Source organism: Molossus molossus, unplaced genomic scaffold (assembly GCF_014108415.1).
Source record: "Molossus molossus isolate mMolMol1 unplaced genomic scaffold, mMolMol1.p scaffold_m16_p_6, whole genome shotgun sequence".
Taxonomy (NCBI): Eukaryota; Metazoa; Chordata; class Mammalia; order Chiroptera; family Molossidae; genus Molossus; species Molossus molossus.
In genome coordinates this window covers 100,036,529-100,180,707 of record NW_023425399.1, presented here as the reverse complement: position 1 = coordinate 100,180,707, position 144,179 = coordinate 100,036,529, and the positions used below count along the sequence as shown (strand labels likewise).

Here is a 144,179-nt window from a genome sequence, read left to right as displayed (position 1 = left end):
GAGGAGCAGACAAAAGCCTGAGACTCACTTTGAGGAAGATGCAGCTAAAACCAGTCCCTGGCAGGCTCAGCCTCGCAAAACCTCCCTACACGCGAATCTCCAGAATGTCCATAGTTCCCAGTGAATAAGATAAAGGGTGAAGAGCAACAAAACTTGATTTTAGGATAACCATTTGCGAGTTGCCTGGGAATGGGGAGCTCAGGAGGGTAGTTAATACAAATTTCTGAATTGGAGGTCAAACACTGTAGCTCTGCAGCACGCACCCCCCACCCCCCCACCCCCCCCAGCACTAGCCGCTACAACTTTTGGGTTTCTCATAAAGAGAAAGCCAGGGTGAGTCCTTCCCATTGGGGAGTCACCAACAGATGCTCCAAAAGCAGCAGCAAAGAGGACCCCTTGGTTTCAGGGCCTCCTCCTAATATTTGTCTAGACTGAGTTCCCCGCCACTGCCTCACGGCCCAGAGCCCAGCCTGAGACAAAGGCCTCCTGCAGAGAGTTCATGGGAAAGTGATCCCAGGGAGCAGCCATGAGGGACAGAAAGAATGGAACAGGGAGGATGTTTTCGAGTTGCCAGGGTTACAGGTGACTGACTGGTGTTGGATCTCACTAAGACCATCTGAAAAGACCTGTAAAATAGCTCTCGGAAGAGTCTGCCTGAGCATGGAAGGGGGACGCATTTGTCTATTGGCTCTGATCTATCTAGGGACTCATCCGCAAGCTAAGGCCAGATATCAGAAGCCTTGATAGGAAGTGAGAGGTAGAGGCTTAGGCCAAAGAGAGGCTCCCTCTGGTCGCACCCGCGCAAGGCTGATTAAAGCCTGCCCAGACCTAGTCACAACGGGGCTGAGGCGAGCCGGCCCCAGAGGATTCACAGTGTCCCACACAACGACCATCCGCGAGCGTTGCTGTGCAGATGGAAGGGGAAAGAGGCAATGCTGACTCACTTAGCTCGAAGTCTGGCACACAGCAATGGCACAAATAACTTTATCGGACCCTTTCCTCCTCAAGTCTGATGATATGGCCTGGCGGGACCACAGGTGTCGTCTTTCCCTCCGTTGGACAGTTCACATCTTGGAGCATCTCCAGATTTGGTGACATCCAAGACCCTGGGCTTCTCAGCTGCTCTGAAATGACACCCACTACCCCCAGGCACCTCCTTGCAGAGAGTTCACTCTCACTGTTCATTCCCCATGGAAAGCCCTATTTAAAAATAACCAAAAGAGCCCGGCCAGTGTGGCTCAGGGGACTGAGCACTGCCCCATGGACTGAGAGGTTCCGGTCTGATTCCTGGTCAGGACACAAGCCCAGGTTACAGGCTCGATCCCCAGTAGGGGGCAAGCAGGAGGCAGCCGATAGACGTTTCTCACATCGATGTTTCTATCTCTCCCTTCCTCTCTCTCTAAAAAATCAATAAAATATATTTTTAAAAAATAATAAAAGTAACCAAAAGAGCACAAAAATCATGTGTAATCGAAGAGTGGCTCAGAAGCCTTTGGACTTTTTTACCTCTTTCTTTTCTCTCTTAAAAAGAAGGCTATTCAAACAATGAGGTCATAATTCTACAAAGATCTCTCGGGTTTAAATGCAGAGTAAAATAAATAGCCCCAGAAGGTATCAGGAAAATAAGTGAGAATGCTGACCAGCCCAAAAGGACCAAGAAAAGCTTCCAAGATGCAGCTTGAAAGCCACAGGAGGCATAGTGACTGTTCCCAACACTGTCACTCTGATGTGAGACGTTTGATTTGGATTCAAAGTCAATAAAACGTCAAGCACAAAGAGAGAGCCCCCGTCTTAACCAGATAATGTACCCTTAGACTTGGGGTGCTCAGAGTTTCCCTGCCCCCCTCGCTTTCCCCTGTGGCACAGCAAAACAGCAGTTCATAGGAGCACATGGGGCATGCAGTGTTCTAGTTGATCGGATTTTCTAGTTAAAGAACGGCTAGTTCCTAATAGTCCTTTCTATCCAAGACATCTGAGTCCACTTTCCTACATTACAAAGTGGGTTCTAGAGGACAGAGGGGACCCTTTGCTTTAGAACCCAGGCTTGTCTAGATTTGGGGCTGGCTTCATTCTGAACACGTAAGAGAGGTATAGTCAAGAGGAGATGGCACTGTTTGACAGACAGACAGACTTCTATTCGAATCGCCAGTCTGTCACTTAGGTAAGTGACATGACCCAAATCACTTAACCTCTCTGAGCCTCTCTTTTTTATTATTTGTGAAAGGGGGGTAATAATATCTACATCGTATGTGTTCCAAAGAGGTTCCATGTGTCTGATACAGTTAGGACACTCAGTACAGGGTGGCATCGTTCCTTAGGGCTGTAGAAGAAGACAGGGAAGGCTATGAAAGAAGATGGTGCTAAATTGGTATTGATGCCAGGAGACCCTCTAGAAATTTCTTTTTTAAAAAAATTCTTCAGTATTTTCCTGTTTTTCTCTTACATGCCTCTTTCTCAAAAAACAAATACACAGGGAACAGAGAGAACTACATTCTGCTTCTCCAGTTTCAAAAATTCATGAATTTAAATGTCTTAAGTGTCTCTCTATTTACCCTCTGTCTAACACACATTATACATGACAACACACAAGCTCTTATAGTTGTAGAACTAGAAAGGAGCTTCCAGCCTACTGTGGCTTATGAGACACCACACGTCCCTACCTGCTCAAATATACCCCCCAAACTTGCCACATGACTTAAATTTTTTCCATTAAGTTATCCCTTCGGGCCCTGCCCAGGTGACTCAGTTGGTTGGAGCATCGTCCCGTACACCAAAAGGTTGTGGTCAGGGTGTGTGCAGGAGGCAGCTGAACAATGTTTCTCTTTCACATCGATATTTTTTTTTTCTCTCTCTCCCCTCTCCCTTCCTCGTTCTCTAAAAATCAATAAAAATATTTTCTTTTTTAAAGAGAGATTTGCTCAAGAATTAGCTCATCAGATTAACTAGTTAATACTCAGAAGAAGTGCTGGTTGCCTGGTGTCTCTTTAACCTGGTACTCTGGCATTCTCGTCCATGCCCAGGGCATGAATCACCAACCTTTAACTCCAGCCCAAGTCATTCCTCCAAACACCGCGCCCAGATATCCAATGGCCTTTAACACTTCCATTCAGATGTCTGAAAAGCACTTCATAATAATCAGGTCCACACTAATTCCACGCGCCTCTTGCTTCAAAGGTTCCTTATCTCAATGATTGTCATTACCCATAGGACCATGTAAGCCAGAGATCTAAGACATCCTTTATTACTACCTCTACTTCACTTCAAAGCACTCCTGTGGATTTACCAAGGATTTTTTAAATCCACCTACCTCTCTGGATCTCTGCTGCCATTCCTTAGCCCAAACGTCATGTCCTGGGTAGACATTCACTGTCTAAATGATAGCCCCTCAAATCTGCTCTACACACTGGACTCCAATGTTGTTCTTACAAAAAGTACATGAATTCATGCCTCTCCTTTATTCAGGTCATTTAATGGCTTCCCACTGTTGTTAGAATCAAGTCCAAACATCCTTACCATGGCTCAGCAAGCCCTACAGGATGGCTGGGGACTACACCTGCTTCTCGGCCACGGATCCTTCTTCCCCTCCTCCCGCTCAACCACTCTTCCCGTTTCCAATTGCCCCCCACACGCCATGCCCCCTCCCTCACAGACCTTTGAGGAAGCTGTTCCCCAAGTGTGCAAAGCTTTCCTCAATCCCACTTCTCTTCATGTGGTTCATTCCTGGTCAAGTCCCGAATTTTAGCTCAAACAGCACTTTCTTAGAAAGTCTTCCTTGGTCCCTGAAGCTGATCAGTGATTTGGTGAGGGGATTGGGGATATATTGGAATCAACTGGAGATTTTTTCTAATTGATCTTTATTGTTGAAAGTATTACAGATGCCCCCCCCCTTTATACCCCGATGACCCCCTCCATCATGCTCCCGCCCCCTCCCAACTCTGTCCTAACACCTTTCTCTCTCTCTCTCCCACCATCACCAGCAGATTCTCCTTTGATATTTACATATGCCCCAGTTGAGAGACCATTAATTATTATTAGCCATTATTATGAGGAGACGTGTCTTATGTGCCTCAGAAGAATGGGAGTGGAAAAAAATTGAGAACTGCTCCCCTAGTTGGCCTTTAAGGTGATTCCAACTTCAGATCTGTAATCCTCTGATGTGCAAGGTGTATGCTTAGGACCCGGTCAGCATCCCCGTAGGTTCTCTCCAGAAGCGCAGGGTACTTATACCTGCGAGAGCTGTATTCACCAGATAAAATACAGAAGGCCAGTCAAATTTACATTTCAGATAAATGACAAATAACGTTTTCGTATAAGTATGTCCTAAATCTTGCATGGCACATACTTATACTAAAAAATTATTTCTTGTTTATCTGAAATTCAAATTTAACAGGTACCCTATATTTTTATTTGCTACATCTGGCAACCCTATCTGGGGCAAATCTTTGCTAAAGGGCAGATAAGTGGTGGTTAAATTCTCCTTGCTTCCCAAGGACTGTCCTGAGACATAATAGTTCACAGAGTATGAAGCGTCCTGTAATGTCCTGCCAGCAGCAGCCATGGCCAGCAAGCAGTGGCCAGCATCCCTACATCAGCTCTCCCTCCTTTCCTGACCCACTGACCTCCTTCACCCCTGCTTCCCTGGGACCACACTCCCTAGGGAGCTTTGGCCTCCATATAAGCTTTGGTCTTAGGTTCTGCTGCCTGGGAAACCCTGTCCATCAAGAGGGGATGGGGAAATACACGGGTTTATTCATATTATGAAATTCCATACAACAATTAATATTTAAACCAAATGTATATGTATCCACATGGATAGATTTCACAGTTAACCTTAAGTGAAAATAGCACACTGCAAAAGGATACATACCATACTTTACTATCAATTTCTGCTTTAATGCACAGAACAATACCTATATTATTTATGGAAACATACATGTAATAAAATAGTAAGGTTATGGATGAGAATAAAACAAGTCAACTTAAAGATGCTACTTATCTCTGGTGAAGGAAAGAAGGAGAAGGGATATGGATGGGGGTTAATGTAGAGAGAGCTTAGATGGACCATTTTATTTCTTAAAGAAAAAACTATCTGAAGCTAATATTGCAAAATGTTATTATCTGTTCAGTGTAAATGGTGGGTAGATGGGATATAATTCTCTGTGCTTTTCTATATGGTTAGCACTTTATAATTTTGTAGAACTTAATTACATTTCAAAACAGCTGCTTCTAGCTTAACAAAGGACAAAGTAAGTAGAAATGGATTTCAGCTGCCCTGTAGAAGACGAAAGACGCTGTGACACACCAAACTGAGTGACCCAGACCGAGGATGTGGCATCTCCCTCTTTCAGACTTTAAACTAATATCCACGAAATGCCTCCTATATGTCAGTCATTGTGACAGGCACTTTAGAAGAGATGATCGTATAAAAAATCATCCAGTACCAAAAGGAGTTTATAACCTGGATGGTCTTGCTTGCAAAAGAACTGTATTCTAAACATTTATTTACAAGTATGTGGCTAAGTTCTTCAGTGAGCCCTCAGAAGGCCTATTTGTTCTATAATAAATTCCAGGGTTGCGAGGCATCTTCATGTAATTGAAATTCTGCACATTTGTAATGAAAAATAGCAGAAAACAACATATTTCAAAATTTATAATGAAACAGCACCGAAAAACAACAGAATTGAATAAGAAGTGGCTTTTTTCATTATCTTCAATGCTGAAGTTTGAGGAAAAGAAGAATGAATTAGAGGCAGGTTGGCCAGTTGGGGAGCCTGTAAAATCTCCGAGGGAGGGGCTGTGGGCATTTCAAGGGCTTTTGAGGTGGATGGCACTTATTTTCTTATTTATAATTTCTACATTCACATTCAAGCAAAGAGCTTTTACTGTGCCCCACCCCCATCCACGTGGGATACATTCCAAGACCCCCAGTGGATGCCTGAAACCGCATTTAGTACCAAACCCTTTATATACTATGTTTTTCCTATACACACATACCTATGATAAAGTTTAACTTATAAATTAGGCACAGTAAGAGATTAAAAACAACAGCCAATAACAAAATAGAATAATCATAATAATATACTGTAATAAAAGTTAAGTGAGTGTGATCTCTCTCTCAAAATAGCTTCTTGTACTGACAGTAAGTGCTCACTTGACATCTTCAACGGGTCCTAGGAACCGGTGAGACCGATTTCACCAGGGGCCAAGTGATACAAATAAGAGTTAAGTTCCTATGGCATATTTCTGATCACAAAACCATCACCAAACTACTAAGTAAAAACCCTACACATTTCTACGGTTAAACATTGAAATAAAGGTAAGTTATATAAACATTTAAGAAAGATTAATAAAAACAAGTCAGATAATTATTTTCTAACCTGCTTATTCCAGCTCAGGGTCGAAGTGGCCGGAGCCTCTCCTGGACACGCAAGACCAAGGTGGAACCCACCCTGGATGGCATGTCCTTCCATCACAGGGTCACTCACTCAGATGGGACCATGTGGACACACCATTCACCTCACACCTTTGGGACATGGGAGGAAATTGGAATACCCAGAAAAAATCCATAGAGACATGGGGAGACTGTGAAAACTCTACCTAGACTGTGGCCCCATTTGGAAAGGAAATTTTCTTTTCTCGATAACAACAACGTTGCCCTGACTGGTTTTGCGCAGTGATTAGAGCATCAGCCCACAGACCCAAGGGTCTCTGGTTCGATTCCCAGTTAAGGGCATGTACCTGGGTTGCAGGTTCGTCCCCAGCCCTAGTCGGGGTCATGTGGGAGGCAACCAATCGATGTGTCCCTCTCACATGGATGTTTCTCTCTCTCTCTCTCTCTCTCTCTCTCTCTCTCTCCCCCCTCCCTTCCGCTCTATCTAAAAATCAATGGAAAAATATCCTTGGGTGAGGATTAACAAAAAAGAACAACAACATAAACAACTGTTGGAGGACCTGCTATACTGTTCCCACCCTTCTCCTTCTAAGGATGATGTGAGATGATAAAATGCCTGTGTGATGAGATCAAGGCATTGTGAACAGCCTTAGGCTGCTATAAGAGCTCCTTGAACAGAGGCACTGCGTTGATACCACCACTACATAGAGCTGAAAACCCAGAAGGCTGAGTGACCGAGGGGCACAGAGTGGAGAGCGGGAGATGCTAGAGAGAGGGAGGACTCAAGTCCCAGGCCCCCCGAGATTTCAGCACACGACTCAGAGTGGTGCACCATTCAAAACTTACTAATTGTTTATTGCTGATATTTTGCATGTAAAATTTTCAGATGATGGTTGGCCACAGGGAACTAAAATCATGAAAAGTAAAACCACAGATAAGGGGGAACTACCATGCTTCCCACGATATTATCACTGATTCGTGCGTATATTCAATTATCTACCATAATTAGATATTATGATCCAGTGAATTCAGAACCATAAAAGACAATGTGTGTATGCCTTAGTTAAAGAAACTGCCTTAGGGGGTCCTCACCAAGTTCTAAGTAGGTCAGGAGAGGGGGGAAAAAAGCGGAAGTGCATCATAGTTTTGGCACAATCCTCTAAAGTGAAGGAAAAAAAATAAGAAAGAGATGTACATGAGACATGCTTGCCACCAGGCATGTCACCGGCAAGAGACAGTGAGGTTATAGTCAGAACAAAAACTAAGTACAGCCCTGGCTGGTTTGGCTCAGCGGTTAGAGAGTCGGCCTGTGGTCCAAAAAGACCCGGGTTCGGTTCCCACTAAGGGCACGTACCTCTGTTGCAGTTTGTCCCCAGCCCTGGTTGGTCATGCGGGAGGCAGCCACTCGATATGTCCCTTTCATGTCGATGTTTCTCTCTCTCTCTCTCCCTCCCACTCTATCTGAACAAAAAATGTCCTCAGGTGAGAATAAAAAACAAAAAATTTAAAACTAAGAACAAAACACACACACCTTCCTTGAGACACTGAACATAGAACTACCACGTGATCTAGTGGTTCCACTTTGGTATCTACTCAAAAGAATCAAAAGCAGGGTCTTTAATCAATATCTTTACATTCACGTTCACAACAGCTAAAGAGTGGACGCAACCAAGGGTCCATCAGTTGATAAATGAATAAACAAAACGTGGTATATATACAATGGAATATTACCCAGACTTTAAAAAAGGAAGGACATTCTCACACTTACTACAACATGGATGACACTTGAGGACATCATGCCACATGAAACGTGCCAGTCACAAAAGGGCAAATACTGCATGATTCCACTTGCATGTGGTACCCACTGAAGTCCAGTTCATGGAGACTGAAAACAGAATGGTGCTACCAGGGGCTGGGGAGAAGGGGAAGGGGAGGTGCTGTTTAATGGACAGAGTTTCAGTTCTGCAAGATGAAGCGAGTTCTGGACATGGATGGAAGTGACAGTTGCCCGGCACCGTGAAAGTCCGTAACACTACTTAACTGTGTGCTTAAAAATGATTAAGGTGATAAATTTCGTTATGTGTGTTTTACCATAATTTAAAATGAACAACAAAATAAATAATAAGTAAATACGCCACCGTGAGGAAGGGATATTGGTAGAGCAGACGGAGTGATGAGGGGACTTGGGAACTATAACAACGCCAGGTGAAATCGCTTACAGGACAATCACCACTTCTATTAACAGCTGGTGGCGCTTTCTCTTCGTCACACGTATCAGCACTGCAGTCAGAACGGGCATGGCGATGTTTGGATGTCTCTCTCCAGAGGCTCCCAAGACCCATGACGGCAGGAGCCACATCTGATGGGCCCAGCACGCTCTCTCCCAGGCCAGCCTACTGGCTGAGACCTCCTGGGCACTTCCTGTTTGTGGAATGAATGAGTGAATTTGTGACCACAGGAATAACCAGTTTCTTAAAAGCCCAATTACAATGAAAGAAAATAACTTCGGAAAATACAACGTAATTGAAAAATAGGAGTGATAAGACATGTGAGTGAGTGACGTCACAGTGCCCTGGGAAGTTTGCATGAAGAAGGAGGGGCCTGACTTGAGCCCTAACCCTGTCCCTGCTCCACTTTCTGGTGTGACACACCCAGCTGGGCTATTTCACACCAGTATCACCCCCTTGCCAATAATTAAATACAGATAGTACTTCCAAGATCCTCTAATTTTATTTGCAAAGTTACTCTGTCCTGTTGATCTGTGTTTAAACAGGAGGACCCCGATGTGATTAATAAAGTTCTGATTCTGCAAACGTCTGGGAAACAACTTCTTCCTCTTTAAAATTGGCATGGCCTCAAGATTAAACTTCTTGGCATCCCAAGTCTGATGAATTCTTAATAAAATAGAGCTTTTTCCAAATAAAATTGTATATATATGTGAACATACATGTATATATGTGAATATATATATCACGTGTGTGTGTGTGTGTGTGTGTGTGTGTGTATGGAGAGAGAGGGAGACCTTGAATTTATTCAACAGCTTCAAAAAGTACCTCATTTATCTACTGAGAGAGAGAAATAAAAACTCTCTTAGGATAACAAATTGATAAATACAAGTAGTATTATTATCCTTCTCTATGGAATGAACACAAGAAGCAAAGAACGGTCAGACAACTTGCCCAAGGTCACTCTGGAAGTCAGTGATGGGGATGAATATGGAACCCAGGATCCCAGGCTCCTGGCCTAATGCACTTCTCTCGGGGCCATAAATTACCAGACTGTGTAGGTCTCTAGATTCTGCAGATGTTGCCACCTCCTGAACGTCCTTGCACCGCCACCCAATGCTTTCACATTTTTTACAGTGTGAGATGAAAGTCTCCCTCCTCCTGACAGTTTTATTACCCCAAGAAACCATTAACTCTCTCTAACTCAGAAAGTTATACCCAATTGTTGGTGCAGTAACCAAACAGGAGTCAAAGACATTTCTATGATTGATGGGCCCTTCAGTGAAAAACAGCTGAAAATATTACTGCTTTGATATTCCCTCCCCACTCCAACCCCCCCTTTTTTTTGCAGGCCTAAAGGTTAATCAGTTGACAATGTTGCACAGAAAGTCTTTTTTTTTTTTTTAAGTCGAACAACAAAGAGACTGTGTAAGTTGGAGAATGCCTCCCCAGGCGAGGAAGAGGTGTTAACTCCCTGAAGAGAAGTTTGAACAAATGGGGAAACTGTAAGAATGGTTAAGATCAGGGGATGGTGCAGGGATCAACTCTGAGCAGCACCAAGTAGAGCTACCCTTGCTTATGAATATGACTGTCAGTCTGAAGGGGAAGAAGAAAACATATAGGAAAAGATGTAGAAAAATACAGGAAGAGAAAAGGGTGGAAGAAGGGAAATATAAAAAGAGTCAAGTATATATTAACAATAACTAATAGGTATAGTATCTAGAGCTTATAAAAGGCTTTCCCACATATCTGTCCATGTAGTGTTCAAAATTCCTGCACAGTGGGTGACATTATCCCAGTTTGATCAATGAGGCTCCTATGCCAAAGATCAAAATGTTAGGAGATACAAAGCAGACTCAGATATAGTTCCTTTGCCATCTCCACCAAAGGCCCAGAGAGGCTGGTGCTGGGTCAGGTCAGGGGCGTTATTAAGCCCAGACTCTCGCTGAGGTGCCAGGGACAGTGTGAGGACTCTCAGATGTGTAACATAGTAGAAAGACTGTCAAGTGCCTTTGCGCCGAACTCTGCATGAAGTTCTACCTCCTCCAAGAGAAAAGGATGAGAGGAGAACGGCAGGGGGACATGATTCTTCGAAAACGAGTAGAATTGGGAGTGTTCTGCTTTTAGACAGAACAACACAGGTGAAGATACCGGGGCACAGAATGATGTCCCACGTAAGAGAACGTGAACAATGATCAGTGTGGGCGAAGCATACGGTGAAAGATGTAAAACGGACCGTGATACTGACTGAGGTCCTGGGGGGCCTTAAAATCCATACCAAGGAGCATAAAAGCTTATTCTATTGTCAGTAGGGAGACGTCAAAGGTTTAAAGACAAGTGGAGAGGTTGCAAATAACAGAATCAGATCTGTTTTGGACAAATAACCCTGATAGCAGTATGGAGGAAGGGAAAAGCGTCTATGAAATAAGACATGGGATGAAACTCGGGCAACGTAAAATAAGAGTAAATAGACAGGGTCTAGAGGTAGTTTAGAAGTAGAATCAATAGGAAGGAGCCCAGGAAAGAACTTTTAAGACAGTTCTTGGAATGCTGGCCTCCATAATTGAGTAAATTGTAATGAAATCTATCAAGGCTAAAAAGATCATTTGTTTAGGGCATATTGAACTTGAAGTATCTGTGGATGGGCAGGTACATATGTCAACCAACCTGATGAAAACATGGTTCCAGAGCCCAAGAGAAATGTAGTCCTAATAAGACTGAATTATCAGTACATAGATGATGGTAGAAGTCATGGCAGTAGAAGCAAACATCAGCACCCAACTTTCAAAAGGACCCTGGGTCATGTAATAAGGAAATTGAAAATGTCCACTGAATAACTGGGTGTCATGGAACTATGTTCCAGCTGGCCACGAGACTCACCCATATTTATTTACGGGTACCCCTGCTCATTCTCCACCCTCTCTTCTGCACTTTTCCAGGTGGCAAACCAATGGACATGCACCCCAGGCTCCAGAGCTTCCCCCTTTGTTTCCCAGATTTCTACTAACACTTCTCTCCAGCCGCAGGATCTCCAAGAAATGATAACTCAGTGACCTCCTCCACTGTCACATGGCCCTAGGTGTCTGCATGTGTGCACTCTTCTGGGGCAGCGTTGGCCTGCCAGGGGCACCCTGAAACTAAGAGAGACAATCTCCATAGCCAAAAGGGAGAAACAACCCCAATGTCCATCAACAAATTAATAGACAGACAAAATGTGGTATATACATAGAATGGAAGGTTAGTCAGTCTTTAAAAGGAAGGAAAGTTTGATGCGTGCTACAAAAAAGATAAACTTAAGGACGTTATTGCAAGTGAAATACGCCGGTCACAAAAGACAAATACTGTATGATTCCACTTACATGACGTACCTGAAATAGTCAGATTCATATACAGAGAAAGTCGAATGGTGGTTGCCAGGAGCCAGGGGAAGGAGAATGAGGGTTACTGTTTAATGAAGAGAAAGTTTCTATTTGAAAAGATGAAAAAAGTTCTGGAGATGGATGGTGGTAATGGTTGCACAATATAGTAAATGTATTTAATACCACTGAATTGTATACTGAGAACTGGTAAAATGTTAAATTTTATATTATGTGTATTTTATCATATTTTTTAAAAGTAGCAACCAAAAAAAAAGATACCCAACATAAGAATAGTTGATTGTTTTATATATTCATAAAATGGAATACAACACAGCAATGAAAAAGAACTGCTGCTGTAAACAAAGATATAAATGAATCTCACATACATATTGTTGAGCATAAATGGCCAGATGCAGAAGTGTACGTTCTTTACAATTTTATTTACATGAAGTTCAAGAACAGGCCAAAGTAATCTCTCGTGATAGAAGTCAGAGTGGGGTTACCCTGGAGGTGGTGTATTGAATGAAAGAAGTCATGACAGAGCCCATCGAGTGCTGTAAATGTGTTATATCAAAATCTGAGTGGTGCTTGCACAGGTGTAGATAGGTTAAATTCAGGCTGAACACCTGAGATTTGTGTACATTCCTCTATGTTAATTATGTCTCAAAAGTAAAAAGATACCCTCAAAAAACAATTGTTTAAATGTTTCCAAGAATGTTTCCAAGTTTATTCAGCCACTAGCTGAAATCAGCTGAAGCATGAGAATGAAAGATATGATTGGAGAGGAAAAGAAAGAAATAATTTGGAGGGAGGGGACATAATAGGTTTTAGGGGGGAAAATGCCATTATAGGGTTGGGGGGTGGGTAAGGAGCAAACGCAGAGTAGGCGATGGGGATATTACCATTTTATTTCAAAGTTTAGTTCAATACAATCCAATTAATAATTACTGAGCATGTAGTGCCACACGCAATGCAGAATTCTAGAGCAGTTTCTCAAAAGTGGGCCAACTGCATCAGAAGCATGTACATAGATTATTTAAAGTACAGGTTTTTGCCCTGGCCTGCCAGTATGGCTCAGTGATAGAGTGTCCGCTGGGGCACCAAAGGGTCTTGGGTTTGATTCCCAGTCAAGGGCACATGCCTGGGTTGCAGGTTTGATCCTTGGCCCCGGTCGGGGTGTGTACAGGAAGCAACCAATCAATGTCTGTCTGTCTGTCTCTCTCTCTCCTTCCCTCACTTCCTTCTACTCTCTCTAAAACTCAATGGAAAAAATATCATTAAGTTAGGATTAACAAATAAATAAATAATACAGTACAAGTTATTGGGCCCCACCTGAGGTCAACTCAACTGATTCAGAAACCCAGGGGGCCTGGCCCAGGATCTCCTGTCCACAGCTACCCCAGGGGACTCTACAAAGATGAGTCATATATACTTTGTTCTGCACTAACCTCTCTGCCCTCAAGGGGCTTGGGGATAGAAACGAGATGTATAAACGGGTACTTTTCATGTAACGCAACAACTAGAATACTCGAGAGGTGCAGAGACTGCGAGGAAGCTGGGAGGACTATCTGGGGGTGGAAGAAGGAAGAGGAGGTTGAATCGGTGTGGTGTCACCTGGGCCACACCGAAAGGCTGTGGAGCCATCAGCAAAGCAAACTAGGGTAACCAGGAGGGCGGGTAGGAATGTCATTGGTTTGCAAAGTGTGGGTCCCAGAAAGTAAAATCAGCATCACCTGGGACCTTGTTAGAAATCAAAATTCTTAAGCCCCACTCCAGACCGACTGAATCAGAATTTCCGGGGGCGGACCCAGCAGCCGGTGCTTCCAAGCCCTCCGGGGGATTCTGATGCCCACACAAGGCAGACAACAGGACTGGCAGCGAGGCGCAGCGTGGGGCAGTCAGGAGTGCGGCTGCAGACCCAGGCTGCCTAGGTCCGAGTCCAGGCTCTGCCGCTTACTGGCTGGGTGAGCTAAAGTGAAAGGCCTAATCTCCTTGGGCCTCAGTGTCTTCATTTCTATAATAATAGTACTTAACTCATAATGATTACATATAAAGTGCCTGGCACATAATCAACACTGCATAAATGTGTTTTTATTAGTAACAGTGTGGGGAGGGGACCAGAAGCGGCGGGCTGCTGCACAGGTAGCTGCTGTCTGAGCATCAGGTCCGAAGCAGGTGTTACAAGAGTGCAGGAGAGGTCAGCAGGGGACTAACCTTGGCATTCCCATTTCAAGGGGGGGAAAGGCAGCTGGGAACTCCTGTTTGCAACCAGAGGGACTGCATGTACTTCTTCCTATTCCTAAGTACAACTAAAAACCCTGGACATTATCAATAAGATTCTGAAAAATAGAGAGAAAAGGGCAGACCAGAGAGGGACCTCAGGACCTGAGAAATGACAGTAAGTTCACTGTGTTTTTTTATCCAGCGGGGGTGGGGCGCATCGCATATCCCAGACTTGGAGATGTACCTGGCAACCCAGAAATCCCAACAGACACAGACCAAAATGCCACAGCACAAGCATGCTCTCTCTAGCCAAAGGACCAGGAAAGGGCAGCCTAGAAAACGTTCACATGACAACAGCTCTACTCCAGCCAAACTCCACAGAAAACACGGATCCCCACGCCCATGCCAGCAAGACAGGCTGAGGAGCCCAGATTGCGCCCCCACCAGGCTGGGACAAGATGCCCAATCCCCACACTGGGGAGGTGCCAGAGGGGGTGGGTGGAGGTGTCATTGTCCATCTAGAAATAGCAAATATCCCTCCATGGTGTCAATAGAGACTACGTGGGGGCCAGAACTCCCACCCCACCCGGCAGCGAGAAGGAGCCCCGCACCTCTTCTGTAGGATGGCAATATCTCATTTGTGACCTACTCTGATTTCACAGGCGTTACCACTGGGGGGGACTTGGTTAAGGGTATAGGGGCTCTCACTGTATAATTTCTTAAAACTGTGTATGCACCTACAATCATCTCAAACATTTTTTATGCAACTTTAAAAAATTAAAAAGAAGCCCTGGCCAGTTTGGCTCAGCGGTTCGAGCATGGGCCCATGGACCGGAGAGTCCCAGGTTCGGTTCCCGCTGAGGGCACGTACCTCAGTTGCAGTTTGTCCCCGGCCCGGTTGGGGTTGTGTGGGTGGCAACTAGTCTATGTGTCTATCTCACATCGATGTTTCTCTCTCTCTCTTCCTCCCTCTCTCCCTCCTGCTCTATCTCAAGATAAATGCAAAAATGTCCTCGGGTGAGGATAAAAAAAAACATAAAAGAAAAAGAAAAAATTAAAAAGAAAACTGAACAAAATCATATGGCAACAGGGAGCTATGGGTTTTAAGCAGAGGGAGATTAGATGTGTACCCTCATCAACCTTTCCCGAGCGAAGTTTCACCAAGGGCTCGGGTCCTAACAGCCTCCAAACAGCACTGGAGTTCTTCTCCGAGGAGCTGTGGCACACACGCTGCAGGCTGCCTGCCCTGGAGGGAGAACCTTCCACCTGGCTTCATCAGAAGTCAGTGGAGCCCTCAGGGGAGTTTCGAGTTGCTGGGGTGATGAGCCTAACGCCTGCGGGAGGCCTGAGTGAGCAGATCAGGAGGGTGATGGATCACACTGCTAATGGAGCGCAAGATGTTGATTTGAGAGGCTCTTGTTTCTGGCAAATACGCTTGTGAACCTCCTCTGTCAACTCCAGTAGGATCTAGACATCTGAAAGGGTAAACACAAATCAGTATGATCGGTGACCAGAGGAGGCTGTGGGACACTTTTCCAACAAGAGAGATTTTTGAAAATGAAAACCCATCAGATGCTAACTGTGCAGTCGGCTTGTGTCCACTTGTGCAGCTCTGCGTCCATCATTTCGGGCCCTGCACCCAGTGGATGGAGTTGCCCTGGCCAGCAACAGGGCCTGGAGGGAGGCAGAGGAAGAGAGCAGTCGGATGAGCAATCAACACTTGTGGAAACCCTACAATGAAAACAAACACTTCTTGAGGAAGAGTACTGAAGGGAAGGGAAGTCAGAGTGCTTGAGCTCAAAGAAGAGGGAGCACATGACGGGCTGGAGAAGTCAAGGCAGGCTTCTAGGAGGAGGTAGGACTTGTGCTGAGTCTTCAGAGCAGACACTACCCAGACAGAGCCAAACACACAGGGCCACAGAGAGGGAGGAAGCGACCTGGGTGGACAGGAATGCACAGTCGGTGAGGTGTTTTGAACACAGTGCATGGGTAGATGGGGGCTCATCGGCTCAGTTAGCAAAAAACATGAAATTAACAAGCATAGAGTTGCAACATGAATCTCTGAGGTATTCTGTTTTGTGCAGAGTAAATAAATAAATAAAATTACTAAGTCGTTAAAAAGAATAGCCTGTTCATGGCCACAGACTTTATACTGGAGGCGTGGATGGCTTGGCACAAATTCATCTCAATCCCAGTGTGAAGGACCTGACAGTGGAGATACACAAATACACTCTGGTTTGTTACCCATGGTTCCCAAGAGGAGGAGGTACCATGTGCAGGGGCCATCGGAGGAAGCACCAGTTCAGTCCGGAGGCATCGGGGGCAGAAGGAAAACGTGGGCAGGAGCCTTTATTATGGCTTCCACACGAGGTCCAGGTGAGGCAGGGAAAGCAGCCTCAGGGTTGAATAGTTCCAGCAGATGGTCAGCAGCACCCGGGCCCCAGACATGTGCAGAGGCCTTCTCACACCTTCCAGCCAGCCCATCCAACAACCGGATGCGCTACACGAGAGGCCCCAAAGGAGACCAGCAGAACTCGAGTCAACCCTCAAACCAGGAGAAATAATCGAGCACTGTTGTTTTAAGGCACTGAGTTTTGGGGTGCCGTGTTACACGACTTATACATAGAGGAGCACGGACAATAAACTCTTTCTCATCTCCTCTGCTACACAGGCGCTTCGATCCAGTGAAAGCAGTAAATGTCAGTTACTTAATATAGGTTAAGGGAACATAATGTATGCCTTGTACTATATAATATCCCAGCGAGCACGAAGAATTTAGTCTGGAGTCAAATGGCATCGACTTTGGCCTTGGCTGTGCATGCCAACTAGACAGACAGCAGCGAAGAGTAGATAGACTTAACCATCTCAACCTGCAAAGCAGACGAACACGTGACCAGTTCGGCTGCTGCATTCAAAATCCAGCTCAAAGAGAGAAGAAATAGCTGTTTCCCTTGCTATAGTCTCAACAGCCAGTCATCTGCATTCTTCCACAAGGCCCCCAGGGTCTGCTGTCGTTGGTCCCACATGACTCTGGGTGACAGATGGTGACCCCACAGTGGAAACACACAGTGACACCCACAGTGGAAAGCTGCATGGTTTCGGGTCCACCTTGCTACTTTCACCTTCTGGAATTGTTCTCGATACCTCAAGCCCCTTGATTCAGATCTTTCTGCCTGCTCTGACCTACATTCCTTGTGTGAGTTTTCCTGACTGCTACATGTTTGCAGCCTGTTTTAATCCCCTCTACCTGATCTTTCAGGTTTGACAGGACTGTCCAGTTCAGGCCTGTTTAGGGGATGATCCTTTGTCATCTACCCATGCCCCTACTCCGATCAATTATCCAGTAAGCATCCTCTGAGCACTTACTAAGTACACCAAAAATAAACGAAGTATTAGACTGGACCCCTGGCCTGCCACCAGGTGCTTCCAAATTGAAGAAGTCCTGTTTTCCATTTCTCCCAAAGGAGTATTGTGTTCCACTTAATAGATACTCTGATAAATAGGAAGTTATATCCCATATATAGACATCTGATTTGCAGTGAATCAGAAAACCATAATATACAAGTGACACTAAAATTATTCTGCACAGAAGTCAATCATTTGTGTGTGTGTGTGAATTCATGAAACCCTTCAGGAGCTTACAGAGCCTCTGGAATATCATTATGAATATCAGTTATCATTCTGCTTGTAAAGTAGAGAAATGCCAATTAGCAGAGATTTCCTATTGACAGAAAGCCAGCTAAGCCGGCTCTCACTTGGGGGAAAAGAAAGACATTAGCAAAATAGAGAAAATGAACAGGCAGGTAATTGATACACAGGGGCTAAATGAGCAGGCAGCGATGGAAAGTAAGCATACCCTTTTTACAAATGCAAACTTTGAATATTCCAGTCCCGATCTTGGGAGGAGGCAGAGGTGAGGAGTGGTTGGTGTTCCCAGGGAATGCTATGTGCTCACCGGACCTGTCTTTCAGACTCAGAACTGGGATGGGCTGAGGAAGGATTCCCCTTCTTCTTTTGGAACAAAGGCTGCTGGTTGTTTGGAAAAGATGAAATCTTTCTCACATCCTAAAAGGGGAGCTGGGAAAAGTAATTACCCAAAAGAGATTTATGCTTCAATGTTAGAAATGCAGAAGCCACTCCAAAGAGTGGTTTATACATCACAATGAGTTGTTAATGGCACCCAGCTGAGTTCTGGAAATATGTTTCAGAGGACTGTCCAAAAACCAGAGTGAGGAATTAGTCTTCCCACAGAATTATTTAAGACCTCTAATTTGTTGGGAAAGGAATTACTGGCTCAAGACTTTGCAAGGCTGCAGTAATTAAACTAACAAATTAGAAGTGCATTTATCTGGATAAAAGATATTCATCACCCAGAGGGGTGTGACTGCCATATCGCAGTTGCTCAGCGTTCGCAATTCTTCCCATAGGGCACCAATTTGCTCTGCACTGTGGGAACAGTGTGCTTGGAAAGGAAGGGTTTCACCTGCAACGCCCCTCACTCAGGTCCTGTGAATGACAAGCCCTGATTGACAGCCGCATGGAAGGCTTCGGGTTGCAGAGGAGAAGGGAAGGGGGAAGGGAAGGGGGAAGGGAGGTCCTATCCATTTTAATGCCTGCAGCAGCAGGAAATTAAATCTCTGCTATGCAAAGTTCTGTGGCCAGCATAAGTTATGAGAAGAAATATCTAAGTGTGGTTATAAACAAGAAAGGTCAAAGACTTATTTTTCTTCTTCACCTTTATGCAATTTATTGGGAAACTGGCATATCATTACTCAAAAAGATAGAAATGAGACCATTACCGTTTCTTTTCCTTTGCTGGCTGAGTCAAACTTTGCATTTCAGAGCAGTTCCTCAGGGCAGGGGTAAAGGCATTTATGCTGCCAAATTTACTCAGGGGTGGGAATAAAAATGATTAAGTCTGGGCACCCTGTCTACATTCCTAGTTAATGATTTTCATGTTATTTAATGATGTCCACAGTGTCACTGGGAAACCTGACAGGCTCGCTTGCTAGTCCATCATTCCCATCACTGAGAAAGTATTAAATAAGAGCTTCTATTTAATGTGTCCTTCGGGCTGACCCGGAGTATTGAAAAGCTTCTTTTTAGGTGCAAGACTTCTATTGTTGGTTCCCTGATTCCCATGACAGGGTATTCTGGGACCTGATCTCACTGGAAGTAAAAATGAGACACAGAACCCACTGCCCAGTGCTGTTGTGGTCAGCATTTGCCTACTCCGTTTTGGTTTGTTTACCTGATTGATCTTAACTCTGAATTTCAACTAAGATGCCCAGTCCCTCCACCGTAGCTCTCCTGCCCTGTGATTGCAGCCGTTCCACCACTGCTACACACAAGTGCCCGTATGCACATAGACACCTTCATTTGGCTAGTTGGTGTAATGTTGAAGTCCTAATCCCCAATGCCTAAGAATGTGATTGTATTTAGGAACAGGGTCTTTAAAGAGGTAAAATGAGGTCATTAGGGTGGGCCCTAATCCAGTATGACTGGTGCCCTTATAAGAAGAGATTAGAACACAGACGTGTACTTGTGAAGATACCATCAGAAGACAGCCTCCTACAAGCCAAGGAGAGTGGCCTTAGAAGAAACTAACTGCCAATACCTTGATCTTGACATTGCAGCCTCCAAAGCTGTGAGAAAATAAATGCCTGTTGTTTCAGCCACCCACTCTCTGATACTTTGTTATGACAGCCAGAGAAAACTAATAAAGTTGTTTTTTTCTTCAGTGTGCCTGGATGAGTTTACCATCACTGGACTGAACAAGAAGGAAGTCATTCCTGACTCTGAAGGGCATGCAGATTAAATCAAAGTGGTCAGACCAGCACCGGGATGACATTCGGAGGTGACTAAGGAACCTGCGCCTTCAGCTTCTCCGTGTGTCAGCACCTGCAGGGCTGCTGGAAGGGTTACTAGCAGAGTTAACAAGCCTGAGAGAAATGACTTGATTCGGGTCCCTTAAATGAGAACCTCAACCTATACACAAGAGCTAAAGGACTGAGAAAAGAATGCCAAGTAATTTTTGTTAATTGGTTGTTTTAAATATAGGGTCTTCCAAGAAATGTATACACAACTTTAAATAAATATAAAGCCAGTTTTTTGTTGTTGTTTTTTATCTGAACCAGAGGGCATTTTTCTATTTTTGTTCAGGCAGAGTGGGAGGGAGAGAGAGAGAGAAATATCGACACGAAAGGGACACATCAAGTGGCTGCCTCCCGCACAACCCCAACCAGGTACGTGCTCTTAGTGGGAACCGAACCCGGGTCTCTCTGTCCGCGGGTTGACGCTCTCACCGCTGAGCCAAACCGGCCAGGGCAAGCCAGTGTTTATTAAAACACATTTTATTTTCAAAATGTAATAGAATCTACAAACACCCTATATACCCTTTGGGGGATACTGTGTATTATTCATCAATATATATAATGACATAGCTGTTTTAAAAAATGTAATAAGTTCCGGTCCAGATGGCGGGTAGGTAAACACGGTATCGCATCCTCCCACAACCACATCAAAGTTACAACTAAACTGCAGAACAGCCATCATTCAAAACCGCCTGAAATCAAGCTGATGGAAGTCCTACAACTACGGAATTAAAGCAGCAGCCACGTGGAGACTGGTAGGAGGGCGGAGGGGACGGGCTGGTCCCACACCCACGTGTGGGGATAAAAATCAGGAGGACACCTCGGCTGGGAAGGTCCTCCCTGAGGACTGAGGGGTCCCCGTCCCACACCAGGTGCCCCGCTCAGGGTTCCAGTGCCAGGAAGAGAATCCCCATAACCTCTGGCTGGAAAACCAGCGGGAACTGAGGCTCAGGGAGGCTGAGGCGGCCGGAGCCCCAGGCAGCTCCTTAAAGGGCCCACACACGGACTTATCGGACTCTCTCCCTCTAAGCTTGGAGGGGAGGCAGCTCCAGGGGCACCAGAGACATACAGAGAAGAACTGAGCTGTTTGGCACTGGAGCGAGGGCTCGAGAGGGTGCTTCCTCGGGGACAAACGTGCTGTCAGAGGCCTTTGTTCCTTTGGTGAGCCCTTCCCTGGGTGGCAGACAGTCTCCATATCTGTCTCACACTGGTAGCCCCTGGCTCACACTGGTAGCCCCACCCTGGCTCACACTGGTAGCCCCACCCTGGTGATTCCCTGAGGCCCCGCCCCACCCAACTTTCAGGCCCACCCAAGCTGTTGCCACTTGCTTAACCATAGGATTGGCCTGTCTTGGATCCTGCTTCAGGTTTTCCTAAATTCTTTCAAACAAGCAGCATCTGGTCTCAGCTAGCCCTATACCTCTCGTTAAGTAATACACAGAAACAAACACAGGGAGGCAGCCAAAATGAGGAGACAAAGAAATACTGTAGGTCCCAAATGAAAGAACAGAACAAAACCCCAAGAAAAGAACTAAGTGAAATGGAGATAAGCAACCTAACAGATGCTGAGGTCAAAATACTGCTTATAAGGATGCTCAATGAACTTAGTGAGAACTTAAATGAACTTAGTGAGGGCCTCAAGAGCATAAAAAAGGACCAGTCAGAAATGATGGATGCACAGTCAGAAATGAAGGAGGCATTAACTGAAATAAAGAATATTTTACACAGATTCAATAGTAGAGTACATAAATCCAAGAAGCAAACCATAGATTTGGAATATAAGGAAGCAAAAAACACCCAATCAGAACACCAAAAAGAAAAAAGAATCCAAAAAAATGAGGATAGTGTAAGGAGCCTCTGGGACAACTTGAAGTGTGCCAACATTCGCATCTTGGGGGTGCCAGAAGGAGAAAAGAGAGAACAAGAAATTGAAAACCTGTTTGAAACAAAAATGGCAGAAAACTTCCCTAACTTGAAGAAAACAGACATACAAGTCCAGGAAGCACAGAGAGTCCCAAACAAGATGAACCCCAAGAGGCCCATACCAAGACACATCATCATCAAAATGCAAAAGGTTCAAGACAATGAGAGAATCTTAAAAGCAGCAAGAGAAAAGCAATTAGTTACCTACAAGGGAGTTCCCATAAGGCTGTCAGCTGATTTCTCAAAAGAAACTTTGCAGGCCAAAAGGGAGTGGCAAGAAATATTCAGAGTGATGAAAAGCAAGAACCTACAATGAAGATTACTCTATCCTGCAAAGCTGTCATTTAGAATTGATGGCCATATAAAGAGTTTCCCAGACAAGAAAAAGTTAAAGGAGTTCATCACCACCAAACCATTATTATATGAAATGATGAAGGGTCTTTTTGAAGAAAAAGATATAATATATGAACAAACAAAATGGCAATGAATACATATCTATCAACAATGGAATCTACAAACAAAATAAACGGGCAGAACAGAAACATTCTCATAGATACAGAGAACATTTTGTTGGTTGCCAGATGGGAGGGGGTTGGAGGAATGGGTGAAATAGGTGAAGGGATTAAGAAGTACAAATTCACTGCTAGACTGACAAACCTCAAAGGGAAAGGGGTTGGAAGGGGTGGGAAGAAATAAACCAAAGAACTTATATGCATAAACAATGGACACAGACAATAGTGTGGGAAAAGGCGGGAGGGGGCGGGAGTGGGGAGGAGGACGTCAATGGGGGAAAAATGTGGAACATCTGTAATACATTCAACAATAAAGATTTAAAAAATGTAATAAAATATTGGGCTAAATTAATAAATGTATAGTGTATGAAACTAAGGGCGATACCAGACATTAAACAGGTCCATAGCCACCTATCACTTGAGCCAAATTAAGAAGAGACAGGGTTGAATCATACATGCATGCTTATTCCAAACATGCTGGCAGTATAGGGAAAGCAGCAGGTCATCCTGAAAATTCTGCTCTGCCTTTTCCTGCCAGCTGGGTGATTACACAGGGAAGAGGGAAGAGAGCTACATGCAGCTGTGAGCTTCCAGTGTAACAGGCAGAGGGGGATGGAGGGTTCGAAGTCTGGCTTCCAGGAGCTCGAAGTCTGATAACTAGGTGGAAAATCTTCTATGACGTCACAAACAGCTCAGCCCGTTCCTGGGCCTGAAAAATGGCCAGCATTCCTGAGGCAAACTCCCAGAGAGGGATTAGGGTTCAGGCACAACAACCAAGTCAAAGCATGTCCTGTCCTTGGTCTGTTCTCAAAATGTATTTCTTTTCTAAGTAGAATCCGTATGATGTAACAACATGAAATTTGTATATAAGAAGAGATCTTATCCTACTTTAAAACAGAAACGGAAACATCTAAAGTAAATAAATGTGTACTCTCAAAAGGAGGGACTGGGACACTCACCTTAGAATTTTATCTCACACCAACCAGCACAGCAAATGACCTTCACAAGGTCTAAGTGGAACGGAGCTTAAACAGCAGAGACAGAAGATTCCCTGTGTTCAAAAAACAGTGAAGAGCAAGCCAAGTCCCCCAAAGATAAGAAAGTAAACAAAGAACATCTGTAACCAAAGTTACATTCCAGGCTGACAAGGACTCACTGGCTAAGCACTTCGAACAGCTGATACTTTGAGAGGGAGAGTAGGGAGGGTCCCTAAGGTAAAGAACTCTCAGCAGCTGCTAGGAAGTTCCTGCAAACCCTGCCATGGGTTCAGCCCTCCAAGAGAAGCTGGGGCCCCCAGTTAAGTGGGATATGCCCCCATCTTCAAACCAATTAAACCAAGCAACAAAGAGACACAGAACAATGATCAATGGAAACACTCTTCATGTACAATATTTACAGGTATGCACAACACACAGGCAAGAGTTTCACAGCTTAGCATGCTCCTTATCTGTATAGCCGCAGTAACCTCAGAATGCTCTGCATTAAGAAACCACGATAGCAGAGCAATGTCTTGACTTGGGGCTGATCAGGCTCAGGGTTTAGAGAGTAGGCAAGGACCATGGGAGGTCTCTTGCAAACTGGAGTTGATCAGGCTCACCCAGATGAGAGGCAGCAAATGCTCCCCATGCTGTACAGAGAAACACTTGATTCAACTTAAGTGAAACAACAGGGATCGCCGGAACCGAAAGTGGAACTCAACAGGAAAATTCCTGGCACTGCTGCAAGTAAGAAAGAGTCCCGATTTCAGCCCCGGGAACCCCAAGTCCAGGCAGCCAGCGGGATTTCTGGTACTTACCTGGGGGGAAAAATCCTGCTTGCAGTCCCAGAAGAGTCAGCGATTTTGATACCAGCCATTAAATGGGTCTGAGGCCACCTGTCACTACTTGAGCCAAATTAAGCAGAGACAGGGTTGAGTCATACATGCGTGTTTATTCCAAACATGCCGGCAGTATAGGGAGAGCAGCAGGTCATTCTGAAAATTGTGTTCTGCCTTTTTCTGCCAGCTGGCTGACTATATAGGGAAGGTAACTGTGTGTAACTACGAACTGCAAGTATAACAGGGAAAGGGGAGAACAGGGTCTGAAGTCTGGCCTCCAGGAGCTCAAAGCTTGATAACAAAGTGGCTAATCTTCTATGATATTACAAACAGCTCAGCAAATGGTCAGAGAATGGTCAGCAAACTCACAGAGTGGGTCAGAGTCCAGGCGCAGCAACCAAGTCAAAGCATGTCCTGTCCTTGGTCTGTTCTCAAAATGCATTTCTTTCCTGAGTAATGGACCCATCCGGGCTCTGAGGCGTCTTATCTTTTTACAGCCCTGATTTTCTCCTTGCAGCACATCCTCCAGTGCCCCAGGGTCTATAAGAAAACCTCTTTAGTTAGTAAGGTGAATAAATATTAAACAACTGTGGCTCTGCTCTTATTACATGCCCTTCCCCTATCAGGTAGGCAAATTTTGCTCAGCTCAGTCCAGGGACCTCATTTCGGCAAGATCATGAAAAACTAGAGAGCGATAAGCATGGCAAAGGGTTCGGAACACATGTCATGTGACAGGCAGTTTTTAGAAATGAGTTTTGAGCCTAGAAGTAGGATGATTCAAAGGGCACAGACAGCTTCTTTAATGCTGGAAGGGCTGTTCTGTGGTTGTGGCACTAAACTCTGTGTATAATACCTAAGGGGAAGGGAGGATACCGAAAGGAAGACATACTGAGAGGATTTCAAGCAGTTTCAGCAGTAATATAATATCCTGTAATCCTGGGGTTGAGTTCATTTTTAAGTGTAAGTGGATTTCCCCAAAATTCAATGGTAATTTTGAAGCTAAAAAATCAAACATTCAACCATGAACTATTATCAAGCACATACCATATGCAGCGTTCTGGGCTGACATATGTAGAGACTGTCTGTGGTTTTATCTTCCTGCTATCCCTCTTTGGGGGGGAGAATTGCTCATCCCATATTTCCACTGGTCATGGTGAGGTTGTTCGATAACAATGCCCTAGCTCAAAACTGTGGATAGTGACAAAGAAGAGCATGTGACTCAGGTTGAGCCAATCATAGCATCTCACATTTACAGCAAAAGTAAATGGCCAAGAAGAATGAATAATTTAATTCTAGGTCTAATTGGGGCTCTTCCCTACACTAGTTTATGGATGTGGAATGGCACATGCACACACATGTTCATGCACACACACACACACACACACACACACACTACCTTTTCCTGAAAGGTTTGCTAAGCTGGGAACATGTAAACCTGTAGCTTTGAGTAGCCAGAAACACCCAAAGAGATAAGGGCAGAAATAGAGTCTACAGTATAGTTTGACTTCCTAGATCCCACTAATGAATTCCTTACTACCACCTGTTTTGTTTTGTTTTGTTTTATGCTCTGGATTTTTCTTACCTTTAACCAGAAGAACCCTGACTAACACAAGTTGGTAATTGCTGAATGAATAAGTTACTTTGGAGAAAACTAAATGGTATAAAACATGGTCCCTGCATCAAGAATTTTATAAAATTGACTCAATAAATCCTTTTAGATTGAATAGACGGACGGACAGATAGATGGGGGGTTGGGGTAGTCGACAGCAGGTGAAATAAGAGCTCAGAAAAAAACAGAAATTGCGATAAGCTGTAGCTGTTAGGATGGTTCCAGGAAAGAGGGGGGGTTTGAAGATCCTTAAGGACACTTGGGAGCTGAAGAGGCAGATGGAGGGAGAGAGGGGGGTACTCGCTCCCCCCAGGAGTGGAGAACATGGATAAGCAAAGGATGTGGTGCATTTGCAGCTCAGAGAATAGACCAGGTTACTCTGGATTTGAGGTTTCATACAGAAGATAAATAGAAGACAGTGTTACAAAGGGACATTGAACCAGGTGCTGGAATTCCTCAAACACTAGATTAAGGTGTCTGAACAGGGAGTGGCATGGGAAGCCGAGCACAGCGTGTGCAGTGTGAATTTGGAAGCATGGTTGGAAAGAGCAACTGTGCTCAGTCCAAGGAAATTGTTCTGAGCCTCTGGTGGTGAACAGAAACACCCGGGCTGATGGAGGCTAAGCCCAGAACAAGAAAGAACGTGAACCTGAGCTCAGTTCTCACAAGGCCTCTTTTTTTTTTTTTTTTTTTTTTTTTTTAATCCTCACCCGAGGACATTTTTCCATTTTTTGTACAGATAGAGTGGGAGGGAGAGAGAGGAAGGGAGAGAGAGAGAGAAACATCGATGTGAAGGGACACATCGAGTGGCTGCCACCCGCACGACCAACCAGGGCCGGGGACAAACTGCAACCGAAGTACGTGCCCTTAGCGGGAACCGAACCCGGGTCTCTCCGGACCGCAGGCCGACACTCTAACCGCTGAGCCAAACCGGCCAGGGCTCACAAGGCCTCTTAAAGACATGTGGCCTTTGCTCTGGCCAGTTTGGCTCAGCAGTTAGAGTGATGGCCTGTGGACCAAAAGGGTCAGGGTTCAATTCCCAATCAAGGGCACTGACCTGGGTTGCAGGTTCAATCCCTGGTCGGGGTCATGCAACCAATCGATGTGTCTCTCTCACATCATGTTTCTCTCTCTCTCTCTCCCTTCCTCCTTTCCATTCTATCTAAAAATCAATGGAAGAATAGCCTCTGCTGAGGATTAACAACAACAAAAAGACACATTGCTTTTAGTGACACAAAAACCCAAAGGACACACACGGTGAATTTACTTTTAGCTCCTTCTGCCCAAGAGCAGATTAGATTTTGCTCATTTAGCTGCTGTGAACCCCCTGCCACCAGCAGGGCACAGCTCCCCATAGACTCACACGGATGCCCAAATGTGTTAACATTTTTCATCAGAAAGGTCTCTAAAGTGTACTGACCCACTATTTCGGTTTCCATGTGCCCATTCTGAGCAAATACCCAGTGACATTCCCTGGGACTGTGGAAAGAAAACTTAAATATCACTCTGGAATCACCATCTGAGAATGACAGTTAATAACCACTTTCAGCCAGAATTCAGAGAAGATGCTATTTGCGTACCACTCTAGGACTTGGGAGCTGATTCAGAAAGTGCTTCTGCATTTGACCATTTAATAAGAAAACATCTGTTGAAGATCTATAGTGAGCTACACTAAAATACTATGAAACATTTACGCAGTAAAATAGCGCTTCCAAAACCCATTCAGATATTCCCCTGATTTCACCGGTTCAGTAATATTCAAGAATGCATTCGGGTAGACAGGGCAGATATGATCACTCAGTGTGTAGGTGAGGAAAGCCTGAGGCTTTGAGAAGACTTAGGTAGTGTTGAGCCCAGATTTGGAATCCGAGTGTTTCAGCTCTGAGTCCAGAGGAATTGATGTCACAACGTGAGTCATAGGCAGTTGGGACCAGGGCTCACTCCCGGCGCCTACTGCAGGGCTGGGACGTATCCTCTAGACACAGAGAACAGAAATGGTAACCATGGACTACACAAAGTCAAGTCCTAGCTCTACAGCAAACCCCTGTGTGACCCGGGGCAAATCCTCTCTCCAGATGCCAGTTGCTCAGGTGCAAGAGGAGGTGACAGAACTGAGGACAGAGCCCAGGAAGCTCCGCACTGCTCGTCTACTGGAGAAGCAGGGCGAGCAGAACCGGGCCGCCCACTTGGGAACCACATGGTGTTCATCCCCAAATCACCAAGAAGCCCCACAAGCAAAGACTGATTCTAAAGAGTCACGCTGCTGAAGAAAGGGTTAGAGGGAAGTGTGGAGTTAGGTACCACACAGTGTCTGTCTCTGAGCTAAGTCCCCAAGCCAAGTTCAGTCTTCTCCGCCTCATGCTTGAGTGTAAGAAGATGATGAAGCCCTGGCCGGTTTGGCTCAGCGGTTAGAGTGTCGGCCTGCGGTCCTGAGAGACCCGGGTTCGGTTCCCGCTAAGGGCACGTACCTCGGTTGCAGTTTGTCCCCAGCCCTGGTCGGTTGTGTGGGTGGCAGCCACTCGATGTGTCCCTTTCATGCCAATGTTTCTCTCTCTCTCTCTCTGTTCCTCCCCCCCCCCCCCACTCTACCTGAACAAAAAATGGAAAAATGTCCTCAGGTGAGGATTAAAAAAAAAAAGAAGATGATGAAAAACAGTAAGAAAAATAGCGAAGAGAAAGAGGAGGTAGATTGAGTAAAACTGGAACTATTTTGCTCAAATCTCTGTAAGACAGTGAGTACCAGTGTAGATATCAGACAAGCCACTCACCTGCGTTTTTTCACTGTAAAATGGGATGGCAGCCAATCCCTTTTTCTAATTACAGAACCTCTCTTTCCTGTGGGAAACCCATTCTGGTGTGGACAGGGCAGCACAGCCACCCTGAGCCACAGGGAAAGCAAACACAGATCTGGCCGGTCAGAGCTTCCCATTCCCCTGGCCACAGTGGTGGGTTCCAGAACGGACGGGTGACCACAGGAAAGCCAGTCAGATCCCCTCCGTGAGGCTTGATACATGGATTCTGGGAGAGAGAGGGTCCTTCTTTCCCTGAGACTGGGAGCTGACATTATAAAATGGGCTTGGAACAACTCTGAGAACATAGCTGTGTGGGGAAGAAGCCAAGGGAAGGAGAGCTCAGTCTTGATGAAACCCGAGGTCACGCTGCACAGGAATCTGCCTCCACTCTTCGGACATTCCCTTTAAGTGAGTCAATCAAGTCCCTCTTGGCTCAAAGCAGCTACAGTTGGTTTCTGTCACTTGCAACCAAGGATCCTAACTAATCCAGACTGTTGCTGGGTTAAGTTGGAGCTCAGAACTGAGCTGGCAGCCTGACCATCAAGGCAGACCTGTTCCCAGCTGGAACGGAGAACGCACAGTGGAGGACCAAGGGGCACTCAGCATCCGTGTGCATTTCGACTGACTCCACAGCACATACCCCAGCAACCAAGAGCAGGAGAGGAGGACAGAGGCCCGGTGTCACTTGAGAGGATGGTCTGCTAGGAGCCAAATTAAAAGTATACTGAGTTTTTTCATTGTGTTTTTCCTGTAAAATACATCTTACTTTACCCTTTTTTATTTTCTTTCCACATTAGAAGAAGCCATTTCATTTGATCTGGCTGGGATTTAGTGTTAATTCCAAAGGAAAGAATTAAAATATCTTTTCTCCCTCTACCCCCTGTTCCCCATATGAACACTGGCATAGCATTTTCTTTTTTTTTTAATTATCCTCACTTAAGGACATTTTTTTATTTTTTGTTCAGATAGAGTGGAAGGGGGAGAGAAAGAGAGAAACATCAACGTGAAAGGGACACATCGAGTGGCTGCCACCCGCACGACCCAACCAGGGCTGGGGACAAACTGCAACTGAGGTACATGCCCTTAGTGGGAACCGAACCTGGGTCTCTCTGTACCGCAGGCCAACACTCTAACTGTTGAGCCAAACCAGCCAGGGCTGGCATAGCATTTTCAAAAACAGAGCCTTTCTTATCCTTGAGGAGGAGGAAACAATTTTGTTTTGCTGATGACTTGGAGAGCTGTCTATTGGGACATTATGTTCCTCTATACTTCATGCAGAATCATGTGATAGAGGGGTGGGGGGAGAAAGAGAGGAAGGAAAGATGGAAGGAAAGATGGAAGGAAGGAAGGAAGGAAGGAAGGAAGGAAGGAAGGAAGGAAGGAAGGAAGGAAGGAAGGAGGGAGGAAGGAGAATTTTACATGTTGGAAGAATAAGGAAGATTTGGGCTGGAACAAACTAGAATAAGGAGGCACCAAATCAAGGAAACTCTGGTTCAAAGTCCAGGGCCTTCGTCCTTGTGTGTAGGTGTCTTCTCTGGAAAGACACGGTTAGCAGTCAGGGAGAGAAACTGCTGTGAGCGATACTATTCAAGAGCCCTGAAGCCAAGCTAAGCCCAAGACCTGATTCTGGCCACTTCAGGTCAGGAACACTCATGGGGTTGCTGTGCACGAGTGGATGGGAGCGTCACTTAGCCTGCACCTTGGAGCTCACCAACTTCCCAGGCCCCTGTGAGGTGCAGCCAAGCTCCGCCTGTGCCTCGAGTCTTCAGAGGCTACAAAAGCTGACTGCCATACTTCCCACAATGCCTCAGCCCCAGGAAACGGCTCAGACACCTCTGGAAGCAGAGGATGTACGGAAAGGAGTTCCCATACCTGTGTGGTCAGGGTCAGGCCATGCGGGGTCTCCAGAGCAGGGAGAGGAGAGAGGATTAATAATCACTACATGATTATTAGTAAAGCGTGGAAAACACTCACAGGACACCCAGAGGACAATCAGGAAGCTACAAGCAGACTGGACATTTGCTTCAATGTCTCATTACCTAAAACAGTAGACTCCAAAATTGCGTAATTAAAAACCCATTCAGTAAAAATTTTGAGCACGCATTCCCTACTTATATCTTTACTTATGTGTGAATTATGTACATATACCGTTGTTTAATAATATGTATATTGTAAAACACACACCAAAAAAATATTTTATAAGATATAATAAAGAAGTAAATAATATTTCTACTAAATATCTTACTAAGTATATTATGGGCCAATATACATTTAGGGTAAGGTTTGACATTGGCAACAGTGACATAAATTCATATTTTAAATAATTTTCTTGATTTCAGTTTTTTGCGTCAACTTCTTATTAGATGATTACACTGTCACTATTTTTACCCCATGTTGTGCGTGCAAAGGACTTGCACCAACAGTAGAAGCGTTGGCCCCACCGTCTGCCGTGATTTGTTGGCTGTTTGCAATATTAGTGCCACCTTAAACCCAGTTTCATTTCAGAACTGTTCAACCCACTCATCCATTTTGTGCAGGTTCAATGAGCTATGACTAAAAAATAGGATCTATAAATCCGTTTCATCAGGCAGTGTGTAAAAAAACACACTAGAAACAAGCAAAGAAGTGGGGTCCCTGTCAGCACCTCCAGTGGTAGAGCGCCCACTTCGGGATACTTCAAGTCCTGCAGGGTATATAGATGCACGCCACATGGACCAAGTGAGATGGGGGTCCAGGGTCACCCCCTAGAGAGACACCAATAAAAGTCCTTTGTGCTTTTGAGGCTTTAAATAAATAAACTAGAAATCCTGCTAATTTTTTCAATAGCCTAGTGGACCGTTTGCCGCGGCCCCCTTCACCTTGCATACCCCATTACTGCAGTGACTAGTGCAGGCTATGGCAGTGGCTATGCCCCTGCCAGCACCTCTCCCCTTCTCACCCACCTGCACCTGGAGGAACACCCCATCAGGATACCTTCCATTACCTGTCCCATAAAGTCCTCTGAGCCTGCTGCACCCGCTTCCTCCCTTTCTTTCTCCCCCGTAAACTCTACGGCCCTCAGCATCAGTCTTCTCTAACAGACCAGATCCTTTTAGGTCTTTGGAACTGCTGTTTTCTCTGCCAGAAACATCTCCCTTTAACTTTGCCTCCTGACAAATCTTCAACGCATCCTTCCAACTCCAAGTCCCATGTTACCCACTCTGTAACCCATGGAATGGCCTCCATCAACTCAAGGTGCAGGGCCAGTCACATCTTTACTATTCCCAGTTAATTATTTCAGTACTCATCTTTTTCTTGAGACTTCCCTTACATTTTTCCTAATAAGCAAAGGAGCTTAGTTCACCCCAGAATGGTCAACCCACTGCCAGAGCTTAGTAGAGAGAACTGGTGTCTGATCCCCACTAATGCGGTGACCTCTCCTTGCTGCCTTGTGTTCTCTTGGAAACCTTGGGCATTTGTTCATGCTGTGTACATCTCACAGTCTCGGGTCCTCTGTACGCAGCCCACAGACACTTGTCCACTCTGCCGTGCTGCTCCAGCTGGTCCAGGTCCTTTCACAGACCTTGCACCCTTGCACCTAGACTCCAGGGCACCTTCTTTACGTCCACAGCCTTACCGTCATCCATTGACTCCAAAGCTCAAATCATTAAACGATAGTGGGTCTTGAAACGCTTTCAACTTCAGTAACACCCTGGACCAAACTAAGCCCCCATCAAAACCACCTGGCCCTTTGGGTTGAAACCCAGTCACAAGTGTCAACAACTCCTTTCTTCAAAGTAATTTTATTTTAGGAGGTTGCTATGCATTCCTGCCTTCACCACGGATTTCCTATATCCCGCCAATCCCCAGCTCAATATGTAACATGTTCCCTGACACCCTCAACATGCAGCCACGAAGAGTCTGATACTCCATCTTCCACATAGCCACAGCATTGTCCTCATAGCTCATGTTGAAGTCGTAATCCAAATATCTCAGAATGTGGCCCTATTGGGAGACAGAGTCTTTACAGAGATAATTAAGTAAACATGAGGTCATTAGGGTGAGCCCCAATCCAATATGACTGGTGTCCTTATAAGAAGAGATTTAGACATGGACACACACACAGAGAAGACAATGTGAAGACACAGGGAGAAGATGGCCATCTGCAAGCTAAGGCAACAGGCCTCGGGAGAAACCAACCTTGCCAACACCTTCATCGTGGTGGATTTTTAGCCTCCAGACCCATGAGAAAAACGTTTCTGTTGTTTAAGCCGCCCATTTCGTGGTACCTTGTTATTGCAGCCCTAGCACACTAATATACAGTAGATCAATTTCCTGTTAGGGAGTGAACTCCTTGGTCACCAGGTCTTATTCGTCTTTGTTATTTCTAGTGCCTTGCACAGTCCCTGCCCTATTCTAGGTGCTCCTAGAATGTTTCTTGAGGAAAAGAGGAAAGGATTGGGTAGGGGGAGGGAAAGAAGGATGATGGGGGCCTTAGCCCTGGAAAAACTGCCAAGTTATAATCTGTCTTCTGAGGGTTTTTTAAACTATACTTTTATTGATTTTTAGAGAGAGAGGGAAAGAGAGGTAGAAACATCAATGTGAGAGAAATACATCAATCTGCTGCCTTCTGCACACCCCCTGCTGGGGGTCGAGCCTGAAACCTGGGCACGTGCCATGGCTGGAAATCACACGGGGACCTCTCAGTCCATGGGACAATGCTCAGTCCACTGAGCCACACCAGCTGGGCTGTCTTCTGAGTTTTAAATCTGTGCTTCGCTCGTGCCGAAAGGATTCACTTGGCAATTTATGCTATGATTTTTCCTTTTCTCTGGCTTGCAACCATGCTTACATAAATCACAGGTGAGTCAGAACATGCAGAGGGCTTACTATGGGCAGAAAACTATGGTAAGAAGTACAAGGGGACATTGTCAGCAAGTTCTAGCAGTGTTGTCCAATAGAAATGCAATGCATGCCACAGACACAATTTTAAATTTTCTAGTAGACATGTTAAATAATTTTTAAGGGAAATAAATGAAATCGATTTTAATATATATTTATTTAACCTAATATACCTAAAATATTATCAGTTCCACATGTAATCAATATTTGAAAATATTAATGATCTTTTACATTCTTTCTTTTGTACAAAGTATTTAAAATCCAGTAGGTATGTTACCCTCACAGCAAATTCTGTACTGTGATTCTGACTAGATATTTCAAGTGCTGACTGTTCACGTGTGGCTGGTGGCTACTGTATCAAACAGTGCTAGAGAGTCCGTGGTTAAAGACAGAGACTACAGGATCAGATGAATACAGATTTGCATCCTGATTCATCACTAACTAACTTAACCTTTGTGTGCCTCAGTTTCTGCATCTCTAAAATGGGAGCTAATACCTCTTGGGGCTAATGAGAGGATCCAATGAAGCAATCCAAGTAAATCCCTCAGCACAGTATCTGTCTGACACAGCAGCATCCTGGTCACCATGTGTCAAGCTCTATGCTCTGTAATTTATATGGTTAATATTCAACAAACTGCTGAGATTATTAATCTCAGTGATGCGTGCTAAGGCGATGAGAGCTGAAGCAATTTCTCCATCAAGTGTCAGATGAAAAATCTTCCTCTACCTTGGCTTTTCAACCAATAAAATGGAAATGGAAATAATGAATGAATCTACCACTAAAAATAAAAATAATCTCCCTATTAAGTAGATTTAAGTAGATACCTCAAAATATTTGTGTTAGCTTGAAAGTCTTCAATTTACTTCACCAGACCACAGTAATGAAGACAAAAGTTATGGCCATCTCTTCTTTGCATGTACTTTCTCATTAGTTCACTTCAATACACCCCTAGGCAGAGAAATTGCTCTAATCACTCAAATCCCTGAGCTGATCTGAGTCGTATGGTGCTCGTGTGTGTGTGTGTGTGTGTGCGCGCGTGTGCGTAGGCTTCCCAAAAATCCATTTAGCCACTATTTCTAAATTATGAGTGCAAAAAAGAGATACACCTTTTTTGTGAAGTCTCATAACTCACCCTCACATAACACAGGTGATAAATGCAAGCAAGCATGTATAATAGATATATTACTGTATCTACTATATATTTTCACAGTGGCATGCAACCAGCTCTCCTTCACCTTTTGATAATAAATTATATAACCTCAGCCATAAATAACATTAAATAACAGGACACATAAACCATTGTAATGATGTTTTGTGCTTTTTAACTACTTTCGATTTTAGATCTCAAAGCCCTTTACAAACACAAATTAATTAGCTCTAGCACTATGAGATGTTTTTTCCATTTTTATTGAGGTATACTTCACAAATAAAAAAAATGGTACGCATTAAAGGCATACAATGTTGTCCAGCTGGTGTGGCTCAGTGGTTGAGTATCGACCCATGCACCAGGAGGTGGCTGTTCCCAGTCAGGGCACATGCCCAGGTTGTGGGCCCGATCCCCAGTTGAGGGCATGCAGGAGACAGCCAATCAATGTTCTCTCTTATCAACGTTTCTCCCTCTCTCTCCCTCTCATTTCCTCTCTCTGTAAAATCAATAAAGGAAAAAAAAAATTTTTAAATAAAGGTGTACAATGTTTTGCTTTGATATATGGATACATTGTGAAATGATTACCACAATCAAGCTAATTAATATAGTCATCATCTCACATAGTTATGATCTTTTTTTTTTTACAGTGAGAATACATAAGATCTACCCTCTTAGCAAATTTCAAGTATACAATATGGCATTTTAACTATAGTCACCATGCTGTGCATTACATCTTCAGAACTTATTCGTCCCATGTAACTAAAACTTTGTATCCTTTAATAAACATCTCCAAATTTTCCCCACCTCCCAGCTCCTGGCAACCACCACTCTATTCTCTGCTTTTATAAGTTTAACTATTTTAGATTCCAAATATAATTGAGCTCATGCAGTATATATCTTTCTGTGTTTGGCTTATTTAACTTGGCATAATGCTATCCAGGTTCATCTGTCTAGTCACAAATGGTTGTATTACTTTCTTTTTATTTGCTGAATAGTACTTGTGTGTGTGTGTGTGTGTGTGTGTGTGTGCACCACATTTTTTTTTTTATCCTCACCCGAGGACATTTTTCCATTTTTTGTTCAGATAGAGAATGAGGGAGGGAGAGGAAGAGAGAGAGAGAGAAACATCGACGTGAAAGGGACACATCGAGTGGCTGCCACCCCCACGACCAACCAGGGCCGGGGACAAACTGCAACCGAGGTACATGCCCTTAGCGGGAACTGAACCCGGGTCTCTCTGGACCGCAGGCCAACGCTCTAACCACTGAGCCAAACTGGCCAGGGCCATTTTTAAATCTATTCATCTGTTGATGGGCACTTAGATTGTTTCCATATATTGGCGACCGTGCCTTAAAGCTAATATGAGTCTCTTGTTGATATGGTTGTATTTTGATTTTTTTTATCCTGTCAGTTACTTTTTCCACTGAAGAATTTAATCCACTTACATTTAAAGTAATTACTAATTACTTTTAAGGTAAGGGATTACGCATCCCAATTTGTTAATTGTTTTCTGTTTTGTAGTTCCTTTCATCCTTTCTTCCTCTCTCTGTTCCTTTGTGGTTTGACATTTCGTAGTGATAGACTCTGATTTCTTTCTCTTTATATTTTGCGTAAGCTCTACCATGAGGCTTATATAAAACATCTTATAACAGCCCATTTTAAGCTGATAACTTCATTTGCATACAAAAATTCTACACTTTTCCTACTCCTTCCCTCATTTTCTGCTACTGATGTCACAGTTTACATCTTTTTATATTGTGTATCCACTAATAATTATTATAGCTATAGCTGTTTGCAATATTTATCTTTTAACTTCTATCCTAGAATTAAAAGCGATTTATACACCACCACTACAGTATTGGATTGTTCTGAATTTGACTACATACTTACCTTCACCAGTGAGTTTTATACTTTCATATGTGTCCATGTTACTAATTAGTGTCTTTCATTTCCATTTAAAGAACTCCCTTTAGCATTTCTTGTAAGGCAGGTCTAGTGGTGATAAATTCCCTCAAGTCTTTTTCATTTAAAAGGATCTAAAGCAAATATGACAAAATATTAAATTAAACCTATTAAATTAACCAGGCATGTGTGTCTCCGGGCATTTTTCATATTATTCTTAAATGTCTTGACACGTGTGACACTTTGTTTTTAGACATGAGTATGAGTCAGGCAACATTCGAGGACACTTCATGCCTCGAGGGGAGGTGAGCAGAGAGGAAAGGTGTGACAAATGACTGCATGGAGCAGGATTCGGGTGTCACGACAGCATATCTCTGCTAAAATGGTTATGTATTTACAAGAACACACCAAGTCGTCATAGTAGACTGCTTGGTTTTGTAGTTAGAACACTCACTGCCTAAAACCGCATATGCTATGACCTTGGGCACGCCATCTAACCTCTTCATCTCTCAGGTTTCTCCATGAGAAACAATAAAACAGAGATAACAAGTGTTTCTCCCATTGTTGAGAGGATTAAATGGCACAATCCGGGTAGAGTAGTGGCTCTGCCCTCCCACCCAGGGGACACTTGGCAATGTCTGGAGATACATTTGGTCGACACAAACTGGGGCCTGGGGTGCTGCTGGCATCTAGTGAGCTGAGACCAGGGATGCTGTTGAACATCCTATAATACACAGGACAGCCTCTCACAACAAAAAATTATCCAGTCCCAAATGTCAGCAGTGTCAAGGTGGAGAAACTCGAATACAGAACACTAACACAGTGCCTGGTGCATGAACAACGCTCTACACTGCCACACTGTCGTCAGCATTGCTCTTGTAATGTAACACCAGAAAAGACCTGAACACATGGGAAACTGGGTGTATCTTCTTTCATCTCAATTGGTTAACAGGCCCCACCACGGGCTGACCAGTCACAGGACGACTAGCTTTGCCTTTAGAATAGAAGTGTCATTTTTCCTTCTTGGCTTACAGCTCTGAGCTACTCTTCCCTTCCCTTCTGCTAGAATTTCCTACTTCCACTTTACAACTGCATTGATTAACCCTAGAAAGTATTTTGGACACCCATACGATAGGAAGGACGTTTGCTTTCAAAGATCAAGCTGCATTATTATCAAGCCTCCACCACATCACTGGAGAAAACAGCCTTCAGAAGGAACCGCTCTGGGCAAATGGCAGGAAATTATCCACCGTGAACCTGGGGCAGCGTTTCAAAAGAAAACATTTTAAAAGAAATGAAAAGCAAAGACAAAATACACAGTGGTCAGATAAGATTGCACACACTAGCAGGACCCAACCTTTGAGCTGCTGAGCTGGTATATTTGAAGTCAGTCAACTACCACATTGAAACGGTGTGTGAGGATGGGCACCTAATTAATGTGCCCCATTTGCTGCAAAGAAATGCCCTTCTCTACAAAACAACAGCAAATCTTACAAGCAAAGTTCACCTCAAAAAAGAAGAAAGATTATTTTGAATAATAATTCAAACAAAGACCAATATAATCTTAAGAGAATATTTCTCTCTCTCATTCTCTACCTTCTTTTCTCACAAACCAACAACAAAGAGCCATGCACAGGGCTTGTACCTATAAATTTTGACTAACTTTCCATTAAGATAGAGAGAAGTATTAACATATCCTGGGTTCTATTTTACATTTTTTCTTTATTGATGTTTCGAGAGAGAGGAAGGGGAGGGAGAGATAGAAACATCGATGAGAGAGAACATCGATTGGCCGCTCCTGCATGGCCCCCACTGGGGACTTGGCCCACAACCTGGGCATGTGTCCTGACCGGGAATCGAACTGGCGACCTCTCGGTGCATGGGTCGACGCTCCACCACTGAGCCACACCGGCTGGGCCCAAATCCTGGGTTTTAAAAACAAGCCATCAGATCACCTGAGTGTCCACAATACTTTTAATTCTGTAGCAAATGGCTTTTCCACAGTGAACAGCCCCCATCTTAAGCTTGTTTTTGTTTCCAGAGGTGGATGTTAGCAGAGGGTCCCTGGAAAGAAGTCAACTCCCCCCCACCAATCAGTAGGAGACAAATAATTTCCTGTAAGTATTTATGTATATACATTTTTTTTTTAACCCAGGAGAGAGGTCTGACCCAGGAGGTGTTCATAAATTCAATTCCTGAATGTTAAAATGTAAAGAGGGTTATGGGAAGTATCTGAATCAAGATGAGGCCGTTCCTGAGGTGGGAAATTCATCTCTGGAACCGCAAGGTCCTCGTGTGTTCCTTCCCATCACTGAAGAGAATTGGTGACTACAGGGTGTTCCGCTGGGATTCATGGTCAAGATGGTCACCAAACAGGGGAAGTAAGTAGATGTGGGGTTCCCTCTGTTTCTGATGCAAGAGTAGGATGGATTTCACTCCACACAGAGAGTAGAAAGCCCATCTGATACCTGTGTCCCTCCTGCAAATATTCTCAGACCTCCTCTCCTCTGTCCAATCCGATCCCTCCTTCCTGACTTCTGTAACCACCTCTGCTGACAACTGAGCTCTGCCTCCCCCCAACCTCCAGTACATGCTTCTAATAGGTTGCATTAGAACTTGATTATATTCAACTTAGAGCTGCTTATATACTGCCCACTATTGTTCTCAGGTTATTTCTTGTCAGTAAAACTTGTCTTCCCACACTTCCAGGTCAAGATTATCTCTAAACACTTTTTTTTTTTTAATCCTCACCCGAGGACATTTTTTCATTTTTTGTTCAGATAGAGTGGAAAGGAGAGAGAGGGGGGGAGAGAGAGAGAGAGAGAGAGAGAGAGAGAGAGAGAGAGAGAGATCAACATGAAAGGGACACATAGAGTGGCTGCCACCTGCACGACCCAACCAGGGCCGGGGACAAACCGCAACCGAGGTACGTACCCTTAGCGGGAACCGAACCTGGGTCTCTCGGGACCGCAGGCCGATGCTCTAACCTCTGGCCAAGGCTAAACATTTTTTTTTTTTAATTCCCTAGAGCACAGTGCTAAAATACTTAATAAACATTTGATAAATTGGATGGAATTAAATAAATCAGGGGTCACATAGCCTGGCTTTGTCCTTCATCTTTCACTTACACTTGGCTTATACGTGGTCATAAGTGTGCATAGATGTGCTTTGGGAGACAAAGGAGAAGATACAGACAGTTTTCCAATTGGTGCCACAAACCCAGAAACTGTCAGATTTCCATACCAAGAACTAGGTCTGCCATTAGGTACCCACTTCTGAATATGAGATGACTGGTTCTCAAAAGGAGTCAATGGACATAGAAATAACCTAAGTACCATCGACAGAAGGCTGGATAAAGAGGTCTCTGCCTTCAGTTCTGTGCTTGTGAGTTACCTTCATTCACAGGAAATAAATACTACTTATTCCGTAGATGCCTGTGTGCATTGAGTGGTGAAGACACAGCATGAGCTAGGCTAGGCCTGTGTCCTTCAAAAGCATTACAGTGGATGGAAATCACACCGACGGAAATCTCACCGATGGAAATTACACCGGATGGAAATCACACTGGATGGAAATCACACCGGATGGAAATCACACCGGATGGAAATCACACCGGATGGAAATCACACTGGCTAGAATCATTCCCTCCACCTTCTCAAACCCACACACTGCATGTACCAGTGAGCACACAGGTGCAGTCACAGCCCCGTTTTCTAATTAACCTCTTAGCCCACCATGTTAATAGGGGAATTTATTTAGACTCAAAGTAGACAATGATAGGCCTGTTTAATTCAACATTTTATTAAGGTTACCCTTGCTGGAAAGAGCTATTATTTTAATCACTATTTCCCAATCCAAGCACAGACTTCAATTGCTATAGACAGTTAAGCCCACAGGAGAAGAGAAAGAAAACCTACAAATCTATAAAATCAATCCTGAGGTCGGTTAGCAAAAGGGGGATAGGATTTGACTAAATTGGGCAATAGATTCATGAAGGTCAGTTGAGCTGATGCAGGCAATCTGGGTGGCACTGAGACCTAAGTGGATTTTATTAGTACTTGCTCCGTGGCTCTGTTCCTTAGCCTTGGAAGTCCAAGCAATACTGAGTTATTTCCACATGGTTTCTGAGCACTGGGGGTAATGCATCTAATGCATCAGGGCCTTCCTAAGCATCTCAGTCTCCCACAGCTGGAAGGGCCCCAAGAGATCATGGGGAGATGGGGAGGCCGAGGCAGTGAGCAACTTGCTCAAAGGCCAGACATGCCAGTGACAGCGTTGGGGCCAGAATTCAGGCCAAAGCTTTCTACTTCTCTGTCCTGCCTTCTGCCCACACATCACACACTTCACCTGCGTGTTTTAATAAGCATCCAATATTATACAATCCTATGCAAACCAGTTAGGAACAAACATCTGGTGCAGTCATTCATTCACCATCCTCCATGACTTGATCCGCACCCCTCAACCCAGCTCCATGCTCCAGCAGGGACTCCCAGACTCTCCAGTGACTCAGCACAGCTCTTTGATTCCAGGCCCCCTTAAGAACCAGGCCTCAGAGATACAAGACCTTTCTTCTAAAAAAAGGATAGTAACAACAGGATTTATTTTCCTACTTGGATCAGGGGAAAGAAGTTTGCATGACTATAATGTCCTGTTTGGTGGTTCCATACTAACCGGTGAGACAGGGACCCCTCACCAGAACCCTCATGCCCTATCGTTACAGAGCTGAAGAAATGGGGCAGGGGCCATGTGCTCCCCTATAACTCATGAGGCACCTCTGTGGGCAGCAGGGCAGGTACCTGATGGGAAGCCAGGAATGTCAGATGAACGTGTCCCCACCCTCCACAAATCAGCACCAAGTCATTGCTTTTCTAGCCTTCATTTCAAAAGAGAATTCTTTTTTTCATCTTTATTGTTGAAAGTATTACAGATGTCTCCCCGTTTTTTCCCATTGACCCCCTCCTCCCTGCAGCTAGCCTCCTCCTGCCTTCCCCAAATTATTGTCTGTGTCCATTGGTTACACATACGCAAAAGAGAATTCTTAAGATAGTGAATAGTTTGAGAAATCCACTATCGTGGGAAGAGAAAAGAGGAGTGTGTGTGTGTGAGAGAGAGAGAGAGCGAGAGCGAGAGAGAGAGAAAGGGAGACAGAGAAACAGAGGGCTCGAGGTGGCAGTTACGATGTTAAAAAGCACGCATTAGAACTAACTCAGTGCCCTGAGCCAAATGCTGGCAATCAAAGGGAACGCCATGAAGGGGTGCTGAGCTTGCGGAGGTCATCAGAAATCTAGAATCTAAGGTCTGTACAATAGCTCACTCACCACACATTTCATGCCGCATTTTCAATGACCCCTTAGGCAATTAACCGTGTGGTTTAAATGAAATGTGTGGCATTCAAGAGAGATTAATCCTAATACAGTCTGCTAGCAAAGCTTCAGTTCAGAGGTTTAATGAGGTGACAAAGGGGAAGAACCCGCCCAGCCCCCGTTGAACCAGGCTGCACGGAGCCTGGCACGCAGTGTCGAAAGCACACAGTGGTCTCGTGGCCAGGAGCGCAGATGCTTTCAGAAGCCTGGGCCTTCATCTTCTGGGAGAAACGTGTTCCTGTCCCTCTCCCTCACTCCTCCAGCTTTCCCATGACCTCCAGGAGTGACAGGAAAGCGTAACTCTCCAGAATTTTAATATTTGGTTTTCTGGTCGGTTTTAATAGAGCTACTCGCAAGATTATTATTTCCTCTCTCAAATTGTTCAACCCTTTTCTTACTCTTTTTTTTTTTTTCTAAATTAGTAAACAGATATCCTCGATAAGACTTTTTTTTTTTTTTTTTAATATTCTGCCCGGCCACTGTGGCTCAGTGCTTGAGCATCGACCCATGTACCAAGAGGTCACCAGTTAGATTCCCAGATAGGCACATGCCCAGTGGGGGCCATGCAGGAGGCAACCAATCGATGTTCTCTCTTATCGATGTTTCTCTCTCTCTCCCTATCCCTTCCTCTCTCTCTAAAAGCCATAAAGAGAAAATATTTTTAATTTTTAAAAAATATTTTAAAGCAGGCCATTTGTAATTTATCTATAAGCAGAATGGACTTCTTGAAATATTAAGAATACATATGTCAGAGATGGATTCTCTTCCAACTCAGCTCATCAAACAAGCTGGATAGTCTTGCAAAAGCCACTTAGCTATATTGCAATTCCATGTTTATTTATGTAAGAAATACTTACTGCACATCTGTCATGGCAAAGGCTGTGCTGGGTATCAGTAGGGAGGCACAAAGATGTATAGAACGGGGCTCTGGTCCTCACTGAGGTCAAAGTCACTGTGAGAAACTCAGTTCTGCTTAGTGCCCAGAGTCAAGTGCAAGTCAAGTGCTACAGGAACTCAGAGAAATCCCTTCAGCAGGAGGAGATCCTGAAAGACTTGGCGGAGATGCCACACTCAGGTCAGACTTTGAAGGATAAGTAAGATTCAACAGGCACAAAAAGGTTGGAAGGTCAAGAGCAAAACTGGAGCAGGATCGTATAATAAAAATGTGTTCAGAAAGTACAGATCCGGTTCAGCCAAGTAAGCAAAAAGGTAGAGCAAAATCAAAAAGCAGGAGCCTTTTGGGGCCAGGCTGTGGGGTTGAGACCCCATCCTCTGTTAGGCCTTGGGTTTGGACAGAATAAAGCAAAGGACAGCAGGAGACCGATCTGTAGGCAGATGGACGAGGTCAGATGTAAGCTAATAAGACAGGAGCTAGTATGAGGACAAAGGAAACAGCAACAAATGGACTAAAGCAAGACATCTGACAAAGAAATGTCTTCCCAGCTCCAGAGTTCAGCTTGGGGATAAATAGGATGTCGAAGATGCCTGAGGTTTCCAGGAAGGCATTCAGGATAATGATGGTAATGACATTGAGAATTTAAGCTAGTTTGAGAAGAACGTTTTTCCATTTTCGAATGTTTGAGACTTAGGTGTTGGCCAGACTTCTGGGGGAGGCCAACAAGAATTTAAATGAAGGACTGCCGTTTGAGGCAAATCAGAGCCCCCAACTCCTCACCTGTGAACTGAAGGTTTCGACAAGATCATAAATTCTCAATCCTGGATGTGCATTAGAGCCTCCTGGAACTTTCTGGAAGCAAGAAATCCAGGTCATACCCCAGACCAATGAAGACAGAATGGCGGGGCAGTGGGGTCTCAGTGGGCAGCCCGCGGTGGGATGATACACACAAGAAAACTTCCAGCCCTTTGATGAGTCTGCTTTTTCCCCTTTTCCTGAACAAGACTGTTGGGCAAAGGAAGCTCAATGACTTCTCCTCAAACTGACAATAGATTTACCTCAAGAATCCTCAACAGAGAAACATCTTTCTAAGTATTCACCGGCAGCATGTTTGTTCCCCGGAAAGAGCTTCAGAAGAAAAAGAGTTAAGAGAGAAAGAAACCTAAAGAAGTCAGTGGTGTGGGGGCGTGGGGGTTGACCAGAAGTCTGGATTCTTAGAATTGCTGCAGATCAGTCAAGACCTGTGCTGCTTGGACACCGTCATTTCTCCACTGTGACCTTGCTCATGACCCCACACACATTCTGTATCCCTTATGGCTTTCTATTGGTCTTCTCATATGATCCTATGACCACCCCATGAGCTGGACAGAACTAGCATTATTAACACTGTTTTTACAGATAGGAGAAACAGAGGCCTAGAGATATGAAGTGACTCCTGCCCAAGTCCCTCATCTAGCAAAGCCAGGACTGGAAAGAACACAGGCCACTGGCCAGGGTTTTCCTAGCACATTCTGCTGCCCCTGTGGAAAGAGGAGCCCAGGAAATCCAATGGAGATGTGGGTGAGGTCAGAGGCAATGGCTTCTGAATTAAACAAAATTCTCTGGGTTAATCTACAAACCCTGTCCTCCACCAAACTTAGAACCAGAACTCAACGCGTGGGTCAAGACTGGCTGGTTTAAATGTTTCCCCGGCCCCTCCTCTGTTCTTCCCTCTATCCAGAGACACAAGTGCCTATGAGCAGAGACCTTGCAAAGTGCAATCAGAGCAGGAAGACAGAGAAGCAAGTAATGTGTGTTCTCCGGAAGCTGGATAATCACAGCTATTAAACAGGATTTAGCTATGCAAAAACGGCTGATGAAAGCCTGTCTGTAGGTAGTGCTGATGGCGCCAGTCATGTGATTCTCCTGACACCAGGCAGGCCTCAAGTACCTGCTGAACAAGAACTGGAGATTCTACTCTGGAAACTTCAAACTATCTTGCAAAGAAAACACAACTTAACTTTGACCAAAAAGATGGGGAAAAAACAACCACCTTACATTGCATTCCATGTATGTCAATTAACATGCCAGGTATAAGGTGATACGTATTCCACAACCAGAGAGAATCATATGGTTAAAACCACCCAGGAACCAATGGGTTTCAAGGAAATCCACTCAGCAAAACGGAGAGTGTTTGGATGCACAGAAATTCCCACACTGGAAGCAGACTTTGTTCCTGCCCTGGGGAGCCAGGCATTGTTTCCCTGCTCTCTCTCTTCTTTTTTCTTTGGAGGGTTCCCCTGCAAGGAGGCATTATGATCTCCACTGGGCAAAATCCTCTGGCTCTCAGAGCTTAAACAGTAGATATGGGGAAGGAAAGACGGAGAACACGTGGCCCCTGGCTACAAGAAGTTACTTTTATTTTTTTACTTTTTTCTTCTTCTTCTTTATTGATTTTAGAGAGACAGGAGGGGAGAGGGGGAGAGAGAAACATTGGTAAGAGAGAACACCCATTGGCCACCTCCTGCATGCCCCGCACTGGGGATTTGGCCCACAACCTGGGCATGTGCCCTGGCCGGGAATCAAACCGACGACCTCTTGGTGCATGGGTTGACGCTCAACCACTGAGCCACAGCGGCTGGGCGAGGAGTTTACACTTTAAAGAGGGGCAGTTGTGTAGTCTGTTCAGTGGGAACTGTACAGCTAGATGTCCTGGGGTTGTGTTACTCTGAGCAAGTAACTAATATGTCTATGCCTCAACTTCCTAATCTGTAACAAAGTGGTAATATTAGTGTCTATCTCATACAATTGCTATAAGACCTGAACAAGTCAATAAATAAAAAGCACTTAGAAGAGAGCTTTGGATACAGTAAATACAGTGATACCTCGGTTCTCGAACGCCTCGGTTTTCGACCAAATCAGGATTCGAGAAACTTTTGTCTCGGAATCCGAACAAATATTTGGAACTCGAACTTCCGAGTTGAGCCGAATGGCGTTCATTCAGCCCAGCGAGCCTTGCTTGCGTCATCAGTGTGAGTGCAGAGAGAGAGTCACGCTTTGTGGAGTCACGCTTTCCTATTGGTTTCATTGCTTCGGTTCTCGAACAATTCGGTTCTCAACCGTCCTCCTGGAACGAATTATGTTCGAGAACCGAGGTATCACTGTACTCAAAAATGCTACCAGTTATTATTATTAATCTTCAATATGTAAACATTTAAGTGCTCAATTAAACACCACAGCTGAAGGAGAGAGAAATGAGTGGCAGCTAACTAGCCTGTAAAGGCTTCATGAGAAAGTTAGGACTTGAGCTAAACTCAGTCTTTTTGTTTATTTTTTTATTTTTTTTATTCCTCACCTGAGGACATTTTTCCATTTTTTGTTCAGGTAAAGTGGGAGTGGGGAGAGAGAGAGAGAGAGAAACTTCGATGTGAGAGAGAACATCGAGTGGTTGCCACCCACACAACCCAACCAGGGCCGGGGACAAACTGCAACCGAGTTATGTACCCTTAGCGGGAACCGAACCCCAGTCTCTCTGTACCACAGGCCGACGCTCTAATCGCTGAGCCAAACCGGCCAGGGCGAGCTAAACTCAGACTTAAAGAACAGAGGAGATGCGGGTATGTGGAGAGAGGGCGGGCAGCTCACCCTGAAGTCACTGAGGTACAACATATGGACAGAGGCGAGGCAGGGCTGACCAGATGCAGGTGCCCTCTGGGTATGCCTGGGTGTGAGGATGCCCTGTGTGTGTGCCTAGGTCTCTAAGAAGAGGGAAGACATCACAAATGAATGAATGGGATGAGGCCCACATCAGGAAGTTAAGCTTCCTGGGAGCCAGCATAAGTCCTAGAACAGATGAGAGGCTTGATGAAAGGGATGTCTGAGAGAGAAGCGCCATGCAGGGTCATCAGAATGAGAGGAAGCAGAGCCTTCCTGCCTCCTGCAGGGTTGCATGTGTCACGTGGACAAGGCCACTCCAAGATGCCAAAACCCAAACTCAGTGCCTGCCTTCCTTACACAGACAAGTCACTGCCCCTCTCTGAGCCTTCTTATTTATAAAACATGGAGATCGCCCTGACTGGTTTTGCTCAGTGGTTAGAGCATCAGCCTGTGGACCAGAGAGGCCCGGGTTCGGTTCCCACTAAGGGCACGTACCTCGGTTGCAGTTTGTCCCCAGCCCCGGTTGGGGTTGTGTGGGTAGCAACCACTCGATGTATCTCTCTCACATCGATGTTTCTCTCTCTCTCTTCTTCCCTCTCTCCCTCCTGCTCTATCTGAAGATAAATGCAAAATTGTCCTCGGGTGAGGATAAAAAATAATAATAATAAAAAATGGGGAAAAAAAAAAGAAAAAGTAGAGATGAGGACAGAGCAGGGCGGACAGTGAGATCCGTAAGTTATGAGAAGCGGTATGTTACTGTCTCCTTCTTCCCCTCACCATCTTTCACCCAATCTCAGAATCCGCCTTGGCAAGAGTAAATAGCACGGCTCAAGCTAGCAAAATAGTCTGAAAGCCTTAGTTGGAAAACTCTAGAGATAAAATGACCTTTCTCTCCTCAAAGTCTGCCACCATCTCTGTAAATTCCAGGCATTTGTCAGAAGTTCTGGCTCCTCCATTCAGCAACCTGAGGGGTGTGAGCACGTCCCTGTCTCTGGGCCTCAGTGTTGTCGTCATGAAGTGGAATCATGATACCTGGGCTGCCCCTCAGCAAAGGGCTGAAGGATCACAGGGAACTGGAGAATTGTGAAAACAAGGGAAGTGTCACACAGGGGGGCTGTGTCAGGAAAGGACAATGAAGTTTCAGGGGGGTGTCCTGGGTTCAGGCTTCTCTATCACATACAAGCTGAGTGACCTTGAATGAGACACTATGATGCCTCAGTTTCTCACCTGTCAAAGGAGAAAATACCTAAATCATAAAGATAGTTGGCACTTCAAGAGAAGGGACCACATTTAAGGTAGTTTCTAATCCAATGTGGACTCAAAGTCAAACTTGAGTAGTATTCATTCTTTAGAAATTCAAGTTGGAGAAAAGATACCGGAATTAGGATTCAGAGAGAATCTTGGAATGTGATTGTAACTTACTAATTTTTCAAAAATTCAAATGGGAAAATATATCTGATTTAGGATTCGCAGAGACTCTCAGAATGTGGATAAAACGGAATCTGATTCCCTGGGCTCAGGGTGTGGCGGTGACTTTTCTGTCCAGCTCGTGAGCTTCTCTGACAGCTCAGGGAGAGAAGTCTTGGGGAAGGTCGGGCGTGGGAGTGGCACGCAGCCTGGCAGCTGGAAGGACAGGTGGCCTCGAGGCAGCCGGCCCACAGGTGGAGAAGTGCTGACATGTCATGCTCAAGAGGGTAGCACTGTCATCACAGGGCCTGGGTTGTATGTATACCACATGGTTTTACAGAGAGGCTTTAATGAACGAATCCCTGCAAAAGCAGTTAGCACAGCGCCGGGACAGAGAAAGTACTCAATCCACATGAGCCATTGACGCTGGCTTGGTTTGATAAGCAGACTGAGTGCTGTGCCGGGAGCTGGATGAAAAGATGAATAAATCTAGTCCTGGCCCTTGAGAAGCATGCACATAAAGTGCTGAGGAATCCATATGTGCCCAACCCACTCACAACCGTCTTGGGTTGTGGCCAACAGTCACAGGAGAATTGTCAAGCCATCATCCCTGGAATACTTATCTCCTATAGATGTAGTTGTATAAATGTAGGTTTCGTTTCTGGAAAGCCCTTTAGACCATAGCAATACCATATACTCTACTATGCAACCACTGGTATAAGCTTTTTTAGATTTCTCCTAAGTATTGTTTTTTTTTAAATCCTCACTCGAGGACACTTTCACATTTATCTTCAGGTAGAGCAGGAGGAAGAGAGAGAGAGAAACACTGACATGAGAGAAACCCACCCACTGGTCACCACCCACACAACCCCAACCAGGGCCCCAACCAAACTGCAACTGAGGTCCATGCCCTTAGCAGGAACCAAACCCAGATCTCTCTGGTCCGCAGGCCGACGCTCTAACCGCTGGGCCAAACCAGCCAGGGCAATTTCTCCTAAGTACTGAATGCAAATATTCAATCCAAATACTTAATATTAAAGTCATCTTCAAAATGTTATTTTAGCAGAATTTTTCAGCATGGTCCAGACTGGTTGACATTATCTAGAATAAAACTACAATAAAGTTTAGACAACAGATAACATCTCTTCCTGGTAAATCTCCCTGAAGCAAGGGTATGTATGTTCTGCATTGTGCCCAGGATTTTCAAACTGCATTCGAAGCTGTGAAACAAAAATGTTACCTTGCCAACTGACGCTCACTAATACCACCGAGAGTACACTCTGCTAGGGAAGGGGCATTTTCCTGGAAGACCTCTTCGGTGATCTCCTTTCACAGATGTTAACGACATTTCCAACGTCTGGATGATTCTAGCTCTATTAAATACTTTTTATTATTAACACACTTGTCTCAGTTAAGCAACTTGCTAGTCCACACCGCTAGGCATTTTAACACCTGTGTGTCTCCATTTCCTCACTTGTGAAATGGGGATAATTAATAGAAACTACATCAAAGGGTAATTTTAGGATTAATGGAGTTATTGCATATACAGTGTTTAGAACAGTACAGTAGTCCCGCCTTATCTGCAGGGGATACGTTCCAAGACTCCCAATGAATGCCCGAACCCATGGATAGTACCAAGCCCTATCTATGTTTTGTCTTACACACACAAACCTCTCATAAAGTTTAATTTATAAATCAGGCACAGTAAGTGATTAACAACAATAACTAATGATAAACTAGAACAATTACAGCAATATACTACAGCAAAAGTTATGTGAATGCCTTTGGGGCCATTATTAAGTAAAATAAAGGTTACCTGAACACAGGCACTGCCATGCTGCTCCCCGAGATGGTTACTAAGTGACTGATGGACAGGTTGTGTACACAGCATGAAACACTGGACAAAGGGATGCTTCACCGCTCAGGTAGGAGGGAGAAGAGCAAAACATTTCATCATGCGATCAGAATGTGGTACAATTTAAAACTTACAAATTGTTGCCGTGGCCAGTTTGGCTCAGCGGTTAGAGTGTCGGCCTGAGGACCAAAGAGTCATGGGTTCCATTCCAGTCAAGGGATTTACCTGGGTTGCAGCTCAGTCCCCGGCCCTGGTCAGGGTCATGCGGAAGGCAGCCAATTGATGTGTCTCTCTCACATTGATGTTTCTATCTCTCCCTCTCCCTTTCTCTCTCTCCCTCCCTCCCACTCTATCTGAAGATAAATGGGAAAATATCGAGGATTTTTTTTTTAAACTTACAAATTGTTTATTTCTCGAATCTTTTATTTACTATTTCAGACCATGGTTGAATGAAGGTAAATGGGACTGCAGAAAGTCAAACAGCAGATAAAGGGACACTATTGTACCGAGAAGATAAATGCTTAGAAAGTATTAGCTAGTGTCGTTATTACTAGCTAATTACATTGTTATTGTAAGTGCTTCAGTTTCTTTCTATATCTCTACATGCTTTTTCCTTCAGATATTTCAGTCCATGTGTTTTGTTTCTAAAGCAAACTCTCCTTCCTTTGCTTCAGTGAAAAATGTCTTTGATGTTTTTCCAATCTACTCAGAAGCATTTTAAAGAGAAATTATATCTTTGTGCCCAAGTGTTTGCTTAGTAAAAAGGCATATGAAACGTTCTCCCCCGTGAAGCAGCTCGTTGCATTTTTATCGTGGATGGCTGCATTGAAAATCAGAGGAGGCCTTATTGTGATAAGAAATGTCAGAAAACCGGAGGCAACAGGAGGGCGGGGCAGCTAAGGGACTGGGAATCATTCATTCCAGACCCCCACTGCTCAAGTACAGCCAGTGGGCCGGCAGCACCAGCACCTCCTGGGAGCTGGTTAGAAATGCAGAATCTCAGGCCCCCTGAGACCTGCTGAGTCACAATCCACACGTCAAGCTGATCCCCAGAGTATCTGTGCACACAGTTGGAGAAGCACCAATTTGGGCAATTTTTAAAAACACCCATGTCTGCCCTGGTCAGTTTGGCTCAGCAGGTAGAGCATCAGCCCGTGGACCAGAGAGACCCGGGTTTGGTTCCCCCTAAGGGCACGTGCCTCGGTTGCAGTTTGTCCCCAGCCCCAGTTGAGGTCGTGCTGGTGGGAGCCACTCAATGTGTCTCTCTCACATCAATGTTTCTCTCTCTCTCTTCCTCCCTGTCTCTCTCCCGCTCTATCTGAAGACAAATGCAAAAAATATAAATAAACAAACAAACAAACTAAACCCCGTGTCTAGGCATGCTCTTCTTTGAACACACCTGCACTCCTTTCCTCGGACACATGCTTTTGCCTCCTTTACACTAAGCTCTTAGGGTTCCGACAAGACTTGCAACCAGGAGAGCAGTGGGCAGCAGCCGCGCGTCCCAGGCTGACCCCTGATCCTGTCTCCAGGGGCCCTTCTTCTGCTTCACTGTCCTAAGCTTGAATAAACTTTCACTCTCAAAAAATGAATAACTAAAAATTAAAGTACCCATATCTAGACATCAGTCCCCACATCAATAAAATCAGACTCTAGCCCTGGCCAGTATGGCTTAGTTCATTGAACATTGTCCCATGCACCAAAAAGTCACGAGTTCAATTTCTGGTCAGGGCACTTGCCTGGGTTGTGGGCTTGATCCTCAGTGAGGGGTGTGCAGGAAGCAGCCGATTGATGTTTCTCTCTCATCAATGTTTCTCTCTCTCTCTCTCTCTCTCTCAAATTAATAAAAAACATATATTAAAAAAAGAAAATCAGATTCCTTGGGGGTGAGGCCTGGGTTTGGGTATTTTTTAAAAAGCTTCCCAGGTAACTCTAATGTGCAGCTAGGGTTAAAGAGAACAGGTGCGCCCTGGCCAGTTTTACTCAGTAGTTAGAGGTCGGCCTGTGGACCAGAGAGACCCGGGTTCAGTTCCCACTAAGGGCACCTACCTCGGTTGCAGTTTGTCCCTGGTCCCAGTTGGGGTCGTGCGGGTGGCAACCAGTCGATGTGTCTCTCTCACGTCGATGTTTCTCTCTCTCTCTTCCTCCCTCTCTTCCTCCTGCTGTATCTGAAGATAAATGAAAAATGTCTTCGGGTGAGGATAGAAAAAAAATAATAGTAAATAAAGAGGACAGGTGCACTGGGTATGGCAGTATGAGCAGGCACTGACCTGGTGAAGAAGGAAAGACCATTCTAGACAGAAGGATGAGAATTAGTGCATCTGTAGAGGGGTGAGAGAAAGCTGTTGAGGGGGGTGTGGCAGCTGAAATGCAACGCCAGAGTCAGGGGAGACAAGGGCAGTCAGAACACAGGAGCCATGTGCTTTGGTCAGGACTTTAGAACAAATGTATCCTACACAGGGAGGCTTTGAGGAGTTGTAAAGAGCATGCAGTTTACGTATCGGAAAGATCACTCTGTCTGCTCCAGAAAATGGATTTGACAGAGACAAGACATAAGACAGGAGGACCAGTTACAAAGATAATGAATTATTCTTAATAAAGACAATGAGTCTGGAGCAGGCTAATCATATTGACGTTAGAGACCAGAGGACAGGTTCCAGAATTAGCAGAGGGAAAAAGACACGGGACTTGATGAAGGAAGGAAGGGACTTTACTACCAACAGGAACACTTTAGAGCAGGGACACTCAGTAATAGAGAGAGAGTCTAGCATCCTAAGTGGTGGTCATGTAGACATATAAGAGGGGAATCAGGGTTTTCCGAGTCAGTGTACCATGACTTGAATCTTGCCAGGGGATCTGGGAGGAGAGGGAGCCTCTGGGACTCACCTAATGGGACACAGGTATCTCCCTATATTCTACCTTTGCATATGCAGGCTTTGTTCCCAGTGGATTATCAGCTGCCAGGGCTGGTCCTTTCATGATTGTATCCCAGAGCTCTGCCTGGTACCTAGCGCTCAGCAAGCCCTCATCCAATGTCTACAGGCTAATGAGAGGAAGAGAAGGGACAGCCCAGAAAGAAGTCTAGGAGGCCAGGTTCTCAAAACCAAACAGCAACACCAACTCATCTACTTCTCGAGCTGCAGTCTGAGAAGGCTCTTTCCTGGAGCAGTGATTCCCAGAGTGAACTAGACCACCAGCACTTCTCAAATGTCCACGTGCATCCGAATCATCTGCTGGGGGAGCTGGTAAAATGAAGACTCTGACTCAGTGGGGCTGAGATGGGGCTGAGATTCTGTATTTCTGCTAATGTTGCTTTGGACACACTTCAAGCCTCCAAGAACTGCTTAAGAAGCAGACCTGGGGCTGGATCAGGCCAAAGCAATTGGGATAACCTTGAAACATCCCCCACAATGATTGTCTCCGTTCTTCTGGCTGGTTTTCCCTAGGAGATTAAGGATCAGAGCGATGAGCAGATGGGAAGCTGAAGAGATGGTGTTCCACTTCTGAGCTGTGACAGGCGTGGAGGTGGAGAATCAGGCCCCAGGGAATAAAGGGACTCACTGGGCTGCAGGAGCAGCAGGAGGAATTCACCTGCAGAAGATGAGTGTGATGCTTCTGCCTGAGGCAGGATTCTGGGTTCAGGGGGTGTGGGGCAGGCCTGTTTCTACCTTGGTTCCCTGCCTTCAACAGCAGCTATTCCTGTTTTCTGGCTCTCTGAGATTCCCCTCCATCTGCTGAAAACAGAACAGCCTTCATCCCTGCCATTTCTGGAACCTCTAATCTTGCAACTTACAGCTTCAGTCTGGCTTGTTGCAGCTGGACATAGGGGTCTGATAGAGGTTCCCTCGCTGCCCTCAGATAGGAAACGGAATTTTTGGCCAGCGTCAAGCATTAAGAGACTGCCTTCTGCATCACGCTCCCCAGGGCAGTTCTCCAGGTGAATTTCTACTTGCGGCACATCCAGGTGAGCTTCTGACCAATCTCCTCTCTATCAAGGCTTATACTACACCAGTAATTTTACTTCTTGCAATCGTGGGAAAGTACATTCAGCTGCTAACTCGAGCTTTCAAGCTCCTCCCAAGCCTCATGTCCCACTCCACACCCAAGCTCAAGCTCATTGCTGCTGCTCTGGGTTTTGTTTGTTTGTTTGTTTGTTTGTTTGTTTATTCTTGCTTGAAATTCTCTCTCTCTGCCCATTCACTTTTCAAAGTGCAGCTCGCAGGCCTGTCCTGTCCACGAAGCTTCCCTAACCATCCTTTTTTCATCATCGTTCCCTCCTGCTTCCTACCTGAGCCAATGACACAGAACTTCACAAGGGCCTGTACTTGGAGAATTTCCTCTGTCTGTTAGGTTTTTCTACTCCCAACAAGACTATGGATCCCTTGAAATCAGAGATCCAGTCTTACTTCGTTGCATTCTGTACAGAGCCTAGCAGAGTGATGGCACACTGAGTGGCCGGTAAGTTTTCTCTCATTTATTCCCTTATTCCTTGTGGGAATATTTTTAGGGAGTGGATTAAGGAGAGGTCGTCTGATTGTGTTGATAGTGTGAATTTTTCAAAAATTCTAACCTCTGTGTTAACAGTAATGCTATCATTCCTCACAACATTATGAAATAGGCACTATTACAATCTTGCTTTAAATGAGAAAACTAAATACTATAAAATGTTATGAATTTGCTCAAGATATCACAGCGAGCAAGTGACCTGGAATTCAAAGCCAGGCAGTCTGACTTCAAAGCCTGATCTTCTATCCATGATGTTTTTGATTTTCTGAACTATATGATGAAAAAGAATTAAACATTAATCCTCTATTTTTTTTAGGAAAACTATTGGCTCCACACTATGAAGATGAAATTAATATGTCTCCTCCTACCACATTTCTCTCCCCTCTATGACTAAATTTTGGTTGTTACTGTCTTTTCTTCTATTTTTTTATGTTATATTTTATATATACTTACATCCTGTTGCTTGAGCAGATTTTAAAAATGTCCTTAATCACCTGCTATGAAAAATGAGAAAATACAGACATAGGTACACATTGCCCACCTTCTCAGCCTCTCTACCAGCTGATGTTGGCAATTATTCTTGTGCATTTTCTTCTTCTGTAACATTTACATTGTATTCTACAGCCAGCCGCCACTGCCGTTAGCTGTATCGCTGCATTTAGATCAGTTCGGCCTCCAGGCCGGTTCTCTTGCTGCAGCTTCTTCATTCACCTTTTAGACAACTTATCCTTTCGTGTTTTACAAGGCCTTACGGGAGCCCGTTCAGGGCAGCTGCGTGCATCTGTGCATCTGTGCACTGCAGTCCAGGGAGCACCAGTCATAATTCTACCCTGTGTACTGAGTGGCCACACGTGGCAGCCATGACCACATTATTTAAGTTCTGTCGTATTTGAAAATAGTTTTGTTACTTCTTTACTTTTGTACAGTTGGAATGAATATACAACGTTTTCGTGTCATTGAGGACTTTATGAGCATTGCTCTAGTGGTGGCTCCAGGATTTTCCAACACTGACTAATCCTATGGAGAAGTGTGGCATTGCAAAGCTGAATTGGATGCTTTATAGCAGATTAGGGTTTTGCTAGTCTGATAGGTGAGAAATAATATTTTATTGTAGCGTTGATGGATATTGTCCTTATTATTCCCTTTATATTTAATTATATGTATATAGAGATAATTATATATGTTATATGTGATTACAGATTTATATGTAGTATTTTATATATTTGTTTATTAGTAAAAGCAAAGTTGACCATCTTTCCATGTGGTAAGACCCTTTTATTTTCTGTGAGCTGGCTATTCATGTCCTTTGTCCATTTATCTACTGGTTTGTAGGCCTTCGTCTTGATGATTTCCAGAAGGTTTTTATATATTAGAGTGGCTGGCCCCTTGCAGCTTAAGGTGGGCCTCCTCCGGGAAACTTAAGACTTTAGTTAGTCCATCTTTGTTACTAAGTTCCAGCAAAGGAGCAGACACAAAAGAAATTTGACCTGAGAGATATCAAATAAGATAAACTAGAGCAAATGAAGGGAGGGGTTAGCCATATGCGTTTGTTATGTACCCTGGACGGGATGCTCTGAGCCTGCCAGCTGCACAGCCCCCTTAAGAGAGAGCAACACAGTAACGATTCGCCTGGGCTCCAAGTAGAACAGCCCTCTGGGAGCGGCTTTACCCGACAGGGCTGGCTTGCACTGGCTGGTGGCTCGCTGAACCACTAGACTGTCAGAGCAAGTCTGACCATCACAGACACAAAAAGGGAGCCTGACATACAGCAGTAGAGGAGCAAGCAAGAGCAGAAGCAAGAACAGAAGCAGAGAGGGAATAGCAGAGGTGTGAATGAGGTAGTGATCAAGAGGAGGGAATAGCCTAACGGCCAGCACACAGACCACGTGGGCACCCCTGAGCCCCGTGGTCAGGAAGGCCACTGAGTACCCCAAACCATGTACCCAGTCTGTGGAGTCATGCTGGATGGTAAATATCTGTCAAAACCCATCAAATGGTAAATTTAAGATTTACGTATGTCATTGCCTATACATTTTACCTCAAAAGGGGGGAAAAAAGAACTGTAAGCAAATATTGACCTCTAATTATGTAGCTGAAGTATTTGGGGTGGTGGGTTCTGACGCCTGCCATTTAATTTGAAATGCATCCCCAAAAAGGTGGTGTGATACACGGGAAAGAGATGCTGATAAGTGGATAGATATGTGGTAAGGTAAATACACTAAAATGTTATTGGTGGAGTCTGAGTAGTAAGTAGATCTATGGACGTTTACTATAAAATTCTTTAAGCTTTTTGTATTTTTAAATGTTTCATCATAAAATTTTATGGGCAAAAGCTTTGGGGAACAGCTAACCCACAGAAAGGAAAGGAAATAGTCCATTAAGTCTGAATGAATCAACAGAGGAGGAAAAGAAGACAGCAGAGAAATTAAGGGAGAGAAAGCCAAAGAAAATGAGAATGCTGGGTTCCGGATGGATGGGCCTCAATCCTGAGAGACAGAAAACTGCGTGTAATTTTAGTACAAGAAATAAAGCTAATACCTAGAGAGAATTTTATTGCACATAAAGGGAATGGGTTTAAGGGTCTTCCCACAAGTCAATAACAGGGCAAGGGAATCATGTAGAAAGAGAATTGTGTTTAATATACAAAATGAGAATGTTTGGAAAAAAGAGAATCTCAGTTGCTTCATGTATATTTATAATTCTGCATATGAATGGGAGTCTGGGAATAAAAAAAAAGTGTAACTGCCTCCCAAAAGTAATCTTTCTTTCCTACAAGAATATTTCAATAGTGTCTTCAAAAAAGGTCGACACATTAGAAGTCATCAAAAATCCATCTACAATAAATAGGGTTTCTGGGCAGAGTTTGGGAAGGCTGAACAATTCATGACAACTGGGCAATGCATCTAGCCAGAAATTGAACACATTACTTCTCTCTGTTTTACTAATGGTACATATTCAGTAAGTGTTTGCACAGAAAGAAGAACTGTAATGGTACAAACATAACTTTCTAATAATAAATTTTGAGACTTTCTAAGCCTTTGTGTCCTGATCTATCAAACAGAAAAAACACTCAGTGTCTGACACATTATAAGCCCTCAAAAAGTGTTTTGCTGATTTGTGAGAACACATGAATAAAGATCATTTCCTTATATGCATGTGCCTAGAACATGTGGCATATCAGAAAGAGAAGTGAATTGGTAGAATTGTCTGGAGTGTTGGAGAGAAAGATTATGAAATATGTAAAAGTCATTTTCAACACCCCAGATTAATTTTGCAATATAAATGAATTTGGCAGAATTTGGATTGTAGATTTTATATGACCAGGAAAGAAAATTGTAAACGCTCAAGGGAATGAGAGAGGGTGGAGAGCTCCAAACATCATTAGGGTTTCAAAGAGTTACTGTACACGTTAAAATGGACCCAACTGGTGGGAAGAATTGAATCACATGTTTACTTGCTAGTTAAAAGTGATATACGCTCATTGTTAAAAAATTTTTAAAATACCAAAATGTATAAGGCAGAAAGTCAGAGTCCCCACCTCAATTTGGTAAATCGGGGTTTAAATCAGAAGTCCCCACGACCCTCTCCTTAATTTGCTAGATTGACTGAACTCAGAAAACATTTTACTTACTAAATCACCAGTTTATTATGAAAGGATGTAACTCCGAACAGCCAGATGGAGGAAGGAAATACATGAGAAAGTGTGGGAAGGGCACAGAGCTTCCACGTTCTCTCCAATCCATGCCCTCTCCAAGCCACATCACCCTCCAATCCACGCCCTCTCCAATCCACACCCTCTCCAATTCACACCCTCTCCAAGCCACATCACCCTCCAATCCACACAAGCCACATCACCCTCCAATCCACGCCCTCTCCAATCCACACCCTCTCCAAGCCACATCACCCTCCAATCCACACAAGCCACATCACCCTCCAATCCACACAAGCCACATCACCCTCCAATCCACGCCCTCTCCAATCCACACCCTCTCCAAGCCACATCACCCTCCAATCCACACAAGCCACATCACCCTCCAATCCACGCCCTCTCCAATCCACACCCTCTCCAAGCCACATCACCCTCCAATCCACACAAGCCACATCACCCTCCAATCCACACAAGCCACATCACCCTCCAATCCACGCCCTCTCCAATCCACGCCCTCTCCAACCCACACCACCCTTCAATCCACACCGTCTCCAGTCCATTCCACCTCCTCTAAACCTCCACCTGTGTGCCAACAGAATTTGGAAACTCTCCAAATTCCATCCTTTTGGGTTGTTATGGAGGCTTCATTAAGCATTTAGGATTGATTAAATCATTGGCCATTAGCGACTGATTCAACATTCAGCCTCTCTCCCTTCCCTGCAGGTGGGGTGTCAGGGGGGCGTGGTGCAGGTCAGGGAAAAGGACTGAAGATTCCAACCCTCCAATCAATCACATGATGACCTAGGGTCATCCCAAAAATCAGGACAAGTAATGGCTGGGCTAATAATAAAATAATAAAACTAACACAAGACTAGATTAAAAGGAGAAAAACCATCATCCTTAGATGAACTGCAGGCATTCCAACATCCACATCATTAACATAACAAAAGACACCTTTACTGCTCTGTCGCTAAGGAAACTCCCAGGGTTTTAGGAGCACTGTGCCAGGAATAGGACAAAGACCAAATACATATTTCTTATTAAAAACCACAGTACTGCCCTGGCCGGTTTGGCTCAGCAGTTGGAGCGTCGGCCTGCGGTCTGGAGAGACCCGGGTTCGGTTCCCGCTAAGGGCATGTACCTCGGTTGCAGTTTGTCCCCGGCCCTGGTTGGTCGTGAGGGTGGCAGCCACTCGATGTGTCCCTTCACATCGATGTTTCTCTCTCTCTCTCTTCCTCTCTCTCCCTCCTGCTCTGTCTGAACAAAAAATGGAAAAATGTCCTCGGGTGAGGATAAAAAAAAAAAAACCACAGTACTGCCCTGGCCAGTTTGGCTCAGTGGTTAGAGCATCGGCCCTTGGATCAGAGAGACCCAGGTTCGGTTCCTGCTAAGGGCACGTACCTCAGGTGCAGTTTGTCCCCGGCCCGGTTGGGGTTGTGTGGGTGGCAACCACTCGATGTGTCTCTGATGTCGATATGTCTCTCTCACATCAATGTTTCTCTCTCTCTCTTCCTCACCCCACCCCACCCCCGCCACTCTATCTGAAGATAAATGCAAAAATGTCCTCGGGTGAGGATTAAAAAAATCACAGTACCACACAGTGAACTAACACTCTGGAATGGGGCCCAGAGATATGTTCTTTAACAAGCCGTCCAGGAACTCGATGCAGCTCAAGTTTGAGAACCACAGCATTAGTACCCACGAAGCGAAGAGATAATGATAAAGGATGTATTGATCATGGTCACTAAGGTGTAATGTTTTACAGGTTGAGTGTGGCTTGGGGAGGGGAAAGGGTAAGAAGAGGCAAAGAGGTTTCCCTGTGACTGACCGTTTAGCTCTCATGTCCGGCGGGTAGACAGGTAGAGCCTCCCCCTCAGGTGCTTTCTTGGGCTCACTGGAGACCACTCTGCTAGACAGCTCTGGCCACACTCCAGAAACATGGGCTCGGCCTCCTGCTTCTCCGGGGACCGCTTCCCATCATCCATGGCGCTCTGCAGTCCACTCCACACAGACTCTCTCGGGCCCCTCACCATCTCTGGGCAGGGCAGGACATGAAATGGCTTCAGCCCATTTCTATCACCTACCCTGCTGGCCCCCTGGGCCTCTGCAGCTTGCTCAGGCATGAGTCAGGTACTCCCATGTCAGCTCTCCCCAGCCGCAGGGACACACATCAAGCTCCCTGAATGGTCCCGGTGAAGTCGCCTGCCCCACCCCGGACTCCAGAGCAGGTAGGAATTTACGACACAGCCACAATTCTCTCAAGAAAATCTCCTCGCGCACTTTGTCCTCTCCTCCACGCTTGTGGCTACCTTAGATCAGGGGAGGGTGCAAGAGACCCTGAACCAGTTTGGGGGCATTTTTTCTGTAAATTATTCATGTGGTGATTTGGTTTGGGAATATAACACGTATCATGACTTGGTGTCTGTATAAAAACTTCCACTTTAACATCCCATTACATAAGGAGGTGCCCACGTGATCCTAAACAACCTGGTGAGCTGTGTATCATGAGTGTCATCATTGTCCAAGGTCATGCATCTAAATAGTGGCAAAGCAGAGACGTGGACTCAGGTCTTCCAGCTCCAAACGGTGCTCTTTCGACTACCCCAGGGGATGAACAGAACTTGCTGAAAGAGGAACTGGGGCCATCGAGACACGAAATACGGGGTCGCTTGTTAATGCTGAGGTTCAGCATGAGCTGACAGCCTCAAGAGCCCAGAACCAGAAAGAGTTCTCCACAAACACAGTCAAGAACCAGAAAATGTAAATGAAATAGTGCCTCAGGCTTCTTTTGGTTGCAGATAGTAAAGACCAACTTAAGGCACTTGAAATAAGTGGGTATGTTTACTATCTTGATTGTGATGGCTGCATATGTCCAAACTTGTAAATTACCACTGGTTAAGTATGCACAGCTTACTTTGTGTCAATTGTGCAGCAACACAACTGGTTTTGTTTTGTTTTTTTAATTCGAACAGGGCCTGGCTAGTGTGGCTCAGTGGACTGAGTGTCCCCCACTGAGAGGCGCCAGTTCGAGTCCTGGTCGGGGCACATGCCCAGGTTGCAAGCTCGATGCCTAGTAGGGGGCCTGCAGAAGGCAGCCAATCAATGTTTATCTCTCTCCCCAAAAAATCTATAAAAACGTATTTTTAAAAAATAAATAAATAAAAATTCTAACAGCAAAAACAAACAATAAAATGGGTTAGAATGGGGCATCAAACATACAACATAAGGGATAAAGACACTCTGGGGTCATGGAAATGTGAAAGGTCCTGGGGGAAATTAAAAGTACAAAGTGTAGCCCTGGCCGGTTTGGCTCAGCGGTTAGAGCGTCTGCCTGCGGTCTGGAGAGACCCGGGTTCGGTTCCCGCTAAGGGCATGTGCCTCGGTTGCAGTTTGTCCCCGGCCCTGGTTGATCGTGCGGGTGGCAGCCACTCGATGTGTCCGTTTCACATTGATGTTTCTCTTCCTCTCTCTCCCTCCCACTCTATCTGAACAAGAAATGAAAAAATGTCCTCGGGTGAAAATTTTTTTAAAAAAGTACAAAATGCATGTTATAAATCAGGGCCATGAGGCAAGTAGGAGAGAGGAAACAGTTGGTGGTGAGAGTTCCTAACATATTCAGAGTCAATGTCTGTGGAAGTTTCATTGGCTTTGTTAGGCATGTCAAGGGGAGAATTCCCCCCTCCACCCTTTTTTAGTTTTTATGGTTAGACCAGTAATAAAATAATAGCCCTGGCCGGTTTGGCTCAGCGGTTAGAGCGTCAGCCTGCGGTCCAGAGAGACCCAGGTTCGGTTCCCGCTAAGGGCACGTGCCTCGGTTGCAGTTTGTCCCCAGCCTTGGTTGGTCATGCGGGTGGCAGCCACTCGATGTGTCCCTTTCACGTCGATGTTTCCCTCTCTCTCTGTTTCTCTTTCTCCCTCCCACTCTACCTGAACAAAAAAATGGAAACATGTCCACGGGTGAGGATAAAAATAATAATAATAATAATAAAATTGACACAAGACTAAATTAATGGGGGGAAAACAGTGTAATACATGCGCATGGGAGAATCACAATATGATGCTCAGATCATAAAATGAGGCTCAAAGAAATGATCAAACTGGGCACCTTTATATATATATATACACACACACACACATACATATATATATATACACACACATACATATATATATATTTAAGGTAAAGAAACAAAAAAATTATGAGATTTTAAAGTTAGTGCTCACTAGAAAGGAATCTAAGCAAGGTGGGGGCATTTGTTAGTAGGAATCTGAAGCCTGGGCTTGGGCAGTAAATGAATAGTTTACAGAAACTCTCTGGCTCTAGATGTCTTACCTCCAGTGATAAGGTCACCCCCGCAGCCTTCCAGAGCAGGGAGGGCCCTTTCACCGGGAGATTTAGCCCCTGTACTCAAGGAGACGGGGGAGGGTCAAGGTGCCCTCTGGCACCAGCTGCCTGTTAATTCAAAGTGATCAATATCCCCCTGTGGGATATGTTGGGGTGTCATGGTTTGGGTCCAACAGGTAGTAGGAAAAGAGTTGTGAATAGTTAAATATATAACATGAAACAGATTTCACAGTAAAATTCTTTGAAAGAGCAAATGAGATCAGGTATATATTAGCATTTCAAAAGATAGAATTCGCTGGACAAATATAAATGATTATAAAGAACACAAAATGTTAATAGTTATTCCTGGTTAATTCCGTTTCCCCGGCAGACAGCTCTCGTGTGTGATGGAGCATCATGCAAACCTCTCTCATCGACGGGTTGAGAACTTTTCAGAACAGTCTTCCCACAGACCTGGACATGTGACTCGACCCGCCACAAGCCTCTTTAAGCCTGACCTCTCGGCTGCCTTGCTCCCTGCATCTGTCACCAGCAAGATTCCCAGCCGATGGGAGCAGGAGCCAGGGGACGTCTCATGCCACAGCTGTGTCGAGTTGATTTAACTTGCCCAGCCATCTGTAACTCCAAGTGTGGAGTCAACAGATGGAGACTGGGGATGGCTTCGGTCCTTCGGGGAGAAGCAGGGCCTGTGTCCCCCCTCTGAGAGCAGTCCTTCAGAGTGTTTGCAGTCTGTTCAAGCACGTTTTCCAGAAATTCCCTAACTCTTCAGGCGTCACAAGCACACATCCCATGCCTGGCTGCTTCCACACAGGTGACGCTCACTGGAGAGCCACGGTTCTGTCTGGCGTCCAGTGGCCATACACGACATCTTGCTCGGTAGAGGAAGGGGAGAAGGCAGCCAGTGTCCCTAAGTGCCTGGGACATTGTCTGACACAGACTGGGGACTCAAGAAGTATTTGTGGAAGGAAGGGAGGGAGGGAGGGAGGGAGGGAGGGAGGGACTCCTTTTAGGAAGCTGGGAACCCTGCAGAAATGCTCCTATGCAAATATGTGCCAGTACTCTGGGTAATGGCCAGGTTTTCAAGCCATCCTTCACAATGGGGATTGAGTGCCCTGTGGGAATATGGATAATGGGAAGGTTCCGTGACTCTGAGGTACATTGAAGTGAAAGGACCAAAGGCACACACTAGAATGGCAGACAAGAAGGATGATGAAGTCTGGGTCCCTGATAACACTGTGGACACTTTGCATCAGTCTTAGACTGCCTTCCTCCAGACTTCCTATACAAGAAAAATACAGCTTCTGTTTGGTTCATCAGTCAGGTTTCTGTTATACACTGTCAGATGTGAGTATGACTGATGAGTCAGGAACATAACAAGGAGAAGTGCACATGGGCCTGCTCTCCTGGAAACCAACGACCGGGAGGAGAGTCACGGCGGTGCACTGCCCTGGGTGCTCTTGCATGAGTTAGTTACTGCTATAAAGTATCATCTCTCAGACTCATAAGTAAGGGGACTAAAGAAAGAAACCAGAGCCCCAGCCAGTGTGGCTCTGTTGGTTGGGCGTTGTCCAGTGCACTGTGCACTGAAAGGTTGCTAGTTTGATTCCCAGCCGGGCACATGCCCGATTTCGGGGTCAATCCCTGATAGGGGGTGTGCAGGAGGCAGCCAATGGATGCTTTGCTCTCACACCAATATTTCTCCCTGTCCCTTCATATCTCTCTCTCTAAAAGTGGATAAAAATATATGTACTTTTTAAAGAAACCAGATGAGGTACTACCAGACCCACCTCAGTAAGGTCAGCCTAGTCATCTCCCCGTCTGAAGACAGAATTGGCCATCTATTGACGGGGGACAGAGCTACACGATGAAGGTATAGGAAGAAGACAGCTGTTCAAGGAGACAGGGAGAAGGGTGGGACAACTATCAGAGGCTCTATGCAGACTGCCAGCAGATGGGCACCTGGGATTCAGGCTCTGGCCAGCAGGGCACAGTGGTGAGAGATGATGGTAGGAGATGGTGTGCCATGGGCTACAACCAGGACCTCCACATTCTAGCAACAGCTTCCAAGCTACAGAGGGAACAAACTCAGGTACAGAAGTTGGACTTTTGAACTTTGTTGTCAATGGTTCTAATTGAATGTTTGGAGAACCAGACACCAGGGAAGTATGGTGGATGCTCATGGTTTCCTACCCAACAAGCATTCCCTTTGTCCTTCTTCTTGGCTGAAGAGCCCACCACCCACTGCAGAGGTGAAGTGCCATTTCTCAGTTGCCCAGCTTCCCTTGCAGCTAGGGAATGAGCATATGACCTGACCCTCTCCTATGCAACCTAAGGAGAAGCCCACTGAGGGGCTCCTGGGTAAGATTTTCCTCCCTAGTAATGCATTCTTCTTCACTTGATGTAGGTTATGATTAAGACAGTGGATAAAATTAGTCTTGAATCGGGCTGCGTGGGGGTTAGCAGGTGAATATAGTTTTGCTTTTTGGACTTTGTCCATCTGCCAGCCATCAACAAGCACACTTTTGTTCAATTCCCCATTTTGCAAGAAGTCAGGCTTCGGGCTTCTCCTGTGCCTGGACAACAACAAACATTCTAAAAACCTGCACAGGTGCACCCAGGGGTTTCCGGAGGGCAGGAGAGCAGCAAAGTGACTCCTCTGTGGAATGAGCAGGACTCACTTTCCCTCCAGAGGATTGAACAAAGAGGAAGTGCAACTTCCAGATTCCTGCTGACAACATGTTCTCCAGGGCCCGTCGGTGAAGGAGTGGGGTCAGGGACTGGCAGGTCCTCCCCTGGGACCCCAGACTCACAGCCTCTCATGTGGTTTCCATGCTCAGTTATTCCCTTCAGGGACCTGGAAACCATCCCCTACCAATAAGCCAAGTGTACCAACTATTAAAAAAAAAAATGACCCCTTCCAGTCTCCCTGCTTGTGGAGCCTTGAGAGCTGCCCCCAGCTGCCTCGGGGATGTTCTGGGGAGCATGGGAGAGGCCCCCCAGGCCTTCCACCTGCCCGCCTGGCTCTCCTCTCAGCTCGCTCGCACCGGCATCCCCGTGGCTCCTCTCCGGCATCCCCATCTCAGATCTCAGACCCTCGCCACTGTCCGCCCTCAAGCACGCGGGAGGCAAGTCAGGGACCTCTCGTGCATTGCCATGTCAGAATCCGGTTTTGTCAAGACCCCAGGTAGTGCATCCGGCTTTCTTTGCTCCTGGCTTGGTATTTAGAGGAGCATTTTATAAGCATGAGAGTAATTTAACTATAAAGGGAACATCAGTGAAAACGGTTCACTCTGCCGTGTGAATCATAAACGTGGTAGGTTAGACATAATTCTCAGCAGACTGATAGCCTCCCTGGCAAGATGCATGTCAGAGAACAAGTGAGTTTGAGTTATTTTATTATGTAACTAACTATTCCTGAACCCATTCTGAGGAATAAAAAGGCAATTATTTGTAAACTAAATGTAACAATTATGAGTACCAAATTACCGGTAATACCCCTCATGCCTCTATTAAGAACCTCAGGGGTGGAGAGTCTTTACGTGGGCTGTCTTCTGGTCTTCCTAGAGACGGAGACCATGAGGGAGGAAGCCATTCCCTGGAGCTGCATTAACGAAAGTCGTGTCAACTCAAGTTCTATCAGTTCACCAGGTGTCTCCCCTCTGCTAGGAAATCCGTTGAGGGCATTTCATAAGAATGTCTGTCTCCCATGAACCTGAAGTTTCCTTCATGCCAAGACTCTCAAACTCAAAAGGGTACAAGAATGATTATAGGCAGTACCCAGGGTCCAGATGAAAGACAGTAAGTCTGAGTGTCTAGCAAACCCCACCGACCCTCAAAGCATCTGAGCGCCCAGCGCTTAGCACTTACATGCTCAGAGGCCTGGGGGAGACCACCACCCACAGTGAAACCATGCCTGTCACTACTTGTCTGCACCCTGAGCACAGCATGACCCTGCTCCCCTTCTCTCTCCGGGACCTGCTCCTCAGAGGCCGCCTCTCCCTGACATTCCCAAGTACCCCCATCAGAATGAACGGCTTCTCCCACCAGACTGCCCCTGAGGGCCACTTCACCTCAAATCAGGAGTTCCTTACTATGGTTTCATTGGCAGAAGAAGAGGGGTCAGAGGTAAAGCTCCCCAGAACTCATTATTCCTTTTAACTTTTTATTACATAAGTAATATATATTTTTGCAGTAAAGAGAAAGAAACAAACAAACAAAAGAAGGGAGGGGGAACAGGAAGGGAGAGACGAAGAAAGAAGACAAAACCTTTAAATACTAATTAAACACAAATAAAAAATACTGCATTTTTACTACCCAGAAATAACAGGTGTCAACATTTTGATAGCCTTCTTTCTAGACATTTTTATACATGTGCATAAATACAGTTGGTATAGACACAGACATAAATAATGCTTCTATGGGAAAAAGAATGAAATAATACCTCCTGCACGCTGCTGTTTTGAGAACTGCTTGTTTCATTGGGCAACATACACTGAGCATCTTTCCATATCGAGAAGTGTCCTGCTAATGTCAGGCAGGCCAGCGATTCAGCCTGACGCCCTTGCCATTTCCTCCATCCAGCAGATACAGGAAAAGAGGCCACCAAAGATAAAGACGAGACGCCCTCCTGAGCTGTATCCTCCTGGGAGTGGCTGGTCTCGAATCACCCCACACGGGCAGCCGGCCAGCCCAGTGTCTGTGCACAAACCCAGCCCTTGCAATGCGGGCTTGAGAGCTTCCATACCCGGGCCTGCCCTAGTCCACTCACTCTGGCCTCAGCGAGGTCTGAACCGTCCGGCAAGCAGGGGACAGTCCCAGAGGCAGAGGGATCTGAGCCTGCCTTCTCCGGGACTGTGCAGAAGAGGTGCCAGGTGTGGAGAGCCCATCTACACAAACAGACCTGAGCCAAGGACTCGAGTTTTGTGGAATGCCGCCCGAAACCTTCAACATCGTGTCCCAGACTTCGGAGTGTTCGATGGTGAGAAGGAATATTTGTGTTTGTTTATTTATGGCTTACTTATCCAATTCCCAGTATCTTACATTTAGGATTTTTTTTTTTTTTTTTACTGTTATTATTTTTTAAATGAATCGCTATGAATGTGTTTGCCAGGTCTTTGTGCATTGTCATAAATATTACCTAAAGATAAATTCTTAAAAGAATTTCTGGAGCAAAGAGGATATGAAATTTTATGGCTTTTAAATTGGCCAAGGTATCAATTTTAGACTTGTAGTTTTTGTTTTTGGGTTTTTTTGGGGGGGAGGGGGTTGTTAATCCTCACCCAAGGATATTTTTCCATTTATTTATTTATTCATTTATTTATTTATTTATTTATTGTTAGATAAGTGGAGGGGAGGGAGTGTGGGAGAGAGAAAAGAACATCAATGTGAGAGAGACACATGGATTGCTTGCCTCCCACACAACCCTAAAAGTGGCTGGGGATCGAACCTGCAACCCAGGTACATGCCCTCGATCAGGAATCAAACCCAAGACCCTTAGTCCTCGGGCCAATGCTCTAACTGCTGAGCCAGACCAGCCAGGGCTAGACTTGTGTTTTAACTGCAGTGAAAGAAGGGTCTGTATCTCATCCTCACGTTCACTACCACGGGACAAAAATAAAAGACAGGGAGGGCCAACCGACCCCATTGCTGTCTTAGTTCCTAGTTCTTTGACTGCTAGTGAGAGTGACTATTTCTGAAAATAGTTGTAGGTTGTATTTATCCCTTCATTTTGGAGTGGTGATTCTTGACTTTTACTCCTAGACCCCTTCACATCCCACCACATAGACACCTGAGGATGATACTAAGGAACCTGGCCCTGGCCGGTTTGGCTCAGCGGTTACAGCGTCGGCCTGCGGTCCAGAGAAACCTGGTTTTCTCTATTTTGGAGGCTTTGCGAGAGTCAGAAGAGAAGTTCTCCGTTCTCACGAGGTCCATCCGCACCCAGCCCAAAGCCCCAGCCTGCTGCCCAAGTTTAACTCAGAGGCACAGAAGCATGGGCCCCGGGCTGATGGAAAGGGGCCTGCTCATTACTCTCCAGCACTAAGACTTCGAGGCCACCCCATTGACAACAAGTCTACTCAAATGTCAAACCCCATCCCAGCCATCTGCTGGCTCCCTCCCCTCCTCTCCATGTTGGAGTTCAGCCTCAACTCCCCCAGTGCCCCCCAAATCATGACATTTCACTCCTTCTGCTCCAATATTCCCAGATACTGGGAGACTGAGACTGGGGGGGGGGGGGGGAGGGAGTGTCATTAGAAACATGGAGATGCCCTGGACTCAGCAGTTAGAGCATCAGCTCATGGACCAAAGAGTCACAGGTTCGATTCCAGCCAAGGACACGTACCTGGGTTGTGGTTCGTCCCTGGCCCCATTTGGAGGCATGCAGGTGGCAGCCAATCGATGTGTCTCTCTCACATTGATGTTTCTCTCTCTCTCTCTGCCTCCCTTCCTTCCTCCCGCTCCATCTGAAAATAAATGGAAAAATATCCTTGGGTAAGGATTAAAAAAAGAAAGAAAGAAAGAAACATGGAGACTAAATAAGAAAAGGTGTGGTCCTTGCCTTCAAGGAATTGTCAGTCAAACACAGGAGGCGACCTATGTTCAGACCATAGACAATAATGACAAATGGCAGCATTTTGTAGGTCCTATAGCAGAGGTAAGCCAGTGTGCCATGGGAGGTCAACAGCAGGTCTGGAAACCCGAGGAGGCTTCCTGGAGGAAGCAGAATTCAAGCTCAGTGGAGATGGAGACAGGCCAGGAGGAAACAACAGCCTGAGTAGCAGCACAGAGGAGGAGAGTGCAGTAAGGAGCCACAGAATCTAGGAAGCAGGAGGACCCGAAGCTCATATTGGGCAGGAGGGCTGAAGCCAGACTCTGGAGGCCCAAATGCCAGGCCAAGGACCAGGGAGTTTTATCATCAGTATCTAAGCAAGAAAAACATAGTCAGGTGCGATCAGCTATAAATTGCCCACAACTGTGTTTATTCAGAGATTAGACAACTAACCAAGGAAGATAAGAAAACTATAAATTGCCTATTGTGCTTGAAATAATAACAGTGATTCTTGCTGTTGATGTGGTGAGACTTGTCCGCATATCAGGCCGCGTAGTAACGGGCGCACACAGGGCTCCACTCATGCCATCTTGACGTGGGGATTTGCTTACCACCCAGAAAACATTCTGTGTTTTCTAGCATCGTAGTTTACTGGTGTGAATCACTCTGTGAGCTGGTCACCTCCAAGATTTCCAAGCAGTAGGAAGGGCAGGTGTCCCTTCTGCATTCAGATCCTTAAATACATCTGAGGAGTTTCTGTCCCCACTTCCACCTGCTGGTTTCAACCCCACAAGTGGGTCAAGCCAAAGCCCCTCCCTTTCCACTGCTCTTGATTTCCAAGGCTCTTCCTCCCTGCCCCGGAGGGATGCTTACTGCCTTCCTGTGTATGGAAAACCACCCTTATATCACTGCCACCCCAGTTCTCTCTTCTGTTGTTCACCCGTGTAAACTCTAAACTCTAGTCCTTCAGGGTTGGCCCCCACAGAACCACCAAACCTACTTCTCTCAAAGAAGCTGGCTCTACATATAAAAATCTTGCAAAAATTAGATCACAGTTGTTATCTCTGAAGTCCACCTCGAGAACTTATCTTGGAAGTCAGGAACAGATGTTGGTCTCTACTCTTCAGCTAGATTCTGCAAAGTCCCCTGTATAGTAAAAATTTTAACTTTGCCCAAAGAGGTCTGGCCTTTGCCATTGGTCCCTGGGGAGGTCAGCTCTAAGTCCCTGGAATGACCCGCCTGATAAGCGTGTTCTTGTTGCCCTGGCAGGTTTTGCTCAGCAGTTAGAGCATTGGCCCACGCACCAAAGGGTTGTGGATTCGATGCCTGGTCAAGGGCACGTACCTGGGTTGTAGGTTCGATCCCCAGTTCCTGTCAGGGCACGTGTGGGAGGCAACCAATCAATGTGTCTCTCTCATATTGATGTTTCTCTCTCTCTCTCCTTCCTCCCTCCCTCCCTTCCACTCTCTTCAAAAATCAATGGAAAATATATTCTCGGGTGAGGAGTAACAAAAACAAAAACAAAACAAAGAATTTCCTTGCTTACCTGGGGCCTTTGGACCACATCAGAAAGTCTATCAATGTTATTTACGGTGGGGCTTTGAGTCATATACTATCAGTTCAACTTCTGAAGGAGTCGAAGCCTGAATCAGCCACATGGGCAGTCAACCTTGGAACCCACTGCAAACTCTGGACCCCAAGGCTCTGATGAGCTTCCCTGGTTGGCAGTACTCCACATGCATTAGCACGCATCCTTGCTGGGAGATACATCATCTCCCAGGGTAACACTGTCCATCACCCTGGGAGAGGACAGCAGAAAGCTCCACACTGGGAACTTTCCCAGGCTCTGCTCCAGGTGTCACTTCCCTGGCTGATCTTCGTCTGTATCTTCTTTCTCCCATACCAGGAGGAGAACGGCGTTTAGTGTGTTCTATGAGCCCTTCAACTGAATTATCAAACCTGAGAATGTCTTGGGAACCCCCTAAACTTGAAACTGGTGTCAGACATGAGGGAAGTCTTGGGAACTGTTTCTCTAACTCTGCACTGGATTCAGTAGATGCCTCAGCCCCCATGGGAAGAGCTACAAAAGTTACCAGCAATACAATTATACTAGATAGCACCTCAAAACATGATCCTGTCACACACACACAAAGCTAACCGTGCACGGCAACACGTGGTAAACGCTGGTGCTAAGCTGCACTTCCGAGTGGTAGTGGACTGAGAAGAGGGCACTGGGGCCGTGAGCAGAAGAGGCAGGGAAGACTTCGTGGAAAAGCTGGGACTTGAGTTGGAATTTCGAGAATGCAGAAAGGTGAGACAGGCAGGGTGAGAAGAGCATCCAGGTAGGAAGGAATGGTTTACATTAGCTTGCTAAATTGGCGCATCATTTAGAAGTCTAGGAAAGAAAGGCTGCAACAGAAAATTAGGGCATTATTAGCCTTGAAATCTTCCTGATGTTATTTATCTCCCTGAACTCCCTCATTAGCCAATCACTGTAAAGAACTTTGCAAAACACCAAAAGTCATTTTGCTCATTTCGAACACAGATGCAAGTATCCTATTCTTGATTCCTCTTTAACTGCCCATGTTAAACATATAAATGAAAGAGTTAAGTTAGCCAGGAGAAAAATGATGTCAGTGAAGACTCTGGTGGCCTTCACCCTCACAAGAAATCCTTGATAACTAACAAGGCCTCTGTGCCACCCAACTGCAGGAGGTGCCATTCACATAGAATGAAAGTGAACAGTACCCCCTAGAGTTGTGAGATGCAGCTGCCCTCAAGGGTGGGAAAGGTTTTGAGACTGCAGGTCTGATATGAATTTGCTGCCTCTGATAAGAGGAATTACACTAAAGGCCAAAACATAATTAAGGCTAAAGGACTACCCCAAGTGATAATTACAGCTATTAACAAATGTATCTTTATGGAGATAAAGACACAAATGGCATCAGAGACTTGTTTAGCGGAAGTAATCAGCATAAATGGATCAAAACACTGGAAGCAAGGAGGGGAACAGCTGCCAGGGTCAGCCTGGTCCCCGGAGTTGCCATCAGCCAGGAGCCTCAGCTCTGGGTGGCACAAGAATTCAGAGGCAATAAACCCCAGCTTCTAAATACTGCCACCGAACTTGGTTTGGGCTGCCACCACAGAACACCATAGTTCATACACAACAGAATTTTATTTCTCAAAGTTCTAGAGGCTGGGAAGTCGAAGACCAGGCGTCCAGTGAGGGCCCATCTCGGTTCACAGATGGACACTGAGTCCTCACGGGGCAGCAGGGGCAGGAGAGCTTTCTAGAGTCCCTTTAGTAAGGACACTAATCCCATCCATGAGAGCTCAGCCCTCATGACCTAATCACCTCCCAAAGGCCCCACCTCCGAATGCCATCATATTTTCGTTTTTGTTTTTATTTTATTTTTTTTATTAATTTATTTTTGTTACAGATGTTTCTCCTTTTTTTCCCCATTGACACCCTCCTCCCCCACCCCACCCCACCCCCGACCCCGTCCCCGTCCCCAGCTTTGTTGCTCGTGTCCATCGGTTATGCATACGCATATAAGTTCTGTGGTTTATCTCTTCCCTCCCCCCCAACTCCCTCTTCTGAGGGTTGTCAGTCTGTACCCTACTTCCACGTCTCTGGGTCTATTTTTTGTTTCTCAGACTGTTATGTTTATTATATTCCACAAATAAGTGAGATCATGTGATATTTGTCTTTCTCTGCTTGGCTTGTTTTGCTTAGGATAATACTCTCCAAGTCCCTCCAGGTCATCTCAAAGGATAAATGATCTTTCTTTCTTATAGCTGCATAGTACTCCATTGTGTATATGTACCACGGCTTTTTTATCTATTCATCTACTGATGGACACTTGGGCTGTTTCCAGATCTTAGCTATTATAAATAGTGCTGCTATGAACATGGGGGTACATATATTCTTTCTGATTAGTGTTTCAGGCTTCTTAGGGTATATTCCTAGAAGTAGGATCACTGGGTCAAATGGCGATTCAATTTTTAATTTTTTGAGGTAACACCATATTGTTTTCCATAGTGGCTGTACCAATCTGCATTCCCACCAGTAGTGTACTAGAGTCCCCTTTTCTCCACACCCTCGCCAGCACTTGTTGTTTGACCAATACCATCATATTGAGGATTAGGATTTCAACGTGTGAATTTTGGGGGAACATAAACATTCAGTGCATTGTGCCTCCCCACCTGGATATATAGGCTTTTGGCCATCTGTTTCTTCCAAGACTATAAAAAAGAGTGCTTCCCCTTCTAACAAGTCTAGTGACATTTTTAGGGAATCCACAACCCACCCTAAGAATTTAAACTTTTACCCCAGAAACAGAGAGAGAGATTTATGCAAAATTCCAGACATCCCAAAACCCTACTGAGTCACAGAACCCAACTGTGATCCTGCTACTTTGATGAGAAGCGTCCCTTCCTTATTAACACTCAGCACTTCACCTCTGTCAGAAGCCTTTGAATTTTAACTACCCCTTAGCGCACCAGTGCGATAATTTACTTGAAACAGACTGGTTTGAACTATGTAATGTGCAAATGGTGATTAGTTAGCATAAGAAAAACTCTGTTAAGTGAGAATCTACAATTCAGAGATCGCTACTAAGCCCCTTAAATACTGTTACTTAAATCTACTCCACTGGTTTGTTAAATAGCATGAAGGACATTAGAAATAATTTATTTTAGGGAAGTAAGTGGTATTCAAGGAATATAGTTGCTATAAAAAATTGTCCAGGCTCCTTAAAGACATTAATGCTAACTGAAATAAACCAGACTAAAAAGGACAAATATGGTATGATTCCACCTATATAAGGTTCTTACAGTAGGAAATCCATAGAGACACAAAGTAGAATGATGGCTGCCAGATTTTGGGGGATTGGGGAGAATAATAAATGAGTGCAGAGTTTCAGTTTCAGACGGTGAAAAAGTTCTGCAGCTGGATGGTGGTGATGGTCGCACAACAATGTGAATTTACTTAATGTCACTGAAGTGTGGCATTTAAAAATAGTTAAGGTGGTTAAAATATCATGCTATGTTTCTTTTACCAAAATTTAAAATAAATTATCCAGGCCCTTCCATGCTAAAGTGAATGAAGTATAAGGATCAGAGAAGCCCAGGAGCTAGTAATAGCTTTGGAGAAAACGTAGAGAAATCCTGCCCCCACACTTTAGGGGCTCCAACACAGACCTTGCGTGAGCATCTTAATCCACTGCGGATGCAATGTCTTATGATGACAAGAACAGCCAATCTTGATTCCAAAGTCATCTTGAAGTAGCACTGTCATGAAGTCTCTGAGAGGAGCCCCCCCCCCCCCCCCCCCCAGCTCCCAGGAGCAGATTGCATGACTGGTTTTATGCTGGTGTATCTGGCAGAATATTGTCCAAGATTTGCTTTCACGGTAACACGCCACCACCAGCCAGGTTGTGGAGAACTGTATCCCCTGCAACCACCAGAAGCTGCTGGTCCTTTACCCAAGGAACCTGACAACTGCTGGAAAGGTCACATCTGCCTAAACCACTGCCAAGTCAGAAGAAATTCGGGGCTTGATCTCCAGCCAAGAAAGCAGCGAAACAAACAGTAGGTCAGGCCTCCACCCTGGCCCAGTGAAGCGGATGGCTGCCAGGGTTTACACCGAGAGAGGACTGCTTTGACTGTAAGAAAAGCCACGGGAGCCGGTTTGGTTCAGCGGTTAGAGCGTCAGCCTGCGGTCTGGACAGACCCGAGTTCGGTTCCCCTAAGGGCACATACCTCGGTTGCAGGTTGTCTCCGGCCCTGGTTGGGTGGCAACCACTCGATGTGTCCCTTTCATGTCGATCTCTCTCTCTTTCTCTCTTTCTCTGAACAAAATATCAAAAAATGTCCTCGGGTAAGGATTAAAAAAAAAAAGAAAAAGAAAGAAAAGCCACGGGATGGATAGGTCCCCGTCTTATCGACACTCAGATTCAATGAGAGAAACTGCAGCCACAGGAAAAGGTTTTAGGAACGCCGTAATGTTTTACCAGCTGTTGGGGAATATGAGGAGAAAAACAACAAACAGTATCTGTTTCATTAAGGACTTGACCCAATATTCATCAGGAAACAAATGCATGCTACAATATAAATCAATACATACCTTTGATATGAAGTATCAGACTATCACATAACCAAGTATCAGACTATCACATAACCAAGCTAGCAGCTCATAAAAATTAGAAAATTGCCCTGGCCGGTTTGGCTCAGCGGTTAGAGAGTTGGCCCGCAGACCAGGGTCCCGGGTTCGGTTCCCGCTAAGGGCACGTACCTCAGTTGCAGTTTATCCCCAGCCCTGGTTGGGGTCGTGTGAGTGGCAACCACTCGATGTGCCTCTCTCACATCGATGTTTCTCTCTCTTCCCCCCTCTCTCCCTCCTGCTCTCTCTGAAGATAAATGCAAAAATGTCCTCAGGTGAGGATAAAAAAAAAATCGTTAATTCTCAAAATTCAGGAGTATTATGTCAAAATATTGTATTGTCCCATACCATAGTCCTCACTTAACATCACCGACAAGTTCTTTTTCTTTTTTTTTCACCGACAGGTTCCCGAAAACTCCAAGCAAACTGACAGGTAAGGAAACCCATTTGACCACAAGCTCATTGATACAAACAAGAGCTCAGTTCGCACGGCCTATTTCCGGTCACAAAACCATCACCAAACTTCTAAATAAAGACCCAAAACACTTCTAATAATAAACATTGACATAAATGTGAGTTATCCATACATTTAAGAAAAATTAACAGGAACAAGTCAGATAATGATTTCCCAACCTGCTTGTTCCAGTTCAGGGTCACGGGTGGCCGGAGCCTCTCCGGGCCGCGCAGGGCGAAGGCAGGACCACGCTGGCCAGGCCCCGCCCACGACAGGACCACGCCCACCCACGCCTACGCCCACACGCACAGGCACACCCAGCCTGGACGGCAGCCAGCCACTCCCCGCACGTGCGGGCCTCGGGTGCGGGAGGAAACCCGCAGGCTCGGGACACCTGCACAGACCCGCGAGGACGTGCAAACGCCACCCAGATGGGGCACCAGCTGGAGGCAGCTGTTTTCCCCACCAGCGTTGTACTGAAACCACGCAGAGCCTCCAGCCAGGACCTACTGTGCTCCCCTCTGCGCTTACAGGAGGCACCTCACGGCTTTCCAGCGGCGATTCGAGGGCCAGCATCACTGCCCTCGCACTCTGGGGTCGTGATGAGGTAAAACGAGGGTGACCTGAGCACAGCGCTATGACACCACAGCGACATCCCCTGCAGCCACTAAGTAGCCGGGGGCAGAGGGCATCTGTAGCATGGGGACGCCCAACAAAGGGACGGTCATGGCCCAGGTGGGGCAAAGCTGGACGGCTGAGAGTTCATCCCACTGCTCAGAACGGTGTGCAGCTTAAAACTTCTGAACTGTTTATCTCTGGAATTTTCCACTAACTCCTTTCAGGCTGCAGTTGACCAGAGGTCACTTAAACCGCAGATTAGGGGGACTACTGTATATAAACTCAAGTCCCGATGGTCAGGGTCTTCTTCTGGGAGAGCCGAGCTAAGACAGAAGGGTAGAAGTAAGGGTGGAGAGAACATTCCAGACTGAGGAAAAACTTGTGCAAAGCTCCTGAAGAAGCATGGAGAGTTCAAGAATTGAGAAATGGCTACTGTTGCTGGAGTTTTTAAAAAAACGGGTTAAGCCCTGGCCGGTTTGGCTCAGTGGTTGGAGTGTCAGCCTGCAGACCAGAGAGTCCTGGGTTCGGTTCCCGCTAGGGGCACAAATAAAAAATAAAAATAAAAAAACGAGGTAAAAGTTGAGGGGGAGGGGCCTGGCCAGTTTGGCTCAGCGGTTGGAGTGTCGGCCTGCGGTCCAGAGAGACCTGGGTTCGGTTCCGCTAAGGGTGCCTACCTCAGTTGCAGTTTGTCCCCGGCCCTGGTTGGTCATGCAGGTGACAGCCACTCGATGTGTCCCTTTTACGTCGATGTTTCTCTCTCTCTCTTCCTCCCTTTCTCCCTCCCGCTCTATCTCAAGATGGATGGAAAAATGTCCTCAGGTGAGGATTTAAAAATAAAAAGGAATGCTGGCTCTTGTTTCAGTGTTAACAAGACTGGGGGACCAGTGATCACTGTGGTCCAGGGTGAGGTGATGGGAACTTGGACTGAAGTTACTGACCCGGGTGGGTTTAAGGATTGGATTTGGAGGATATTTAGGAGGCAAAATGGACAGGCCTTGGAGATGAGTTAGGTCTGAACACGAGAAAGGAGGAAATATCAAAGATCACACCTAGGTTCTGGATTTATGTTTGAATAGTTAATGTATTTCTAGCATAAAAGACATTCTAGAAATAAATTATTAAAGATTATCTCTCAAAAGCAAGGTATATATAAGGCATGTTATTTCTTTGGTCCTCTGGACTAACCTGCACAAGCAGGTAGGCCTATTGTTACTGTTTCACACGTTAAGGTCCTGGACAAGACGGCAACTGTCGGGGTAGAAAAGCCTAAGGAACAAAACTTAACAGTAGCTAAAATTGAAACTAAGCACTAAACATCGTCTGATTTTAGTACTAAACTCTAGTGCCCCACCTCCACAAGCTTACATAACTAGAGGGTGGGGGGTCTCACACATGAACTCAGAACGTGAGCAGGAAGCCGTGTGGCAGCTAAGGCCCAGGCTGATCACATGTCCTCTTCCCTGAAGCCAGCCTGATGCCACCCAGAGTTCAGACGCTGTTCAGATGTCTCAGCCCTGTCCCAGAGCATGAGGAAACAGTGAAGAGAAGGAATGGGGATGAAAGCTTAGGAAGGGCAGAAGAGGAAAGGAGAAAGAAGAAATCGGATAAAATCTCCTACTTCACACTTTTATCTGAGGCCTGAGCCGATGAGAGAGTGAAGGGAACATTGAAGCGATGGAGGAGTCGTGGCATTTCATAGATGGAGAGAACTCAGACGTTTGCTAGTCCAGGATCCCACTACCTCAGCACTATCATTATGTGGGGCTGGATAATTCTATGGGGCTGGGGGTGCCTGTCCTGTGCATTGTGGGATGTTTAGTAGAATTCCTGGCCTTTACCCAGTACAGGTAGTGAGGGGCCAGGTGTGACAACCACAATGTCTTCAGACATTGTCAAATATCCACTGAAGGGCAAAACTGCCCTTGCTGAGGACCACGGAACCAATCTAACCTCTCCATTTTACAGAAGAGAAGACTGAGGCCCATGGTGGCAGGAACTTTGCCTAAGGCTGCTTGGAGTCAAGGCAAGAATCTAGATTGCCCCCCAAAAGTCTGATCATTCCAGCAAAAAGGCCATGTTTGCAGACAGAAACTTCTGTTTTGTATAAAGCTAACTAATGAAAAATAATACAAGGAGAATTATGCAATATTGGTAAGACATCAAAAGGTAAAGAGACCCAACCTTGGACGTGAGTGGCTACTAGGCCAGTCTGCCCCCAGAGTTTTTGCATTAAGATCTACCAGCAGGAGTACAAAAAAGTGTTGAAATGAAATATGTGAGTTTTAATTTTATGTATATCATACTCAGAAAAAATTCTAGTTCAGTACATAAGCCAAGGAGTATTATACAGTCTTTAAAAAGAAGGAAATTCTGTCACATGCTACAACATGGATAAACCTTGAAGACATTATGCTAAGTGAAATAAGCCCATCACAAGACAAATGCTACATGATTCCACTTATCTGAAGCTTCTAAAGTAGTCAAACTCATAGAGTCAGAAAGTAGAATGGTAGTTGCAGGGCTGGGCAATGTGGGGAATGGGGCGTTGCTGGGCACTGAGTATGTATCAACCGTGCAAGATGAAAAAGTTCTAGAGATCTGCACCATAGGTAACAATACTGCAGTAACCTTAAAAATGTGTTACTAGGGTAGATTTTATGTTATGTGACTTTACCACAATTTTTTTAAAAAAAGAACACAAGTCAAGGACTGTTTCTATTCTATCTCCTTATTCCCTTCAGAGTGGGCTCCTATCTGGAAAGTTTCCAACATTTGATTGATGACGGCCTGGAACACGAGGGTCCCAGATCCCAGCCCTCGTGTATAAAGCTCAAGTCAACACAAAGTAGCAGAATACAAAATGACTTTTAAGCCCAGTGTTAATTATCACCAAAGAAGCATATTTTCAAATATGAGTGCAAATCTCACTCTTTACCTTAAAAAAAGAAAAGTTTTAAAAACAATGTCACCGAATGTTAATGCCTAGAAATTATGTTTGTCGAATCCTTCTTCTTAGAGATAAGGCCCTAAGATTCCAAGAAGTTGCTATTTTGCCCAAGGTCATCCAGCTAGTTAGTGATAAAGGGTCTCCAGAACCATGTCCAAGCCTCCCTCTACTTCACCAGACTGCATTCCTGCTACTGTGAGGACGGTAAATCTCCCACTTCCATTAATATGAGCTATTGAAACGTTACTGTCATCCCAATGGAGAATGGAAGACCTACGTAAGGAAGCTGGGGAGACATCAAAGAAGAGACATGTGATGAAAAATAAATGAAAACTGCAAAATTAAAAGAAAAAAAAAAGAAAAGAAAGAAAATTCAAAGGACTGGAGAAGAAAACATGCTAGAGAATGAGAATCAGGCCCAAAAAAGACATTCACAAAGATAAGCTTCTAGTTATTCTTGGTGCCCCGGGGAGTTTCTGGACTGCCGCCAAAATTGCTTTTGACCTAAATGGAGAATAAAAAACTATTTTCTTTATCTATTGAGAGTAAAATCAAATTTCTTGTTAGGAAGCATTGGTTTGGATGAGGTGAGATAAAAGTTTAGGGAATAGAAGTATTATTAGCCATCCCTAGCATACCTGGTGGCACTCAAGAAATGTTTATTGTTAAAAAGAATATTTAGATTTTACAAATTCATATTGGGGTAACAGTGTGCATGAAGTTCATTATTTCACTCTTCTAGTTAAACATCCTCGTGTCCCCCACCCCATTCTCTTACATGTACACATTCTCTTTTGGTTCTTTGAGCTTTGAGCTTTTACACACACACACACACACACACACACACACACACACACCCCGATGCTTAGCTTTGCCATCCTCTCAGTCATTCCCTTTCACACAAACAGGAAGCAGGGCTGACCAGGGCTGAGCCCTTCCAAACATCTGCACCATCATTAGTAATATCTATACTTTCAAATACAGTAGGGTTTATCATCATTCATGATAATTATTGTTATTGAAGAACCAGAGAACTTTCATCTCATACTGATATTTTGTTTCATGCCTCACATCAAATCTCTTTTTCCCAACACATCTTTGTTTTTCTTTAGAATGTAAAAGAAAAGACACAATGGAGAGATATTTGGGTACTTCCTTCAATTTTGTGTGATATTAGGTAAGTCACTTACCCTCAGTGAACTTCAGAGTGGACATAAGAATAGATTGAGTTACATCAGTGGTTCTTACCCAGGGATGAGCCACAAAATCAAATGGGGCTTTTTCAAAAGACAGATCCACGAACCCCAGTCCAGGCTGAGAGATACCCGTGTGTGTAGGTGTGGATCTGGCAATGTATACGTATTTTGAAACTTCTACCCAGGGGATTCTGATGGGCTCCCTAAATTCTCTTATTAATTTGGTCAACAGACGTTTTTTCAGGACCTACTGTGGGCCAAGACTGAAAGGCCTGTGGTAGATAGAGATAAAAATGTTATCTCTGTGTGGAAAGAAAAAGACAGAGACCAAATAAGATACGCTTTCAAAGACAGAAGCACTGACTTACAGGACACACCGGAGGGGCTCCCTCTCAGCCTAAGGTGGCAGGAAGTCTCCCCAGAGGAGGTAGTCTCGAACTAAGCTTTAAAGGGCAATCAGAAGTTCTGGGATGTGGGAAGACGAACGCTGCAGGGAAAGGCCCTGAATTCAGAACAGTAGCCCTTCTGAGCAGGGTGCAGAGTACGAGCAGTCTTCCCCTCCTCGTAGGTATCAGCAAGATAAAGATGAGATGATCTCACTCTGGCCCACAGAGCCCTCCATCATCTGGCCCCAGGCTTATCTCTCCTGCCGCCAATTCACCCTCATGCTTTTCTTCAGACAAACACTTCCCTTGAATACACCACCATTTCTCTGCTCCCCCTCCCCCCCCCCCCAACACACACACAGGTTATTCTTTCTGCCTTTACAGCTTGAACCTCAAATTTCTCGTCCAGGCCTCGCAGCGTTCTGAGCACCAAGTTGGTGTTCTCCTGAACAGCCCGTGGCCCTGGGCACCTCCATCAATCTCCCTACCACAAATCTTACCATTTGCAACAGCATGGATGGACTTAGAGGGTATTATGCTAAGTGAGATAAGTCAAAGAAAGACAGAAACCATAAGATTTCACTTATATGTGGACTCTAGAGAGCAAAATAAAAGACAAAACAATATAGAAACAAACTATAGACACAGAGACCAGACTAATGGTTGACAGGGGAGGGGGGTTGGGGTACTGGGTAAAAAAGGTAAAGGGATTAAGAAGTACAAATTGGTCAGTCACAAAACAGTCACAGCGTAACAAAGTACAATATAGGGAACACAGTAAGTAAGTAATATTGTAATAACTACATATGGTGCCAGGTGGGTACTAGAAATACTGCTGGGACCACTTTGTAAAGTATATGATTATCTAACCACTATGTGTACACCTGCAACTAACAAAATAATATTGAATGTAAACTGCAATTGAAAAATAAAATTTTAAAATATCTCTATCACACTCTTTTGGGACTGTACATTTATTTCTCTGACTCCCCAAATAGGCCATGAGCTACTTTAGAGCTAACTGTGTATAATACTTAACATTGTCTCACAAAACGAGGTACAGGACCCCTACTATACAGTCATAATAAAAATAGCTAACATGCATGCTAGAAACTGTTTAAGACACTTAGCATATTTTTATTAACTCAATTATTCTTCAAAACAACCACTATTGTATCCATTTTACAGATAGAACTGAGGGTCCTACTAGAAAATAAACATAGGTAGATTGGGTTTAAAGCCTACACTCTTAATCCACCATACTAATAGGTAGCTAATAAAATTTTTCTTGAACGGATAAAGAAATGAACGACATTGCATATCAGTGAAGACATCTATATGTACTAGGTCTTCTTACCTTAGGGACCAGGCTGAAAAAGGATGAGAATCTTTGGGTTTCCAGAGAAACAAACTCAATGACATGCATATATAGAGAGAGATGGATTCATTTTAAGGAAATGATTCATGCAGCTGTGGGGACTGGCAAATTCAAAGTGTGCAGACCAAGCCAGCAGGCTAGAGACCCAGGGAAGAGTTAATGTTTCAGTCTTGAGTCTAAAGAAGGCATTCTGAAGATAGGATTCCTTCCTGCTCAGGGAACTCAGTCTTTTCTCTTAAGGCCTTCAGCTGATTAGATAAGCCTCGTCCACATTATGGAGGGTAGTCTGCTTTATTCAAAGTCTACTAATTTTAATATTAATCACATCTAAAACAATATATCTTCACAGCAACATCTAGACTGGTATTTGACAAAACAATTGGGTTTCCTAGCCTAGCCAATTTTGTACATGAAGTAACTATCACACGCTTGAAGGCGGACAAATCTGGGGCAAATAAAACCTTTTGTATTCTACAGTAATCACTCCCTCTCCTACACTCAATAGAAATAGTTGTTTATGCCATTCATTTGAGACATATTATACAATAACTTGCCATTATTTATCTTTGGTTTCCATTTGTCTTGTCTTCCCAACTACACAGACTAAAAATTCCTTTAGATAGTCAGGAATAAGACAATGCAGGGAGCGTGTCTTCTAATTTTTTGTGTTCCTACAATGCTATATCCAGAGATAAGCACCCAGCAGGAGGCCACAAATGTGTTAAATAAAAGAACTAGTATAGGGAAAACGATAATAAATAAACTGAGAAATTTCTTGGGATAGATAAATCAAGAGTGTTAACCTCAATGCACTAAAGTGAACACAATTGAACCACTGCCAGAGGACTCTTGTGTTAAACATAAAAGTAAACACCTTTATCTTCTGCCCTCTCAAGAATAAATTCCTGCCTCCTAGAACTGCTGAAGTCTTTGAGCATTGCCAAAGGGATGGTTCTGTCTAGAGCATCTGAGAGTAGAATCCATCTAGGATGGAGCAGAGAACTCCAAACTGGTTTGAGGCCCAATATTTATTAACAGAAAGAAAGAGTTGTGGAGATTGTAATATAGACAACATAGGCACTCTAACCACAGGGCTCTCTAGGCCAAAGCACCTTCCCTGGAATGGGAATATTTTTAGATAGGTATTGTTCTTGATAGAACATTTGAGCTCAAGGAATGGGAAACAGGAAGAGAATTCTTCTCAGGCCAAGTCCAAGACTCTGTCAAGTTTCTTCCAACCATCAAGTCGCATTTAGTGACCCACCCCCTCCACTGTGCTTTCTGCCCATTTACATCCTATGGGCACCATCTTCGTGCTGCGACTATCTGTTTACTTGTCTGAGTCTCTAACTAAACTGTAAATTTCTCAACTACAAAGACTGCCTTGTTCGTCTTCATATCTCCTAACACCTTCAACAGTGACCGACACATATTTGGTATTTAACAATTATTTGTGGAAGGGAGAAGGCTTGAAAGGAATAACAGAACACGAAACACACACACACACACGCACGCACACACACACACACACACACACACACACACATGCACGCAGAACTAACAGAGAAGCAGTGGTGTAGTATGAGGTCTGACTCTCCAGTGAGAATGAGAGTGAGCAGGGTACTTGAACTTCCTGGGTATCTGTTTTATGATCTACAAAACAAGGTATTTATAGCTCTAAGAAAATGCATAGTTTAGGAGTTGGTCCCTCCTCCCCCCAATATACCAACACAAAAAATAAAGCTAAAACTGGAGCAAAAATTTGATTAGTTCAAAGGAAGGAAGGAAAGAAGGAAGGGAGAGAGGGGAGTCACAGCAATGTTATCTGAACTTTCAAGTTCACTGAAACTTGTTTAAAAAGAATGTATGGTGTGAGGTGATTTGTTCTTGATAATTTCCCAAAATAATTAACTCTAACTTAATTTTGAATGTGTAAATGAAAGACAATATAACTACATTTATAAAATATTAAGCTTAACAACATAAAAAATTTGAGGACCCCAAGATTACACTCATAAAAATGCATATGTAACTATACTTCAATGAAAGATTAAAGTAGTACTACTTGGACTAATCCAGAGCATTTAAAAAAGTTGGTGAGGAATTCTAAACTATCTCTTGAAGCCAGCACAACAGGATAACAAAGATGTCATGACAAAACCACCAATCTCACGTTTAGTGTCAATTCAAGAAAACCCAAAATATAATAAATATAATGGCAAACAAAAGCAGGCAATTAAGAAAAGAATAATATACCATGGTTAAGTGAGTTTTATTTCAAGAATGCAAGGATATTTCACTATTAGAAAATTTAATATATCATTCTCCATGTCTGGTAATGAACAGAGAAAATAGTCATATTACTTTCATGGATGCTGGAAATATATTTGATAAAAATGTAATGTCTACTCGTAATAAAATCTCTTATTAGATAAATACTTCATTTTCTTTAAATCCAGTTAAACAGTATTTATTGAACACTTACTGTATGCTAGTCACAGTTCTAGGCACTTGAGTTATGGCAATGAATAAACAGACAAAGTTCTCTGCCCTCTTGAAGCTTACATATTAGTGGTGAAGACAGATAATAAATAATAAGCATGATGATTAAGTAAATGACCTAGTATGTTAGAAGGTGGTGAGTGGTATGGAAAATAAAGTAGAACAGGATAAGGAAAGTTAGGACCTGGGAGTTGAAGCAATAGTAATTTTTTTAAAATGTGGTTTCTTTCTAAAAAAAAATATGTTTTTATTGATTTTTTAGAGAGAGAAGAAGGAAGAGAGAGATAGAAACATTGATGTGAGAGAGAAACATTGATCGGTTGCCTCCTGCAGGCCAACCACTGGGGATGGAGCCCGCAACCTGGGCATGTGCCCTGACCGGGAGGGAACCAAACGGGGACCTCTCATTCCACAGGATGAGACCCAGTCCACCGAGCCACACCAGCTGGGCAGCACTAACAATCTTAAACAAAGTGGTCAGGGTAGACTCCATGAGATGGTGACATTTATGCAAATTCTTAAAGGAGGTGAGGAAGCAAGCTCTGCCGGTGGGTGTGGGTGTGTTCTGAACAGAAAGAACCTGCCAGTTGAGTTGAGAAAACAGCCAGTAGGCCAGTGTGGTTGAAATACATTTTAGTAGAAGATGTGACTTGTGACGTAAGGTGTGATGTTGGAAGGTATGACAACCACATGCTCACAGAACCACATCAAAAGGAGGAGGAGATAGTGTCTCCTACTATATTTCTTTTTATCAAAGAGGAAATTATGTCCTGACACTCTCTAGCAGACTGCAGGACACTGTCAAACCTTCCTAAATTAATATATCAATTTAACGCAATCCTGTTTTTTAATATATTAATTTTTTTAAATTATAGATGTCCCTCCTTTTTCCCCTTTTGACACCCTCCGGCCCACTCCCCGCCCATCACCACCGGCCTTCACAGTACTGTTGTCTGTATCTATTGGTTATGCGTATATGTTCTTTGGTTTATCTCTTACTGCCAACACAATTTTATTTTTTAAAACCAACATAATTTTTTATGTGCCAGCTGATTCTCAAGTTCTTATAGGAAGTGGGGGGAAGCAAGAATAAACACGAAAACTCAAAAGAGAAACACACTTCATCAGCCGGTAAAATAAATGGATAGCCATCTGAAAGAAAATATAAAGCTGATCCCTACCTCATACCTTATACCAAAATAAGTCCAGATTGATCAAAGATGGAGGATATTAAGTGATTAGAGACAGTAATAGATAAGAGACTAAATTTTCACTGTAAATAACTTTGTTATTAAATTTTGTAGTGCATGCATTACGCATTTAAAATTAATTAATTGTATTTAAAGTGTACTCAGGTTCTTACATAAATAATATAGTACATTAGAAAGACCACAGACCTGAGAATATGGTGCTCATTTTGAGTCCTGGTTTTGCACTAATTAACTTGTAACCTTGGGCAAGTCACTAACGCGTTCATATTAGAGCAGATGGATATCGGTCTCTTTTAACTCTAAAATTCTATAACACTATAAGTTTAAGCTTCTCAAATGATCCAAAAGTACTTTCATATGCTATGCCTACTTTTGACAGGTCCCCTAATAAACAGCAGATGGTTTATCGTGGAATTTAGCATCCAGCATTATTCAGTGCCCACTGCATTCACGTCATTGCAAGTAAATGAGGACATTATGCAAAGTGCACATTAGGGCTCAGCCAGGAGTTTCTGGGGTGTTAGTCATGGAGGTGGCTGGTCCTCCCACATACCAGACAAGTAGATAAGGAAAGGATCACCCCTGGGATTGGATGCCTGGGATGGTGAAGCCTGGGACTCACACCAGGGGAGGCCAAATGGACTCTACAGTGCACAGCTAATCAGTGGTCCCTGATTCAGAGGCTGATGGTCCCTTTTGGGGCTTATTTAGATCTTTGATCTTTTCTGTGACCCACCTGTTGGCCATCCTATAAAATACCTTTATTCAAAAAAAAGGATAAAACATAAATCAGTCTTCTTGTTAACAACTTTACTAAATAATAGTGATCCTTAGCCAATAAATAAATCATTTTATGTGTTTCAAAGAATTTAAGAACTGAAGGCATCTTAGCCATCATCTCGTCTAAACCACACATCTTACAGTTGAGAAAAGTGAGGCTTAGAGGGGTCATAATGATTGCTTGAAGCACACAGTGAGTTCCTGGCAAATTCAACATAAAAATTAAAGTTTCTAGGCTCTTGATTTGAAGCTGTTTCTGTCACTTTTATCTTTGAATTGTCTTCCAAACTTTGTTGTGATTTACTGCCTGCCACAAGTTTAGGGTTTGACTTTTTCTACTCCATCTAGACCCTGATATTCTTCAGACCTGGACCTTCAGAGTAGAAACTGATCAGGACACTGAGGGAGGAGATGGAACAGAACATAGAAATTCCAGTTTAGGTCTGTCCTTGAGAAACTATTTCTTACCCAGCCCTCCTCCTATCATCAGTTTCCAATCACTTCCCCGGGAACACTCATCATCTGACACTTTTTGAAAAATCTTCTGTCCCTTCACTTCTTAGAGCTCATATGCTCCTCTCAGACATATGCCCCATCTCATTCTACCAAGGAAACAGCTGTCAGCACGTTTCCTTGGGGGTTCGTACTTCCCGTTCACTTAAGTAGGTCACTGCTCTGAAGAAAATGTAAAGATGGAATGAATGAGAATAAGCGGCTGGGTTTGGCTCATGTGAGGTCTAGGAAAAGTGCAGGGACGTGTGCAGAGTGGCAGGGCGGGGCCAGCAAAGGAAGTCCCCCCGTGAGCCTCCCAGAGACACAGCATTACCAGTCAGATAGGCACAGTGAACATTCAAGAGATATGAAGTCACTGTCTTGCCTGTGTCTGGATGCATTTCCTCTCACAGAGAGGAAGGTTCAACGAAGAACAAAAGATAAGCTCCCTGGGAGGATGCCATTTTCCAAGTTGAAAATGTTTGGGGCTTAGAAAAGATGGAGATGTGTGACCTGAGATGCAGAAGTCTTATTAACACAATTGAATTTCTCCCAACAAAAATCAAATGATCTATTTGTCACGCCAACTGTCTCATCTCCTTTGAGTCCATGCTGGGAAGCAGAGGCCTACTGTCCACAAAATAAGCATCTCCAGTTGGATGCAGGGTCTTGGGTAGGAGAAACATCCTATGGGATTAAGCTCGGTGAAACCAGAGGAAAATGACCAGGGTGACCTTGTTGGGGAAAAGGAAGGGACAGCCACATAAAGGACTGGCAGGGAGTGGCCCTGGTTTATTCTTATTTATGAGGTGCCAGGAGACTTTTTGGTACAACTAACACTCACCTTCTTCTCTTGAAACCACCTAGAATCCTGTTTCCTGCCAAGTGAGGCAGAGTCTGCTCCATCACCACCAGCACACCACCCTCCCCATCACCAGATAAGGCCTAGTTTGCTGTTGCTAAGATATGGCAACTACACCTACCAGGCTATAGTCATCTTAACTTCCAGGAAATAGAAACATACTGGAACCTCATTAAATGTATAGGTTTTATCATTGTTGCCCCTAAAAATGTGATTCTTAACATATATAGTGAGGCAGAATAGAAATCTGTTGATGCCCCAGGTGAAGAGCTCCTTTAATTAGAATTAAATAAAATTTAAAATTTCATTAAACAGTTAAGCTAGCCACATTTCAAGTGTTCAATAGCCATGTGTGGCTTGCGGCTACTCTATAGGATAATGCCGCTCTAGAAGGAAAGATAAACAATAATAAAATGAACTCATAAACACTATGAGGCTATCATTGTGGTTAGGGACATGGTGTATAGGTATATAGTGTTATGATGTCGTATAGTACTTGCCTTTGTCTAGGGGGAGGAAAGACTTACTTGAGGAAGTGCTATTTAAGAATCTGAGGATTAATGCAGGAACAGAGCACAGATCTGAAAAGGGGCTTTCCTGGCAACCGTAGCAGCATGTCCCAAGGCCCTGAGGCAGAAGGGAAAATAATGAGGTCTGTATGAGTCAGCATCCTGTGGGGAAGCAGATGGCTCTTTCAATCTGGGTAATTTTAGGATTGTTTAATAAAGAGACTATTTAACAAGATGAAGCCATGATATGGAAAAAAAATAGTACAGAATAGTGTAATATCCTAGGCTAGCAACAGCAGGGAGACATTAACCAACACCAAAACCACTGCTACTAGCACCCCAGCTTAATGAGGCAGGGAAATAAAACAGTTATTAGAACCTGCAACCGGGAACTATACAGCAGGACCACCTGAACAAAGCTGCGGTCTTCAACTAAAGGCGTACAACCAGCCAACAGAGATGCAGTAGGGTAGTAGTAGAGAAAACAAATAGCCCATCTGCCCTCCAATCTCCTGTGTGTACCTCCCACTGGCCAAGCCCTACCAGGACCAGAAGTAAGAGCGCCCACTGACGTCAACACACAGGTCAGCCTCAGGGCATGGAGCAGCACAAAGAAGGGTGGAGAATCAATCTGGACAAACACACTGCATTCAGCTCAGTGGTGTGCTATTGGAGCTGTAACAAATCATCACAAATTCAGTGATTTAAAACAAATGTATTATCTTACAGTTCTGAAGTCTTAAAATGGAGGTGTTGATAAGCTGTATTCCTTTCTGGACACTCTAGAGGAGGCTCTATTTCCTTGCCTTTTCCAGCTACTACCAGCCTCCTGCATTCCTTAACTTGAAGACCCCTCCTCACATCACTCTGACCTCTGCTCTGTCATCACGTCTCCTTCTCTGCCTTTGATTCTCATGCTTTGCTCTTCTTATAAGAATCCTCATGACTATATTGGGATTTCCTGGATAATCCAAGAAAATTTCCCCATCTCAAGATCCCCGACTTAATCATGCCTACAAAGTCCCTCTGGCCGTGCAAGGTAACATTCCGAGGTTTTGGTGATTAGGACGTGAACATCTTTTGGGGGGGGATGTATTATTCTCTACCACAATGTGTCAAGAAAGTGAAAGGGGGCCACTATGGTGGATAAGAGGGCAAGAGGAGAATATGAAGAGCTACGGTGAGGAACTATATTAGCAAAGTTTTGTAGACCACAGTAGGAACTTTATTCTGTCTTTTTAAGACCAATGGGGTCTCTGAATTTACATTCTGAAAAAAAAAATTCCACTCTAACTACAAAAATAAAAATAGGTTGAAAGAAGGCAGAAACATTGGAAACGAGTTGAGAATTTGTACAGTAATTAGATGATTGAAGATAGTGGCTTGGACTAAGGTGGGGCTATAAAGGTTGAGAGAAGTAGGATTTGAGAGAGATTGAGGAAGTAAAATTTTTAGAACTTGGTGACATCAGCTAAGAATGAGAGGATGAGGGCCATGTTGAAGGTGGCACTTGGGTTTCCAACTTACTAAACTAAATGGATAGTGGTTCAATTCGCTGCAACAGAAAACTCTGCTCAGAACAGGTTTATTTGGGGGATAGGGGTTTCTGCTGGGTTACAGAAGAAATTTCAAGTTATTTTTAGGTGGTCACTAAAGCATTGAGGGGAGTGGGAGTGGAGAGGAGGGGGTTTAATAGGGGGGAAAGGGGGACTTCTGTAATACTTTCAACAATAAAGATTTTTTAAAAAGCATAGTGCATGAATAAAATCACCTAGAATAGAGGCCAGTTAAAAGAGGGCCCAGGACCTAGCCTTGAGAGACTTGAACATTTAAAGACCAAAGGAGGTAATTACCAGATAATAGAAGGACCAAGAATCTGAGGCCAAGAAAATATATTATCAAAAGAGAATGTAGTGAACAAGTTTGATTGTTCCTGAGAGTTCAGTAAGTGAATTTCTGAAAGATCAATACCAATTCACCCACATTTTCAGTCCACAAACATTTGGTGAGGCCAGGGATGCCTATTATGCCTCTCCCCCAGGTTTAAGTAAAATCATGGCCATAGTGATTGGTTTCAGGATGGTCACAAAACCACTGAGAGCCAATGAGATCTATTGGCTAGGACTTCTAGGAAAGGCAGTATCAATCTTTCTTGCTGTCTTGAAACTTGAGGAGATACAGGGCTACTCCAGGTGAAGAGCTCCCTACGGCTCCTCCGCACTGTTGGTGTACACACTGTTCCATTGATTCACTCATGAATTAAATATTTGTGGAGCATCGACTAAGAAGCATCAGACAATGTGCTAAGGGATAAAGGATGAGATATAGAACTTAAGGCAACAGTTGGTAAAAGAGAAAGATGGTGAAGAAAAAAACATTTATGACATCTTTTTAGCTCTAACTCCAGTTGTGCCTGAATCTTTTTTATTTTTTAATTTTTTTCTTTATTGGTTTTAGAGAGGAAGGGAGAGGGAGAAATAGAAACATCGATGAGAGAGAACATCGATTGGCTGCCTCCTGCATGCCCTCCACCGGGGATCTGGCCCACAACCCAGGCATGTGCCCTGACCGGGACAGAATCAGTGACCTCTTGTTGCATGGGTTGACATTCAACCACTGAGCCACACCGGTCAGGCTGTGCCTGAATCTTGATCAAGTCGTACATAACATTTTTAACTTAGATGAGCCAATGAATTCCCTTTTTGAATAAGCCAAATAAGTGCAAATGTCATTTACAACAGAAACAATACTAAATTCTAGGGGAGGATCAATGAAATGTAACCCATGTCTAAGATCTTTAGAAAAAAAATGCCTTCTATATTGAGATGATCAGGGTGTTGACTACAATTCTCATTGGAATCATAAAAATTTATAAAAATGGGTAAGAGAATCTTGAGAGCAGCCCGGCCTGTGTGGCTCAGTGGTTGAGCATCAACCCCTGCACCAAGAGTTCACTGGTTTTATTCCCAATCGGGGCACATGCCCAGGTTGTGGGTCTGATCCCCAGTGACGGCGCATTCAGGAGGCAGCCAGTCGATGTTCTCTCTCATCAATGTTTCTGTCTCTCTCTCCCTCTCCCTTCCTCTCTCTCTCTAATATCAATCAATCAATAAATAAGTAAAATAGAAATACAAATAATTTCTCTGTTCATGAGCTCCAATTTAAGGTGAAATATTAAAAAAGAAATAGGAATATATGTAAAGAGAAGTAAAAATTAGAGTCCCAGACTGTTTTAAAGTAGCTTTATTGTGACCAGAAATCTGATTCCAAGGTTTTCTTGTTCTTCTTTGTCTTAAGCTTGTATCTTTCATGAGCCATGAAATGGCAATTTTACAGATGCATGAATTATAACATTCATGATTTCCACAGCATTATAAATGTACTCAGTAATTATAATTTTCATTGACACAAAAGTTACAGCCTCCTGGGACTTACTCAATAGAATGTTAGACTCTTGCTGTGCACCTCATAAAAGTGATTATACCCTTTGTGGGAACTGAGGAATCTGACCTTAAATGACTTTTACATTTGGAAGTTCAAATTCACTGGCCTTGTCTTCTCTGAACTCATTTATTAAAAACTCACCAAAATGTGGGTCTGCCATGACTCAAGAGAAGAGAATGGATCCAGGAGAAGAAAACCCACAAACATCCACTGAGTACCCACCATATACAAAACAACATGCTGAGCACACTCAGAGGCCTGAGGCATAGTCCTTGTCCTCAACGACCTTGGAACTTGTGGCAGAGATAGGACGTACTCGTAAAGTCAAATATCAATATAAAGCAATATGTAGTAAGTGATCATAAAAAGGAAGAGTTACTTGTGCAAATGATAAGAATTTAGATGCTAGAAGGGCAAGAATTCAGTGTAGGGTGCAATGCCTTGAGGGTAGGTACAAGTGAATTGCAGAAAAGAAGTGAAGGGCGGAGGGCAGAGATCTGTGTAAACAAACAAACAGGACGGGGGTGGAGATATTTGTGGGTAATTGTATTATGATTCTTACATCGATGGGAGTATAAAAAGGTAGGGAGGGCATTAAATGACAACCTACAAAATTTAGGTTTTATCTTGTAGAAAATGAAATACTGACGACTGCTGAAACAGACTACCTCTCTTCCTGAGTATCGAAGCCATCATAGCTACTGACGTAGAGAGAGCCTGGACTTGGTTTGTGTGTGAAATAATCTTTTTAAAGTTGATCAATGCAGTGTAAAATGAAAGGTATAGTGTGTAGAAACTGGAGAGGGTAGGACTGGGTCATGGAAAACTTAGGCATTGTACTGTTAAAGCTAGGTTTGAATTTTAGATACTTTCCTATACCTGCTATGTGGAGGATGGATTTAACAAGGATGAAACTGGAAGGAACCCAGGTAGAAGACCTTTGCAAAACCCCAGCAAGAGCTCATGAGGACCTATACTAAGGTAATGATTATAGAAATGGGGAGATGGGTTCAAGGAATAGTTAGGGCAACATCATGAGGACTTGGTGATCATCGTTGACCGTCAGGGGTGATGGGAAGGAAGAAGTCTAGAATAACTCCCAGATTTCTGACCTGAGGGGACAAAGTGGTGAGCAAAACCATTAACCAGGATATAGAAAGTGCAGCTTTGGGAAAGGAAGACAACGGGTTCAGGGTTGAACACTGTGTAGAGACTCTTCAGGTGCAAGTCATGGAAACCTGTGTCAAACTACCTTAGATGACTTCATGGGTTCATAAAATCAGATGACGGAAAGGTAGGGGCAGCAAAGACTCCATGACGACATTCTGTCATCGGGACTTCCTCCCTGCCCTGTCCTGTAGCTCTTTCCCTCTTCACGGTCTCCTTTTCCACTTGGCTCCTGCCTGTAGGGAGGGCTCATTCTCTCAGGGCACGCCAAGAGGGAATGGACATGTCTGCCAGCAGTTCTGCAATCTCCGAAGAAAAATCTACACCTTCTGCTGCAACTTTGAAAATTTCCAAGAAAGGAGCCCCAAGGAATAAAAAAGGAATGAGATCTTCTAAATCTCTGCCAGTATAAGAGCATAGAAACTTGAGGCCAACTCCAGTTCTTCCAGAGGGCTGACCCCAGTCCAGGCACATAATAGGAGTTCAATAAATATTTGTTAAATCAAAGGATAGTTAATAGGCATCTTACATGAGTAAGAGCACCTGACATCTATGAAGTACTTCGGTTGTATACATTTTTGCTTATTACACATACTAGAGCAAGGCAGGCCTCCATCCCCACCCCCCAACTCAATGTGCCAAAATGTAACACATAGACAATTTTATTGAGAGAAGGGCCAATTTCTATAGCCATACTCTACTCCAAGTGCTTGGGAGAGCTCCTTCTGGCTATAAAAATCAATGGCTAGAATCCACACTATGCCTCTCATCAAAAATTCCTTCCTACATACCACCACCACTGCTCTTTACTAGTAGACCACTTTTATTTATTTTTTTAGGACACCAAGTTTTCTTTAATTATTTTTGGGGGGGAAGGGACATCACACTTCTACTCAATTAAGAGAAACATTTTTTATCAGTACAGAGGTCTCCTTTTTACACTTATCATGCCATGAATTCATAGGGAATGGGTTCCTTCCCATTGGTTCTCACAAAATGTGCTTCTCTGGGTGGAGCAGGCTGACGCTTCAGCTGAACGCAGGTACCTTTCTCCTCGGCTTCCTTCTTTTTCTGATCATTTTCCTTCACACGTTTCAGGAAGCTATCTCGGCTCTTAGAGTGCTTAATATGCTCAATCCACACATTAATTCTCTTGGCAAGAATCTTGCCCTTGTTTGTTCTCAACAATGCCCACCGCATGCTGGGTGACATTGTAGACTCTTCCAGTTTTGCCATGGTAACATTTGTGGGGCATTGCTTTTTGAACAGTGCCCATCCCCTTTATGTCCACAATATCACCTTTCTTATGGATTCGCATGTATGTAGCCAAAGGAACAACTCCGTGTTTTCTAAAAGGCCTAGAGCACATATGGCGGGTGCCTCTGCTCTTTCCCTTTGTGTTGGTCATTTTGGCGAATTACTAGAAGATGGAGGTTCCAGCCGAAAAGAAAGCGCAGACCACTTTTAGAGACCACAAAACAAACTTTAACCTATGGTTTTTTTCTTCATAATTCTATTGAGTTCCTTTGAAGGCAAAGACTGAATAGGCACCATCAACAGTTACAATAATCAACAAAGGCTACGTTCAGCTTCCAAACCTTACACAGTGTATCTTCAATATTGCAGCACATGGCCCCGGCCAGTTTGGCTCAGCGGTTAGAGCGTCGGCCTGCGGTCCAGAGAGACCCAGGTTCAGTTCCCGCTAAGGGCATGTACCTTCGTTGCAGTTTGTCCGCGGCCCTGGTTGGTCGTGCGGGTGGCAGCCACTCGATGTGTCCCTTTCACGTCGATGTTTCTCTCTCTCTCTCTCTCTCTCTCCCCCACTCTATCTGAACAAAAAAAAAGGAAAAATGTCCTCAGGTGAGGATAAAAATATATATATATATTGCAGCACATGATACTTGTTTGCCTTTTGCCTAAACCTCAATGTATGTATTTAGTTTTATTCTATTTTCTTTAAGTTTATTTATTTAGGCTGTCAGTAACATTTATTCAGAGCTACTTTATTATGCATGATGCTGTAGTAAACACCAAGGGATGTATAAAAGCAGCCAAGTTTCCCCAGGACCCAATAAAAAGAGTGACAATAGCAATAATTATTTATTAAATCTAGATCAGACCGTTCCATCAAAATCTCTGCAGCCCAATGCCCCAGATCCTTTTTCTGATCCTATAGGACCCCACACAGATTCATCAACGGCTATGATCACTCTTCCTCCCACTTTATGGTGGTTTCCAGTCTTTCATCATTTCAAAAGGGATCTTGCTTTCCTTTCTGTTACCATCACACCTCCTGTTATCACCAGGTTGGATGGCCTTGGCTATAGCTACACATTTCTTTTGTTCCAACTGAACAGGGAGTCACACACACATTTGTGATGTACTCTATTTTTAGGCCACAAGATAACTTTACCCCTGGCCTCCATTTCATAGAGAATTCTAAATATACAGTTCTTTGTTCCACTTGCTTTTTATTACAACCCTCCTGCCAACAGCTCTGGCACAAGCCTATAGAAACTACCTTAACAATTTAAGACTGTTAAAATCTCTAAGGCCTGGGCCAAAAGACCTTCTGGAAAGCCTTCACCCCTACCATCCCTGAGCCCCCGTCTGCCCTGGCCACGGTCCTTGCACCAAATTCAGGTGCATCTTCTCCCGACTCAGGTCTGTTATTTCCCCCTTGGGTACTCCCTCTAAAGGGGCTCCTGGTTTCTCCAACAGCTCGGGAATCTTCGGCCTGGAGTGGGGGGATAGTAAACTGAGCCCTTCAAAGTGACCCACACCTGTCTGGATTCTCAGCAGACAAAGAATTTAGGCCTGTGTCCCTGGGGCTCCCTCTACACAAAGAGCGTATCATCAATGGACTGCAACTCAGAGCCATTTTCCTAAGGAAACAACCTTAAAATGAGTAGGTAGGTGCCCAAAAGAGCTCACAAAAATCCATCTGACTCACATACCTCATCTGAAGTTCCAAATGTGCTCTAGAATCTACCTAACAATACACCGTGGCTTCCATGGTATCTATGGGAAAATGAGTTCTGAGTTCCAGCCGTGAACATACCTCTGCCTCTGCCATCAGCAGAATCAGCCCACCTTCACCTCTGCAGCCTGCCAACCCGATGGTAGGGAAACGCCCAAGCCTAGAGGTGTGCTTTTAAGAAAGGGGTGAGGGAGGGGGAAGATGCGACTCTGGGAGGTAAAAGCAGGCTGAGGAGTTCGGAGGGTTTGGGGCTGGAAGAGCCCAGCTGCCTCTGGGTTTTAGGGTCTTCCAGAGACTCAGGCTCCTCCTCTGAGTTTTAACCCAACAGACAGGCCTGGTCTACACTACAACTTTGCTGCTGCAGAGAACAATAGAGTTGGGGGTTCCAGTGGAAGAGGGGGTGGGGACTAAGGAAAACATGTTGGTGGGTTTCTATGTGAGAGGAAGTAAGGAGTTTAAAAAAATCTTTAAAACTAAACATAGATCAGCTCTGTGATCAGTACTATTTGTTAATGAGGTCAAATCAAATTTAATACATTATATCATGGCCTTCTGAAAAACAGCTCACAGAAATATTTTGTGTTTGTTGGTCCTATTGGACATGGTCCTTTTGTAGACTTGAGAGAATGCTTAACCTCTGTCTATGTCCAATCTCTATTATTTGCATTTTAATTCTTGGCTTGTGTGGAGTCAGGGTAAATTTACTTACAAATAAAAAATGTTAAGTATGGTGAAAACAATTATGAGCCTCTGTTTTATTTCCTGGGATCTGATCAGAAAGGTCAAGAAAAAAATGTTTTCCTAGATGGTAGAGTAGGGAGAAGGGGGAAGATATTTTATTTTATTTTTTATTATTATTTTTTTTATCCTCACCCAAGGACATTTTTCCTTTTTTTTTATTCCGATAAAGTGGGAGGGAGAGAGAGGAAGAGAGAGAGAGAGAGAAAAAAAAACATCGACATGAAAGGGACACATGGAGTGGCTGCCACCCGCATGACCCAACCAGGGCAGGGGGCAAACTGCAACCGAGATATGTGCCCTTAGCGGGAACCGAACCCGGGTCTCTCTGGACTGCAGGCCCACGCTCTATGAAGATGTTTTATTTTTAATAACCCTTGTTCAGAGGCTCAAACGTAATGTTTTTTTCCTCATGGTTGATTTTTTAATTTTTAATTTTTTTCATTAATTTATTTTTGTTACAGGTGTTTCTCCTTTTCCCCCCATTGACACCCTCCTCCCATCCCCCCTGCCCCACCCACTGCTCCGTCCCCAGCATTGTTGTCTATGTCCATGGTTACACATACATGCATTTAAGTGCTGTGCTTTAACTCTTTCCTCCCCCGACCCCCTCTTCTGAGGTTTGTCAGTCTGTACCCCACTTCTATGTCTCTGGGTCTATTTTGTTCATCAGCTTGTTTTGTTCATTATATTCCACAAATAAGTGAGATCATGTGATATATGTCTTTCTCTGATTGGCTTGTTTTGCTTAGGATAATACTCTCCAGATCCTTCCATGTTGTCTCAAAGGATATGAGATCTTTCTTTATTACAGCCGCATAGTATTCCATTGTGTACATATACCACAGCTTTTTTCCACTCATCTATTAATGAACACTTGAGCTTTTTCCAGATCTTATCAGTAAATCGTGCTGCTATGAACATAGGGGTACATATATTTTTTTCTGATTGGTGTTTCAGGCTTTTTAGGGTATATTCCTAGGAGTGGGATCACTGCGTCAAATGACAGTTTAATTTTTAACTTTTTGAGGTAACACCATATTGTTTTCCATAGTGGCTGCACCAGTCTACTTTCCCACCAGCAGTGTACCAGAGTCCCCTTTTCTTCACACCCTCACCAGCACTTGTTGTTTGATGATTTGTTGATGGCGGCCACTCTGACAGGTGTGAGGTGATACCTCATTGTTGTTTTAATTTGCATCTCTCTGATGATTAGTGACATTGAGCTTTTGTTCATATGTCTCTTGGCTATTTGTATGTCCTGTTTGGAGAGGTGTCTATTTAGGTCCTCTGCCCATTTTTTAATAGGATTCTTTGTCATCCTTATGTTGAGTTATGTGAGTACTTTATATATTTTGGAAATTAACCCCTTATCTGATATATCATTGGCAATGATGCTCTCCCATACAGTGGGTTCCTTTTCCATTTTGATGCTTATTTCTTTTGCTGTGCAGAAGTTTTTTAGTTTGATGTAGTCCTGTGTGTTCATTTTTTCCTTTGTTTCTCTTGCCTTAGGCATTATATCAATGAAAATTCTGCTGCATGTGATGTCTGAAATTTTGTTGCCTACATTTTCTTCTAGGATTTTTATGAATTCATGAGTCACATTTAAGTCTTTTATCCATTTTGAGTTTATTCTTGTGTATGGTGTAAATTGGTGGTCTAGTTTCATTTTTTTGCATGTAGCTGTCCAATTTTCCCAACACCATTTATTAAAGAGGCTGTCTTTACTCCACTGTATGCTCTTGCCTCCTTTGTCAAATATTAACTGAGCATAATGACTTGGTTCAATTTCTGGGTTCTCTGTTCTGTCCCATTGATCTATATGCCTGTTCTTGTGCCAATAGGAAGCTGTTTTGATTACAGAGGCTTTGAATCTATAGATTGCTTTGGGTAGTATGGACATTTTAATTATGTTAATTCTTCCAATCCATGAACAAGATATATTCTTCCACTTTTGTATATCTTCCTCTTTTTCTTTTTTCAATGACCTATAGTTTCCTGCGAAGAGATCCTTGACTTCTTTGGTTAAGTTTATTCCTAGGTATCTTAATGTTTTTGCCCCCATGATAAATAGGATTGTTTTTTTAGTTTCCCTTTCTATGGGGGATGGTGCAGGGCTCCGATCAGGCGGCTGCTGTGGGGGACGGTGCTCGGCTCCCGGTTGCAGCCCCGCAGCAGACACCTGGAGAGCCCCACTAGTGCGCCGGTCCACGATGACAGAGTGTCCACCCCTCCATGGTGCAAGGGCTCTGGTGGGCTCAGGTCGCTGGCCCAGCCGCTCCCACTGCCTCCGCCCGGGGAAGACCCGGCACCTTCCAAAACGGCGGGGCCTCCTGGCCGTGCAGGGAGATGGCTGAGGGGCTGCCTACCTGGTGGCCGGCGCTCGGTGCACAGCACAGGGCCCTCTGCCGCATCCCTGCCTGCGCGTCCACGCGCACGTCCGCTCACACCCGCTCACACGCACCTCGCTCCCGCCCTGCCCGCTGCCATCTTCTCAAAATGAGGCCACTTAGAAAAGTAATTTCAGGATGACAGTAGTAATGTGAAAGGGTTTCATTGCACATGCGGTTGGATTTAAGTGAGGGTTGTTTTCTTTTATCTAAGTCCACTCTCTTATTCTACGTTTTAGATATTATGATGTCAAATTACTTTCACATGACCATATACTATAAGTGAAAAGAGAGAAAAAATGATTTAGAAAGTTTATCAGATTCAGGAAAGAAACCAATGGGCTATTTAAAGTGCCAGAATCCCAGTAGTTTTGGTAATGAATTAACAGATAAAATAGTTTCATGATAATCACTTAGATTCAACCATATTTTCTAAGACTATTTGTGTTAAACAATGTAGTACGTGGAACGGGGTCCACGTGCAGAAGTACACGGCATGGTCCCATCACTTGTGGGATTTACACGTCTCTATTCAGTTTGCATGTGTGAAGAAGCTGAGAATTCTGACATGTAACCAACTCCCAAACCAGGTGCCTCCTGCTGTCCGAAATGAGTAAAAGGGTAAGAACTGGGGTAGGAACCACTGGGAGCTCTAGGAAATGCTTCTACTTCGAAGAGACGAAAGGTCACTTAGGATGTTGGAAACTAGCAAGAGCCCATGTAGGGTTCAACTTACCCTTTAAGAAACTGGCCTGGTTGAAGCTGGGGCGTTGTTTGGGACAATCCTGAAGGGATGGAAGGGTCCAGGGATCACAGAACTGGGGAAGATAATCCTGTCCGTGGTGTGGTGGTTCATAGGAGGAAAATATATCAATTACGAGTTCACTGCAGTCTCCTAAGGGAAGGTGGCAGGGTCGTCAGTGGTGTGGGGTCATGAAAATGAAGAGAGCTCTGAAGGCATTTCAACAAAAATACAGATATAATGTGCTGCTTGTTAGACTGAGTAGGAGGTGATGTGTTTCCCTTTTAAATTTTTATCTTGATTCTTTTCTCTTGAGCCATTTCCTCTCCATCTTTCTTTTTTGTCTTCTTACATTTTTTTTTGGAAATTTTGAAAAATAACAGAAAAACATAAAGGCACTAAAAAGCACCTATACTCTCAGAGATGATGTCAGATAACATTTTGATGTATTTTTTCCCCCAACCTTGATTGATGCATTTAGGCGTATTTATTAAACAGAATGAATGAGGGGGGGTGTAGAGATGAGGCAGCTTGACTTTCCCCACCACTGCCTTCAAGCTTGCTTCATCTGTTCTCCATCCTCTGCCTGAGCCCCATCCGGGCAGAGCGCATAGCTTTCCTGTCAAATTCAGTGAGTGGAACCATTTCATGAGTAGGAATTAAAATGTCCAGTTTGATCCAGAGCAAGTCAATGCTTCTCTTCCCTAAGCCCAGGATTTTCCATAACTTAGAGGCTTGGGAGGAGGAGGTGGCAATGATCTGGTCTTTCATCCTCCTTGCTCCACCCCCATCACTCCAAGGAAAATCCACACACCTTTACCCAAAGGGGAAAGAGAAGCTCATGCCCTACTGTTGCCTTCTGTCTGCCGCACCAAGGTCTATGCCATAAAGCGCACTTTACCACTATAAATTCACCTAAAAAAATCCTGTCTGAGAAATGTCTTATATAGACTGTTCTTGGTGGGAATGGTGATTACTAGGGTGATTTCCCCCCCTCTCCGCCCCACCTCACCATATATAGTAAATATTGTGGGACAGTGTCTTAAACTCTTTCTTGAGAATGAATGTAAGGATATTTGTTATCAATTATTCTCAGCTTTGGGCTTCGTCCCAAACTTCAAGACAATAGGAAAAAAAACCCATCTCACATTCTAATACATACACACACACACACACATAAAATAATAACTGGGACCATATCACCAAGCCAGACAAAAGACATGTCATCAAAGAGAAGAGAGCAGCTAACCCAAAGGGAAGATGGGATAGGGCACTGGACAGAAAAAGCAAAGCAAAAAAAAGAAAAAGAAACAAAAAACAAAGTCCATTAGAGGTGTTTCCTTAGTACTTTCTTCTACTAATTTGATGCTTTTTGCTTAATGCTGAAATCCATACATTTTTCTTCTGGATTTCATTGTCTACATTGGCTCTGTGTTCACCAAAACCCTTCACCCTGAATTCACTGTATCACTCCTATAGGCTTGGCCATAGCCTATATAGTTAACTCAGGGCCCTGTGTCTCTGCATGTGGTCTAATGAGCTCGTTTTCCTGGTTTCCCTCACCTACAGCACACTTATGCTCCCCTTCCTCTATTCATCCTGCACATCATCACAAAATTAATATCCCCGAAACACCATACCCATCCCTCTAATGATGTCATTTTCCTCTTCACAAGCCCTTACTGTAGCCCCAGGGCCCCACCTAAGTACAAGAGAGGAGATGACAGCTAATGGGACAATGAAAATGCAGCCCTCACAACTCTGCTTGGTAGCTGTAATCTCAGTTGGGTAGAAGGGAAACTGAGGCTTAAAGAAATTAAATCACTAAATAACATATTGCTCCTAGGTGGTAGAGCTGGTGAATCCTTACACAAGAAACCAACCTCCCTAAGGTGGATGGGCTTCAAAATAGACTCTAAATGCCTTAGCTTTTGCTGCTTTGCTTCCTCTCATTACCATATACCTCTCTCTCATTTTAATCAAATGTATATGCTCACCTCCAATCTTACCACTACTCCAAGCCTGCAAGCTTCTCTTTTGCCTTCGTTTCTTGGGCTAATTCTCACCAATACACTGCCTTCACCTTTCTTTTCGACTATTTAGAGTTCACCTCTCCTACATCTTTGCTTTATTTCACTTCCTCCATGAAGTCTTTCCTGATTAATTCACAAAAATATTTCCTTTCAAAACACCGAAAATATGCTTCTCTGATATCCATTTAATTATTAGATTATTGTCCACTATGCCCATGTATGTTTTAACTTTAACCATCCTGCCAACTACATTGTGAGCATCCTGAGGTCAAGACTGTGATTTATATTTCTTTGTATTCCCACAGGCTTTGTCCAAGGCCTTATAAAAAGAAATTAGTTAATAGTTGTTGATCCATCCTGCTGCACCAGGAGACATAATTCTTAGAGTTTTCCCCTCTTGGCAAAATTTTAATTCAATTTTAAAACTTTCAAATCTTAAGCTTTCCTATTAGGATCAGTGATTTTAATGAGTGAAGATAATATCAATTGTAAAATTTAGAGATTGTAGATAAATACATTGGGAAATTTTGACTAGCATATGTGTAACTTACCTTCTAACAAACATGCAGAGGGAATTTACTACTATATTCCAGCATATGGAAGGTGTTATTGATATGTTTTAATAATACTTAATAGCATCTAAAACAAAAACAAAAACCAGGAAATCGATTTTAGAGGGTATTCCATTAAACTTTTTTACGTATTATTGTTCCCTTTCTAGTAAATTTTACAATATTATTTGACATAATAAATAGAAGTTACCAGGAAACAAAATGTTTTTGGAGAATGTGGAGACATCATCTAATGATTGTTTTATTTGGGGAGTTTAGAGCATCTGTTTCAACTGACATTGCTTTGAAAATTGCCAGAAACTTTTGAGATGATAAATGTTTACAATTTGCATCCACATTGTTACTAACACAATAGCCTGTTAAGTCCCTTGCCATGAATATTAACAGACTGCAGGCCATGCACATTATTTATCAAGGGGAAAACAGACATTATTCATGAATTTTATTGCTCCTATGGCACCAACAGTCTGAAAACGAAACATAAAAAAAAATGTAGCCTTGGGGAAGTTTTGCTGTGCAATGACTTTAGTGCAAACCTGACCACAGGGTTTATCACAATTACACAGGAACCTGGATAAAATAAGTTTCCACCCAGGTCTTCATCAACAGTTGCTATATTTTAAACCTCATTCTATCTACTGTAGACTCAACAATTCCCACACATGACCCAAAATAAAGAAGTCAGAGATTCAACTGATATGGAAAGTATATTTCATGCTTATGCTTAAGAAGAGTTTTTACAGTCAACTTTCAAATATTTTGCCAAAAAGTGGAAGAAATTCTTTCATAGTCTTTATACATAGAGCAATGAACCCTCTAATATTGTAAAATGAGCATCAAATACGCTTCTAAAAGTTAAATTATTGCAAAATATAATTTTAAGAAAAATTGATAAAAAAAATAATCTTATGGAAAACTTTTTAAGAAAAAGAATGAAAGTATTAGGAGGTTCTGTTTCTTTTCAACTAGGAGTCCTGAGGGAGACTATTTAGCAGAGAGATTTACAAATTATGGTCTAAGAGAAATCAGCCAATAAGATGCCTGAAAAATTAAGCTAAGATACTAAGAGGTTTGTCAGTAAGGATAATGACAAAACTGAAGAGGACTGGCAGTAAGGATAATGACAAACACCAAATCAGAGAAGAGGCCTTTGGATTGAAGCCACAGAGGCCACCAAAAAATCATGCAATCCCAGAAATATTTCCCCCAGACTTGCTCTGCCTGCAGCTCTCCCTTTTGGTGGGATTACCTGGTTGCTCAGGTCAAAACCTTGGAGTTAGCTGGCACTGTCTTCAAAAATATGTCCTGAATCCTACAGCTCCTCTGACCCTGCTTCTACTCATGCTTCCTACAGTAAAAAAATTTCAACACTTCTGAAAATATCACCTCTTTGCTTAAAACCCAACAATGGCTTCTTATTTCATACAGAGTAAACCAAAAGTCCTTAAAATGGACTACAAAGCTCTGTGTGGTCAGCTCCCAACTTAGACCTTAGCTCTAGATGCGATGCTCTTTCTAGAACATTCTTCCCCCAAATTTCCACTTGGCTAACTCCTTAACCTCCAGTCTCCGCTCAAACATTACCTTCTCAATTAAGCCTATCCTGACTACCCTATTTAAAACTGTACTGTGCCCCAGGCTTCTACAATCCATACCCTCCTTACCCATCTTGTTTGTTTGTTTTTTGTTGTTTTGTTTTTTTTTTCTTTATTGATTTTAGGGAAAGAGGAAGGGAGAGGGAGAGAGATATAGAAACATCAGTGAGAGAAGACATCGATTGGCCACCTCCTGCATGCCCCACACTGGGGATTTGGTCCACAACCTGGGCATGTGCCCTGACCGGGAATCGAACCAGCGACCTCTTGGTGCAGGGGTCAGTGCTGAACCACTGAGCCACACTGGCTGGGCACCGTCTTGTTTGCTTTTTAATATCACCTTCTAACATACATATAATTTATTTATATTTGTTTATTTTGTGTGAAGGGGTTCATAGAATGTGTAACTTTCACAGGAATAGAAATCTTTCTTTTTGTTCCAGATACTTATGACAGTGCCTGGGACAGAGTAGAAGCTAAATATTTATCTGTCAAATGAATGAATCCATATTTGTCTGTGAAGAAACTGAGGCACAACAGGATAAGTTGAAAAGTAGCAAACTCCCCCTTGTTTCCCACTGTCTCTGTGAGTTGGAACTTAATGAGATGCTGAGTTCTGAATTGATGAACCTCAAAAGGTAGAAAAACCAACACTTCATAATTATTAAATTTTAAAAACAGATAATTAGAAATGGAATAAAACACAGAGAGTAAAGAATCCTGAGTTATGATGTTATCCAAAATAAGGGCAGAAATTACAAAAGAATGTAATTACTTATATATTTATTAATTAAATTTCTTTACATTATCATTTATTAAACACAAACTTAAAATGTATTCAAATCATGTTTATTTGCAATGTATATTATCTTTTTTTTTTTTTCTTTACTGATTTTAGAGAGAGAAGAAGGGAGAGGGAGAGAGGAATAGAAACATTGATGAGAGAGAACATTAATTGGCCACCTCCTAGGCAGAACCCAGGCATGTGCTCTGTCCAGAAATCAAACCAGCGACCTCTTGGTGCATGGGTCAATGCTCAACCATTGAGTCACACCGGCCAAGCTATTGTTCATATTTTTATCTTTTTCTTCTTCAAGAAGACCCTCCAACATTTCATATAATATCGGTTCGGTGGTGATGAACTTCTTTAGCTTTTTTTGTCTGGGAAACTCTTTATATGTCCATTGATTCTGAATGATAGCTTTGCAGGATAGAGTAATCTTGGTTGTAGGTCCTTGCTTTACCTCACTTTGAATATTTCTTGCCACTCCCTTCTGGTAAAGTTTTCTTTTGAGAAATCGACTGACAGTCTTATGGGAGCTCCCTTGCAGGTAACTATCTGCTTTTCTCTTGATGCTTTAAGATTCTTTCTTTGTCTTTAACCCTTTGCATTTTAATTATGATGGGTGGGCCTCTTGGGTTCATCTTGTTTGGGACCCTCTGTGCTTCCTGGACTTGTATGTCTGTTTCCTTCACCAAGTTAGGGAAGTTTTCTATCATTATTTTTTCAAATAGATTTTCAATTTCTTGCTTTCTCTCTTCTCCATCTGGCACCTCCACAGTGCAAATGTTGGTATGTTTGAAGTTGTCCCAGAGGCTCCTTACACTATCCTTCTTGTTGTTCTGATTGGGTGTTTTTTGCTTCCTTATATTCCAAATCAATGGATTGCTTCTTGGCCTCACCTACCCTACTATTGATACCCTGTAAATTATTCTTTTTTTTTTTTTTAACGTGTCTTTTTTTTTTTTTTTCCACATCTTTATTGTTGGATGTAAAATGTATTACAGATGTTCCACATTTTTCCCCCATTGACCCCCTTCTCCCCCCTCCCACCCCCCTCCCACCTTTTCCCAAACTATTGTCCGTGTCCATTGGTTATGCATATAAGTTCTTTGGTTTATTTCTTCCCACCCCCCCAACCCCTTTCCCTTTGAGGTTTGTCAGTCTAGCAATGAATTTGTGCTTCTTAATCCCTTCACCTTTTTCATCCATTCCCCCAATCCTTTTCCCAACTGGCAACCAACAAAATGTTCTCTGTATCTATGAGAATGTTCCTGTTCTTCCTGTTCATTTTGTTTGTAGATTCCATTGTTGATAGATATGTATTCATTACCATTTTGTTTGTTCATACATTTTATCTTTTTCTTTAAAAAGACCCTTCATCATTTCATATAATAACGGTTTGGTAGTGATGAACTCCTTTAACTTTTTCTTGTCTGGGAAAGTTTTTATATGTCCATCGATTCTAAATGACAGCTTTGCAGGATAGAGTAATTTTGGTTGTAGGTTCTTGGTTTTCATCACTCTGAATATTTCTTGCCACTCCCTTCTGGCCTGCAAAATTTCTGTTGAGAAATCAGCTGACAGCCTAATGGGAACTCCCTTGTAGGTAACTAGCTGCCTTTCTCTTGCTGCTTTTAGGATTCTCTCTTTGTCTTGAACCTTTTGCATTTTGATGATGATGTGTCTTGGTGTGGGCCTCTTGGGGTTCATCTTGTTTGGGACTCTCTGTGCTTCCTGGACTTGTATGTCTGTTTCCTTCACCAAGTTAGGAAAGTTTTCTGCCATTATTGTTTCAAACAGGTTTTCGATTTCTTGTTCTCTCTCTTCTCCTTCCGGCACCCCCAAGATGCGAATGTTGGCACGCTTGAAGTTGTCCCAGAGGCTCCTTACACTATCCTCATTTTTTTGGATTCTTTTTTCTTTTTGCTGTTCTGGTTGGGCGTTTTTTGCTTCCTTATATTCCAAATCGATGGTTTGCTATTTGGATTTACGTACTCTATTATTGAAGCTATGTAAATTATTCTTTATTTCAGTTAAAGCCTCCTTCGTTTCTAACTGTGCAGCGATCATTTCTGACTGGTACTTTTTTATGCTCTTGAGGCCCTCCCTAAGTTCACTGAGGTTCTCACTAAGTTCATTGAGCATCCTTATAAGCAGTATTTTGAACTCAGCATCTGTTAGGTTGCTTATCTCCATTTCGCTTAGTTCTTTTCTTGGGGTTTTGTTCTGTTCTTTCATTTGTGACCTGTTTCTTTGTATCCTCATTTTGGCTGCCTCCTATGTTTGTTTCTGTGTATTACTTAATGAGAGGTATGGGGCTCGCTGAGACCCGATGCTGCTCGTTTGAAAGGATTTAGGAAAAACCTGAAGCAGGATCCAAGACAGGCCAATCCTATGGTTAAGCAAGTAGCAACAGCTTGGGTGGGCTTGAAAGTTGTGTGGGGCGGGGCGGGGCCTCAGGGAGTCACCAGGGCGGGGCTACCAGTGTGAGCCAGGTTGCTGGAGTCCCAGATATGGCGACTGTCTGCCGCCCCAGGGAAGGGCTCACCAAAGGAACAAAGGCCTCTGACAGCACGTTTGTCCCCGAGAAAGCCCCCTCTCCAGCCCTCGCTCCAGTGCCAAACAGCTCAGTTCTTCCTTGTATTTCTCTGGTGCCCCTCGAGCTGCCTCCCCTCCGAGCTTAGAGGGAGAGAGTCCGACCAGTCCGTGCGCGGGCCCTTTAGGGAGCTGCCTGTGGCTCCAGCCAGGTCAGCTTCCCCGAGCCTCAGTTCCCGCTGGTTTTCCAGCCAGAAGTTATGGGGACTTCTCTTCCTGGCACTGGAAACCTGAGCGGTGCACCTGGTGTGGGACGGGGACCCCCTCAGTCCTCAGGAAGGACCTTCCCAGCCGCGGGAGCCTCCTGATTTTTATCCACCACACTTGGGTGTGGGACCAGCCCGTCGCGCCGCCGTACCGCTGCCGCCACCCCTCGCGCCACCGCCCATCCTACCGGTCTGGATGTAGCTGCTTTTTTTTTTTTAATTCCGTAGTTGTAGGACTTCCATTCAGCTTGATTTCAGGCGGTTTTGGATGATGGTTGTTCTGTAGTTTTGTTGTAACTTGGATGTGGTTGTGGGAGAACGCGATACTGCGTTTCCCTACGCCGCCATCTTGACCGGAAGTTGTAAATTATTCTTTACTTCAGTTAGTGCTTCCTTCATTTCTGACTATGCACTCTTCATTTCTGATTGGTCCTTTTTTATGCTCTTGAGGTCCTCACTAAGTTCCATGAACACCCTTATAACCAGTGTTTTGAACTCTGCATCTGTTAGATTGTTAATCTGTGGTTTGTTTTGTTCTTTTCCTGAAGTTTTGTTCTGTTCTTTTATTTGGGACATGTTTCTTTGTCTCCTCATTCTGACTGCCTTTTTGTGTTTGTTTCTATGTATTAGGTAGAGTTGCTATGTCTCCCAGTCTTCATAGGGTGCCTATTATATAGTAGGTGTCCTGTAGGGTCCAATGGCACAGCCTCCCTGATCACTCCAGCTGGGTCCTTGAGGTGCACCCCTAGTGTGGACTGTACACCCTTCAGTTGTTATTGAGTCTTGGTTGCTGTTGGCACATCAATGAAAAGGATTTACTTGGCTGATCAGCTGAAAGGACTGGCTCTGTCCACTGACCACTGGGTTCTGATACCCTGGAGGATCAGTTGTGCAAGGTCCCACCACAGAGAGCAAGATTTACTTCAGCAGGGCTCTGGTACCCACTGAGACCGCTCATTGAGTGTGTTGCTTGTGGAGGTGGTTGAGTGATGGTGCTTCAGCGTATTCTGAAGCTGTCCACTGTGTGTGCTGGCTCTGAGGCAAGGTCAGCCTCTGCCTGTGTCCTACCTGGGGCGACCAGGCATAAGCTACAAAGCGATCTGTAGATGGCTGCTTCTTGTTCTAGACTTTGAGGTGACCAGGTAAAGTCAAGCTGTGAACCAAGGCTGGCTGCTTCTAGTGCCAGGTGTGGGACCATTTAGCAAGAGGTATGGGGCTCTCTGAGGCCAGATGCTGCTTATTTGAAAGAATTTAGGAAAATCTGAAGCAGGAGCCAAGACAGGCCAATCCTATGGTCAAGCCACTGGAAACAGCGTGGGTGGGCCCAAAAGTTGGGTAGGGCAAGGCTTCTGGGTGTCACCAGGGTGGGCAAACAGTGTGAGCCAGGTTGCTGGAGTCCTAGATATGGCTACTGCCCCAGGGAAGGGCTCACCAAAGGAACAACAGCCTCCCATAACAAGTCTGTCCAGGAGAAAGTTGCCCCTCTAGCTCTCGCCCCAGTGCTGAACAATTCAGTTCTTCCTTGTATGTCTTTCAAGCTGCATCCCCAATGCTGGAGCCTGGAGGGGACAAATCCAAGTAAATTTGTATGCAGGCCCTTTAAGGGGAGCTGCCTGGGGCTCCAGCAGTTTCAGCCTCCCTCAGCTTCAATTCCTGCTGGTTTTTACAGCCAGAAGTTATGGGGACTTCTCTTCCTGGCACTGGAACCTGGAGCTGGAGAGTGTGGTGTGGGACAGAGTATCACAGCCAAGGTATCCCTCCTGGATTTTATCTGCCACATGTGGGTATGGGATCAGCCTGTCCATGCCTCTGCCCCTCCTACCAGGCTCAATGTGGCTTCTTCTTTAATTTCATAATTGTGGATTTCCATTCAGCTCAATTTCAGGTGGCTCTGAATGATGGTTGTTATGTAGTTTAGTTGTAATTTTGATGTGGTTGTGGGAGGAGGCGAGTACCATGTTTACCTAGACATCATCTTGACCAGAAGTCTTGACTGTACTTTTTTGTGATAAATTACATTGAGCCTTTTAAACCAGTTCCAAATAAATTTGGGGATCTATTCTGCTCATTTTTTCCCTTTTATTTTGAAACCTGAAATTTCTTTTTTTCTCTTTTATTCTCAAGATTACCTTCCCCTTTGTATTTATATGTGATAATTCCATGTTTAGCAGAGAGATTTACACATAAGGTCTAAGCAAGGGGAACCAGCCAATCTGTGTCTCTTTTATTTCTTTTTCTTGCTTTATTTCTCTGGTTAAAACTCCCAGTACTGTGCTGATTAAGAATGATAAGAATGGAACATCTTTGCCTTGTTTCCAGTCTTGAGGGAAAGCATTTAATCTCTTACCGTTGAGTATAATGTTAGCTATATGTTTTTTATAGATATTCTTTATCAAGTTGTGGAAGTGCCCCTAGTTCTCTAAGAGTTTTTATTTATTTATTTTTTTTACCATGAATGGGTATTGAATTATGTAATATGCTTTTTATGCATCAATTGATAGTATGATATAATTTTACTTCTTTAGACTTTTTTGCTTTCTAATTGAAATATAATTAACACACAACATAAGTCACACTTTAATGGTGTAGAATTTCATGGTTAATATATTCACTAGGCTTTGAACCATTACCAATAACTCCAGCATATTTTTATCACCCCCAAAATAAAATCCTTACCCTTCAGCAGTTACCGCCTTTCTCCTCACTCTGTAGTCCCTGGCAACCACTAATCTGCTTCCTAATTTTTTTTTTTTATCCTCACCAGAGGACATTTTTCCATTTTTTGTTCAGACAGAGTTGGGAGGGAGAGAGAGAAAGAAACATCGATGTGAAAGGGACACATCGAGTGGCTGCCACCTGCACGACCAACCAGGGCCGGGGACAAACTGCAACCAAGGTACGTGCCCTTAGCGGGAACCGAACCCGGGTCTCTCTGGACCGCAGGCTGACGCTCTAACCGCTGAGCCAAACCAGCCAGGGCTGCTTCCTAATTTTATATATTTGCCTATTCTGGATATTTATATAAATAAAATCATACAGTATGCGGCCTTTTATGACTGACTTTTTTCACTTAGCATAATGTTTTCAAGGTTCATCTTTGTCATAACATATACTCATCCTTCTTTATAGCTGAATAATATTTCATTGTAGTGATATATCACATATTGTTTATCCATTCATTGATAATATTTGGGTTGTTTCCACTTTCTGGCCATTATTAAATAATGCTGCAATAAACATATGTTTCCCTCTGATGGACTTTTAAATATTGAACTGTTGAAGGCAGCAAGAATGTACCGGGTGTTATACCAGTGGGTCAGACCTGGTTTTAGCAACCTTGGTACTTGAGTTCTGGCTAGGAAAGAATTTAGATCCAAGACTCAAACTAAAAGAAAACATTTATATGAAAAATCACAGAGGTAGAAGAAGTAATTCGTAGAACAAATGAGCTTAGGAAACAAGTTATAGAGGTAAAGGAAGGGGCCTTGGGGTTTTGAGTGAGGAAGGTAATGGTAACTTACCTGGGGCAGAGGAGAGGAGGAGGGAAAAGGGAAAAGCCAAGGCACAGGCACAGGCATCCTCTAGAGAGGGAGAGCACGCTGGGTCCTCTGTCTCAAGAGTTTTCAGGGTGGAGGTTTTAAAGGGGGTCCCAAGGGAAGATCTCAATAGAATATTCAGCAGCTTTCCAGGTCTGTCCTTTCAGGGTAAGTGTTTCCACTGACTGATCGGTGCCAGGGCAGGGGGTCATTATTCAATGCAGCTGGTCCTGAGGTCAGCCCTGGCTGTTGCTTGTCTGGTTTTGCTGCTTTTCTGGGCCCAGGGCTGAAATACAACTGAGGCCTCTAGGGAGGAACCGTCAGGGGTCCAAACCGCAAGACCAGCGATATGCTAGGAGAACAAAGGTCACCCTGGGGACTAGGTCCCACCCTACAATTGTGCTTTGCTAGGCACCCAGGGCTTTCTGCCCTGGTGACCTTCTGTACCTGGCCCATTGTCTTTGCTCTGCTCGTGTCTGTCTGCCTACCACAGAACCAACTTTAAATATATGAAAGAAATCCCACTTGGTGATGTAAGATTTTTTTTTTTTCTATATTGCTACATTTGATTTTTTAGTATTTTGGTGAGATTTTTGTGTCGATGTTCATTAGAGATTTTGGTCTGTAGTTTTGTTTTCTTTGTATTGTCATTGTTTTGGTATCTATACTAGCCTGATAAAATTATTGCAAAGTATTCCCTCCTCTTCTCTTTTCTGGAAGACATTGTATAAAATTGATCTTACCATTTAACTAGTTAATGTAATTGTCTAGGGAAACCATAAAATCCTGGAGATTTTTATTTATGAGTTCAATTTTCTTTACTGTTTTAGAACTATTCAAATTGTCTACTTCATCTTGGTTGAACTTGGATAGTTTGTAGTTTTTGAGGAATTGATCCTTTTCTTCCAAGTTGTCTAATTTATGAACATAAAATTGTAGTATTCTCCTTTTAATGCCTGAAGGATCTGTAATGCTAGTCCGTTTCATTGCTGATATTGGTGATTTGTGTCTTCTCTCTTTGTCAGTCTTGCTAAAGGTTTATCAATTTTGTTGATTCACTTTGAAGAATCAGTTTCTTGCATTGATTTTCTTCTCTACTGTTTTCCTATTTTTAATGTCATTTATTTCTATTTATTAGTTTCTTTTTCTTTTTGTTTGAGTTTATTTTGTTCTTTTTTTTTTCTTTTTTGATAGGAGATTATTGACTTGAGACTTTTCTTCTTCTGTAAAATGAGCATTTAGTGCCATAAAGTACTCTCTCAGCTCTGCTTTAGTTGTGTCCAACAAATTTTGATGTTGTATTTTCATGTTTATTCAGTTTGATGTATTTTTTTTATTTCCCTTGAGACTTCCGCATTGACTTACAAATTGTTTAGAATTGTGTTGTATAATTTCCAGGTATTTAAAGATTTTTCTGTTCTCTATTATTGATTTCCAGTTTGATTCTATTATGGTCAGAGAGCATATGATTTCAATTCTTCTAAATGTGTTTTACACTTAGGATACAGTCTATGTATGTGACTAGTTCACAGGCACTTGAAAAGAATGTGCATTCTGCTATTACATGGAGCAATCTATCAATATCGATTACACTCTGTTGGCTGATGGTATTATTCAGTTCTATTTTTGCTGATTGTCTAATGGTTCCATCAATTGCTAAGAAAGGGGTGTTAGAGGCCCCAACTATAATTGTGTATTTATCTACTTCTTCTATCAGCTTTATCAGGTTTTTTGTTTTTGTTTGTTCATTTGTTTTCCATATATTTTGAAGCTCTGTTGCTTGGTGCATATACATTTAGCATTGCTGTGTCATCTTGGTGGGTTGATCCTTATGTAAATAAACATTATTAGGCTCTGTACTACAAAGTGGGATAGTCCCAGGCAGTTTGTGATCAGAGCATATGAGATATGAGTAATTCAAATTAAATATTATAAATTAGTAAAATGTGTGTGTGTTTAAGTAAACCTCATTTTAAAAAATCAGTTTTAGGTACACAGCAAAACAGCAAAGTATAGAAAGTATAGAGAGTCCCCTTATATGCCCTGACTCCACACATGCAGTGCCTCTCCCACTACCAACATCCTACAACAGAGAGGTACAATGTGTGAGCCTACACTGACATATAATCATCACCCAAAGTCTACAGTTTACAGCAGAGTTCACTCTTGGCACTGTATATTTTACTGATGGACAAGTATATATGACATGTATCCACCATAATAGTTATATACAGAATAGTTGCACTGCCCTAAAAAGCCTCTGTGTTCCACCTATTTATCCTTCTCTCCCCTCCCTTAATCCCTGGCAACAACTGATCATTTTATTTTTTCCTTACAAACCAGAGACTCTTTGCCCCCTCCATCCAGGCTTTGGTAAGATTTACTGGAGCAAAATTTCAACAAAAAGTAGCTTTTATTTACAGAATTTAATGTGTGTGAGAACTGTCTGACCCACTTAGACACAAGTGAAGATAAACATTAAGCCTGTTTATGTATTTTCTTATTTTCAATTTGCATACAAAAAATGTGTTTGCTTTACATTCATAAAAATCCCAATATTATAAATGATAAATAAACCTTCCCTTACCCATTCCTTAATTAAATATAAAAACAGCTTCAAGGAACATAATTTAGATTGGTTTAATCTTGAAAAGTAAACCAGCAAGACTAAAAACTAAACATTTCAGGTCCTGTACCAAACAGTAAAATACTCGAAGGCCTTCAGGATCCTTCGACTGATTTACATCAATAGGAGAACCTATTTTTGATGTAGAAAAAGAAATACATTAATCTCTAATTACAATTTCAAGCTCCTGTCAGCCAACCCTGTCAGGGGGAGGCCACAAAACATCACCTTCGTTTATAATTTCACTGTCATCAATAATTCTCTTCAATTTCTCCATTATACTCTTGTGTACATAAGCCTCCTTTCTGATCATGACATCATTCTTGTAATTGTAGTTGTTGCATGTCTAAGCTTTCCGTCCAGCTGAAACTCCAATTCCAGAAACTTGTGTCCAAACTCGCCTTTGTGCCCTACGTAGCAGCGCAGGTATACATTGCTGGCTGTAGCCATTTTTGTTCCTAGAAAGTCCACTGAAGCAAAACAGAGACTTTTAACCTAGCATTTCACGTTAAGATAGGCTAACTGCAGCAATAAACGTACACAAAAATATATACTTCAACTTGATAAAGATATTTTTTCCTCTCACGTGAATTCTAAAACAGGTATATCTGACTGCAGGGTACCTCTCCTTTCATCTTGTGGCTCTGCCATCTTTAACATCATATTCATCTACATCACAGATGGGAAAGGAATGTGGGAGAAAATGTGCAAGGATTGTTAAAGGTCTAGGATTGGTGTACAGGTGGTAAAGCTCAGTCCTGTGGTTACTCTCAATGGCAGTGGATGCCAGGAATTGTAGTATAGCTGTGTGCTCAGGAAGAAGAGGAAACGGGTTAGTGAACATCTAGCCAGACTGTTTCATAGATCTATGGAGCACAAATGGATCAATGGATAGACTTTAGGGGGTTGATCGGGCATTCAGAAGATATTTTCAAAATGTTGCCTTCATGTGCATTTTCCTGGGTAGAGGGAAAGCAGGACTAGCCCTGATTGTTGTATTGATTAGGAAATTGGTATGTTGAAAAAAGTCTAATTTAAATTGAGGCTTTACAATTGGTAACAATGGGCAGGGTAGGGATAGAGGGCGAGGGCAATCTAGGCAGAAAAATAACAAGCAGACACTCAAAGACAGGAGATGTGTGTTAGAAAAATGGCCCAAACTCAGATTAGCTGAAGAATTGAGTTTATTTGTAAGAATATCTATTTAGTCAGTCAGCAAGTACCTACTGCCCTCTCCTACAAGCCAGGGACTTCAGCAGGTACTGGCTTTATAAGGATGAAAACAGAGGAAAAGGTACAGTTAAACAACAAGGTATGAAGACTATTTCTAGGGACAATTGGGATGCAATGAAAGAGGGCAGAGGAGAGCCATACTCCAGGCCTGGAGGCATAAGAATATGGAAAATAGTCCGGCTGGTGTGGCTCAGTGGTTGAGCATTGACCCATGCACCAAGAGGTCGCCAGTTTGATTCCCAGTCAGGACACATGCCCAGGTTGTGGGCCCAATCCCCAGTGGGGGGCATGCAGGAGGCAGCCAATCAATGTTCTCTCTCATCAATGTTTCTATCTCTCTCTCCCTCTCCCTTCCTCTCTCTAAAAAAACAATAAAGAAAAAAATGAAAAAAAAAAAAGAGTATGGAAAACGTGAATGGCTGCTAGAAGGCCTCTATGGCTGAGGCAAGAGTGAAAGAGGAAGATGGGCATGAAATGAGGCTGAAGAGGTAGACAGGGTCCAGATACAGAAGACTTCACTAGTTATGTTAAGAAATCGCGATATCTACCCAGCCAGTGGGGCTCAGTTGGTTAAGCATCTGCTGATACACTGGGAGGTCACCTGTTCAGTTCCTGGTCAGGGCACATGCCCAGGTTGCGAGCTCAGTTCCCAGTAGGGGGCATGCAGGAGGCAGACGATAGATATTTCTCTATCGTCGATGTTTCTATCTCTCCCTCTTCCTTCCTCTTCTCTGAAAAAAAAAAATGTTTTTTATCCTCACCTGAGGACATTTTTCCATTTTTTGTTCAGATAGAGTAGGAGGGAGAGAGAGGAAGAGAGAGAGAGAGAAACATTCATGTGAAAGGGACACATCGAGTGGCCGCCACCCGCACTACCGACCAGGGCCGGGGACAAACCGCAACTGAGGTACGTGCCCTCAGCGGGAACCGAACCCAGGTCTCTCCGGACCGCAGGCCGACGCTCTAACCGCTGAGCCAAACTGGCCAGGGCAAAAATATGTTGTTTTTTTTTACCCTGGTCGGTTTGGTTCAGCGGTTAGAGCGTCGGCCTGCGTACCTCGGTTGCGGTTTGTCCCCGGCCCTGGTCGGTCGTGCGGGTGGCGGCCACTCGATGTGTCCCTTTCACATCGATGTTTCTCTCTCTCTCTCTGTTCCTCTCTACCCCCCCCCCCCTCTACCTGAACAAAAGATGGAAAAATGTCCTCGGGTGAGGATAAAAAAATAAAATAAAATAAATAAATAAACATATTTTTTTAAAAAAGAAATTGGGATGTCATCTTAAGGACAACAATAAGGGTTTTAAGCAGGGAAGTGGAAGGAGTAACTTGAATTAAAATCATCCAGCTGCAGAATGGAAAATTGGAGGAAAGGAAGGCTGGATGTAAGAATAGTGTTTTAGCCCTGGCTGGTTTGGCTCAGCAGTTGGAGCGTCGGCCTGCGGTCCAGAGAGACCCGGGTTCGGTTCCCGCTAAGGGCACGTACCTCGGTTGCGGTTTGTCCCCGGCCCTGGTTGGTCGTGCGGGTGGCAACCACTCGATGTGTCCCTTTCACATTGATGTTTCTCTCTCTCTCTCTCTCTGTGTTCCTCTCTCTCCCTCCCACTCTACCTGAACAACAACAACAAAAAATGGAAAAATGTCCTCAGGTGAGGATAAAAAAAAAAAGAATAGTGTTTTGCGAGCCATTGTAATAGTTCGTGGTCTGATCAGTGGTTCTCAACCTTCCTAATGCTGCAACCCTTTAATACAGTTCCTTATGTTGTGGTGACCCCCAACCATAAAATTATTTTCGTTGCTACTTCATAACTGTGATTTTGCTATTGTTATGAATCGCCATCGGAAATATGTGTTTTCTGATGGTCTTAGGCGAAGCTGTGAAAGGGTCGTTCGACCCCCAAAGGGGTCGCTACCCACAGGTTGAGAACCGCTGGTCTAAATGATAATGGCCTAGGCTACAATAATGATGTTAAAAGTGCGGAAAGGTGGGTAGATTTGAGAGTTGAGAGGTAGGACCCACAGAATTTGGTGTTTATAGAGGTTAGAGGAGAAGTCAAGAATGTCTACCAGGCTTTTGGTCAAAGGAACTAAGTAGATAGTGGTGCTAATAGTGAGCTAAAAAGTGAGTTTTAACTGGCATTTCAGTTTGGGAAGATGACCTTAAATTGAAGTTGAATTTAAATTGCCAAAGGGAGACATCCATAAAACAGTGGGATTTGGGGGTCCCGAACTCAAGGGGAGAGATCAGGAATGACAATATAGATCTGGGAATTGTCAAGGTAACAGAAACCTTGGGAATATATAAGATTTTTAGGTCGAGAGTATGGAGTAAACAGAAAGCAGACCCAAGACACAGCCTTGATAAATACCCAAAGAGTGATAGAGACACTGAGTTTGTAAAGGAGACTGAGGCATGACTACGGAAGTCGGAAGGAAGAAAAGCAGAGGAAAGGTGAAGAAAGAGGTGCTTTAAAGAGCAGCCAGTGGTGCTGTAGAAAGGTTAAGCTGGATAAGAATAAAAGTGCTCACTGGATTCAGTGACAAGATGAAGATAATTCCAGGGAAGCAGCAAGAGCCTATTAGTACACTAGTGTGCAGTAAAGGACAGCAGATAGCTATTGGTCCAGAGGTTTTGGAGTGGAGCAGAAGTGGTGACAGGAGGATGTGTGCCATCAAGAAAGAGTTCTGTTTGTTATTATAGGAGAGATTTAAGCACTTGGAAGAATGAGTGTGGAAAGCCTAGAATTCTAGATAGAAGGCTTTGTTCTCAGGCAATTGGGAGCCATTTCAAATAGGAGAAGGACATGTTTATTGTCATGCTACAGGAAGACTTATCTTAGAGCTGGGTACTGCTGATCCCAGGGGACGTCCTACCTCTAAAGAAACTTACCCTGCCTTAAAATAAAGCAGATGTTTGCCCGGCCCGTGGGGCTCAGTGGTTGAGTGTCGACCTATGCACCAAGAGGTTGCACATGCCCAGGTTGCATGCAGGAGGCGGCCAATCCATGTTCTCTCTCATTGATGTTTCTATCTCTCCTCCCTCTTCCTTCCTCTCTCTAAAATCAATAAAGAAAAAAAAAGTTATTTAATTTTGAGTTCTAGGTGAGGCTGTCAACTGAATCCTTCATGACGCTTTTGTGGCAGCCTTTATGGCTTTGCTTCAAAATTGTTGTTTAATTATCAGTTTTCTTACTAGGACAAACATTTGTTAAGCTTCGTTTAGTTTGCAATTGTTCCAACCTTAGTATCATTACAATTAGATTTTAAAGGCTAATTCAGTAGTTAGCCTAATAGTTGATAAAAATGTAGCCAATTCTGTTTTCTTTTTGTTTTAAGATCCTTAAAGCAACTCTTCTGCCCCAGTGTATAAACCTAAGTCATAAACAACAGCACAGGAATGAAAGAGAAATCATATTCAGGTGCAAATTAATGGGTTGTGAGGCTGGGGGAGGGTAGAAGGGATGGTGTTCTTTTGTTTTGTTTTGTTTTTCTTTTTGATTTTCTTTTTTTTTTTTAAATCTTCACCTGAGGACATTTTTCCATTTTTTGTTCAGATTGAGTGAGAGGGAGGGAGGGAGGGAGGGATGGGGGGAGGCATCGATGTGAACGGGAAACATCGAGTGGCTGCCACCCACACAACCCAACCAGGGCCAGGGACAAACTGCAACCAAGGTATGTGCCCTTAGCGGGAACCGAACCCAGGTCTCTCTGGACCACAGGCCGACACTCTAACCGCTGAGCCAAACCGGCCAGTGCTTCTCTTTGATTTTAGAGAGAAAGGAAGGGAGAAGGAGAGATAGAAACATCCAGGAGAGAGAACATCAATTGGCTACCTCCTGCACACCCCCCACTGGGGATCGGACCCACAACCTGGGCATGTGCCCTGACCAGGAATCAAACTGGCAGCTGGCCTATATTCAACCACTGAACCACACCAGCCAGGTGGGAGGTGTTAATATATTTAAATGAAAGAATCCCAGCCATATATTTAGAGAAAAAGCAAATCTAAAACTTGCCTCATAAACAAGATCTAATACAAGATAGTAAATATAGAAAGGGAAAGTGTGTGAGCTTCAATATCTCCTGCCTTGTTCATAAATCACAATATTGATCAAATATATATTAATGCATGAATGTATACATTTGTGTATGGGAACTTATGAAACCTCATTTATTATGTGAGAATGAAGCAGAAAGAAAATTTTATATTATGAACACCTAAATTAAGCCATTTAGCATTTTTTAAAAATCTTAGTTGAATGGATCTTATCTACATGAATTTATTCTTTACATCTCCCCCTCTCAAAAAAAAAAAAAAAAAAGGAAGAAAATGTATGGTGAACTATCACTCCCACTATAGCTTTTGCTTTGGGTCCTTAGGAAGGGAAGTTAAGACCAAGGAGGAAGCATTAAATGACAATTCTCATGAGAAGAGATGAAGAAAGGAATTATGAGTTTCATTTGTAATTCTATTACCCATTTCCTCCCGATAACCAATATATCCTGTGGTCACTGCATCTTTTATTTGACTTTCTCCCTTGATAAGATTTGCTCTGCTAGAAGATCTATCCATGAAATAATGGTTATTGTTCAAATTGAAATATCAGACAGCAAGAGTATTTGTATATTCTATCAGTAAATGTCTAATTACACAGGGATGGGAAAAGAGTTTACACTTGCATTGTGACATTCTTTTGAGTTAATAAAGCTATTATAATAATCATAATCTGCATGTCTTTCTATACAAATATATGTAAACCTACTTTTACCCACCTCTGTATAAGCTATTCGCTGGTACATTAAAAAAAGATACAGTAACTTTATGAGACACCATTAAATATTATGTCCTTAAGGTGGAGATAGTGCCAAAAGAAGTTGTAGATGTAGTAAAGTCAGTGGAAATTGTGCCTAATTGGGAAGGTGGGGGAGAAAGGATGCTTTTCAGTAGAATTAATAGCAAGATTCCTTCTGTAAACCCCAGACTCAAACCCTAGATCTGTGTTCTCAACCCTGGCTGAGTTTTCAGAATCTGTATGGCTTTTAAAAAACATGTCCAGGTCCCCACTCTACATCTACTAAATCCAAATAATCAGTTTCCCTCTCCCTGCTCTGTATTTATCTTTTTTTAAAGTCCTTCTACATCCTGATGTACAGTCAGATTTGAAATCACTGTTCTAGACCTATTGCTACAAATGAGTTGTTAGAGAAGCAGCATACAGGATTATATGAGGACCAGGGAAACCAAATAACAGGAAAGGTTTTAGTGTTAGCTAAAATTCTCTACGCCTTTGACTAGAGTAATAGGGTAAGTTGTAGGATTGGGAACATGGCCTTAAGGGCACAAAAAGGAACAAGGCATAGTTCGGCCTTCTCTTGGACATCCTAGACAAGTCAGAAAATTGGTGTTCAACTTAAGTTCACTCTTAAGAAACAGTTTTAGGCGGCAAGATACAATAAATCTGAAGTAGCAAGGGTCCCAAGTTACAACTCAAAAATCAGGTCTGAAGCTGCTAGTATTCAGTACTTGCTAATATGTCTAATGTGAAGTGAACTAAACAGAGATATGCTGTAAGTGTATGCAAGTGTAAAATACACACAATTTTCAATGACTCAGCATGAAAAAAACTAAGGTATATCATTAATAATTTTTTACTGATTGTTAAGATATTTTGAATTATTGCACTATTTATTAAAACTGTTTCTTTTTAAAACGATGCCGCTAGAAACCTTAAAATCACACTATGTTGGTCGCATTGTATCTACAGGACAATGCTAGTGGTTAACACTAACCTGGGGAGACTACCCGATGCTAAAGGGGGGTGGTCATAGCCTAAGATGGAGAAAAGTAATAGGCTTTAATAAGCCATTTAAAAATAACCCCCTAGAAAAGATAACCGCCGTGTGGGATCACCTGGGCAATACGTGGGAAGGGCGTCTTGAAGGAGGAAACAATTTAATTTCCTTGAAAAGCCCCAAAGAACTTAAGTTCAGCGTTTAAGGCTCCCGAAGTAACCAACCAGCTTCACGTTGGTGGGAGGGCTCTGCCCCAAGGGAGGAGCGTTCCCGGGTTAGGCAGGGAAGGCCCAGGAGCCACGCGGCTCAGGAAACCACCCCCGTGGCTCGATAGGAGGACACCTCACTGGCCCCTCCTTCGACTCTCCTTAGGCCCTTACCCTGGGGGAAACCTCTTCCTTAACCTGGGGAAACAACGACCATAGCTATGCTCCACTCTAAGGACGCTAAAAGAACCGGCTCAGGTGGGCAAGAGGGATGCGGCGAAAGGAAAAAAAAATCTAGGTGTCCGTTTCAACTGTACGCGCCTGCGCAAACACCCTCACTCAGCCCCTAATTTCGTCCTTGGCTACTGCTCCTTCGTTCCGCCTCCTTTTCTCCGCCCCCACCTTGATACGTCACAAAGAGTGACGTGTAAGTCGAACAATCACAGTCCCTCTCGTGAGCCAGTAGGGAAAGGGAGGGAGGGGAGGGGGGAGGGGAGAGGACGAAAGGAGATGGTTTAGGGGCTGGTTCGTCCCGGTCACCCAATCAGAGAGCTCCGGGGAGGGGTGGGGCGGGACCCAAGAAGAGGGTGGGGGGGGGCTAGGGAAAGAACTTAGAAGGCTGCAGGGAGGAGAGGGCCGACTCCCAGAGATTAAAAACGCCCAATCAGAGCGCGCCGGCTTCATTCGGAGAGTGGCGTGGGGCGTCGCCGCCGCCGCCGCGCGCGCCGGGGGCTGGTTAAGGCCATGAAACAAAAGAAACCCTGAGAGGGGAGCCGCTGCCACCTCCGCCAGCCCGCCCCGCTGCCGTCCCCACCCACCCACCTAGTTACCTACCTCTGCCTCCTTCCCCAGCCCCTCCACCCCGCCCTCTCCGGTCTCCGGGCGGCCCTGGCGCTCCTTACCCCGGGTCGCCAGCCCTGCCGCCTCCCCAGAGGAAAGGTGTTTGCGCGCTGAGCAGGGCCCGGGCCCTGTCCGCCATGGGGCTCGCCGCCCGCCGCGCCTGACCCGGCCGCCGCCGCCGCCATTGACAGCGCGCCGCCGCGATGCCGAGCGGCAGCTCCGCGGCCCTGGCCCTGGCGGCGGCCCCGGCCCCCCTGCCGCAGCCGCCCCCGCCGCCGCCGCTGCCGCCGCCCGCGAGCGGCCCGGAACTCGAGGGGGACGGGCTCCTGCTGAGGGAGCACCTGGCCGCGTTAGGCCTCGACGACCCCAGCCCAGCGGAGCCCGGCGCCCCGGCGCTGAGGGCCACGGCGGCGCAGGGCCAGGCCAGGCGGGCGGCGGGGCTGTCTCCGGAGGAGCGGACTCCGCCCGGCCGGCCCGGGGCGCCTGAGACAGCCGAGCTGGAGCTGGAGGACGACGAGGAGGGGGAGGAAACGGAGCTGGACGGAGACCTGCTGGAGGAGGAGGAGCTGGAGGAGGCAGAGGAGGAGGATCGACCGTCGCTGCTGCTGCTGTCGCCGCCCGCGGCCGCCGCCTCCCAAACCCAGCCGATCCCGGGCGGGTCCCTGGGGTCGGTCCTGCTGCCCGCCGCCGGCTTCGATGCCCGGGAGGCGGCCGCGGCGGCGGCGGGGGTGCTCTACGGAGGGGACGATGCCCAGGGCATGATGGCGGCGATGCTGTCCCACGCCTACGGCCCCGGCGGCTGCGGAGCGGCGGCGGCGGCTGGCCTGAACGGGGAGCAGGCAGCCCTGCTGCGGAGGAAGAGCGTCAACACCACCGAGTGCGTCCCGGTGCCCAGCTCCGAGCACGTCGCTGAGATTGTCGGTCGCCAGGGTGAGTGCGGGGCGAGGGGTTTAGCTGGGCATGGTCCCAGGCGTGGGTGGAGAGTCAAAGAAATGGGCTTGGGGCAGAAAAAGCGACCCTGGCGAGTCCCCCAAGTCCACCGCGAAGGGGTCTGCGGAGCCGAGGATCGACAAGAGGCGATGGGTCACCTTTCGAAAACCCACGGTGTTGCGCTCCTTTTGCGTGTATAAAAGGTGTTAAGTTTCCCGAGCCACCCGGTCCGGCGGTGTTCACTTTACTCGGGCTGTATTCGTGGAACACCGGACTGGCGTGGCACCAAAAACCTCGGTGAGGTGGTAAAAGGTCGGGTCGATTGTGCATTCGGTGTTGTGCACGGAACGCTCCGTGATTGCAAGTTTGCGCCCCGACAGTCTTGTAAAAGCGCTCGGCTTCCCTTACAACAGCTTGTTCGGGTAAAGAAATGGACAGAAATGGAAGCTTGTAGAAAGAGTTCATTCTAGTGGGAAGGGGATGTTCAAGTGGTGGGTTTCACCACCGCCCCCTCCCCCCGCGCCGCCGCCCCTCTGCTATTCAGAAACTTCGCTTTTGAAGTGCAGCCTAACTCTCTGTTGGTGGTGGTGTATTCCTTTGATGCATTTTAACTCTCGAAGAGGCACATTGGCCACCTTTTAGTACACTTTCCTGTACACGATGAAGAAAAATTGACCGATTGAGTTCAGGAACTTGATGCATTTATACCGTTTTTGTAAATTCTCTTCCTCACTTGCCAGCACACCAGTACTGCAGACAGACTCCTCCCACATTGTTCAGACAAAGGACCTATGTCTCAGATTCCTGGAGTAGATTTGTGAAGGTGGGGGAAGGGGATGCCCAGAGTACCTCTGTATCCGACATTTTTAGGGAAGGTCCAGTGCTCCAGTGTAGCTTTATTCCCTGTATTAAATATTACCTGCAGCTGCCTTTTTCCAGGATGGATTAGCGTGGTTGATGCAAGTCTCTTGGCTGTTAGGTTGAGAGCATTGTTGGGGTCAAATAAAGAGAAATGATGGCGCTGCTGCTTGAATGATCTCATCTTTCCCAAGTGGTCTAAAGTACACATAAATAAGAGGTCTGTTGAAATGATGGTTTCAGATATCAGGGTTGGCTTATTTCTTACCTCTAGGATTTTAATAAGAAAAACCCATTGGAAATATGGATGGAGTAGATAGCTTAAGACTTTTTGATGATTGGTACTTAAAGGCACTGTTCAAAGCTGATGCCATTCAATTGAGAGTTTATTACTATAGTTTGATAAATAACTATCACAAGCCTTGTTTGAGTTTTTGCAATACTTAAGGTACTAATCCAGGACAGAACTGTTTCACTTTACATAGGATAACATTATAACTTATCAACTTATGGATCCAGAATAAGTTGGCCATTCAATTAAGAACATCAAGGAATTGCCATGTATCAGGCTTGTGTTTTGCCAGGCAGTTGGGAATGTAAGGTTGATTAAAAGCTGCTGGCCTTGAGAAGCGAACGATCTAATAAACAGTGGACTGGCACTTCACTAAGAGTAGTTAATGGCACTAACTGTAATGTGTGACAAACAAAAGTCATACATCTGATAACATCAACCCTGGGAGGCCTAGAGAATGAGCAGGACTTGAACAAATGGAGATGGAGGAAAGACTGAGGAACAATGTAAGGAATAGTGTGGAGGGATAATCTCTAGGTGTGACTGGAAAGTTGCACTGTTGTGTTTTTTGTTTTTTGTTTTTCTTTTTGGTGCTTAGGATCTGTAAAGGGGAGTGGCGAAAAGGGGCAGGGAAGGTTTAACAGTGCTTTGGTGACAGTTTAGGATAACAAAAGATAACATTTACATGCCAGTTTTACTAAAGGACAAGGTAAACATCTTTCATATATTTAGTTTAATATAAACTTTATTCTTCTCTGTGTTAGACACTTTAAAAGCATGGTAAAATTGTCTTTAATTGCACAAACTGTTTATACAAATCCACTACTTAAAAGTAAACTGAATTAATACCAAGTTTTTATTTTGTACTATCTAGTAAATTGTAGCAAATGAGATTACAGTCTTTAGTTTTTCTTTTTAGTGCTCTGCTTATCGGTTAATAGGGAAATGTGAATCTCTGTCTTAGAACATGGAGATGAATTGCTAACTATTCCTTTTGCACTTACTGTTTTCCCAGAATTCACAGTACTGTTATGTCATCATTTTTTATCTTATCTTAAGAGCAGAAAGTCTTGCCCTTTTGCTGTTCTGAACCATTCAACTAGTGGATCATTGACCCCTGTGTACCCCTACCCCTCAGCAGCACCATAATAAAACCTGTAAAGTACTTTCCCATTCCTACAGAACTGGGCTACTTGTAATGTTTGCATCCTTTTACATTGTGATAAGTTTTTTTTCCCCTAAGTGAATAAATAAGGCAAATCATTTGTTTGCCTTGGGTGAACTAAATTTTCATCCCTAAGAATTATCCATTCCTGCCAAATTTATTCATTACCTAAAGTCATAATTTTCAGTTTGACATCTCTTAATTGGTTTTGGAAGTAATTATGTTACAGATGAAGACCTTTATTATTTCAGTTCTAAACCAGAGAGTAGGACGAATGGAATTCTGAGTCATATAGACTACCAACTCATGTAGATGGCTTCTGGTTCCGGTGTCTTTAAAAAAAAAAACACAAACCACAGTTTTTGCTAGTGATGAAAATTGGTAGAGTGTTGACCTCATATTTATACTCCCTAGTAATGAAATGTATGGTTGTTTGCAAATGTTAAATTGGCCCCATTTTTTTAAACTTTGCATTTCACTTTTAAACTAACAAATATGTAAAACAAAGCCAGAACTAAAGAGTCTTATAGGTAATCAAAGAAGTTTTAGAATATAGACATAGAAAGGAAACCTAGCAGATTTAAGACTTTTTGAAATGCAGTATTTGCAAGACGCATTCACAGTGGTTAACAGGTTTAAGTCAACAGACTTTATTCCAATTTGCAGTCATGGGTATCCAGTAAGACTAAAAAGTGAATTAAAGTAGAACAATAGACCCATTCTTTACATTATAAATATTTGTGTCATAAATTCAGTTGTTTTAAAAGACTTATAACCCAAGGTTTTATATCACTGTTTAAGAATAGTGTCTTCAATTAGTGACTTTAATTGATGGTATGTGTGTTTTCTAGCTTTATGGTCTAGAAAAATCATCTCCAGCTTTTTTATTGCACACCCTTTCAGAAGGATTTAAGCTTGTACTCCCAATGGCCGAATATTTGTGTGAATAATATGTATGCTAATAAATTATACATTATAAGACATAAAATTGGAAGTTGGAGTACTACTTTTTTTTTTTTTTCTGCACTCCAGTGAATTTTTTTGCACCTTACTTTGACTATCACTGAGCTAGATTCTTTGGAAATCTGTCTCATTTCATAGGGTGGAACCACGTTCTAACTCAATTGAAATAAGTTATATGCATGTTTGTTCAGGAGAAAAAGGAAAAGCTTAGTCTTGCTATACATGTACTCCCTATTCAAGAAGAAATACACATTTTGTGAGGAGAAATAGTCGCAGAATAATGCTAAAGCACAATGTCTTTTCTTCTGTGGAGGAGGCAGGATTATTGGCCTTCTCTATTCCAGGTAGTATGGAAAGTGCTTTTCCGGTGCCATGTAACCCTGCTGGGCACTTACCACCATTTTACAGATGTAGAAACTGAGGTCCTGACAGGTAACTTACTCAAATGATGGTACTTGGATTTGACTAGTTTGTTTGATGTCAGAGATGGTTTCACTCTACATTGATGCCTCAGTACTGAAGCATCCTGCTCCCAAAGATTAATAATACTTTGGGTTAATTTCTGCTCTAATCATGAGTTGGGATACTATATTTCTAGTATGTATAACTTAAAATATCATAACTATCCAAATCACCTTAATAAAATTTTGGTGTCTTTACTACTCAGAAGGCAGAGTTATCATTCTAATGTTTTAGGTCTGTGAGTCTAACTAAATTCACTGTCATTTTACAGTTCAGAAAGTTAACTTGTGTGTATATACACACTAGCTTTAAAATTAAATGTTGTAACTTTTCTAGATTTTAAAATATAAATTTAGTTGATAATTGTATTAGATCTGGGACCATTAGGACAGGTTTAATTATTATAATTGTTTTGCAAATTGATGAGGACTGCCTTTTCTTCCTGAGGTATTCAGCTAATGAACTATCTTGATTTCACTAGGAAGGAAATGGAAAATAAAGTGGTAAATCAAGGGTGTGTTTTATAATCCCAGTTAGCAACAACCTAAAAATGATCCAGATAGTCAAGTATTTGAGCACTGTTACTTTGCTGAGATTTATTTAGAAAAATGTTCAATAATATTTATGGGTTGGAATTTTAGGTAGCTCTTCTTACATCTTAAATTTTCAAAGAAAGGTAGCATGTAATTATAACCATTTAGAATGGTTATTAATATTTTGTGGATTTAGTTTTGAGTGAATTTGACATTTGAACACATTAAAGAATTTAATACCTTTGCCTTAAATTGAATACAAAAATGTTTAGAATATATGTTTTGGGGTTTTTTGTTTTTTTTTATCGTTACCCTAGGATATTTTTCCGTTTATCTCAGATAGAGTGGGAGGGAGGGGGAGAGAGAGAGAGAGAGAGAGAGAGAGAGAGAGAGAGAAAGAAACATGCACTGGTCTCCTCCTGCCTCCTGCACAACCCCGACCAGGGCCAGGGCCGAATCACAACTGAGGTACATGCCCTTAACTGGAACCGAACTCTCGAGTCTTTGGTCCATGGGCCAATGCTCTAACTGCTGAACCAAACTGGCCAAGGCTAGAATATATGTTTTAATATAAATATACATATTTTAAATTACTCCAAACTCCTTGTAATATCTCTGCTCAGCTGAGGTATTTTGGAAAGAGCCCGAAATCAGAAGTTAAAATTCCTAAATTCTGATGACTTTGTGCAATAACCCACTTCGTGATCTTGGACAATTCACTTAAACTCCCTGGGTTTCAGATTCTTCTTCTTCAGCTAAACATAATCAAGAGACTCTTAATGATACACAAATAAATTGATACATATAAAACTATAAGTGATAAGCACATACACTTTTGTTAAGTTAAATCTAAAATTAATTTGAGCCACTCTGTTTAATCACGCTCACTTTTCCTTGGCTTGCTTAGCCGTTTCATCCATTTTATTTTTTTCATGTGATAGAACTAGAACCATCTGATGTCTGAATGCCTGTCAGATAGATACATGGCACATCTGTCCAGATAGGCTTAAATTATGCTGTGACAACAAAGAACCCCTACATCTCAATATTAAAACAACAAAGGTGTATTCTTATCCACAAGGGCTCTTATCATTTTAGTCATTCAGAGGCACAGGCCAGTGAAGCAAGCAACCACCATCTCAAGTGTTGGCTGGTCATCCCCTGTGCCAAAGGGATGAGAGACAGTAGCATAACACATGCTAGTCTTTAAATGTTGGATCCAGCAGGAATAATTATAAAATCTATTCATATTTCTTAATTAGTCATCTGGCCACACCTAACTTCAAGTGGTCAAGAAAGTGCATTATAACCATGTGCCATGGGAGAAAGCCAGAATATTAGTGTACCATGATGACTATCACAGTATTATTTTTTAATGTAGGGGATTATTACAGGATTTTTAAAAATGTAATTTATGCCATGTAGAACTTGTAATTTAAAGTTAAACTCAAAATGACAAAACAGATAATGTTCATCAGATACTAAGTAGGAAAGTTTAAAAACTCCTTTAGGATGGGGTAAAAAAGGAGAAACATCTGTAACAAAAAAACAAACAAACAAACAAAAAAACTCCTTTAGGAAACTCTAAATAGATTATGGGTAATTGATTTTAGAACCCCTTTGATCTTTAGGTGATCCTAAAGTGATGTTTTTATCAAACTGCATCTTAATGCTTCCCAGATAGTTTATATATCATAATTTGTGGGTTTACTTTTAACTTTTTTCTCTGCTACCATTAGGTACCATATAGACATTTATAAAGGGGATTAAACCTGGTATTTAAGCCTTTTATAGTAATTTTCTGTTAGATTACCAAATGCAACTATAAAATTGAATTATGCACAGTCTAATGCTGTTTGAACAGCATTCAAGTTTAAGTTTTTTATTTCATGTCTGATTTTGAGAACTTTAAGTTACATACCATAACTATAGCACCTCTTTCATGCCAGTATTTGGGATTTAAGAACAGTTCATGTGGGCATGGTTTGTTGCCTTTGTCCAGTAAGCAAAAACTACAATTCATTATATGCAGGGAAGCCTGATTTGCCCATGAGTAAAGTTGTATCATGGAATAATAAGTCTAGGCCTTAAAATAATAAAATTATTTAATGAAAATTGCAGGTGTAGTTGAAGATAAGCATGGTTAGAGAAGGGGGAGGGAACAATTGCAAACAATTAGAAAATCTCCCCCAAAGGTTACCAGTGTAAAAGTGTTTGTACTTTGGACTGACCTTATTGCTGTCCCCCCTTTTTGTACTACTCTCCCCTCCCCTTTGGCTTGTTTCTGCTTTTCCACCTATACCATTTAGTGTACTTCAAGAAGGGACATTGATCTCAGAGTCAGAAAACTTGATGGAGACCTGGTTTCATCATTTGTTGCCTATGGCCTTGAACACATCACTTAACCCTGCTGGGTCTTAGTTTTCCTCTCGTGGAAAAAAACCTGTTCCATCCCCTTGTTTTTCCTGGCTCCTCCTTCACCCCCTATTTGTTTGGAGGATCAAGTTTGAGAAGTCATTGGTACAAATTTACTGTACAATTGAACATATAGAAGTAGTAAATTACATATGTGGTAAGGTAAAGTTTATAATTTGTTTTTCTACTAGATTGGTACTCTGAGCAAATGCTAGATGAAACCAAAAATTGTCATTTTGGTAAGTTTTCCCCCAGGGTATACCACTAACTGAATGATCTATATTGTGTTTTTTAAAGTTTACAATGTCTTCAATTTTACTTACAATCAGAGCTTTTGAAATGTAAATAGTAAAGAGCTAAGCTAGTCTAGAAGAGAGTTACTTTACAAATGAATCTGATTCCATTATATGGTACCCAGACAGGTATTTTTCTAAGGTTTCTATTAACATACTCTAAAGGGCCTAAACCTAATTTTAATATCCCTAGTTAGGAAAATTGTTCTGCCTTTCATCTAATTTACACCCTCTGCTGGGTGTTGCAGCTTTAGTGAAAGGCAAAATATGAGCCCTCCCTTTTTAAAATTAAGTATTTTAATACTTTTGTCTAAACCAAGGAGGTAAAATAAAGAGGGGATTTTAGTTTAACCTCTATTTAAATTTTTTTTTTTATCCTTACTCGAGGACATTTTTGCATTTATCATGAGACAGAGCGGGAGGAAGAGAGAGAAACATCAATGTAAGAGAGACACACCAAGTGGTTGACACCCACACAACCCCAACGGGGCCGGAGATGAACCATAACCGAGGTACATGCCCTTAGCGGGAACCGAACCTCGGACTCTCCGGTCTGCAGGCCGACACTCTAACAGTTGAGCCAGAGTTGCCAGGGCTAACCTCTATTTTTAAAAAAATCTTCTACATGCAGGGTATTCTCCACTCATAATCAACTAGGAAAATAAGGCAGGTTGAGAAAATGGTGTATTTAGGGATCATTAATTTATAACTAATCAGTTCTGAACTTAAGTTTTCTCTCACCTATAAAATGAGATTAAATTAGATTATCTCTTGTTCTTATTTTTGTCCATGAAGAGTTTCTAAAATCATGCAAAAGTAATACCAGGTTTGAGATTACCAGTTAATTGACTTCTATATATCTCCTCCTGATTTTGTGAAGTTTATATCCTAACATGCTTTTCATAATATAAATCTTATCTTTGGGAGGGTGGAGGGGGGAAACAAACATTGATAATGATAAACATCCTATAGAATGTTTTGGGTTTGTTTGTGGGGTTTTTTTTATCCTCACCCGAGGACATTTTTTTGCATTTATCTTCAGATAGAGCAGGAGGGAGAGAGGGAGGAAGAGAGAGAAACATCGATGTGATAGAACCACATCGACTGGTTGCCACCCACACAACCCCAACCCGTGGCAGGGACAAACTGCAACCAAGGTACATACCCTTAGCAGGAACCAAACCTGGGTCTCTCTGGCCCACGGGCCGATGCTCTAACCGCTGAGCCGAACCGGCTAGGGCTTGGGTTTTTTTTAATAAAAAACATTTAAGTGTGTCAAGCAGTGTATCATCTCATTTGATTCATTCTTATTGCCACTGTACATAATAAATAACTATGGAGATAATAAATAACTTACCCAGAGACTCAAGCTAATAAAATTGGAGACTTCAACACGCTTTATCTTCAGTAAGTGGTAGAACAAGCAGAAACCAAGTCAGCAACAATATAGAAGATTTTAGTATTACCAATCAACAATGTAAACAAAGAAAATGACAGGTCAATGTCTATACATGAACATATGTAGACACCAAATCCTGTTGGTGCTTGAAGTTGATACAAGTCAGTGAGGACAGAATTGAATCTTAGTCATCTTTGCATCCTTAATATCAAAGTGCCTGAAACAAAATAAGTACTTCCTGTTTGTTTTATTGAACTGAATTGTTGGATTAGAAGCTCACCATTTTATTATTTGTTTTAATTTGCATATTGTGGTAATTGGGGATTTCTTCCCTCTTGCTCTAAGTAGCCAGTTAGCCTCAAGTTTCTTGGAACTTTTGTTTTAAAGGCAGTGCATGCTAATTGATTGGACGTGTTAGATGTCTGTATGAATACTGGTAATAAGCAAAACTAAAATCACAGAAATGAAGCTGTTTGAAGTGCTTTCATAGTGATACCTAAAGTGAGACAATATTCTTAGCAAAACTTTTCAGAGATTTTTGACTTAGAAGAGCTACAAAATGCACATTTGAACCTTAGAAAGGAAATCTATTATTTCTATATTGTGGTTTAGGAATACACTGCATTGCTAATTGAAGTGATTTATTTAAATGTTGGATTAAGTTGTGTGCATAAGAAACACTCTTGTTGGAATTTACCTGATACCAGTTTTGGGAGATACAATACTGAAATTGAGTCCCTTGTAAAGTTCAAGGAGCTTTTGGATACTGTGTCTAGATTGTTCTGGGAGGTAAAGTGCCTTATTTTATATAAAATCATTAAATAATATGACCCCCTCCTTTGTTCTCATATATCAAAAAACATGAAATAATGTGTTTCTCTAATACTTTTAGAGAAAAATAGTATGCCTAGTGAGAGGAGTCTGGAATTAAGACCACTTGGGTTTGAGACCTGACTTTCCAGCTGGGAGATTGTGAGCAACTAATTTAGTCTCTTTCTTGCTCTTCCTAAAGCACTTCTGTTATGATGATTAAATGAAAATATAAACAAGAGAGTTTGGAAAACTGAAAAGTGGACTATTTGTAAATTAAGCCTATTTTCTCATTTACTCATGAAATATTTAAGTGGTGGTGGGGTAGGGTAGATAGTCTAAAAAGCTACCCTTTACTGAGCACCTTTTTGTAAATATGTAAAATATTTTACATATTTTATTTAATTCTTGCAAACCAAGTGAAAGAGTATCTTTAATCATAATTCCTCACCCATGAAAGAGGTAGAGGTTTAGTGACCTGTTAAAAGTTCACCATTACTCAACCTACCTTTTCTTAAGTAAAAGAAAAATTGATGTATATATGTGAAATATGGTATATCTGATTGTCCCAAGTACTTTTTATACTTCAGAAAGAGTAGGTGACTGTATTTCCTAGGAGTAGCGGGACTTGGTCAAAAAATAAAAGCATTGGAAGGGACCTCGAGGTTGAATGTCCTGACATAGAAACCTCAAGTTACTGGTGATAGATTTGAAGCCAGTCCTGCAGGTAGTCAGTTTTGTGCTCCTTACATTGTTTCCTTTAAGTTGGACCTTGAAAGATTCATATGTGATAGCTGTGGTAAGAAGAGTTACATCTGTGTTTGTATTATCCTTGAGTTCATAGAGCCTTTCACACATACAATCTCATCTTTTCCAAATGGCCGGTTTTGTTATTCAGAAGATAAGAGGGGGTGGGGAGTACTAGGAGGATGTTCTGGGTTATGTAGGGAAATATCTGAGCAGAGATTAGAAGAGGAACAGGGCGTGTTAGGAGATGATACAGTCTGGGAAAAGGTGGGTTATGGACACTTACTGGGGAGGAGTGGGGAGGGGTTAATATTAAGCCAAGGAGTTCATTTTCCCGAAGGTACTCGTGTGTATGTGTACATGTGTGTACACTGATTTCCTAGTAGGATTCATTCCCCTTCAAAACAAAACTGCTTGGGTAGGGTGCAACTTTTGAAGAAAGGTTTACCTCAAGGATGTCCCAAAGTGAAAATATACACATAACACAGTTTTGGTGTTTGTAAGGAAGGTTTTAGCTGTCTTCAGTCCCTTACATACAGGGTGTGGGAACAATAGGTTTGCAGTTGTGAGTATGCAAAACAAGAGTTTATTCTTGTATTATTTGTTAATTACTGTATTATTTTCCATATGAGCAATTGTGAACCTACTTTGCCACACCCTGTATGTAGCTAACTTATGAAATGAACGGAAAATACAATGAATTTTATTTCTAGAAAACAAAATCCTCTTTGTCAAAAACCAGCAACACTCACCCTGGCCGGTGTGGCTCAGTCGGAGCATTGTCCCAGGCACCAAAAGGTCTCGGATTCGATTCCCCATCAGAGCCCAGGTCCTGATACCCATTCAGGGTGTGTAATGTAGGGAGCTGGTCAGTGTTTCTCGCGCTCTCCCCCTCTTCTTCCTCACTCTAAAATCAATAAAAACACCCTTGGGTGAGGACTGAAAAAAAAAATCAGCAACACTTCATAGAGCATTTGGGGCTTCTTTCTTTAAAAAGCAAATTCTTTGTACCTACTTATAAGATACAGTGTAAACCCTTGCCTGACCCTGAAAACGTTCACCTCCCATTTAGTTGTTTTCCTCCGGTCACTTGAAGCTCCCACAGTGCTGAGCCGGGTGCAGGTCCCTGATTGCCATCTTGTATTCCTGATTCCCTGCTTTGGCACTTAAAGTTCCCTTCTTTGCTCCTTCCTACCTTTCTTCAAGCCTAAGTTCAAAGGCCTCTGTAGCCTTCTTTCATTTATTGTAAGCAGCAAAGTCATCTCCTTTTCTGTGCCCCCACTGTATATCTATTTTCATTAAAGTAATTATATCAGTAATGCTTACATGATTGTTTCTTCTCCTGATTGTGAGCTTATCACTTCAAATTAGCACCTGCAAATTTCTTAGGGAATTTAATATTTGAATAGGTAAGTTAAAGCATTAGACTGATTTCATTTTCTCACAATTGGTGAATGTTCTTGTACTGGAGAAGGAGTGGTTTAGCTAGGACAACAGGAGGCCAGTTTTTACTTACTTTTGCATCTCCTACCAAATCTTGACTCAACCTCTCGACATCAACATCCTATCTTTGTCAACACAGTGATTTGTGTATTTCTTTTATACTTTTATTCTGACTTAGCTCTATCCCATAACCCTATTCCAGTGCCAATGATCCCCAAACTTTTCCTGACCCTCTGTGGTTAGGGTTTAAAATTTTCATGAGCCAAATACTTTCCTTGGTTCAAAAGATGGAAAACGGAAAATAGTTGAAGGAAAGGAAAATGATAATGTAGTAGGCAGAATAAATCCCCTTTTCCCAAAGATGCCTACACCCTAATCCTCCAGAAACAGAATATGTATGTAGAGTATAGACCTTGAGATAGGGAGGTTGTTTGAGATCATCTGAGTGGGCCTGGTGTAATCACATGAGGTTTCTGTTTGTTTTTTGTTTGTTTTTTTATCCTCACCTGAGGACTTTTTTCCATTTTTTGTTCAGATAGAGTGGGAGGGAGAGAGAGAGAAACATCGACGTGAAAGGGACACATCGAGTGGCTGCCACCCGCACGATCAACCAGAGCTGGGGACAAACTGCAACCGAGGTACGCGCCCTTAGCGGGAACCGATTCCGGGTCTCTCTGGACCGCAGGCCCAACGCTCTAACTACTGAGCCAAACCGGCCAAGGCAAATCACATGAGTTTTAAAAGCAGAAACCCTTTCCCACCTGGGTCAGATGTGAGACATGTGAAGCATGAGAAGGATTCAATCTCCACTGCTGGCTCTGAATATGGAGGAAGGGGGCCACAAGCCAAGGGATGTGGTGGCCTCTGGAAGCTGGGAATGACCCTCAGCTGACAGCCAGCAAGGAACTGGGGAGCTCAGTCCTGTAACTGTAAGGAAGTAAAATTCTGCCAATAATCTGAAGGAGCAAGGAAATAGATCCCCGTAAGCTTCCAGGAGAAAAAAAGAAAGGACACAGCCCTGACAACACCTTGATTTATTTTATTTTATGTTTTTTATTTAAAGCCTTCTTGAGCCCCACATGACTTCTGACCTACAGAACTGTAAAATAAAAAATTTGTGAGGTTGAAGCCGCTGTGTATGGTAACTTGTTGGCAGAATTAGAAAACTAAAACAGGTAATAAGCAAAATTAAAGAACAGAAAAAAATGTCTGTATTGAGACCTCCATTTTCCTTCTGGCTCTCAGCTCCTAGTGGCCACCTGCAGTTCCTTACCATGAGGTCTCATAGGCAGTTCTGTTTGCTTTTCTAGGCTAGCTAGAGCACTTCTCTGGCTCCCTGGGACCAGCAAAGGATTATGGTTAGGTCAGGCCCACCCAGGTAATTGGATAATCTTCCTATTTTAAGGTGAATTGAGTTGGACTGTAATTACATCTTTGTTGCAGACTAATTCTACTTAGAATCCAGTTCTTTTGTTATCCGTACATCATTCCACATGCTTAATGGAATATAAAAGTGGCCTTAAAAATGATCTAGTCTAGTGGTTTTATATTTTTCTGACTGTGACCACATCCCCCAAGCAAAAAGAACATTTTACATTGAAGCTTGTTGTGCACATATTTTACTGAGACATTTGGAACACGTTGAGTTCTTGGGGTTTAGTTTGTTTGTTTTGTTTTGTTTAATGCTGATTGCAACCCATTAAGTTGATACTGCAAACCCACAGTGGTTTGAGAAACACTGAAGATACCATCCTTTCAATTCTTTCAACTCCTCTCCCAGCAACAGAGGACCTCTCCCTCTTAATTGCTGAGGTGACTGGTAGTGGGGAAGGCTCTCTTTACACTGAAGAAGTAAGACAGGACCAGAATTCTGGCTGCAACCTACACCAGGGAGGTAAATTGGAGACTTTTTTGGGGGAAATTTACTTCCAAATCAAAATAAAATTACAACTCTGAGAGCTGATGCTGTTCTAGTTCTTAACCTCTACATAGGCTGGTACACAGCTTGTCATATGTTTGGTATTTTTATCTGTAGTTGTAAGAAAATAATTTAGTCCTTACATCTTAGAATTAAACAGCCAGTTCAGCTTTGAGGATATGAAATCATTTACCCTGCTGTTTATACAATTTAAAATTATCTCAGTACTAGCCAAGAGCCTTATTGATATGCTAAGTCTAATAAAATGTATCATTTCATTTCATTTAAATTTTTAATTGTCCTAACTAAAAAAAACTAATGCATTTGTATGGCTCAAAGTTTATTAAAAATGGTGTACAAGGAAAATTGTATCCTTCCTAAGCTATCTCCCTAGGTCAACAGTTTTATGACTGCATAGTATTCCATTATGTGGCCTGCCAGCCTCTCACTAATACAAACCATAAGTGAGTAATATAAAACAAAGGTCGTTTTGCGCCTGTGCCAGTATTTCTGCGGAATCAGTTCTGCGAGTGGAATTACAGGGGCGAAGGGATACCTGCAGTTGTAATTTTGATAGAGACTGTAAACTGTCGTTGGGCCATTGATCCTCTCAGCAGCTAAATATGAGAATCTTTTCCCCCTTTCTTCCTAACACTGTTTTTGATATTTGACATTCTTATAGGTGGAAAATGATACTTAATTCACATGAAAATGGAAGTTTTTATGTTCAGAGTCATTTATGTATTTTTTTTTCTGTGAGCTGTTTCTTTTATATATTTTTCTGTTGGGTTTTGGTGTTTTTATATGTAGGGTAGAGTATGTGTATGAGAGAGAAAAATTAGCTATATGTGATATGAGTTGTAAATAATTAATGTTTAACCTTGTTATGGGTGACTTTTGCCATGCATTAATTTTTTTATTGCAATTTAATTTATTGGTACTTTTATAGCTTCCGAGGTTTTTGTGCCACTCTGAGATTATATATTCTTTTATGATTTTGTTTCTTTTTTAGTATCTTTGAATTTTCAAACCCAAACTCAATCTAAAATACTTTTAAAAGCTTTTATCTCTGCCTGGAAAACAGAGATACATTTTTTCTCCTTTAGTTTGTGCCACCCAGTTAGAACTCTGCTTTTTCAAATTGTTCCCAGCTTTAGAATGTGTATATATTCTAAAAATTTTGTGCTGGTTGTTTAGAACTTGGAATATTTTCTATAGAAACAATATTATGATTGATGAGCTTTCCTCTCGGAGAAGAAATACTTACGTTTCTGTTAGCAGTTGGCTTTGGTATCTTCCTGTTACCACTTTCCCCTCATCTGCAAAACCTAAGCACATGACCCTTTGAGGCAGTATAAAGGCCTGTCTTAGTCCTCCATCTCAAGTAGTCCATGCTCAAAATGTTTGTCTTCTGTCTTCCTAATGACCCATATATTAAGCACCTATTTATCAGATCCAACCATAGGCCAGATAGTGTTCTGTGTGCTTTTAGGCATATTTTCTTAGTTAATAATATGCCTACTAGGTATTAAACAAAAGGCATTCTCCTAAGCTGCAACTGACAGTTGATTATAGTCTCAGAAGTATTTCTTTAGAAAGTTTTCTTGCCTGCCCATTGTGGCTCAGTGGATTGAGCATCCTCCTGTGAACTAAGAGGTCCTGGTTTGATTCTGGTCAGGGCACATGCCTCTGTTGCCACTCGATATTTCTATCAGTGTTTCTCTCTCTCCCTTGCTCTCTCTTAAAAAAAAATCAATAAAAACTTTTTTTTTTTTTTTTTAAAGTTTCTTAAGGGTGGAAAGGGGCTAATCCTTAGGCTAATCAGTTCTCAGTTATGCATTCACATCACCCCTTTCAGAATTTCTTAGAAGTCTTTCCATCAGTTACATATTGGCCAATGGAAAGTGGTCTCAGTTCTTAGCCCCAGAGCATCACCTACTGTTGTTGAATGAGGGAGTCTCCTGGAGAGTCAGCCTGTATAAATGATAGGTAGATATGAAAGTTTTATTGCTCTGGTCTTCCGGTTGACTTTCTGTTGTGGAGCAAGAGCAAATACAGTGTTTTCCTATACTCAAAAGTTATATGCTATCGATTTAATCTTCTGATAGTTCATTATAGATGTAAACTTATAGCAGCACTCTTTATAATAAAATGTTTTGTGTTTTACAGTAGCATTTATTCAACTCCTGTAGTAATTTCTTCGTAGCCCCCAAACTGTCCTCGCCCCTTGCCTCCTCTTACCTCATCCAGGTACTGCACTCGGTGCTTTCCTTGCAGTTTTGCATTTAGTTGTTTTTCCCCCTGTAGTCTTTTCAAATGAATATGGTCTTAAGGTTAGAATAAACCTGACACTAAAAGTGTTTTCATGATAGGTACCTAGGATCCAGCAGTGAGAAAGCAGCCACTTATAAGTTCTGCAGTTTGTTGGAAAGAGGAAAAGGATCTTCATTTGTGGTTGAGATCTAAAAGTTTCATGGGAGGTTGAATATGTTATACTGTAATTGAAGTCAGCATAATCAACTCCTTTCAAATAGGTTGGATTAGCAGTATGAGGCCAGAATATGAAAGTCTTGAAAAGCTCAGCAGAAAATGCTTAGCTACAAATGAGTATGTATAAAAAAGGCCCAGTGTTGTTATGTAGAAAAACGGTGATCTTTATTTCAACAAATGTATGGCCACCCATGACATATACTTACTGTCAAATCACTCAGTGCTTTGGGAATGCTTAGGAAGGACACACAGACTAGCCCTAAGGGAGAGGAAGCCTCTTAGAGGATGAGGCATCTAAACTAAAATCTGAGAGGCTGGCAATTACACAGTCAGAACAAGGAGGTCAAGAGGCGAGGACAGAGTGACATTCTAGTCATGCAAACAAGGGAGCATGAATAGGAATTTAATATGGTGTCACATGCTGCAGAGTTTTAAGAAGAGAGGAATGGAGGCCCGGCCGGTGTGGCTCAGTGGTTGAGTGTCGACCCTCATGCACTAAGAGGTCGCCGGTTCGATTCCTGGTCAGGTCACATGCCCAGGTTGTGGGCCCAATCCCCAGTGGGGGCATGGAGGAGGCCCGATTGATATTCTCTCTCATGGATGTTTCGATCTCTCTCTCTCTCCCTTCCGCTCTCTCTCTAAAATCAGTAAAGGGAAAAAAAACTGAGGAATGAAAAAAGGAGAGTGATAAAGAGATAAAGCTAGGGAGAGCTACCCAGGTACCAGGTAATGAGGGGCCTTGTGTGCCATATGCACCTTAAGATAAAGGGGAGCCATTAAAGCACTTTATGATCTATGCTTTATTTAGAGAAAAGATCATTTGACTAAAGTGAACACAGAGTGGGTTGAAGGTTGAATGAAGTTAGGCAAGACTGGAGGCAAGGAGACCTATTTGGGGAGGACTGTTACAGTATACAGGTTAGAAATGACATATATAAAGATTTAGCTTTAGTACATTATGAATATATTCAGGGGCAATAAAAAAAGAAGGTAAAGTTTAAGAAAAAGACCTTCCCAGATTGTGATATCTTCAATAGCACCTAACTTCTTTATTTTGAGGAACTAGGAATGGCATGATACATTCATGAGAATAAATCCATTCAGGTAAGCTTCATGTAAGATCTTTGAAAAGCTATATGCTGTGGTGGTGTATTTGACATTTTAAGTTACAGTTTGAAGCCCTCTAATCTTACGCAGTTGGCACTGGTATGGATTATTGCTCCAAAAAGTTGATTAAAGAATTGTGTGTAGTTAAGCATTTTGTCTTACATATACATATTTTAACTTAAATACACTTAGGCTTTGGGGCCAAAGCTTTTTATTTCAGAATGGGTCTGCCAGAGTTGTCCCTCTTCAGTAAAACCACATCCAATGCCCATATTCCATATAATTTACAGTGTTTCTTTTGAATTTAGCAAGAACTTTACAGTGAGTGCAAAGTCATCCTGTTACTTTTTTTCCACCAGGCTTTTTGTTTTTGTTTTGTTTTGTTGTTGTTGTTGTTAATTAAGGTACTTGTCTTTTTTGAAAATTTTAAATACTGTCAACTTACTTTTCATACAAATACAATGTCTTATTCACATTTCACTGGTTTATGTAATAGTTCATTTAGTTAACACATGAACACAACTAGCATAAACAGATAAGGATAAACACAATTGATTCTTAGTAAGCTTAAAATTCAATTGATGGGAGCGAAGTGAAATAACCTGCTAGCCATGAGCACTTTGCTATTGTTGTCAATTGAGTTTTACAGGGGAAAGAAGAGTGTTAAAATGGTAGACAGTTCAGTGAAAGTTTAAAAAAAATTGTTGTATAGTATGGTTGTGTGAAATTTGAGGTTCTTGGACTAAAAACAGTAGATTTCTAAATTCGGGTAGGTTTAACTCGGGCTCTGCCACTTACTAGTTGTGTGAACGTGGAAAAGTTATACAATTTTTCTGCACTTTTCATTTTCCTTCTCAGCATAAGGAATAACAGTTCAATTGATATTAAATGTCTCACATGTACATTAATAGTTTTTCTTTGCCACCAACAACCCTGCAGGGTAGTAAGCTACTAAAGTTTTAGAGGTCAGCCCACTCATGGAATAGCTTGCCTATATGTAGAGTTTTCCAGCTGCCCAGAAGCAGATGTTGAGCTTGGAAGGAGTGCTCTGCATTTTGTCTTTATCAATGTTGTTGAAGTAGATATTGATTCTTATGACATATTTTCTTTCTAACAGGTTGTAAAATTAAAGCACTGAGAGCCAAGACGAACACGTACATCAAGACACCTGTTCGTGGAGAAGAGCCCATTTTTGTTGTCACTGGACGAAAAGAAGATGTTGCGATGGCCAAAAGAGAGATCCTCTCGGCTGCAGAGCACTTCTCCATGATTCGAGCATCTCGAAACAAAAATGGCCCTGCCCTGGGAGGGTTGTCAAGTCCTAATCTGCCCGGCCAAACCACTGTTCAAGTGAGGGTCCCATATCGTGTGGTAGGATTAGTAGTTGGACCCAAAGGAGCAACTATTAAAAGAATTCAGCAGCAGACCCACACATACATAGTAACTCCGAGCAGAGACAAGGAGCCTGTCTTTGAAGTGACGGGGATGCCTGAAAATGTTGACCGAGCACGAGAAGAAATAGAAATGCATATTGCCATGCGCACTGGAAACTATATTGAGCTCAACGAAGAGAATGATTTCCATTACAACGGTACCGATGTAAGCTTTGAAAGTGGCACTCTTAGCTCTGCGTGGCTCTCCTCCAATCCAGTTCCTCCTAGCCGTGCAAGAATGATATCCAATTATCGAAACGATAGTTCCAGCTCTCTGGGGAGTGGTTCCACAGATTCCTACTTTGGAAGCAATAGGCTGGCTGACTTTAGTCCAACAAGCCCATTTAGCACAGGAAACTTTTGGTTTGGAGATACACTACCATCTGTAGGCTCAGAAGATCTTGCAGTTGATTCTCCTGCCTTTGACTCTTTACCAACATCCGCGCAAACTATCTGGACTCCATTTGAACCAGTTAACCCGCTCTCTGGCTTTGGGAGTGATCCTTCTGGTAACATGAAGACTCAGCGTAGAGGAAGTCAGCCATCAACTCCTCGTCTGTCTCCTACATTTCCTGAGAGCATAGAACACCCACTTGCTCGGAGGGTTAGGAGCGACCCACCTAGTACAGGCAACCATGTTGGCCTTCCGATATACATCCCTGCTTTTTCTAATGGTACCAATAGTTATTCCTCTTCCAATGGTGGTTCCACCTCTAGCTCACCTCCAGAATCAAGACGAAAGCACGACTGTGTGATTTGCTTTGAGAATGAAGTTATTGCTGCCCTAGTTCCATGTGGCCACAACCTCTTCTGCATGGAATGTGCCAACAAGATCTGTGAAAAGAGAACGCCATCATGTCCAGTTTGCCAGACAGCTGTTACTCAGGCAATCCAAATTCACTCTTAACTATATATATATACATAAATACTATATCTCTATATGGACTCGTAAAGGCATGGGTATAATGGTACCCCCAGTAAACTTCCTAATGAATTCTTATGACTGTTATCAGGCTTTATTGGGATTAGGCTAAAGTTGTTAGTAAACTTATAAAAGGCTGCTATGGTAACACTAAACCTAAGTGGTCTCTTGTCTATTAGTTTGATTTGAATTATTAATGTTATCCTATAGACCCAGAGACATAGGTTGTATAAGAATTGCTAAAGCTGAAGTTCAACTCGGTTGAGTGAAGATCATCATAGGTTGTGTGAACCTATGAGAAAAGTGTATATGGCTAAGATTTCAAAACAATGGGTCCCAAAGCCTAGCCACATTAAGAGTTTATGGAGGGTACTTGGCATTACAGATGACTCAGACACTTCCAGGGCTGCCTTCTTTACACTGCCAGTTTTGACAAAACAGGTTTGTTTTTTATTTTACAACAACTTATGCCTAATTCTGCAGGATTGCAATTAACTTTTTAATGCATTGTGAATTACTTATTGGTAATAATAGGGCTGATGGCAGTTTACTCAATCACTGGTTATAATTTGGGACAAAAACTGCTACATTGACCTTCATCTCGCCCAGCTGGTATGATCAGTGGATCAGGAATGCAATTGTGTCGATTGTGAATTCCTTCCCATTGCCTCCCTCGGTGAATGTGGAAATGGCCGCCTGGGTTTTCCCATTTCAGGAAGGGCTTTGGGATTCACCTATATTGGCTAATAATTGAGGATGCGAACATTCCATTCATTAGTCTGATCAAGCTATTATTGATTATTTAGACTCTAGATAAAAAAATGTGAAACATTTTATGTTCAGTTCATATTTGTCTTGCACATTATAAATATATTTTTATTTTTTAGTAATTTAGGGAAGGGGGAGGGAGAGAGGGATAACAATGCCCTTAGCATAATTCACAAAAGCAGCTGTGACGACCTCCAATCAGTTTACTTCATTTCAAAACTATTTCCAATCACAAGGAAAGATTTAAGATACACTTTTACATTTCACCTGTGGATGTCTGTGACTTCATCCTCAGTATGTTCCCAAATCCATGCTGGCGTTGAACGGACAAAACATGAATACTGGTGGGTTTTTCTACTAATTATTTTTTGAAGCGTTATTTTCCCAACACAAAAGAGCTTTTTTTTCTCAGTATAACAGAAATTGAAATCCTATGTGTATTGAATAGTAAATAGACAAATTTTATTTTTTATTTCCACTTGAAGAGTTACATTTCGTATAAAAGTTTACAAATAACGGTTTTTATTTTGATTTTTTTCAGTATAAAAAATTGCCTTGATGGCATATTATGATGTAATGCTAATTGCTTGTAGGATAGTTAAATGTCAGTATTGAAACCTAATCTTTAGCTGCCGTCTTGTAGATATGAACGAATGTTCACCAAGCATGTATTTTGTATTTCGTTGCATTGTACACTGCAACTAATAAGCCAAGGAATCGACATATATATTAGGTGCGTGTACTGTTTCTAAAACCACAAACTAAGAATGATAAATTATCAATATAGTTTAGTATTTGCTAATTTTACTACACTCTTTTGTTATGTATATGTAGGGAAGTCATAGGGATTATAAATTCAATTTGAGTAAAGTTTAAAACCATATATTTTATGATAAAGGGCCTTTAACTTAAGATGGCCAAAGCACTGATATTATATATTTGCTGTAAAGAGAATTCTAAGAGTTTTATTTTTCTGATATTAAAAGTTACTTAATAAAGACTTGTTTCCATTAACTTGAATGTATTCTCCTTGGTGTTTTTCATGTAATCATTAGTTTAGACTGGAAGATACTACTTACTAAAATTGAATATATCCTTTTATAAAGTTTCCCTCTCCCAGTCCCTGTGTTCTTTCTCGTGGTTACTTTTAGTGTGTTATTAGTTTTGAATGTGTCACTTACATTCCTATCCAAATCTAACCTTTTCTTTAAATGGTGTTACATAATAGTAAAATTAGAGATTTAGCTAGCTTTAGATTTTTTTATTTGCACATTTGTGTAGTTGACCACAAATAATCACTATAAATCTAATTATAAAAAATAGTAAATGACTTGTTTTTTATATATATATGTATATATACACACATTTTTATCCTCACCCGAAGACATTTTTCC

At 43.1% G+C, this 144,179-nt stretch overlaps 1 protein-coding gene, 1 long non-coding RNA gene and 2 pseudogenes across 2 annotated transcripts; 2 read left to right on the top strand and 2 right to left on the bottom strand.

Moving 5' to 3' along the window:
- Positions 1–67,019: 67,019 nt before the first annotated feature.
- On the top strand, positions 67,020–79,268 carry LOC118619113. Its single transcript, XR_004957139.1, has 4 exons — positions 67,020–67,288; positions 75,428–75,456; positions 78,061–78,246; positions 78,837–79,268. It is a non-coding gene; the product is annotated as an uncharacterized LOC118619113 (long non-coding RNA).
- A 14,646-nt stretch (positions 79,269–93,914) lies between these two features.
- Positions 93,915–94,380, bottom strand: LOC118619084 (annotated as a pseudogene).
- Positions 94,381–113,773: 19,393 nt separating this feature from the next.
- Positions 113,774–114,219, bottom strand: LOC118619071 (annotated as a pseudogene).
- Positions 114,220–121,679: 7,460 nt separating this feature from the next.
- MEX3C (mex-3 RNA binding family member C) lies at positions 121,680–143,805 on the top strand. Its single transcript, XM_036245514.1, has 2 exons — positions 121,680–122,767; positions 140,780–143,805. The coding sequence occupies exons 1-2, from the start codon at positions 122,041–122,043 to the stop codon at positions 142,000–142,002; spliced, it is 1,950 nt and encodes a 649-aa protein (XP_036101407.1). The 5' UTR covers positions 121,680–122,040; the 3' UTR covers positions 142,003–143,805.
- The last annotated feature ends 374 nt before the right edge of the window (positions 143,806–144,179 follow it).

Bases quoted from the DNA above. Each gene is read 5' to 3' on its own strand.
- MEX3C (XM_036245514.1), top strand. From the start codon at position 122,041: ATGCCGAGCGGCAGCTCCGCGGCCCTGGCCCTGGCGGCGGCCCCGGCC. The intron at 122,768-140,779 runs GTGAGTGCGGGG...TCTTTCTAACAG, and splicing joins TGAGATTGTCGGTCGCCAGG to GTTGTAAAATTAAAGCACTG.